At 41.0% G+C, this 144,179-nt stretch overlaps 1 pseudogene; it reads left to right on the forward strand.

Moving 5' to 3' along the window:
- Positions 1–66,830: 66,830 nt before the first annotated feature.
- LOC122115099 lies at positions 66,831–67,671 on the forward strand (annotated as a pseudogene).
- The last annotated feature ends 76,508 nt before the right edge of the window (positions 67,672–144,179 follow it).

Consider the following 144,179-nt stretch of genomic DNA (forward strand, 5'->3'; position numbering starts at 1 on the left):
CAGTGGTAAAGCACTTGCCTTGCATGCCTGAGGCTCTGTGTTCGATTCCTCAGCACCACATAAACAAAAAGAATAAAACTGGTAGAGGCGTTGTGGCTCAAGTGTAAGAGTGCTAGTCTTGAGCTGAAGAGCTGAGGGACAGTTCCCAGGCCCAGAGTTCAGGCCCATGACAGGACGGACCCCCACGCCCCCCAAAAAAAAGAAAGGAAAGAAAACTTCTAACAAAATGCTATCAGTGGCTCAACCCCTTTAAATCCTAGCTACTCAGGAGACTGGTATCAGAGACCATGGAGCAAAGTCAGCTCAGGTAAGGAAAGTTAGTGAAAATCTTCTTGCCAGTGAACTACCAAAAGCCAGAAATGGTGCTGTGGCTCAAGTGGTAGAGTGCCAACCTTGAGGGAAAAAGTTAAGTGGCTGGAGACCAAACCCTGAGTTCAATGCCAATAATTGCATTAAAAAAAGCTTTCAGGAGCTCCTTGTCCACTGTGGTGAATGGCCAGATGAGCTGGGTGTCGGTGGCTCATGCCTGTCCCCCTAGCTCTTCAGGAGGCTGAGATCTGAGGAGCATGGATCAAAACCAGCCCAGGCAGGAAAGTCCAGGAAACTCTGATCTCCAAGGAAGCACCAGAAAACTGGAAGTGATGCTCTAGCTCAAGCAATAAGCTGAAGAGCTGAGGGGACAGCACCCAGGCCCAGAGTTCCAGTCCCATGACCAACTCCCCTGGCCTACTTGGAACTCACTTTTTGGCTTAGCCAGAGTACTTTCCAGTGGGCCCCCGAGTTTCTCCCAATGTCTAGGTGTCCTACAGTCTTGAGAGCAGCCCATTTGGAGGCCTTTGCCTACAGAGTGGGCCACATTATCAGAGAAGTGTCTAGCTTGGGGGAACGGAGGTCATCGGCTGGGTCATCAGTGGCATCTGTCATGGGTGCAGTGTGGATCTGAGCAGTTAATCGACTTCTCAGACCACTATTTGGGGCAAGGAGGGCCAGAAGCTGCAAGATGGCATGGCAGGTAACGCTTGCTCATCTGGAATCACAAGAGTGCAAATCTGTCAGGCACACCCCTAGAGGGTGTTGAGTTGGGCTCATGAAAAACTTGTGGGCTCACAAATCCACAGCCAGCTGGCTGCTGCTTGTAGCAGTTGCTATCCCAGGAGTCCCAGGGCTCAAAGCCCTGCTTTCCTCACCAGTGCTCAGGGGCAGATGAATGTCTGACATCGTTGGCCTACTACAAAGGAGCATCCATAGTGTCCTTTCCCTTGTCCCTGTGGCCCCATGCACAGATGGAGAGGCAGGTTCCATCAAACTTACTGCCATGGCTAAGACCCCTCAACCCAAGAAGGAGAAACCATTTGAATTGGCTTAAGAGTTTACTACTACTATGCCTTAGGACTGCCCCCAGTACTGGCTCAGCTCATCATTACCACCTTTCTGTGTGTGTGCACATCGTGGTATTAGGGCTTGAACTCAGGGACCGGGCTCTGTCCCTCAGTTTTTTTTATTCAAGGTTTGCACTCTACCACTTGAGCCACAGCTTTTCTTTCAGCTTTTGGGTGGTCATTGGGAGAGGAGAGTCTCACACACTTTTCTAGCTGGGCTGCCTCTACATGGCAATCCTCAGATCTCAGCCTTCTGAGTAGCTAAGAATATGAGCGCATGACCTATTAGCACCTGGCCACACTGTCCTTCTTGGCTAAAGACAGAGTGCCTCTCTCCCAGCCTAGCACCCATGTACAGTTACCCCTCCTACCCCACCCCTACTCCTCCAGGCTTCACAGGAATCATACCCTCCCCTGAAATAGGATCAGGTTTGAGCTGTTTGTTCTCCACACAGTCAGGGGCTGCAGGGAGCTGATGTGTACTATAGTTCAAGTGGTAGAGCACCAACCTTGTACAAACCAGCTAAAGGATATCACCTAGGCTCCGAGTTCAAGCCGGTAACCTCACACAAACACACGCACACACGCAAACATACACACACACACACAAAACAAACACACACACACACACACACACACACACACACACACACACACACACATCCTTAGCAGGGCCCAATGGCTCATAGCTCATACCAGCAATTCTAGCTAATTCAGAAGCTGAGCTCTTAGGATGGCAGCTTGCAGCCATCTGAGGCAGTAAAATCCATGAGAATCTTCTCTCTACTTAACTACTAAAAAAGATGAAAGTTGGGCTGTGGTTCAAGTGGTAGAGTGTCAGCTTTGAGCAAAGGAAGCTCAGAGACTGTGCCTAGGCCCTGAATTCCAGCTCTAAGAATTTTTAAGACACCCTTTGCCCCCACTCCACCCCAAATCAGGCCATAAATCCAGATTTTGGTCACCCTGGATCTCATTTCCATTCCTGCTGCTTTCACAGCACTGCCACAAGTGGCCAGCACTGGATTAAGAAGTGAACGTACAACAAGGGGGGCATAGCCAGGTCAAGGCTAATGTCCCAGAACATTGAGGTATTGGCCATACTAGTCTCTAATCCCCCCAGTTTCCTGGACCTAGAATTTAAAGTGTGAGCATCTGTGTTCTGGGCATCCAGAATTGTCTAGAAGGAATGAGAGGCCAAGCTGGGGTGGGAAGATAGACTTTGCTGCAACAAGGTACATTGACATTTCCTAGACACCGATGGATACTTCCAAGCCACCTTGACCTCAAATCCCATGTAACCCCGGATCCTCCTTGCTTGGGCATCCTTTAGTCAGCTATGAAGCTCGAGTTGGCGAGACCCACCACAAACCCTCCTTCCCCCACTCCACTGCCAGCATGCAGGGAGGGACGTGAGCCAGAGGCCCAGCTGAGGAAAAGGACAGGACATCACATGACTAAGTGCCTCCCAGAGGCAGGGAAGAACTTATACCAGCCGGCCCTGCTGACCCTGAATCCCCAGGAGGCGCCCAAAGATTTGGACAGGCCGGACTTGGGCCCCAAAGAAAAGCTGGAATCCAGGCCTCTGGCAATTTAGGAATCATTGTTGACCCTGATAGGAGGCTAAATGGCAAGGTCAGTGTGGAGGAGGGGCACCATCCGAGGTCAGAAAGAGGCAGCTCAGGAAGGGGACAGAGGAAGATGAGGGAAATACACACACACACACACACACACACACACACACACACACACACACACACACAACACACACACACATGCACACGGGTAGCCCAAGGCCTCAGCAGTCCCTGAGCACCCTGACCATCCCACCCTCAAGAAGATGGCACTACTATCCTCAGACCAACTGTAGACAAAACTCAGGCCCTCTCACAAGTCTGGAATGGCTTATAACATAGCTTGGCATTTCCTAAATGTACATACCACTATGCAGAAATCTCAGCTACCTTATTTTTGGTTGTCAGTCATGGGGTTTTACTCTGGGGTTGTGCACAGTCCCTCAGCTCCTCAGCTAAAGGTGAGTGCTTTACCACTGGAGCCACAATGCCACTTCTGGCTTTCTGGTAGTTCACTGGAGATAAAGTCTCACAGATTTTCCTGCCCAAGCTGGCTTTGAACCGCGATCCTCAGATCTCAGCCTCTACCATCCCACACATGCTACCATTCTTCCAGTTCCTGCCTGCCACAGGCCATGACCTCTGGAGTTCTTGGTAAGGCACTGCCCACTGTGCTGTGGCTTCTCACTGGGGCAAACCTGGGGAGTTCTTAGAAATGTCTGTACAATAAGGGCAGCACCTGTTTTCCCAACCACAGCACCCCTACTACTTCACCATCTCTCACAAGCAAAGAAGGGGTGGCTTTCTTTCTTTCTTTTGTTCTTTCTTCTTTCTTTCTTTCTCTTGGGTTGAGGAGCTTGAACTCAGGGCTTGGGTACTGTCTCTGATGTCTATTATTCCTCAAGGCCAAGGCTCTACCACTTGAGCCACAGCTCCACTTCCAGTTGGATTGGAGATGAGGCTCTCGTGGTACTTTCCTGCCTGGGCTGGGAAATGAGATCCTCTGGATCTCAGCCTCCTGAGTGGCCAGGATGATAGGCATGGGATGACAGGCATGACCAGTCACTGGCACACAGCTTATGGTGTCTCGTCCTTCAGAATTTCCATTAGTCCTCCTCTAGACGCTACCACCTAGACACTCCTCTACCTCCCTCAGGGACAGCAAAGGGAGGCTGAGAATTTGGGTAGGGCCATAGGCTTTAAAGGGCCCACTTCACATCACTAGCCCTCTCTAAGTTCTCATCTGCCTCCTCTGGATGGACTGGTCGTCCAAGGAAGATCAGACCCAGTAGGAGTTCTGGGGCCTGCCTTGTATCCCTCCGCACCACCCAACAGGTACCTGCGGATTTCTGGGGACAGCTGCTCCATGTCCTGGTGGAAGACGTTGGGAAGGTTGCCGATAACTGGGTCCAGGAGTGCCCAGGGCAGAAGAGTGTCCAGCTCCCCTCTGTCAAAGAAGGAGACACAAAGCATGAATGGATCTACTAAGAGCTTCAGGGCATAGCCATCCACATGTCACGAAGGTCCCTTGGAGAACTGTATCGGGACAGTCTCACACATCTATACCAAGACTCACACAACTGTACCGATTTTCTCACCTGCAGCCCTGGCTGGAAATGAACATGATCTGATATGTTGTCCATCATCTGCAGCACCTTTGCTCTCTGTGTTTCCTGTCAGATCCTCCTTCTTAAGCAGGATCCCCTTTTCAAGTGCTGCCTCCAAGAAGCCCGTTCCAATCACCTTGGAAGAGCTGGCACCTCTTCACTCTGCAGGCTGCCAGTTTTGTCACACTCTGCCTTCTGGCCAGTGTGGGTTGAGTGTGCACAAAGGGGCAGGCCTGGGTTCCACTACAGGATTTCTGAATGCCCTGATACACCACCCAGGGACAGGTGTTTTATCACACTCCGTGAGAGGGCACTCGAAGCCCAGGCAGTCTGTGGTCATAAGACAGGGCCATTTCTTTGTGTGGGCTTGAATTGAATATCTGGGAGCCGACTCTCTGAGTTTTATTGCTCAAGGCTGGTGCTCTACCTCTTGAGCCACAGCTCCACTTCTGGCTTTTTGGTGGTTCCATGGAGAGTAGAGTCTCACGGGCTTTTCAGCTTATGGCTGGGTTCAAATAGTCTTCCTCAGATCTCAGCCTCCAGTATGACAGGGATGAGCCTGAGCCCCAGGTGACAGGCACCAAATGTTTTTTTTTTTTTTTTTTTTTTTTTTTTTTTTTTTTTTTTTGCTCCTGTTTATCTCCAGTCAACTAGCAAGCCCAAGTTAAAATAATCAGTTACTGGGGATCAAAACCCTCTCTTAGGTCAGTTAATCCAAAGAGATAAAATGTCTTTGGTAAAGGCTAGTCTGACTTGGCTAGGGGTATTTGTGTGTGTGTGTGTGTGTGTGTGTGTGTGTGTGTGTGTGTGTGTGTGTGTGTGTGTGTAAGTGTCAGGGATACCTACCCTTATCTCTGTGGTGCCTCATCTTCCCAGCAGGGAGTGCATAAAGAATCCTGACCCCAAGGAAGATGGATGGGCAAGGGTACATAAGGTCATATCCAGGGGGATGATCCAAATTCTGTCCTGCAACTGAAGCCTGGACAGATAATGGAGAGAAGGAAAGGTTTAGGAGAAGATCAAGGGAAGCCCCTTACCTTTGGCTAGAAGTAGCAGGCAGCTAGAAGCCTGAATCCATCTTTCTTGGTAGTCAGATAAAAGGTGGCCACTGTTCATTTATTTTATTATGATTGTGTGAGCACTAGGGCTTGGATTCAGAGCCTGTGTGTTATCCCTGAGCTTCTTTTGTTAAAGGCTGAGGATCTACCACTTGAGCTACACCACCACATCTGGCTTTTTTGTGTGTAGGCTTGGGGGAGAGAGGTGGTTTATGAGAGATAAGAATCTCACGAACTTTTCTGCTTGGGCTGGCTTTGTGTCATGCCCATCAGCCCTCAGACTCCTGAATAGCCAGGATGATGGGTGGGAGCTACAAGCTCCTGACCACCACCATCCATTTATAATCCCTTAGGCTCAGGGCTGTGCCACCCACACTGCACCTCCTTGTTGGGAGTGGGAAGCAGACATGAGTGGGTTTGATACTTCAACAGCCTACCTATCTTTGAGCATTGTTCCAGGTCAGTCTGATGGTGGCTTCCTCCTTATCCACAGCAATGACTTGGCTCTGTCACAAGAACAAATGTCCCCCAGGAAGTGTCAGGTCTGGGGTCTTTCCTCTGCACCCCGCACCCCTAACCAAAATGAGGGTCTTTCCTGCCCAAGCTGGCTTTGAGTTGAACTGTGATTCTCAGATTTATGCTCTTGAGTACTTAGGGTGATAGCCATGAGACACTGGCACCTGGCCAAAGATACTTTTCCAAGCCTGTCATCCTATCCCCTCAGGAGACTGAGATCTGAGGACTGCAGTTGGATGCACCCTTCTCAGCAATGTCCATGAGAACGCTTATCTCTAATTAAACACCCAAAAAAGTTGGAAGTGGAGCTGTGGCTCAAATGGCAGAATTCTAGCTTTGAGCGTAACACAAGGGATGGGACCCAGGCCCTAGTTATAAACTTTTTCTAGCATAGACTTACCCAAAAAGGGAAGCAGGTGGGCACACAGGAGCTCAAAGATCACACATAATACTCAAGACTCACAGAATAGACCCCATCCTGCTCTGATTCTCTAGATTCTATGTCCTAGATTATATCAGTCTTAGATGGGACTGACCATGCACCAAGTCAGAACATTCAAGTACAATCTCATACTGAGGATCCCATGACCTCATCAAGGACTCAAGATCCCTCGACACTGGTCAGTCAGTTGAGGTCTAGTTATCCAGCCACAAGATATGGGATTGAAAAGATTTCTTGGCCAAGGGATGCAGACCGGAGGGCTGTAGGTCCCTCTCTCTCGGGAAGGAGAAAAGGCCTATCCATCCCAGGCATGTTCCTGGGTTGTGAGTATCCTCAATGAAACAACCTTGTTCATAGCTAAGTGCCTCTGGTTTTCCCACCAGCCTCTACCCAGCCCTGCCCCACCTTCAGTCGGCCCTCTCTGAATCCTAGATCTGCCATCTAGGCAAAAGTTGAGCCAGCAAAGGGACGCACCTCTATCTCTGAGAATGGCAGTCACAGGGCCCTACAGTCCCCTAGAGGAAGTCTTGGGGCAACACGGGTCTGATTTCCCCCGTCATTCTCTGGGTGTCCTGTGCCAGTGGCAGGCTTACCTCTGTCTCTGGTTGAGGAATGAACACTGGGGCGTCATCTTCAGATTGAGCCAGCAAAAGTCCCAGTCCCCAAGGATGTACCACACAGGCATCCAGCAGTGGATGACAGCCAGCTGGTCAATGGTGAACCCAAAGTGCCAGGACTTTTAACAGCCATGTGGCTGGGTCGAAATCTCTATCACTAATGGTCTAAGTTGTTAGGTGAGGTCATGGCTCCAATGGCCTGACACACCTGACCTGGGATCGTCCTCCCTCTTCATCTTCTTGCTTATCCCGTCCCACCCCCCTCTTGACACTCCCTCAGCCTATACCTTCCTATCCTTTGGACAATTTCTTATCTGACTAGAAAATAAACTCGGTGGGCCAGGGGAGAATGAAATTTGGTGACCACCCTGAGCCCTAGGGTCTACCCAAGGCTGTTTCCCTCTGCAGTCGGCGACCACACAACTCCTGGATGTCATGAAGTTGCTGAGGGGTCAGTGGCTTGGTCCTACATACTGGCTTTAGGCTCTGAAACTGTCCCCACAGAGATTGTGAGTGGTTGACTCCCTTGATCCGGGGACTCCAAACCAAGGCTTGCATGTTCCGTTCTTCCTTCCTTTCCTCCTTTTCTCCCTCCATCCTTCCCTCCTCTTTCTCTTTCCTTTCTTTGTGTCACTCCTGGGCCTTGAACTCAGAGCATGGTTGCTGTCCCTGAGCCTTTTAACTCAAGGCCAACAGTCTATAGCCTGAGCCACTCATCCACTTCTGGAGTTTTCTTTTTGGTAGTTTGTGGAGATAAGAGTTTTACAGGCTTTTCTTCCTGGGACTTAAGCCTCAGTCCTCCCATCTCAGCCTCCTAAGTAGCTAGGATGATAGGTGTGAGGCACCGGCATCCAGTTCAAATCAAGATTTCTTCATGTGCTGTGGAACCAGCACTGGAACCTTTCAGCGTCTATGACCGCCTGGACCTGGCACTCACTGTAACGGTTTGTTGGATAAATAAATGAGCATCTCTCTACGACAATATTACAGAAAACTCCCATACAACTCAGGTAAGCATCCTAGGGGTAGAGGGATTAGTGGGGGAGGTGTCGAAGCCTGAAGTAGCTCTTCCACAGTTCTCTCTCATCCCTCGTCCTGCCCTCCTGGTGCCACCACACTTAACTCTTTTGGCTCTGAGGATGTGAGCCACGATGTACTCGCTGGATTCTGAGGCTCTGCGATGCCTCTCTTCTCAAAAATCTTTGTCCAGCGGCTAACCCACAGTTTGGCACTCAATTCCGCCCTCAGGTGTGAATGAGGCACGTGAGGTGAAAGCCTGGCTCAAGGGGTCTCCTCTCCTCCCCCTGGGGCCAGACAGGATGGTCCACCACATCCAGCCCCCTGGTTTCATGTTGCAGAGAAAGGATCTTTGAGGCATCCCAGTTCTCTGAATCTCCCAGATTCCAGTGCAGTGCTGGGAATAGTCTCTGCTCACAGCTGGCAGGCTGGGAATGGAGAGGTCACCATCTCTGCTCCCCATGATATCCTTGATTGTGGTGGTCACCATAGAGAGAACCAGAGAGAATCAGCAGCTGCTGGAGGAAGGCACTCAAAGCAGGATGTTCATGACAGGAGATGATCTGACTTGGGAAATCTGCCTGTGCCGCTTTGAACATCATTGTTTGGCAGCTGAAATGGTCCATCTAATTTGACCTATAATCCCAGTCATTAGTAGTAATTGCCAGCTTAAAGAAAAAATCCTGGAAAACTGGCATTTCAGGTGTCCCAATCAAACTTAAAGGTTTCCAAAGTCAGTGTTCCCCTTTTCCTTCCAGACAGCCTACAGCAGGTTACAGAAACTGGCATTGAGCTGCCCTAGCTAACTGCTATGGCCTGACACCGTGCAAGGTTCAGCAGGGGGAACACACTTGCCTACCACTGCCCAGCTGGAAACGGCCCAGGCGGGACACAGATGGGAGTCTACAGGACTCCAGGGAGGACTGCCCACTGGTGCACTGCCCTAGGAGGGAATCCACACCACCAGTGGGGGCCTGGAGCCCCCTGCCCAGATGCCCATGGACACCGCCAAAGCCCTGACTAAGGTTCCCCTCTCATCCTTGTTTGTGGTGAACCATCTGCTATGTCACACCATTCGCCACCTACCAGACCCTCCTAGCTTCACATCTTCTGCCCTACTCCCCCCATCTCATTCCCTAATTATGTTTGGCAGACACATTCACAACCCTTGAATTAGCTCCAACTCTACACACCAGATCAGGGTGTCTGGCTGTATGAGTGTGGCTGTGGTCACACTTGCCTCACCAGCCTGAAGACAGAAGGACAGGTGTCCACTCTGGTCTGTGATTCACACAGAGCTCCAAGGGGAGACCCACACAGGCCCAGCTGCTACTGTGAGCTACAGGAAAGAGGAAGAGAGAGGTGGAAAGAGGGGGAAAGGAACATCTACTGAAACCTTCCCCAAACGATTCATGTAACGGTGAAGGAAAAAGAAAAAATTGTGGCTGGGATCATACTTGGCATTGATGACAAAAGAACAATACACATACACACAAATATGCTCTTTTTAGACATGGTGACTTAAATATGTTTCCATTGTTCTCATCTCCCTGCTCTCTCAACACACACACACACACACACACACACACACACACACACACACACACACACACACACACACACACACACACACAAATCCAGACCTGTGACAGAAGACTGGTCCATGAAGCACCTGCAATTTGCCAACTGATCGTACACCTGAGCTCAGTCATGCTGTACAAGGTGAAAGATGATCTCTCTCCCTCCTTCCTTCCCTCCCTACCTCCATCTCTCTCTCTCTCTCTTTCTCTCTCTCTCTCTCTCTCTCATACACACACACACACACACACACACACACACACACACACACACACACACACACACACACAGACTCAGAGCAGTGCCTCTACCTCAGTTGGTCAGTTCCTCATCTGGGACAATGTACAAGCTGGGGCATGGGGTACCCTTGTCAGAACCAGGGGATCCCATCAAAGGGGACCACCACTCTAATAACAAGGAACCACCCTGCCTCTCCCTTTCTTCAGGGCCAGAATCTTCCTCTTGGGAACAACAAACCTTAACTCTACATAAACCAAAACCCTAGGCCAGGATGCTGGATAAAGGAGTCCTGAGACCGGTGGCTCCTCAGAGCCAGGACAGATAACAAGCAGGGGTACATGGTGCCCCCAGAGGGTGTCTGACCCGGGGTGGGGACGGTGTTGGGGAAATGGATGGGGTCCTAAATGTTACATACATGGATGGACTTCCTACTTCCAGCCTAGATGCTTCTGGGCGACTTGGCGCATTCTTGGGGAGGATGAGGAGACCAGATGGATCGGGAGCACCAGCAGATTCTGGCAGAGCTGGGAAATGTGATCACCCTGTGAGAACTGATGGCAGCTGGGGTGGGAAGAATAGGCTGGGTGTGTGGGGGAGGGGGTGTTCCTCCAAGATATTCATCTTCTATCTGATCCTCAGTGCCCTCACCTCCCTAGTGGGCTCTTCTGGGACCCTCCTCAGGTGATAGGGTGACCAAGCATAGAGACAAGGGCTCACACAGCAAGGGGGTCTATCTTCTGCATTCAACACCCCCACCACCAGAAAAAAGGAAAAGATCTGAGAAGGCAGGTTTGGAGATGCTGCTCCCCACCTCTGACTGAAGCTACCAGGTTCCCACCAAGGTGAGGAAGGGTGCAGATGGGTGGCTGTGTGGCTCCATTACTCCAGGCCAGGAGTTCTTTGGCACCCCTTCCTCACCCAACCCTGCATCTCCCCATTTCCTGGGACACTGGCCACTGGGGACATGAGAGGGATCCTTGCGTTGCCACCCACCCCCACACGCCCACCCCTGGGGTGCATTTGCGGCAGAGCCAGGGTGTACTGTGGGGTGCAGGGGAGGCACAGGTGGGACAGGAGAGGGGAAGTGGGAGGCACGGGTCTGGGTCCGCAGAATGGGGGAGGCTGCAAGGGGGGATCGAATGATTCGCTGGGCAATGTGGTGCCAGGGTGTGGGCCCGCAGGGTGGCCACTCACTTATGCTGCTGGGAGAAGCTGTAGGCAGCAGCTCCAGGTGTGGCAGGCCCAGAGTCTGAGGACCAGGGACCTGGACCGAGTCACTGAGACAAGCAGGCCAGGGGCGGGTTATCTCAGCCAAGCAACTCAGAGAGGCTCCCTGGGTCTAGGCCAGCAGCTCCATTTTTGAAACTCGGCACCTTGGGAGGGTCGGGGAGGGAGGGGCAAGGTCTGAGGGCGCATGGTAGGGTGAGCGCGACCTTCCTCCCCCTCAGCTGCAGACAACTCAGCTCCCTATTCATCCACAGCCAGACCTGTTTCTGCCAATGCTGCCATTGCCCCTGCCACTGCTGCTGCCAAGGCTGCCTCTTCAGCTGCCTCCTCATCAGTGGCCTCCTCCTCTGTGGCCACTGCCACCACCATGATAATTGGAATCTTGGACTTGAGACAGTCCATGGCCACCACCCCACCATGGGGCTGCTTGAGGTGATGTGTCTGCTGTGCTAGCTCCTCATGCTCTGCGCTCACATTCAGGACCTTCACTTCAATTGAGGCCTCAGCCAGGCATTGAAGCCATTTCCTCTCATGCATGTACTTACTCCTCTATGCTCTTTCTCTCTGCCTCCACTCCTCTTGCAGGCCACTTCGACCCCTTGGTGCATGTATGCCTGCCACTGAGAGCCCCTGGCCACTGCTACCACCATAGTGAGCCCCCTGGGCCCTGCCTCCTCCTCCCCTCGGTCTCACCCCCTCCTCTCCTCAACCCCGCCCCGTATTCCCCCTCAGCCCCGTCCCCACCCTTGCCTACAAGAACATCCTTGACTGGTCCCTAAGGCTTCCAGGCCATGGGAATTGCAGCCTCACCTCAGCTCAGCTCTCCCCACGAACCCTAACACTTGCCCATGGAATCAAATCTCCCCTCAGCCCCACCACTTGAGGAGACTCTCCTCCATTCATCTCCACTCCACACATCAAGCAGGTACACAGTGACCCCTGTGTGAGTGTATGTAAGGGTGTGTGTGTTTGTGTGTGTGTGTGTGAGAGAGAGAGAGAGATTGTTGGGGGTAACTACCTCAGAACAAAGCACCGTTTGGGATGACTCAGCACACAGAATATTTCAAAAAACAGCACAAAGCACCCTATGTAATGGACTCAGCACAGTGCGCCCTTTGAAGGACTTAGCAAATAGTAACCTTTGGGATAAATCAACATACAGCTCCCTTTGAAGGAGGAAGTCCATAGCACACAGTGTATAAGACTCAGTTCATGGCACACTTTGAAAAACTCAGCACGTAGCACTCTTTCCCAGGACTCAACACATAGCACCCTGTGTTAAGGCTCCACACACACCACTCTTTGAAGAGCTGAGTATGTAGCACACTGTGTAAAACATTCTGTGCACAGCACCCTTTACAAAACTCAGCACATAGCAGAGTTTTGAAGGACTCAGCACATACCACCCTCTAGAAGGACTCAGCACACTGCACCATTTGAAAGACATTACAGAGCACCCTGTATAAAGGACTCGGCACACAGCACTTGAAAAACTCACCTCATCTCACTCTTCTCAAGGATGCAGCACATTGCACCCATTGGGATGACTCAGCATACAGCCCCCATTGAAGGACTCAGCAAAAGTACCCTGTGTAAAGGACTCGGCCCACAGCACCCATTGAAAAATTCACCTGTCCCTACCTTCTCAAAGACTCAGCACATAGCACCCTTTGGGATGAATTAGCATACTGTACCTTTTGAAGGACTCAGCATAAAGTACATTGTGTAAAGGACTCAGCACACCGCACCCTTTGACAAACCCAGCATGGCCCACTCTTCTCAAGGACTCATAATATAGCACCCTTTGTGATGACTCAGCACACAAAATGCATTTTGAGGACTCAGCACAAAACCCCCATGTGGGACGGACCCAGAAAACAGCACCCTGTGAAGGACTCAGCACATAGCTGTATCTCACAAGTTCAGCTGTCATTAGAATTAGGGTGCTTTCTTCTGTATCACCATTCTTCAGAAACACTTCACAAATCCTACTAGTTCACCTTTGGCTAACCTATGTTTTATGGGGGTGGGTCAGCTGGAGGTCTTGAACTCACAGTGTGGGGGCCCTGTCTCTAAGCTCTTTGGTTCAATGTTAGAGCTCAACCACTTTGAGACACGGCTCCAATTTTGTTTATTTTGGGGAAGTTGTTCTTTGACAGGCCTTACAGTGATCAGGAAGGACAAGTTGGGGTGTCCATGGCCAAAGGCTCTTAGCTAGACCTGCAGCTGACCTCTCCCTTCCTTCTTCTCCTGGAAGCCGGGCCTCCTGGAGCTCTCTTGGCCTAGAATGGAACAGTTCTGCTTTGGAATCAGCATTCAGGGTGGGCAAAAGTCAGTTTGGCCCTGGTTACTTCCCCAATTGAACTCTAGATGACGATCTTCCCCCACTGTGGCAGCGGGCCGCATGCCCTGCATCTGGCTACAAGGGGGCAGGAGTCACCCACCATAGGGATTGTACCTGCGAGTTGTGTTTACTCTTGCTTCCATGGGGCCCCCATCATGCTTCAAAGCCACCCTGGAATGTACTTGAGAGTCTTACCTACAATTAACCATCAAAAAGCAAGTGGGGCTGTGGCTCAAGTAGAATAGCACTAGCCTTGAACAAGAACACATACACACACCACATGCATGCAAAATCAGAGTTTTCTATACTGCAATCTTTGGGTATTCTCTAACTTTTCCCCACTAAGCCTGGTGGCTGTTGACCTAGGTGTTTGATGCATCCAACACCAGCTGGCATCTTTAATTTTGGGGAACAGAATGGCTAGAAGGTCAGCCTTCCCCCATTCCAGCTCCTTGACTGGGTCAAGGTCTATCCAGGCCCTTTGGGGCTCTTTTTACAGAATCGCCAAGATGCCTTCAAAAGGCATCACATGCTGGGCAATGGTGGCACATGCCTGTCATCCTAGCTACTCTGGAAGTTGAGATCTAGAGGACCACAGTTCAATGTCATCTTGGGCAGGAAAGTATGTGAGACTATTATCCTTGATGAACCATCAGAAAACAAGAAGTGGCACTGTGGTTCAAGTGGTGGAGTGCTAGCCATGAGAAAAAGAGATCAGGGACAGTGGACAGGCCCTGAGTTCAAGCCCCAGGACAGGAAGAACAAATCTTTGTTGGAGGCTTGTTTTCCCTTTGAAAACAATTCATTCTTTGTGATAAGCATAACATGGGCCTCTTCCCTGGCCACCAATGGTCCATTAGATGTCCCTTCAATATGGGCCACCTCTCGGCAGCCTCTGCCCTACCCGACCCGCAGTTTACCCTTTCCATCACCTGGCAGATAGAGGCCTGAGAGAAGGCCACCTGGCCACCTACTTGTGGTGGCTGCTGAGGCTTTGAGAGTCAGTATGTCACATAGAGAGTCATCATCTGCATCAGTCTACAGAAGAAAGGGAGGGAACACTCCTCACCTGAGCCTGTGAGCTCTGGGTTATCTGCATGTGTGGCTTTTGCAGCAGGATGTGCTCCATGGGGGAGTCCTCTACAGGATAGGGTACCCCGACCTGTCCTTTGGCAGTTTCCACACTTCTTTGAAGTGGCAATTCTTCAAAACCTTTCTGCTCCTCCCTCATTTTGACTATCGCGTAGCCTGAGGTGTCTGAATCGGTGGTGGTGGCAGGGGACTCAGCTTGTGCCGGCATCTCGTGACTGCTTTCCATGCCTTCCCCTGAGAGGAACCACAGGCCACATCTCTCTCCTCTTCATCTTCTCCTAGGACAGCCAGCACATGTGCTCAGCTTTCTCCTGACATAGCTCATCCAGGACACACATCTGCTCTTTACACACCAAGAGGGAGTCCTCGATGGTGTGGATGTGTGCCAACAGCTGACAGCATCGATGGTGGAGCTCATCCGCTGGACTCCGTAAGTCTATCTAAACAGGCAGGTCATGGACAAAGCAGATTTTCTTCTCGGATGCCCACGTGTCCTGCTTCCCATCCCCATGTATGCTGTGGTGCTAGCTCGTGGGGTGGGGGCCAGTGGCTCCACCTTTCTCTGGCACTGAGCTGCCAGGTGGACTGGGCACCCACAGTGAGCCTGCCACTCTTGGTGCAGGAGTTTCCCCCTGTGGATTTCAGTCACGGAGAGCACCCCCAGATCCACGTCCCTCTCGGTTTGGGGGATGTCTCCATCCTCTTCGATGGTCACGTCTGGGGGAGTTGCCTCCTCACCTTTTGCTTCTCCAGGGCTCTCAACTTCCCCTTCCCTAAGGAAAGCCAGGAAGCTCAGCTGGGCCTACATGCACTCCTCCTGTGGTCTGGTCACTTCCAGGCACTTGAGGGTGTCCTGCCACTTTGGGGGCACCACCTGGTCCTGACAGTTGGTGGGGCCTGCACTTGCTTCAGCTGCTCCAGCAGCTGGGTCTGCCTCTCTAGGTGCTGCTGCAGGTCCTCCTTCTTGGAGCTCAGCTGCTCATTGGAGGTGATGTGCAGCTCACAGGTGGCTCTGAGCTACTGCAGCTGGGCCAGGAACTGCTCCTACTGCTCCTGCAGCTCCCAAGCTGCTTGGCTCTCTCTCTCTCAGCCACCTCTTTCCATTCCTCTATCTTCTCCTCTGTGTGGTCCAGCTGTTCCCACAGATGTTTCTTCACCTGCTGCTCTGAGTCCAAGATGCTGGCTAGGTTCTCCTTCTCACTGCTCACCATGTGGAGAGTGTCCCACCGCAGGGCCAGCTGTTCTTCCATCTGTCCGTTTCACACATGCGCATCTTGGGATCTTGCAAATCTCCTGCTGATCCTTGGCCTTCTCCTCCAGTCTCCACCGTTGCTTCTGCTGCCCCATGTTCTGGAAACGGAGCCTTTGGTTTGCGTGGACCGGGATGTGAAGTTGTTCTTCCAGGTTTTCAACTCCATCTGCATGCAGTAGGCGTGGGCTTGCACCTGCCGCTTGGCCAGTGATGGTCCCGAAGGGGGCTATGTCTCTTCCAGCTTCCTTCTCAGTTTCCCCAGCTCCTTTTCTAGGTCACACACCTACCTTGCCCCTCGATTCTTCTCCTCTGCCTGTTGGTTCAACCACTGGGTCAGCCGCCGGGCCTCCTCCTTTTGCACAGACCTCTCAATGCTCAGGTCTTCTGTGAAGGTGTCTCTCTCTAGATTCGCTGCAGTCACCATTCAGCTCAGGTTGTCAAGTAGTTTCTTTAGTACCTCACGCCCCGCCAGCGCTTGTTGGAACTTGCAGATTCTGCTCTTCATGTTGCTCCACTGTGTCCAGAGTGCTTTCAGCTTCTCCTGCAACTCAGTGTTCACTTGCTCCAAGTCATTGAAGCTTCTGATCTTTTCCTCGAGCTGAAGGGTCACATCATTCAGCTGTTCGAAGAACATTTTGGTCTCATTCTGTGAGCAGTGACCACAGAAGCCACCATCCCCAACTCTGCCCTGTGCTGCTCTGTAGTCTGCAGGCAGCTGGTGAGAGCTTCATTTTCCCTTTCTCTGTCATCGGTCACCTGCTTCACGTGGGCTGGTGAACATTGTAAATCACTTTCTGCCCAAACCAACCTCTGTATGGGTGCCTTGTGGATCTCTAGCTCCCTTTCCATTGCTGCGTGCAGTTGGGCTATCTTCTCCTCTCTTACTCCCGTTCATCCTGGAGGTCTGTCTTTTCCTGCTTCAGTGGTTGGATCTTGGCACAGAGCACCTCTTTTCTTCTTTTGCTGGGATCCTGGGTGGGCACCACATGTCAGTACACCTCTGCAGATCCTTGGTGTTATTGGGACCATTGACAGTCTGTACCCTGGTGGCTGTGGCTGTGTCCAAAGGCCAGGGAGGTCCATGGTCAGCATCACATTTGGCTGGACTCTCCTTTGAATCACACTCCCCAGTGGTGTTTGTCTCAGGGATATTTCACTTTTTCATGTTCTTAGTTTTCTTGAATGTTGCAGATCTGTTGGGAGGATTCTTCTGCCAGTGTTCTTGTGGCAATTTCTTGCCCGCAGCTCTCTCATGGAGTCCTGTTGTTTCATACATCTGAGCGCTGGGACAGAAAAGATGGGCTTGCCACTTTCCCACGGTCTGGGAAATCCTCTATTCACCCACTCACTGTCTAGGACCTCAATTTCCTACTCTACTCCATTGCGGCCTCGAGTATCTTGCTCACCACTTAGGCATCTCTACCTTCCTCAACTGCTAGTAGTGGTTTCAACCAACTTAGGGAATCCAGGTGCTACTGGGCAGCATGGAATGTGGGCATGGCCACCATTCTTGTTTACCATTGGTCAGAAAGAACCATGAAAAAATGAGGGTGTGGATAGAATCCTGTGATGCAGGCAGAATGGGAAGAGTCAAGCTGACAGCACCTCTTTCACATGAAACTCTGTCCAGTCCAGTTGGGGACAACAGGGTGACCTGCTTTAGCTAGATGGCTGCACAGATTGTTCTGTATGTCTGTTTGTTGACAGTCCCTGACCTTGAACTCAGGATTTGGGCACAGTCCTTGAGCTGCTTCTGCTCAAGGCTAACCCTCAACTAGTGAAGCCACATGGCTCTACTTCTAGCTTTGTTGGCACTGAACTTGGACAAGGGTCTCAAGGACTTTCTGGCCTAGGGTGACTTTGATCATGATCCTCCTATCACAGCCTTGTAAGTATCAAGGAGGACTGCTGAGAGCCATTGGTGCCTGCCTAATCATTGGTCTTGCTGATGTTCTTGGACAGACTGGTGATTTCCTTATCCTTGGGTTTAAGTGGTGAGAGCTAGAGCCCACATCTTGGTCCTGTCACCTCCAAATGGCAGGTGATCCTAATGAACTCATTTCTATCCATATGAATACCAATGGCATGTGATATATGTGATTGAATTGGCAGTTCTTGAATGATTCTAGTATAAAATTATATACAATCATATTATAGGACACTGATCAATTTTAATTAATACTTTATGAAACATTTAAACAATCACATTCTTAAATGGAGGCAGATTGAAATACCTAAGAATTGGACATCACATAGTATACAGCTGCCATTTTTTCTGTCAGGACTGGGATCAGAACTCATAGTCTGAGTATCTCTTTTGCACTGTGTGGAAAGGGGAAGCTCACCTCCTTGAAGTCATGAAATTCAAGTCTGTTCCTTAGACCTGAAATCGATCCCCAGCACTAGAAAACATCCTATTCATGGACATTAAATATTTGATTTATATTTATATACATAGGTTGACTCCATTTAGCATTCAGTGTATTCATTTTTATTTTTTGTTTTATTCATGTATTGGCATTTATTTTATTGACTATTATGGCACATAGAACATTGATTTCATAGAATATAGGTCTGCATATATGTTCCACTTCATACCTGACTCCCAGGACTTTCACAAAAAAGGAAAACGTTTGTCACCATCAGTTTCTTACTCCATTCTTCATTTTTTGGGAGTGCTGCCATCTGAACTCACGGCCTACAAGGCCCAATTCATGAATGGGTGAGTGTCAACACGCCATCCTAGGGCAAATTGAGCTGACAGGCAGTTCCAAGGACCTTAGATCGAGCCCCAGGGTTTGACAAAATATGAACAGAGTGACACCCAGATGGTAGTATGCTAATAAATATATATCTTTAAAGAGTGCCAGACATGTCTACACATTATTCAGTTATGTAGACTACATTCCTACCAATTCTTGTGTATTTATTATGCCTCCATTAATTAATGTTATTGTTTTCATCCTTAATAAACTATTAAGTTAATCAGTGTCCTGAAATTATTGCATCTCTGTAAGAAATAGTATTCTTTTAATGCTTCATATTAAATAAAATCAGTCTACTGAAATCATGATGTCTAATTTTATACGAGTAGTATTCACGATCATCTCATTCAACCATGCCATTAATAACATTCCATCATTATTACTATGTATGGGAATGAGTCTCTTAGGATCTCTCCCATCTGGAAGTGGCATTACTGGGATTCAACTCTAGGCCTACATTGCCATGCGAGACTTGGCTTCCCCAATAGACCGCCATCCTTCAGCAATGCAAGGTGAAGTACCCTTTGGAATCATGTCATTCAGACCCAAATGGTCACAGTGCAAAGGAATAAAATGTAAAAACCCAATCCTGCCATTTTTTTTTTGAGCTGGGGGGTCGGTCATAGGGCTTGAACTCTGGGCCTGGGCTCTGTGCCTGTGGTCTTCAGCTAAAGGCAAGCACTCTACTGCTGGCGTCACAGCGCCATTTCCAGTTTTCTAGTGGTTTCTTGGAGATAAGTGTATCACAGACTTTCCTGGCTTTGAACCGAGATACTCAGATCTCAGCCTCCTGAGTAGCTAGGATTACAGGGGTGAGCCACCAGAACCCGGCTCTGCCACTTTTTTTTTGCATATTTTTTTCCCAGCACAAGGCCTGGAGGTCTAGGATCCCAGGATCGGCTGTGGCTCCAGTGGCTACACTGCAGCCTAGGGTGTTAGAAGCTGAGGCAGAGTGCCATGATCTGAGTTCAAGACCTTGCTTCGCAAAACAAAACAAAAAAAAATCCCTCCCCACACAAAAAATTTAGCTCACTGGCTTACAATTCTCGTCATTATTTCTACTTTGGATTTGAACTGAGGGTCTGGGAAACTCTGCAGCACTGTGGATGAAGGGGAAGCTCACCATGCTTGAAGACAATGAAGTTGGGCCTGGTCCCTAGGCCTGAATTCAATCCCCAGCCCTGGAAAACATACTGTTTATATACATTAGAAAGATAGGATTTGTACTTACCTATAGATGTTCAGTCCATATTGTAGTTATTGATTGTATTTTTGTTTTATTCATTTATTTACCGTTTATTGACTGTGATGACATGCATTCCATTTATTATATTGATGACATCCCATCACATAGTATCTAAATTTGTAGACGTGTTCTCCATCATGTCTGACACCCAGGACTCTCAGAGAAAAGGAAAACAGGTGTCACACTCGGCTTCTTACTCCATGATCCAATTTTTTGCAGTGCTGGGACCTGAACTCAGGGCCTTGCAGACCCAATTCATGAATGGGTGTGTCAAAACGGCAACCTGTAGCCAAGGAAGCTGCCAGTCAGTTCCTAGACCCTGAGATTGAGCTGCAAGGGTGGACAAAATAGCCATACATGTATAGGCATGTGGTATATATCAATAAATATATATTTGTATAGAATTCCAGAGACATCTACCTAGGATTCAATGACGTCAACTACGTTCCTCCCAACTCTTTGGTATTTATTATGCCTCCATTGAAGGAATAGTATTGTTTTCATGCTTAATAAACCATTCATTAAGATCAATCAACATCCTAGGATCATTGCATCTAATTTTAGACTAGAACTATGCCCGCAGAAACTTTTCATTCAATCATGAGTTTGCTCACATTCCATCGTTATTCCCATGCATAGGAACGAGTCTCGTGGGAAGTCCCCCCATTGGTAGATATCAGGACCAGGATTCAAAATCAGCGTCTATGATGACATATGGGCCTGTGGCTTCCCCGATAGTCTGCTAGCTGCAGCCAATGAAAAGTGAAGTACCCTTTGTAGCCATGTAATTTGGAGCCATGTTGGTCACCATGCAAAGGAAGAAAATGTAAAAAGCCATCCTGTGGCTATTTTTCTGTGTGGGGTTTTTTTTTTTTTATTCCTGCAAGGCTTCAGAGCCTAGGATCACAGGGTCAACTATGGGCCTATGGCAGCCCCCTAGCCTAAAGTGATCGAAGCTGAGACAGCGTTGCCATGAAGTCAGTTCAAATCCTTTGCTTAGCATAAAAACAAAAAAAACACCTAAAAACTAATAAAGCACCGTAGTTCAGAATTCGCACCATTTTTCTGCCACAGCTCAGATTCCAACTCAGGTCTAGGTAACACTACAGCACTGTGGGGTAAGGGGAAGCTTACCATCCTTGAAGATTACAAGGTGAGGCCTGCTCCCAGGGCCTAAATTGAAGCCCCAGCACTGGCAAAAATCATATGCCCATCTATTTTAAACATAGGATCTCTATTCACATACATTCGTTCAGTACAATTATTCTTTTTATTGTGTGTCTTAGTCATGGATGCATTTTGTTTATTGAGCATGATGACAGATATAACAATGCTAGCATGGATGACAATCTATTCCCATGTCTATAGAGTTGCTTAAGCCTTCTCCATCCTAGCTGAGACCCAGAACTTCCACAGGACAGGAAACAGGTGGACGGATTGGATTCTCACACCTGCATTCCTCTTTTGGCAGTGTTGGGATTTGAACTCAGAGCCTAACAGGCCCAATTGGAGAAAGGATCAAGGTGAGGACACCATGATGTGAGCATCTAAGGAACTAGGCTGTTCCCAGAACCTGAGATTGAGCCCTGGGGATAGGGCAGGTGGAGAGCACAATAGTCATATAGTCATAAGCTGAAGATAGTATGCATATTTGTTTAGATTAGGAGAGATGGTGACCAGTGATGGAATCAAATCTACCTTGTGACTACTGATTCTTGGATCTTTCCCGATGCCTCCATTTCATGACTGTGATGATTATGGTCACGCTTCATCAATTGATCATTAAAAGTCATCGATACCCCAGGAATCTTGCCTATCATTTCCTACTCACATCCTGCAGGAACTATTCATTCAAGGATGAGATTGATCACATTCCACGACTCTTCCTAGGTCCAGAAACAAGTATCTCAGGATCTCACGCCAATCCCTCAATGTAGGGGAGCTGACTGGGATTCGACCTCTGGGCCTCTTTGCCTGGATGGCCTGGAGCTTCCCCAAGAGCTGCAGGCCTTCAGCCACTCCAGGTAACCTTCACTCTGTAGGTCGCGGATTTCAGACCCACCATGGTCACCGTACAAAGGAAAATGAACGTAAAAGCACCAGGTGGAACTTCCCACCGCTTTTTTTCCCCTCGCAGCTTTCTTTTCTCCTGCAAGCCCTGGGTTACTAGGATTCAAGGATGGGCTGTAGGTCCAGAGGCCATAGCAAAGGATGATCGGAGCTGAGGCAAAGTCGCCACTACTTGAGTTCGAGCACAGGGTCATATATATGAATGAAGGAAGCACCCTAGAGCACACGCCATTTTACTGCCAGAACTGAGATTTGAACTCAGGTTTGGGTAAGTCTGTTGCACTGTTGGGTAAGGGAAGCTAACCATCTTTGAAGACTACAATGTCAGGACAGGTTCCAGGGCCTGAATTGAAGCCCCAGCACTGCCAAAAATCATATGCCCAACTATTTTACACATAGGGTCTTTATTTACTTACGTATGTAGAATGCATCATGCTTACAGTGTATTTATTCTTTTTATTGTGTGTCTTAGCCAGGGATGCATTTTGTATTTTATTGAGTATGATGACAGATATAACTGTGCTGACGTGGATGACAACCTATTCCCATGTCCATGGAGTTTCCTATGTCTTCTCCATTCTAGCTGAGACCAAGGACATTCACAGGACAGGAAAACAGGTCAACCTATGGGTTCTCACATCAGGATTCTGCTTTTGGCAGTGTTGGGATTTGAACTGAGAGCCTAGCAGGCCCAATTGGTGAAAGAGTCAAGGTGAGGACACCAGCATATGAGCAACTGAGGAGCTAGGCCATTCCCAGGACCTGACAATGAGCCCCAGAGAGGGCCAGGATAGGCATAAATTCATACTTGAAACATAGGATCTGTATTGACATATATGTGTGGGCAGCATCTTGCATTTGGTGCAATTCTTCTCTTAATTTGTGTCTAATGCATGATGGTATTGTGAATTTTATTGAGTATGGTGACAGATATAACTGTACTTACATGGATGACAACCTGTTCCCATGGTTATAGGGTTGCCTATACATTCATTCTCCATCCTAGCTGAGACCCAGGACTTCCATATTAGAGGAAATCAGGCAAAATATCTGACTTCTGACATCAGGATGAATCTTTTGTCAGGCCTGGGATTTGAACTCAGGTCTGGGTAACCCCGTTGCACTGTGGGGAAAGGGGAAGGTCATCATCCCTGAAGATTAGAATGTCAGGCCTGGTCCAGGGCCTGATTTGAAGCCCCAGCAGTGGAAAAAATGACAAGCTTACCTTTCTTAAACACAGGATCTCTATTTACATACAGGTGTGGTATGCATCTTGCTTTCAGTATAGTTATTTTTTAATTTTGAGTCTTATTCATGGATGTATTGTGTATTTTATTGAGTATGGTGACAGGTATATCAGTGCTGCCATGGATGACAACCTATTCCCATGGCTATAGAGTTGCCTATATAGCATTCTCCATCCTCGATGAGGCCCAGCACCTTCACAGGAGAGGAAATCATGTGGATCCATTGGTTTCTCACATCAGGATGAATCTTTTGGCTGTGCTGGGGTTTGAACTCAGAGCTTAGCAGGCAGAATTGGGGAATGGGTCAAGGTGAGTACACGAGCCTCTGAGCCACTAAGGTGCTAGTCCGTTCACAGGACCTGAGCTCGTGCCCGGCAGCAGGGGTCAATATATACATGAAATCATAATTTAAAGACAGGAGCTATATTTCCATACATGGGTGGGTGGCATCTTGCATTCCGTGTACTCATTCTCTTGATTTCGTGTCTTATTTATGGATGCAATATGTATTTTACTGAGTGTGATAGCAGTTATAAGTATGCTGACATGGCTGCCAACCAAATCCCATGAGTACAGAGTTGCCTATACAGTATACTCCATTCTAGCTGAGACCCAGGACATTCACAGCATAGGAAAACTGGCGCAACCATTGGCTTCTCATATCAGGATGAATCTTTTGGTACTGCTGGGATTTGAACTCAAGGCCTAGCAGGCTCAAGTGGTGGATGAGTCATGGTGAGCACACCATCACGTGAGCCACTAAGCATCTAGGTCTTTCCTGGGACCTGAGATCAAGCCCCGGTTGGTGCTATAGTAGTCATAAATTTAGAATTTAAACAGAGGATCTCTATTTCCATACATGGGTGGGCGGCATCTTGGGTTCAGCGTAGTTATTGTCTTTATCTGGTGTCTTATCTGGTGTCTTACTCATTGATGTATTGTGTATTTTCTTGAGTATAGGATGACAGATATAACTGTGTTGACCTGGATGACAAGCTATTCCCATGAATATAGAGTTGCCTATGCATTTTCCATCCTAGCTGCGACCCAGAACTTGCACAGCACAGAAGAACAGGTGCAACAAATGGTTTCTCACGTCAGGGTGAATTTTCGGAAGTGCTGTGATTCGATCTCAGGGCCTAGGAGGCCCAACTGCCCAATGGGTCTACATGAGCAAACCAGCCTGTGAGCCACTATGGAACTGGACTGTTCCCAGGAGCTGAGATCAAGCCCCAGGGAGGCCACAAGAGTCCTCAATCCATCATTGAAACATGGGATGTATATTCACATCCGTGTGTGGACTGCCTCATGCATTGAGCGTAGTTATCCTCTCTATTTTTTATGCTATTCATGGATGTATTATGTATGTTCTTGAGTATATATGACAGGTGTAACTGGGCTGACATGGATGACAACCTTTTCCCATGGGCACAGGGTGGCCTACGCATTCTCCATCCTAGCTGAAACCCAGGACTCACACAGGAAAGGAAATCAGGTGCAACGACTGGCTTCTGACAGGATTAATATTTTGGCATTGCTGGGATCTGAACTCAGTACCTAGCAGGCCCAATAGGCGAATGGGTCCACATAAGCACACCAGCCTGTGAGCCACTAAGGACCTAGGCCATTCCCAAGACCTGGGATCAAGTCCCAGGGGTAAGGCAGGGGAAGCACAATAGTCATCCATTCATAAGCTGAAGGTAGTAAGCAGATAAGTACATATCTGTATAGAGTAGGAGAGATGGTGACCTGTGATGGAATCCAATCTACCCTGTGACTACCAATTCTTGGATCTTCCCCAATGCCTCCATTTAATGACTGTGATGATTATGGTCACGCTTTATCAACTCTTCACTAAAAATAATCGATACCCCATGAGTCTTGACTATCATTTCCTACTCGAATTCTCAGGAACTACTCATTCAAGAAAGAGATTGATTGCTTTTCACGGCTCTTCCTAGGTCTGGAATTGAGTATCTCAGGAACTCCTGACAGTCCCTCAATGTAGGATAGCTGACCAGGATTCGACCTCGGGGCCTCCGTTGCCCGGTCGTCCTGTGGCTCACCCGACAGCCAGCAGGCCTTCAGCCACACCAGGTCACCTTCAATCTGCAGTCCACCGGGTGCGGTCTCAACATTCAAATGAAAATAAAGCTAAAAGCGCCAGATGGAACTTCCTGCCGCTTTTTCCTCCTGCGGCTTTTTATTTTTTCCTACAAATCCTGGGGTCCTAGGATCCGAGGATGGGCTGTGTTCCAGAGACTGCAGCCTAGGATGACTGGACCTGAGGCAGAGTTGCCACAACTTGAGTTCAAGCCCCAGGTCTGGCAAAAAATATTAAAAAATTGAAAAATTATTAATGAAGCACCCTAGCTCAGAATTCACGCCATTTTACTTCCAGAGCTGGGATGTGAAATCAGGTCTAGGTAACTCTGTTGCACTGTGAGGGAAGGAGAAGCTTACTATCGTTGAAGACTACAAGGTCAGGCCTGGTCCCAGGGCCTGAAATGAAACCACAGCTCAGGCAAAAATCATATGCCCACCTATGTTACACATAGGATCTCTATTATCATACATGTGTGGAACGCATCATATTTTCAGTATAGTTGTTCTTTTTATTGTGTGTCTTAGTCAGGGATGTATTTTGTATTTTATTGCATATGATGACAGATTTAACTGTGCTGACTTGGATAGCAACATATTCCCATTTCTACAGAGTTTCCTACACCTTCTCCATCCTAGCTGAGACTCAGGACATTCTCAGGACAGGAAAACAGGTGGATCAATGGGCTTCTCACATCAAGATTCATGTTTTGGCAGTGTTGGGATTTGAACTGAGAGCCTAGCAGGACCAACTGGCAAAAGAGTCAAGGTGAGTACACCAGCTTGTGGGCAACTAAGGAGCTAAGTCATTCTCAGGACCTGAGGTTGTGACAAAGTGAGGGCCAAGATAGGCATAAATTCATAATTGAAACATAGGATATGTATTGACATACATGTGTGGATAGCATCTTGCATTCGGTGCAATCCTTCTCCTTATTTTGTGTCTAATACATGGAGGTATTGTGTATTTTCTAAGTATGGTGACAGGTATTACTCTGCTGACATGGATGATGACATTTTCCCATTGTTATAGGGTTGCCTATGCATTCATTCTCCATCCTAGCTGAGACCCAGGACTTCCATAGGAGAGGAAAACAGGTGTAAAGACTGGCTTCTGACATCAGGATGAATCGTTTGTCAGGCCTGGGATTTGAACTCAGATCTGGGTAACCCCGTTGCACTGTGGGGGAAGGGGAAGCTCATCATCCCTGAAGACTAGTATGTCAGGTCTGGTCAAGGGCCTGATTTGAAATCCCAGCAGTGGACAAAATAACAAGCTTACCTTTCTTAAACATAAGATCTCTATTTACATACAGGTGTTGTATGCATCTTGCTTTCAATGTAGTTATTTTTTAATTTTGAGTCTTATTCATGGATGTATTGTGTATTTTATTGAGTATGGTGGCAGGTATATCTGTGTTGCCATGGATAACAACCTATTCCCATGGCTATAGAGTTGCCTATATAGCATTCTCCATCCTCAATGAGGCCCAGGACTTTCACAGGACTGGAAAACAGCTGTAAGGATTGGTTTCTCACATCAGGATGAACCTTTTGGCTTTGCTGGGAGTTGAACTCTGGGCCTATCAGGCCCTACTTTCTAATGGATCCATATGAGCACACCAGCTTTTGAGCTACTAAGGATCTAGCTACCCAGGACCTGAGATTGAGCTCTGGGGTGGGGTTTGTGCACCATATTCATCCGTTCATAAGCTGAAGCAAGTATGCTAATAAATAACTATTTGTATAGAGAAGATGTGGCAAGCTGTGTTGGAATCCTATCTACCATGTGACTACCAAATCTTGGATCTTTCGCAATGCCTCGATTTCCTGAATGTAATTATTATTGTCACATTTCGTGATGTCTTAATTAAAAATAATTGTTGTGCCAAAGGTCTTGCGTATCATTTCCTATGTGAATCATGCATGAACTTCTCAACTCTTCCCTAAGCCTGAATTCAAGCACCAGCCTGAAAACTATAACATTTATAGACATTTTAAATATATTCAGTCTGTATCATGTTTGTTGGAGTGATTCATTATATATTATTATTGATTGAATGAATTAACATTTATTTTATGGATTGTGAGTGCACCTATATCATTTATTAAATTTATTCCAACCTATTCCGTAGCATGTAGCTTTGCACACATATTATGCACATGATACCTCACACCCAGCACTTGCACAGAAATGGAAAACAGGTGTCTCACTTGGAATCTTACTCCAAGATGAAATTTTTGGCAATGTTGGTACCTGAACTGAGGGCCTAGAACTCCCAATTCATGAATGGGTGAGTGTCAGCATGGCATCCTCTAGCCCATTCAGGTGCCAAGTGGATCCCAGGACCTAGGATGGAGCCACAGGTTTGGCCAAAATAGCAGTACCTTTCTATTCAGAAGATGGTATAAAGATAAATATATATTTAGATATTTTGATACTGCCAGTGATGTCTATGTGGAATGAAATGTCATATACTATGTTCATACAGATTCTAAGGTCTTTAGTGAGGACTCCATTTAATGAATAGTATTCTTTTAATGCATAATAAACTATAAATGAAAATCAATCTGTGTTCTGTGATTATTGGGTCTAAATTTATACTAGACTGATTGATGAACTACTCACCCAACCATGATATTGATCACATTTCTCTGGCGTTCCTATGGACAAGCAATAGTTTCTTAGGCTCTCCAGCCATTGGTAAGTAGCATGACTGGGATTCAAACTCAGGGCCTAGGTGTCCAGGTTGGCCTATGGCTTCGCTGACAGCCCGTCAACCTTCAGCAATTCCAGGTGACATGCAGGTTGCAGCAGTATTATTTGGACCATGGATGGTCACCATGCAAGGAAGTAAAACCAAGAAACTGCCATCCGTAGGTGGTTCCTGGATTTTTTTTCATGCCATTTTCATTTTGTTTTCCTGTCAGCCCCCGAAGCTCCCAGGATAGGCTGTGGGTCCAAAGGCTGCACCCTGCCAGCCTAGATTGATGTTAGCTGAGGCAGCGTTGCCACGATATGGGTTCAAGCCCAGTGCTGGGCAAAAAATAAATAAATAAATAAATAATTTAAAAAATATTAAAAATAGCCTGGCACCGGCTATGGTTCACCCTTGTAATCTTAGCTACTCAGGACGCTGAAATATGAACATCACGGTTCAAAGCCAGCCAGGGCAGGAAAGTCTATGAGACACTTATCTTCAATAAACCACTAGAAAACCAGAAGTGGTGCTGTGGCTCAAGCATTATAGCACACACCTTGAGCTAAAAAGCACAAAGACAGCTCCAAAGGCCACAGTTCAAGTCCCATGATATATGAAAACATACATACATATATACATACATACAATACTATGAAGCTCCCTGGCTTGGAATTCATGCCCTTTTTTTCTGCAATGCCTGGGAATTAAACTCAGAGTCTGGGTAACTTTAATTCACTGGGGGGATGGGGAAACTCACCCTCTTGGAAGACAAGCAATTCAGGCCTGTTCCTTAGGCCTGAATTCAATCCACAGCCCTGTTAATGTAATATTCATCCACATTTGAAATAATGATTAATATCTACATAATTATGTTTATTGCAATTTGCTTTGAGTATATTTATTTTTTGTATTATTCATTCATTATTTTATTGACTATTATTACACTTATAACATGTATTAAATTGATTACATCTTATGAGAACTATACAGATTTGCATATGTATTATATATCTTACTTCAGACCCAGGACATTCATTAAAATTCTATAGTAGATCATCCCATGTTTAGAAAAACAGAAAGAATATATCAACCAAATTAATTTATCCCTAGGCACCCCAGTGGCTCACATCTCTAATCCCAGCTACTCAGGAGGTGAGAACTGGAAGATGAAGTTTCAAAGCCAATCCAGGCAGCAAAGCCTGAGAGATATCATCTCCAATTAACTGGCAAAAAGCCAGTCTACAGGTATGGCTGAAGTGGTAGAAAATCAGCTACGAACAACCAAGCCAAGAAAGAGCAAGCTGAGTTCAAGTGCAGAGAGGGAAGGGGGTAGGGGGATAAAGGGAAGAGAAATCCTCCAAAAACAGAGAGCAAAACAACAGTACACAAAATCCACCTAATTTATGGTACCAAAAAACTGAAAAAGAATCAAGCTTGTGCATTTGTATAATTTTACATGAGCACATATGTTCTTAGGTACACTTCAAAGCTATGTTTTTAATAATATGTGTATATATAAATTAATCATGTATGTATATATAAATAAACTAAGAAACCAGCCAATGAAAAAATACTTCTGAATTAGTGCCTTAACCATGGCATTATAAATTATTTGTACAAAAAGTATGTTCGAGGTTTCTTTCTTTAGAATCAATCTTAAAATATTTGTTCATGTACCAGGCATCAGTAGCTCATACCTATAATCCTAGTTACTCAGGAGGCTGAGAGCTGAGGATAGCAGTTCAAGGTAAGCCCCGGGAGACTCTTACCTCCAATAAACTACTAGAAAACCTGAAGTGGTGATGTGGCTCAAGCTGTAGAGTGCTCGCAAGCTGAAGAGCGCAGGGATAATGCCCAATCCCCGAGTTCAAGCCCCACCACCGACAAAAAAAAAAAAAAAGGAAAGAAGTTTGTTCATACAAAATTCTAACATTTTGAGCTTTAGGAAACTTTTCTTCCAGGGTCTTATGCTCTTTAGGCAACTATTCCACCACTGAGCTACATCTTAGTACCAATGTTTTTGTTTTTCATTTTAGAATCTAGTTTATTCCCAAAATGCTTACAAGTACCTACTGTCCTCACAGAAGCGAGTGTTTATTCAGAAACTCAACCTTTTGTGGTATGAGGAATCCCCTATTCTAGTTCGTGGTAGGCACTGAGGAAAACTCACAGAACACAATTGCAGACATTTTATAATCATAGAAATAACTCTAAATAGAAATAACATCAACTGCCGGGCACGGATGGCTCATGCCTACAATCCTAGCTACTCAGGAAGCTGAGATTTGAGCAAGGCGACTCAAGGCCAGCCAGGGAGGAAAGTCTGTGAGACTCTTATCTCCAATAAACCTCTAGAAAACTGGAAGTGGTGCTGTGGCTCAAGTGCTTGAGCGTTTGCCTTGAGCACAGGGAAAACACCCAAGCCCAGAGTTCAAGCCCCACGATCAACAAATAAAAGAAAAAAAATAGAAAAAATAAGAAATAACATCAACTGTCCCAAACTTCTAGGGAGAAATGATAACCTCATTTTCATTCTCACACTTCATGGCAGATGGTAAAAAACAACAATTTGCTATGCTGAAATGTAAAAGTTTAAACCCCTTTTTTGAAAAACTCTCATGTTATAAAGTCAAAATGTTTCAAATAAAGTCAAAGTGAACTTTAAAAAAAATATTAAAAATGCTAATAAAACTCCTAGGCTTGGAATGTGCGATTTTTTATCTGCAAGGCCTGGTATTTGAAATTAGGGACTGGGTAACTATGTTGCCCTGTGGGGGAAGGGGAAGCTCACTATGCTTGAAGACCAGAAGTTCAGGCCTGTTCCCTAGGCCTGAATTCATGCCCCAGTCATACTCTTTATATATATTTTAAAGATAGGATTGAACTTCCATATACATCTTCAGTCTATATCGTGTTTGGTGTGGTTAATCATTGTATTTGTTGTTTTATTCATTTATTTACTGTTTATTTTATAGACTGTGAGGACACCTAAACAAGTATGATATTGTTTACATACTATCACATTGCATCTAGATTTGTAGACTTGTTCTCCTTCATGCCTGACACCCAGCACTCTCCCAGAAAAGGAAAACAGGTATCACACATGGCTTCTTACTCGAGGATGAAATTCTTGGCAGGCACTGAGGTCAAGCTCTAGAGGTGGCCAAAATAGCCATACATGGATAGGCAGGTGGTAGTATGCCAATAAATGTGTATTAGTAGAGAGTGCCAGAGCCATGTATCTAGTATTCAATGATATCTACTATGTTCCTATGAAGTCTTAGGCATTTAGACAGCCTAGATATTATGGAGAAAGAGCATACAACCATCCAAGAAAAGTCCAAGAAATCTGATAGATCTATTCAACATTTGGAAGACACCATCAGAAGGCCTAATCTGAGGATAATGGGTGTAGAGGAGCACCAAGAAACAGAAGTTAATGGCCTAGGAAATTTGTTTATCAGGATCCTAGCAGAGAACTTCCCAAACATGCAAAAAGATAGGCCTATTCAGGTACAAGAAGCTTTTAGAACTCCAAATAGACCAGACCAGAACAGGACAAGCCAGCATCACATTATAATCCTCACAGGATCAATTCAGACCAAGGAAAAGAACCTTAAAGCTGTCAAGGAGAAAAGATCAATAACCTATAAAAGGAAACCAGTTAGAATTACCTCAGATTTCTCAGCAGTGACAATCAAAGCAAGAAGAGCCTGGAATGATGTATGCCATGCCAAAAAGACAAACAACAATCAACCAAGAAAACTGTACTCAGCTAAACTCTCCTTCATAAAAGAAGGTCAAATAAAAACCTTCCATAGCAAAGAAAAAATGAAACAATATATCTCCACCAAACCAGCCCTACAAAAGATTCTTAAAGACGTCCTACACATAGAAAACCAACAAGACCACAATAAAGGCCAAGAAACTACACCCAAACTGAGAATCCAAGAACCACAGGAAGAACCCAGTTTTCGCAGTCCCCAAGAAGGTAGATAAAATGGCAGAAACTCCCAAATACTTCTCAGTTCTATCTCTCAACATTAACAGACTTAACTCTCCAATTAAGAGACATAGACTGTCTAGTTGGATTAAAAAGCAAGAACCTTCTATCTGCTGCCTTCAGGATTCACATCTTGCCCATAAAAACAACACATTTTGAATGTGAAAGGCTGGAACAAAATCTACCAAGCAAACGGCCCCCATAAACAGGCACGAGTTGCAATCCTAATATCAGATGAAATAGAATTCAATTTAAAATAAGTGAGAAGAGTTAAAGAAGGTTACTACATAGTAATTAATATATCTCTCCTTCGGGAGGATATTACAATTCTAAATATCTATTCACCAAACGGAGCACCCAACTTTCCCTCAAATCCCACATAGATCCAAAGACATTAATTGTTGGGGACTTTAACACACCACTATCCCCAATAGATAGATCAACTTGACAAAAACTCAACAAAGAACCTGCATATATAAACAACTGCATAGATCAAATACATTTAAGACATCTACGAAGATTTCACCCAGCAGCATCAGAATACAAGTTTTTCTCAGCAGCATATGGAACATTTTCCAAAATAGACCACATTTTAGGCCACAAATCAAACTTGTCCAAATTCAGATACATTGAAGTTATACCTTGTGTTCTCTCAGACCACAAAGGATTAAAAGAAGGACTCCACACCAAAAGCCACTAAAGAAAGTCCTGTAACACATGGAGGCTGTACAACAAACTGCTGAATCAGGAGTGCATCATAAAAGATATTAGAAATGAAATTCAAATATCATGATATTCAACAAAAATGAGCACACAAATTACCAATTCCTCCGGGACACAGCAAAGGTAGTACTCAGAGGCAAGTTTATAGCTCTGAGTTCCTACATCAACATATTGGAGAGATCTGAAACCAACAATTTAATGAGACATCGGGGCCTCCTTGAAAAAGAGCAGCAGGATAAACCCCAACCCAATGGACAGAAAGAAACAACAAAAATTAAATCAGAATTAAATGAATTAGAATCCAAAAAAGCCATGTAAAGAATTAACAAACAAAGAGTTGGTTCTACGAAAAAATTAACAAAATTGACAGACCCGTAGCAGATCTTATCAGAAAAAGAAAAGAACATACCCAAATAAACTGAGATGAGAATGGAAACATCACCAGAGAAACAACCAAGATTCAGAACATTATAAGGAAATACTTCTCAAAACTTTATGCTAATAAGATTGAGAACTTGGCAGAAATGGAACTTTTCCTAGCAAATACTGACATAGCAAAACTAAACCAAGATGAGTTAAATCACCTTAAGAAGCCCATATCAAGCACTGAAATATAAACAGTAATAAGAGATCTCTCATCTAAGAAAAGCCCAGGTCCAGATGGTTTCACAGCTGAATTCTAAAAGGTCTTCAAAGCAGAGCTTACACTAATACCCCTCCAACTCATCAATGAAATTGAAAGAGAAAGTTCACTATGGAACACATTCTATGCAGCTATCATAACCCTCTTCCCAAAACCAGGCAGGGTCTTATCAAAGAAAGAGAACCATGGACCCATTTCTTTGATGAACGTTCATGAAAAACTTCTGAACAAATTTTGGCCAATCGACTTTAACAATTCATCCAAAAAATCATACACCAAGACAAACAGGATTCATTTCAGAGATGCAAAGCTAGTTCAATATATGCAAATCAATTACTATAATTCATCATATCAACAGGAGCAGGGATAAGAATCACATGTTTATACCAATAGATGAAGAAAAAGCATTTGACAAGATCCAACACTACTTTATGATGAAGGTTCTGGAAAAATTAAGAATCCATGGAACATTCCTCAATACAATAAAGGCTGTATATGACAAACCTACAGCCAGCCTTACAGTTAATGGTGTAAAACTAACGCCATTTCCTTTTAACTCAGGAACGAGACAAGGACGTCCACTCTCTCCACTTTTATTCAATCTAGTATTAGAATGCCTAGCTACAAATAAGACTAGATGCAAATATAAAGGGGATCCAAATAGGGAAAGAAGTAAAACTCTCCCTCTTTGCAGATGACATGATCTTGTGTTTAAAGAATCCCACAGACCCCACTCCCAAATTACTTAAGCCAATTCAAAACTTTGGCAAAGTACCAGGGTATAAAATTAACCCCCCAAAATCAATGACTTTTCTGTATGCCAACAATGAAAAAAGTGAGGCTGAAATTAGGAAAGCAACTCCATTTGTAATAGCCCCACAAAAAATAAAATACTGAGGAATTAACTTAACCAAAGAAGTGAAGGACATCTATGAAGAAAACTTTGAAAACCTGAAAAAGGAAATCAAAACAGAACTGAGAAAGTGGCAAAAACTCCCATTCTCCTGGATTAGAAAGATCAAGATCGGGAAAATGACCATACTTCTGAAGGCTATCTCCAAATTCAATGCAATACCTATCAATATTCCAACCTCATTCTTCAAGGAATTAGGAGACGCAATCCAAAAATACATATGGTACAGTAAAAGTCCCCGAATAGCAAAAACAATCCTCAAAAGAAAGAACAAGGCTGGAGGAATATCAATACCAAATTTCAAACTCTACTACAAAGCCATAGTAATCAAAACAGCATCACAAGATCAGACTTCAGAACCAATGGAACAGAATTGAAAACCCAGAAATGAACACACAGACCTATAGCCAACTAATCTTCGATAACGGAGCTCAAAAAATAGAATGGAAGAAAGACAGCCACTTCAGTATATGCTGCTGGCAAAATTGGTTAACTATTGTAGAAAATGAAAGCTAGATTCTTAAATATCATTCTGCACCAGAATCAACTCCAAATGGATCAAAGACCTCAGAGTCAAAGGAGACAATCTGAAAACATTACAGGATGGAATAGGAGAAACCCTAGGTCTCCTTGGCACAGGCCGAAATTTTCTTAATAGAGACCCAGAAACACAACAAATCAAAGAAAGGTTGAAGAAATGGGATTGCACAAAATTGCAGAGCTCCTGCATGGCCAAGCACATAGCTAGCAAGATCAATAGAAAGCCCACAGATTGGGAGAAGATCTTCACTAGCCATACATCCGACAAGGGTCTCATATCTAAAATATACCTGGAGCTCAAAAAATTAAATCCCTCAATAACGAATCTCCAAAGAAACAACTGCCCAATAAATATGTGGGCTAAAGATTTAAAGAGAAACTTCTCTTAAGAGGAAAGTAAGGATTGCCAATAGACACATGAAGAAATGCTCAACCTCTCTAGCCATAAAAGAAATGCAAATCAAAGCAACATAAAGATACCACCTCACCCCAGTTAGAATGGCAATAATCAAGAACTCTAATAACAACAGATGCTTGAGGGGATGCTGAGAAAAGTGAACATTACTATATTGTTGGTGGGAGTGTAAACTTGTTCAACCACTTTGGAAAGCAATATGGAGGTTCCTCAAAATAGTCCACATAGAGCTAACCTATTTCCCAGCAATCCCACTTTTGGGCATTTACCCAAATGATCACAAACAAGATCACACTAAAGCTACCAGCACGACTATGTTTATTATTGAAGCATTATTTACCATAAGTAAGATATGGAACCAACCCTGATGCCTCTCAGTAGATGAATGGATCAAGAAAATGTGGCATATATACACAATGGAATTCTATGCCTCCATCAAAAATAATGACATTGCTCCATTTGTTATGAAATGAAAAGGCTTGGAAAAAAATTATATTAAGTGTATTTGTTAGATTGGTAGTTAAACAAATGGTATTATTGTTAATATTAATTTTATTGCAATTTCAGGGAACTCTCCTGTCTCTGACCTCCTAACACTTGTATTTTGGGATTTGTCTCCGGACATCTAGGATTTAGCAGGACTCAAAATAAACCAAGATCTTGCCCATGTAGTTGTAACTCCTTTGTATGTTATTCTCACAATTAAAAAAAAAAAATAAGCCAAGAGTATTTGAATTCTACTATTAAGGTTTAATTATAGATCTCTACTGATCTTTCTCTTAAGTGTGTTGGAGAAACCAAAGCTGAAATTAACTTGGACTTTTGTGGTGGATGTAAATGTCTTAACTACCATCTCTGGTAGTAGGTACCACTAAATTTCAATTAGCCATCACAGGCTCAAGCCTGTAATCCTAGCTACTCAGGAAGCTGAGATCTGAGGATCGTTATTCAAAGCCAGCTCGGATAGGAAAATCCATGGGACTCTTGCTCCAATTGACTGCCAAAAAGACTAGAGGTGGATATGTGTCTCAAGTCGTACAGTGCTAGCCTTGAGGGATGAAGCCGAGGTTCTGAGTTCAAGTCTAGATACTGACCATCAATTAACAAATTCAGAGGTTCCACTGTGAGTGCTATATTCTTTTAGAGACTGAAGTATTTTTTTTCACATAGTCTTTCAAACATCAGCATCGCTAATGGAGAATCATTCTAGATCCTTCTTTTCCATTTGAATAATTGTTATTCCCCAGGAGTAGAGTGGCGAAGAGGCTTGTAGATCAAGAGCTCAGACATTACATTGGCTAAAAAGAGATCAAATTAAAATTTATTCTTTGGTTGCAAATACCACATTTTTGTTATGTGTTTGCTAGCCCTGGCACTTGAACTGAAGGCCTTGGTGCTGTTCCTGAGCTTTTGTATCCAAGACTATTGCTCTACCACTTGAACCACAACTCTACTTCGGGCTTATTGGTGGTTAATTGGACATAAAAAGTCTCACAGACATTCTGGACCTGGATGGCTTCAAACTAGAATGCTGAGTAGCCAGGATTACAGGTATATGCCACTAGCATCTGGCTTAAATACCACCTATAATGTTAAAAGTCAAGGATATCTGTTAACATCGATCTCTGACAGATGTACAATGTTTTACTCCTCACTGAATGAATGTTCCTTTGAACAGTATTGCATCAAATGTAGTGGACTCAAGTTAGGTCTTGAACACCAACAACCTGCTTTGGTGGAAGTGGCCTTGTTTTTCTACACCCTATTTGGCCATTGGTGTGGACTGTAGAAAAAAAGACAATTCAGTAAAAACAAATTCAAAGGGTCTGAAACACACAAGTTCTGGACATCACTTCCTCATGGGCTGCTATTGTGCAGGACCAATATTTTATCTGAAGAGAAACTTGGAATTACAAAAGTTAAAACCCAAGGTCTAGTAACCTCTAAAAGGCCTGTGCAACTCCTTGGTCCTCATACCTGATTCTGTGACTTAGTGGGAAAGGCAAAGGGCAGATTTCTAGCTATTGCAGACTTCTCCCTTAGTGAACCACCTTCAGTCCTGGTTCCAGCTCAGACTTGGCTCAGGTCTGTGAACCTGAGTGTAGACGTTTGAATCTCCATAGTGTGAATGGAAATTTAGCCTCCTACTAAGATAGCAGTTTGAGGGACCTGGATAGCTGTGGGCAAGTCTCTTTCTAATAGCCTGTTCTTTGTGCACATTTGGTTTAGATGCAGGGATACATAACTAACTAGTCGCAGTGGTCACCCCAGGGTAGAGCAAGAGAGACAGAGTAGAGAGATAGTGATCAAGCTCACGCCATCTGCCATTTTATGCTGCTTTAATTGACATGTTCTTCATGTATTTAAGTAATTCAAGACTAAAAATTAACATTACATATAAATTTTTAATTGCCTCTTTGTTTCTGACAAAAATTAAAAGTAAAAATGAATTTAAATAGAAAGGCAGTATGGTAAGAACAGGGAAAAGGAATGGAACAATGATCATGGGCAGCTCCTGAAGTCCAACCTGGAGGTTTTATTTACCATTATCGGGGAATAAAATGAAACTATGTAACAAGACAGGCCTGCCTGCTTTTTCTCAGCAACAAGGCAGCCCTGTCTGCTTTCCTTAGCAACACAACAGCCCTGCCTGTCTTCCCTCATTTATGCCAGAGTCAAAGGGGTCAATAGAGCATGACTAAGGGAGGAAATTAGAGCTGTCATTGAAAGATTAAAAAGAACAAGCCCTGGATATGTCTGGAAACCTATAAAGCATCTGAAGCCTTAAACACTTAGGCCTTTCAGAGACCAGTCTTTCACAAAAACTAAATATTCAGAGAGAAAGCCAAGATATGCTCTGAGGTCTGTAGATTCCCTTACTCAGAGAACACACAGACCTCCCAATGACAGAATCATCCCTGCCAACAATAGAACTTCCTAGTGAGGCTCAGGGAATAAAAGACACATTAAACTTTTCTCACTGCCAGAAACCAGTACACACTCAGAGGGCACAGGACAATACGGGATGGAGGGCTCAGCCCTATTGCAAACAATGGACGAAGCTCAGAGGCCCATACCTAATATCCTAAAGGTCCAACAGCTTCCAGATGGTGTTCGCAGCCCTTCAAAAAGATCAATCTGTGATGCCCAGCTCTAAAGCCCACCCTGTGTTTAGGGGCCCCCTGAGCTCAGCTTCTGCTCCTGAACCTGCCCATGTATTCTGTAAAGAGCCCAGAGAAACCCTTGGCAGTTGTTGTGTGGCAGAAGTCAGGCCACAGTGAGGCTCCTGCAGCCCCCAGCCTTGCTCCAAGCATAGCCACCAACAAGGGAACACTCCCAGTTTCCACCACAGACCTCTGATGTGTAATAAAAAGAGGCTGTGCTTGTGCTGGCACAGTCACCAGTCAGCAGTCCAGGCAAAGGGGCATCTGATAAGGCCATCCCAAGTAGCTGTGTGGCTCTGACATCAAGACAGAGGCAGGCAGGTCCACCCATGCAGGCTGCCTTTGAGAAGCTCCTCTTCCAAATGCAGGCCTACCTGGTGGACTTTGAAGCAGATTATGACACTGAAAATTTTCACAGCACACTAGAAGAACCCGACAAGCAATGGCCCTGTGCTCAGAGACCTAACCAAGGCAGGGAATGAGAGAGAGAGAGAGAGAGAGAGAGAGAGAGAGAGAGAGAGAGAGAGAGAGAGAGAGAGGCTATCTGTGCTTAATACCTATTTCAATATCCTTGGTGAGTAATACCTATTTCAATATCCTTGGTGAGTAATGCATATTTTTATCAAGAAATAAAGAGGAAAACTTCAAACTCTAACTCTGATGGGGTAGCTAAGATCAATCTAAACTTCCTACCATAAACAATCACAAAAGTGGAAGCTATGTGAAACTATATATGTATATAAATGTATATATAATATAAACATGCAGGCATATATATGTATGTTCACATATACAATATGAATATATAATGTATAATATATATGTGTATACATAGGGAAAAATAGAAATACATAGTATTTGAAGGAATAAAAACCAATACCTTCCCAATTTTGATTGAAAGCATGAACCCTTCCATGCAGGAATCTATCAGCTCAAAAAAGTCAATTAACATAATTACACAGGTCCACATTAAGACACATTCTAATTAAACAAAAACAGAAAACTTCCCAAAGCACAAAGACACAACTCATCACACACAAGTAATCTTCAATGATATTAAGACAAATTTCTCATCAGAAACTAGATTCACTATTAGACAGCAAGGACAACAAATTTAAAGTGTTAAAAGGACATATCTAAAACCCACCTTTCTAACAAATATACTTCCTCCAAATGTAAGAGATGAGCTAAGTACCTACAGATGGCTCAGGCCTATAATCTAACTACTCAAGAAGGTGAATTGTGAGGGTGGTGGCTCAAAGCCAGCCTGGAACTTGTCCTCTCAGGAGGAAGTTGTAGGACACAGCTGCCCTTGAGAAGGACGGAGGCCTTTGTGCAGTGCTATTGCTGGAAAAAGACATTAGATAAGGTGGCCATCAAGAATGGAGGCTATTAGCTAGTGTGTCCAGAGAAGCAATTTATAAGATTCAGTAGTCCTCTAGAAAATCAGAGGATTTTGACCACTGTCCTAGTGGTTTCAGAAATGCCCCGAGAATGACCAGAGCAACCTCAAGCCACATGGATTCCTTAGCAACAGTCTTTGAGGTCGAAGAGCTAGAGTGTCAATGCTGGCAGGCTGTGATTGGTCCACTATTTCTCTGACCTCACTGGCCCAGACTCTGATTGGTCCATTTCTTCTATGACATCACTATGCCTGGTTGTGATTGCGCCATTGTGTGAGGTCATGAAGGATATATAGGAAGCCACTGTGCTCCAACCTGTGTCAGTTAACAGAGCTTGGAGCTCTTGCTTGATGACTCGCTGGACTGAATCAAAGTTAAATGATTTTTTTGGTAGTGGGGACAGGCTGTTATTTGGATTTTGGTATATCTTTTTACTTTCTGGGTTTTCTTTATTTTCTTTAATTTATTTAGGTAGAATTGCTACCTGCCATTGTAGCAGAAGTATGGAAGTACAGAAGGAATCAATCTCAAGCTCCTTGAAGGAGGAGATCATCAAACAATACCAGAAGAAAGTGCTCTTCGACACAGGTACCTATAGAAAAGTGAAGCTGGCCCATTCCCTCCTCACAGACAAGGACATAGCATTTAAAATACTCTGGAAGTGAAAGTCCTCATCATTAGATAAAGAATGAGGTGGACCTTTTTAAAAAGGTATGGCACAAACACATCATCAGGTTGTACCAGGTAATGGAGAAGGAAGAGTATGTGTATCTCATTATGGAACTGGCCACTAGGGGTACCTCCTGGGGTGGATCTGAAAATTCTGCCACCTATATGAGGATGAAGCCAGGAGTCTTGTCACACATGTTGTAAGTGCTGTTCACTACTTACACCAAACAAAATCATACATGAAGACCTTAATTCCAACAATATCCTTTTGGACACCAAAGACAATATCAAGGTCAGTGGATTTGGTCTGAGTATCTGGCTCACTCTGGGGCAGTTGCTAATGAATGTATGTGGTGCAGTGCTATTCCATCCCCCTGAAATGTTCTTAGAAGAAATGATGGCCTGGTACAGGTGTCTCACACCTGTAATCCTAGCTATTCAGGAGACCGAGATCTGAGGATCATGGTTCAAAGCCAGCCCGTATGGCTCTACCCTCTGAGCAGACTCAAACTGATATCAAAGACTAATTTGAGTAGGAAAGAGCAGAGGATAGAGGTGGCTAGCAAAATAGCTACCATTCTTCTCAGAACAAGCTGCTGAATGTGGGCCCAGATGAATAGGTTTTTCAAATGTGAGGTGTGCATAAATTATGACTCATCCACAAAAGGCTGCAATTAATATATGTCTGTCATCGATGGACACAAAATAATCTATGTGAAATATATTGACTAAACAATTTCATAAGGGAAAAAGGGAAGATTAAAAGTTTCTGGGGTGGGTGACGGTGGCTCACACCTGTAATCCTAACTACTCAGGAGGCTGAGATCTGAGGATCACAGTTGAAAGCCAGCCTGGGCAGGAAAGTATGTGAGACTATTATCTCCAATAAAACACTAGAAAACCGGAAGTGGTGTTGTAGCTCAAGCGGTAGAGAACTCGCCTTGAGCTGAAGAGCACAGAGACAGTGCCTAACCCAGAGATCAAGCCCCATGACCGACCAAAAACAAAACAAAACAAAACAAAAGTTTCTGGTGCAGGTCATTGTGTGGATTCCATCAGTATTGAAAAGAAAGTTCACAAGCAGAGGTAATGGTTAAAAAGTAGTGTGGATATAATTAATGTCACTGAATTTTATACCTAGCAAGCATGAGGCCCTGTGTTCAAACCCCTGAACTTCCAAAAAAATGCTAAATCTTCCTTCTGTTACCTACCTTAATTGGTAGGTGCTCTTCTACTGTTATGATAGTATTGCTAGGAGCTTCTCTGGTGGATGTTTATTCATGCTTTTACACATGATCCATTATTTGAATATTGATGTTGAGTTTTAAAGTGTAATTTGTGTATTAAAATAAGGGTAAAGCCTGTATTTCTAACTCAAGTGGCTAAAACAGGAAGATCCTTATTCAGTCAAGGCTGCAAAGAGAAGTCCTTCCTAAATCCCCATGCTAGTGCTGAAACTGGAGGGACAATTGTTTGTAAGCAATTACAAGTGAGAGATAAGTCTCTGATCATATTCTGTTTTGGTCATGTCAGTTTGGATTTAATATTTACATGAATTTTAAAATTTTTCCTTTTCCCCTTACTCTTTTTGAAACTTTGTAGTACGTTTTTGTTTGCTGCACTTAAAAAAAAGTTTTCCTTTGTCTATATTAACATGATTTTTTTCTGTATTACAATTTATTATTTATTTTTGAAATTTTTTATGTTTTTTTTTCGCCAACTAGGGACTGGCCACTGTCTCCGAGATTTTGTTCAGTTCTGCCAATTGAGCCACAGCTCAACTTCCAGCTTCTTTCTTTTTGAAGAGTCTCATGCAAATCCCAGCACTACTAAGGAGGCTGAAATCTGAGGATCTTGGTTTGAAGCCAGTCTGAGCAGCAAAGTCTGAGGGTTTTTTTAATTATTATTTTGCCATTGGTTATGTGCCTGAAAACTAGGCTTTGGCGCTGTCCATCAGCATTCCAGTTTAAGGTTAGTGCTCTATCAATTGAGCTGCAGCAACATTTTCGGCTTTTCCTGCTTATGTGGTTCTGAGGAATCAAACCCAGGTCCTCATGCATGCAAGGATAGCACTCTACCACTGAGCCAACTTCCCAGATGAAGTCTGAGATTCTTCAATTTATCACCAAAAAGCTGGGGGTTGTAGTTCTCTAGACTTGAGTAAAATAGGGCAAATTCAACCCCTAGTACTGGTAATTACATACACAAATCTCATGGACTTTCTTGCTAGTGCTGGCTTTGAAATGAGGCCTGGGTAGCTAGAATCTACAGGCATGGGCAACCAGCCTCTGACATTTTCATATTTTTGCTCAGCTCTTTCTTGACTTCAATTTCAATGCTTTTTAATTGCGGTCAGTAGACCTGATCTCCCGCCCTCATTGCTGTTTCTTACCTATTTTTAAGGAGGGTGGAGTTGAAGCCTCAGCCTGAGTGCTGTCTTTGAGCTCTTCAGCTTAAGGCGAATGCTCTAACATTTCAGCCACTGCGCCACTTCAGGTTTTCTGGTGGTTAATTGGAGATAAGTTCTCATTAACTTTCCTTCCCAGGTTGGTTTTGAACCATAATTTTCATATATCAAACCCCTGAATATCTAGGATTACAGGCTAGAGTCTCAGCGCCCTTATGTTTATTAGTTTTTTGACTCAAGGATTATGTTTTACAACTCAACCATAGCTCCACTCATAGCTTGTTGCTGGCTTATTGAACATAAGATCTTAATGTACTTTTCTGGGTAGTCTGGCTTCTAACCATGATCCTCAGATTTCAGCTTCCTGAAATGCTCTGGTTATACACATGAACCACAAACCGGTTGTTCACATAAAACGTTAATATGTTATTTTTTCCAATTTTTCTTTTTAAAATTTTCCTTGTTTGTTATTTTTGTTTATGTGTTAGTCCTGGGGCTACAAATCAGGGCCTGGATAAAATACTAGAGCTTTTTCTTCAAGACTAGTGGCTTACCACATGAGCCAAAATACAACTTGTGGCTATACTTGTTTTGTCTTGGTGCTTGAAATAAGGCCCTGAGTGCTGTCCTAGAAAGTGATTGCCCAGTTTGCCACTTGGGTCACAGCTAAACGCCAGTTTTCTTTATTTTTTAATTCTTGGTAGCTAATAGGCGATGAGTCTTATGCAAAGTCCAGCATGGATCAGTTTTCTGAAATCTGAGGATCATGATTCAAAACCAACCAAGGCAGGAAAGTCCATGAGAATCTTAGCTCCCATTAATCAATGAAAAACTAGGAGTGGTGGAGCTCTATCCTTAAACAAAACAGCACAAGTTCAAGCCATAGGACAGCACACAGATGCACACAGAGAAAGGCTCATGGACTTTCTTGCATGGGCTAGCTTTGAACCATGATCCTCAGATTTCAGCCTCTCTTCATCTATCTTCTCTTCTTTGAAAATTTTATTGGTCCTGTGGCTTGACCTCTAACTCTGGGGCCTATATCTTAACTTTACACTCAAGGCTGATGCTTTTACAACCTCAGCCACAGCTCAAGGTTTTGTGCTGTTTAGTTGAAGATGAATCTCAAGCACATTCCTCCCCAGGCTGATTTGACACTGCAATCCTCAGAAGTCAGCCTCTTGTATAATAAGGATTATACACATGACCAGCAACATTTAGGTCATGTTAAAACTTTAATATGTACTTGCTTCCACCTTTTCTTATTTTCTTCATTTTTGCTTGTCCTAGGAGTAGAAATTGAAGCTCAGATGCTGTCTCAGTGTATATATGGGACTAACCATAACATTTGGCTTTTGGGAGGAAGTTAACTGGAGAAAAGAGACTCATATAGAGGTAGGTCAGATTCGGGAAGTTGAAAATTGAGGAAAGTCCTTAACACTCTTTTCTCCAATTAATCACTAAAAATCTGAAAGTAAGTAGGTCATTGAAGAAAACAGTGCAAGTTCAAACACAAGGATTGGCACAGAGAGAGAGACAGAGAGAGATAGACAAAGAGATACAGAGAGAGAGAGAGAGAGAGAGAGAGAGAGAGAGATCTTATGAACTCATATAACTGAGCTGAGCTTTAAACAGTATCCTCAAATTTCAGCCTGAGTAGCTAGAATCACAAATATGAGCCACCAGTGATTGGTTCATTGAAACCTCTGGTATTGCCACTTTCTTCTCTTCTTCTACACTTCTATTCATTTATTTCAATATTTTTGTGTTTGTTGGTCCTGGAGCTTGAACTCATGCAAGGCCTGGCCTGATACATGAGACTGAAATCTGCCCATCATAGTTTAAAATCAGCCTGAGCAAGAAAGTCCATGAAACTCTTATTTCTATTCAATCAACAAAATCCTATCTCCAGTGTGGCTACCACACACAAAACAGTTTCCTGGAAATTCTTTTTTTATTTTTCCTATTTTTTTATTGCGGAAATATTGTACAGAGGGGTTATAATTACATGGGCAAGATAATGATATATTTCTTATCAAGAATTGTAGCCTCCTCCTTTGTTTCCTCTTCCCATCCCTTCCTATCTTCCCCGTGCCCCCCCCACCCAATCCTCCCCGCTCCCCCTTCCTTCCCCCACACCAAAGTTGTAAAGTTCATTTTCGACATAACGACTTGTACATCTCTGGGTTGCAATTGGTCCACGTGTATCCCTGTTTAAGCTATTTGTTTTTCCCCTTCCCCTCCACCAATTATACCGATATCAAACACAGTGAAAGCAGGGCTTATACTGTGGGGGAGGGACATATAAAGCAACAAAGAAATAATTTTATAAATGTGTTAGAAACAATCGCATGAAAGAAAAAAAAAATTGAATACATATCTTAGGGTTCATTTCCCTAACATCACCTTATCTGACCTTTTCTGCTTGACTCAGTACACAATGGTATTCTATGCCTCCATCAGAAAGAATGACATTGCCCCATTTGTTAGGAAATGGAAAGACTTGGGAAAAATTATATTCAGTGAAGTAAGCCAGGCCCAAAGAAAAATAGGTCCCATGGTTTTCTGGAATTTCTTGACTGGTTTGCCTTTAAACTGGATCTTATATTTCAGCCTCCTGCTTTTCTAGAATTACAGACATGAGCCAACAGTCCAAGGTTCTCTACTTCCAATCATTTAATTCAGTTATCGTGATCCTGAGGCTGGATCTCTGAGCCAGGGCACTGTTTCATAGGATTTTCCTCAGGGCTGGTGCTTTCCAACTACAAACACATCCTCATTTCTGGCTTCTTTTGCTGATTAGTTGGAGACTTAGACACTTCCCTGCCCAGGTTGGCTATGAACAACAACCATTAGATTTCAGCCTTCTGAATCACTAGGATTAAACACATCGACCAAAAATTCATGGATAATTTTGAAACTTCAATTGGATTTTCACACACCTTTTTTTCTCTAGCCTTCAGGCTTGAAATCAGGGCTTGGGCACTGTTCTTGAGCTTCTTTTACTGGAGGTGAGGCCTCTATTATTTGAGCCACAGTGCCACTTCCAGCCTTTTCTATTCATGAGGTACTGAGGAAACAGACACAGGAATTCAAACATGCTAGGCAAGCACTCTATCACTAAGCCATATTTCCTGCCATTCTTACACCTTTTTATTTGTATTTTTATTTCCTTGTGTATGTTTGTCCTGGGGCTACAAATCAGCCCAGGTGCTATCCCCGAGGGGTTTACTCAAGACTAGCAAATTGAGACATGAGCCACCGCACAACTTGTGGCTATTTTTTGATGTTGTTTGGTTTTAAGTAGCTACTTAGAGTTGAGTATATGAATTCTCCTACCTGGGCTGGCCTTCAATGGTGATCCTCAGATTTCATCCTCCTGAGTAGCTGATAGAACATCGGTGAGCTACCAATGCTTGATTTATTTAAACCTCTGTCATTGGATCTTCCTTCTGCACTTCTAGCCTCTCTTTCTTTAATCCTTCTTTGATTGTCCTGCTGCTTGAACTCAGGGCCTGTTGCTGTCCCAGAAACTGATTGCCCAATTCTGCCACTTGAGCCATAACTCAATTCCCAGGCTTTTTTTTTCTTTTTGACAATTAATTGGAGATAAGAGTCTGAGGAAAGCCTACCATGAATCAAGCCAGGCTGAGAAGGAAAGTCCATGAGACCATGACCTCCAATTAACCACTGAAAATCTTGGAGTGGTAGAGCTCTGTCCTTGAACAAACCAGCACAAGTTCAAGGAGGCACACACAATCTGCAAGATGACACACAGATGCACACATACAAGAACGTCTCATGGATTTTCTTGCATGCATTAACTTTGAATTGTGGATCCTCAGATTTCAGTCTTTCTTCTTCCGCTCTCTTTTGTATTGATTGTTTGTTATTTGTAATTTTTAGTGGCCCTGCAGCTTAACCTCTGGCTCTGGGGACTGTTTCTTAGCTTTTTAACTGAAGTCTGTTGCTTTACTACCTCAGCTCCAGCTCAGGGCTTTGTGCTAGGTAGCTGGGATAAGCATCTCAAGCACGATCCTACCCAGGCTGACTTGATACCACAATCCTCAGATGTCAGGCTCTTGTGTAGTTAGGATTATCCACAGGACCAACAATCCTTGTGTCATTTTAAAACTTTAATATGTGCATGCCACTTCCTTCTTTTGTTTACTATTTATTTTTTGCATGTGTGTGCTGTTCCTAGGTCTACAAATTGGGGCTCATATTCTGTCCTAGAAGTTTTTTTCAAGGACATCCTCTATTACATGAGAAACATCATAACTTTTGGCACTTTTTTGGGGGGTTGATTAATTAGAGACAAGAATCATGGAATCTCCTGCCTAGGCTGGCCATGAACCATCATCCTCAGATTTCAGGCTCTTGAAGAGCTAGTAAAACATGTATGAGCCACTGATGCTTGATTGATTTAAGCCTTTGTCACTCGCTCTTCCTTGGTTACTTCTACTCTTCTTTCATTCTTCTGTGCATGTCCTGGGGCTTGAACTCAGGGTCTGCGTGCAGTTCCAGAAAATATTTGCCCAGTTTGCCACTTAAGCCACAACTAAACTTACAGCTAAATAAGGTAGCTGAAATCTGAGGACCATGTTTCAAAGGCAGCCTGGGAAGGAAAGTCTATGACCCTCTCATCTCCAATTCACCACCCAAAAGCTGGGAATGCTAGGGCACTAGGCAAAGGATACTACAGAATCACACACATCACACATAGAAGCACACACACACACACACACACACATTTTCACACATACACACACATACACGCACAAAGTCTCCTGGACTTTGCTTTTTGGGTTGGCCTTGAAACTTGATCCTAAGATTTTTGTAGCCAGGTATCAACTACAGCCATGATCAACAAACACCAGGCTAATATTTAAATTTACAATTGGCCTTTCTTCACTTCTCCTGCAATTATTTAGCACTAAGAATTGAACTCTGGGTCAGCAGTTTTTTTAATTAGCTTTTGCACCAAATACAGTGCATTACATGTAGAGTCATATTTGCACTTCCAGCTTTTGGCTAGGTAGTTGGGGTTAACAGTTTCATGTACTTTCCTGCCCAGTCTAGCTTTGAACCTAGAATGGATAGGAATACACACATGAACCAAAAACCATGCCTCATTTTTAAACCTTAGTTTTCTTTTTCCCAACAATTTTTAATTCGTGGGGATATTTTTTGTTTGTTTGTTTTGAAATGTATGTCTAGGACTTCAACTCAGGGCCTAGGTTTTGTCCCAAAGTTTATATTTGAGACTAGCACTCAATCGAATGAGCCAAAGTACAAATTGTAGCTTATTTTTGGTGGCAAATTAGATATATGAGTCTCATGGACCCTCCTGCCTGGGCTGACCATGAACCATGAATCTTAGATTTAATTCTCCTGAGTACCTTGTACAACATGTGTGAGAAACCAATGTTTGATTCATTTCAACCTCTGTCACTGACTCTTCCTTTTGTACTTCTATCCTCTTTTTATTTCTCCTGTGTTTGTCCTCCAGCTTGAACTCAGGGTCTGGGTGCTGTCCCAGAAATTTTTCCAGTTCTGCCAGTTGAACCACAGCTACACTCCAGGACATTCTTTCTGTTTTGGTGTTTAATTAGAAATGAATATAATGTAGAGCCTGACCAGATTTATGAGCCTGAAATCTGAGAATCAAAGTTGGTGCCAGCCTGGGCAGGAAAGTACATGATATCTCCAATTATAACCACTAAAAAGCTGAGATTGGTAGAGCTTTGTGCAAAACAGTACAAGTTCAAGCAACAGGACTCACACAAAGACACACTCACACACACACAAGTCTTATGGACTTTCCTACTCGGTCTGGCCTTCAAATATTATCCAAACATTTTAGCCTTTTGAGTAAACAGAATTAGTTATGAGCCACCAGTGACGGGCTGATTGGCTCATTGCAGCCTCAGTTATTGGTTCTTCTTTCTCTTCTAGTCTTCTTTGCATGTATTCATTTCATTTTTTGTGAGTATGCTAGTGCTGGAGCCAGAACTCATGCAAGGCCTGGCCTGTTTCAGGACGATGAAATCTGACCATCATGGTTCAAAGCCAGGCTGAGCAGGAAAGTCTAAGATCCTTACCTCCAATTAACTGCCAAAAATCTGGGAGTACTACAGTTCTAGCCCCAGGATGGCCCACAAGCAACTGTCTTCTGGACTTTCCTGCTAGAATTGGCCTTTACACTGGATACCCATATTTCTGCCTCCTGGAGAATTACAGGCATGAGTCACCAGCCCCCGGTTCTCTTCTTATTTACATTTTTGTGATCCTGGGGCTGGATCTCTGAGCCAGGGCACTGTTGCATAGCTATCTCACTCAGCCTGGTGCTTTACAACTCCATCACAGATTCACTACTGTTTTCTTGTTTATTTCTTTTGCTGGTGATTTGAAGATGAGAGACCATAGCCCTCAGATTTAATCTATCTTAGTATTTAGGATTACACACAAAAGGAAGTGGCACTGTAGCTCAAGTGGTAGAGCACTAGCCTTGAACTGAAGAGCTGAGGGACAGCACTCAGACCCAGAGTTTAAGCCCTACAACTGACCAAAAAAAGAGTATTACACACTAAAACCAAAAACTCATGACTAATTTTGAAAATTTAATTGGATTTTCTTATACATTTTTTAATTTCTACTTTTTATTTCCATATGTATGATGGGCTTGGAGCTATAAATCAGAGCCTATGTATTGTTCCAGTTCCTTTTTTTTTTTTTTTGCCTCTCATGGAGTCTGAACTCTGGGCCTGGACGCTGTCCCTCAGGTCTTCAGCTTGAGGCTAGAGCTGTATAACTTGTGCTACTGCGCCACTTCTGGCTTTTCCTGCTCATGTGTTGGTGAGGAATTAAACCCAGGGCCTCATGCATGCAAGGCAAGCACTCTCCCACTGAGTCACCTTCACAGCCCCGTCCCAGTACATTTTTTAATACTAGCCCTCTAATATGTGAGCCACAGCACAATTTGAGCTTTTTAAAAAAAACTGTAGTTGGCTAATTAGAGTAGAGTTCATGGACTCCTCTGCCTTGGCTGGCCTTGAACACTGATCCTCAGATGTGAGACCTTGAGTAAGTAAAGTAACAAGTGTAAGCTAACTCAATTTTGCTCATTTTAACCACTGAAATCGGCTCTCCCTTTTCTTCTTCCACCTTTCTTTTCATTTATTTATTTTATTCTTGTGTGTGCTGGTCCTGGAGCTTGATCTCAAGGTGGGTGCTGTTCCAGAAATCATTGTCTCATTGGAGACACATTTGGAGGAGCCACAGCTCAACCCCAGGTGTTTTTTGTTTCTTTTTGGTGGTTCATTGGAGATAAGTGTCTCATGCAAAGCACAGAATGTCTCAGGAACCTGAAATCTGATTATCAGTTTGAAGTCAGCCTGCACAGAGAATTCCATGAGACTACCTCCAATTAGCTGGTAGTGATCCCACCAATTAGCTGAGATTAATAGAACACCAGGATTGAGTAAAGTAGAACAAATTAAACCCCCATGACTGGCACACACAGAAAAAATGTCCCATGTACTTTCCTGCATGGGCTTGCCTTTAAATGTTATTTTCTGATGAGTTCTGGGAAGATGGCGGAGAAGAAGCTGTAGGCTAAACAAGCTCTCGCATAGAAAGCAATTTTAGTGTTCCAATGAACAGTCCTAAGCCAGAGAATCACACCAAGTGTGTCATCACAGGACAGAGAGTTAGGCCAGAGAGGGAAAATCCAGGCACGGAGACAGATATGAGTACTTGCCAGTAGCCACGGATGTGGCAGCAGTGGTGGCAACCATAGCCGTCATACGTGCAACACAGAGAGTCTGGGACTTAGGCGCCAGATGCGGCAAGCGAGCGGTTTCTACTTAACACCAGCAAGAACTGACAAGGAGCACACCTCCTGAATTTCGCAGACCAGAGATGACCCAGGAACCAAGACTCTGGCATGAGTAGAAGCCTGACATCCTCACTCTTTCTCAGGGATCGAGGAGGAAAGGCCAACCCTCCCCCCCATTACTGGAGATCTCCATCTTTGACACTGACAAAGCCTGGCTGTACAGCTACCTCCAACTCAGGCATTGGAAGAAAACAAGAGCCATTTAGCAGGTCACAGGAACCTAACTTGCCCTACCAGGCTCAGCTCCTCCCTCGGAAAAGTCACCCAGCTTGGGCCGGCAGCCCCAGGAGTTGCTTTCTTCACTGTGTAAACAGAGCCAGAGGCTGCCCCTCTCTACAGCAGCCTTGACAATCAATTGAAATTCAATAAACATAAACCCTGAGAATGGCTCCAGGCTGGGCTTTGTGAGTTTCTCAGAAGCTAACTCCTCAGGGAAAAGCTGCTATTTGCTGAAAAGCCTCAACTCTACCCAAAACCTAGCCTCGTCACAGCATCTCCAAACTAGAGGAAACACCATCTCCCTCTTTTGTGAAACTCAAAGTAGATCTCTGTCCCATTGAACTAGCTTGGGAGGAGGACCACAAAATCCTTAGTAAAGCAGAGCATTTTTCTGTGTGCTCAAACAAATTGACTTAAGAAACCATCCAAGCCACAGGAAAATCAAACACCACAAGCAGACCAGATACTCCAAGAAAAGACTGGTTATGGACACAAGGGAGATAAATGATTTTCCCATCCCCCCAAAAAAAATCAAAGATCTTTTTTCTGTTCTTTTTATAAATTTTTTTCTAAACTTTTTTTTTTTAATTTTTAACTTAAAAATTTTTTGTTTTCTATTAACTTTTTTTTTCCTCTAATAATTTTTATTTTGCGGTTATATGTGTGTGTATTTTTTTTCTTTTAAAATAATTTTTTTTGTTTAGCTCTAGTGATCAATTGATCCTTTTTTTCTTTCCTTCTCCTTCTTTTCACATTTTCTTCTCTTTCATTCTTTGCGTGACTTAATTGCTGTTCTCATCCTCATATATACCTGTAGTTGATTATTTGACTTTAGACACATTGTGTACACACTTAATCCAGAAATTTATTACTCAATTAAAAAATGCTTAGACTTCACTTCCTTAATAGCATTACTACCTCTTAATACCTATATAATATTTTAAGCATTTTTATTTTTAAATTTTCCACATCTCCTTTCTATCCCTCCCATTCTCTTATTCTATCCACATTCTTCTCTCAATATTATGTTTTCAATTTGCATAATTTTAAGTGTTGCACTTCTTAATTTTTAAAGTTTGTTTTTCTATTTTGTCTTCTCTTTTTTTCTTTCTCTTTCTTCTTTTTTGCTCTCTCTACTTTCATCCTATCCAACATATTTCCCCCTTTGAGATTAGGATTTATTTAAGTTAACTCTCCCACTGCCTTTCCACATCCCTCTATGCCTATTTTTACCCATATCTCTCCCTAAACCTAATAATTTCTGTTTGCCAAATTCTTCTTTGCTGTTCATAGCCCATTAATACTTAGTTGTTTGATGTTGAATAGATATATCTATTGAACTATATTGTATCTGCAGACTTTTGACTGTGCAACTACAGACTTTGGTTGATGCTTGCCTTAAAATAGTGTGCTAGCACAATATTTTCTTTTCATCCCAAATGGTCAGAGCAATCCAGAAAAACACAAGAAAAATGGCAAGTCCAGGTATCTCAACTCCCACTCATAATAATCTGGGGACAAAAAAGATAACAAATAATCCATGGAAGAGTTCCCAAAAAGCTCTAAAAGCACTACAGGTAAAGATGGTAAATGAAAAGATTGAAAACCCGCAAAGGACTCTGTATGAGCGTGATAAGAAGAGAGAGGAGGCAAAACAAAGAATATCATGAGTGTGAGGAAGCTACTCAAAGATTGATACAGGAATTGCGAGAGTAGCTTAAGAACACTTAAAGAGAAATAAAGGAATTGCGTGAGCAGGCTGGGATCAGTCAAAGAGAAACTCATGAATAGTGTGAGCAGGCTGAAAACACTCAAAGAGAACTACAGGAACTGCATGAGTGTGAAGAAGCTAATCAAAAAGTAATAGAGAAATTGAGAGAGTGGGATGAGAATACAGGAAGAGCACTAAAGGCATTCAAGGAATCCATAAACAGAGAGCTCAAACAAGTCAGGGAGGCCACAAAAGGGAATGCTGAACGGAACCCAACAGAAGGAATGGGAGTCCAAGGAAACCATAACCAATCAACTAAGTGATTTGAGAATAAATGCTGAACACCAAATTAAGGAGGTAAAGAAGTCCATACAGGATCTAAAACAAAGCTCCAACAAAGAATGTGAACCCATCAAAGCCGACCAACTAGAAGGAAAAGAAATAAAAAAGTAGAAAGACCTGATAGTAGGTTGGACCATGCTGAAGATCAAAATTCAGGGATTGAAGACAGCCTAGATATTATAGAGAAAGAACATACGACCATCCAAGACAAATCCAAGAAATATGATAGAGCTATTCAACACTTGGAAGACAACATCAGAAGGCCTAGTCTGAGCCTAATGGGTGTAGAGACAGAAGTTAATGGTCTAGGAAATCTGTTTAACAGGATCCTAGCAGAGAACTTACCAAATACGCAAAAAGATAGCACTATTCAGATACAAGAAGCTTTTAGAACACCAAATAGAGCAGACCAGAATAGGACATGCCACTGTCACATTATAATCCACACAGGATCAATTCAGAGGAAGGAAAAGTTCCTTAAAACTGTCAAGGAGCAAAGCTCAATCACCTATAAAAGGAAACCAATTAGAATCACCTCAGATTTCTCAGCAGAGACAATTAATGCCAGAAGAGCCTGGAATGATGTATGCCATGCCCTAACGACAAACAACTATCAACCAAAAATACTGTACCCAGATAAACTCTCCTTCATAACCAACTAGATCACAATAAAGGCCAAGCAACCGCACCCGAACTGAGAATCCAAGAACCATAGGAAGAATCAAGTTGCCGCAGCCCCCAAGAAGGTGGATGAAATGGCAGCAACTCCCAAATACCTCAGTCCTATCTCAACATTAACGGACTAAACTCTCCAATTAAATGACATAGACTGTCTAGTTGGATTAAAAAGCAACATCCTTCTATCTGCTCCTTTCAGGAGTCACATCTTCCCGTAAAAACAAACACATTGTCAATGTGAAAGGTTGAAACAAAATCTACCAAGCAAATGGCCCCCATAACCAGGCGGGAGTTGCAATCCTAATATCAGATAAAATAGACTTCAAATTAAAATTAGTGAAAAAAAGTTAAAGAAGGTCACTACATACTAATTAAGGAATCTCTCCTTCAGGAGGATATTACAATTCTAAATATCTATTCGCAAAACAATGGAGCACCCAAATTTATCCAAGAAACACTATTTTCCCTCAAATCCCACATAGATCCAAAGACACAGACCAAAATTTTCTTAATAGCGACCCAGAAACACAACAAATCTAAGAAGGGTTGGACAAATGCTATTACATGAAAATGCATAGCTTATGCATGGCAAAGGACATAGCTAGCAAGATCATAGAAACCCCACAGATTGGGAGAAGGTCTTTACTAGCCATATACAGACAAGGGTCTCATATCTAAAATATACCTACAACTCAAAAAATTAAACCCCCCAACAACAAACCTTCAAAGAAAAAACTGCTCAGTGAATAATTGAGCTAAAGATTTAAAGAGAAACTTCTCTGAAGAGGAAAGAAGGATGGCCAATAAACACATGAAGAAATTCTCAACCGCTCTACCCTTAAAAGAAATGCAAATCAAAACAGCATTGAGATATCACCTCACCCGAGTTAGAATGGCTAGAATCAAGAACTCTAATAACAGAGGCTGGAGGGCATGTGGACAGATGAGAACCTTACTGCATTGTTGGTGGGAGTATAAACTTGTACAACCACTTTGGAAAGTAGTATGGAGTTTCCTCAAAAGACTCCACATAGAGCTCCCCTATGACCCAGCAATCCCATGTTGGGGCATTTAACCAAATGTTCACAAACAAAACTACAAGAAAGTTACCAGCACAACTATGTTTATTGCAGCCTTATTTACCATAGCTAAGATATGGAACCAACCCACATGCCCCTCAGCAGATGAATGGATCAAGAAAGTGTGGTATATATACACAATGGAATTCTATGCCTCCATCAGAAAGAATGACATTGCCCCATTTGTTAGGAAATGGAAAGACTTGGGAAAAAATGTATTAATTGAAGTAAGCCAGGCCCAAAGAAACATAGGTCCCATGGTTTCGTCTATTTGTAATAACTAGTATATGTCTGAGTCAAACAGAAAAGTTCAGATAAGTTGATGTCAGGGAAATGAACCCTAAGATATGTATTCAAATGTTCTTTTTTCTTTCATGCAATTGTTTCTAACACATTTATAAGATTATTTTTGTTGCTTTGTATGTGTCTCCCCCACTGTATAACCCCTGCTTTCACAGTATTTGATGTTGTTATCATTTGTGGAGGGGAAGCGAAAAAACAAATCGTTTAATTAGGCATACAGGTGGACCCATTGTAAGGAGATGTACAAGTCATTATGTCAAAAACGAACTTTACAATTTTGGTGGGGGGAGAAGGTTTGGGTGGTGGAAAAGAGGAAGGATGGGATGGCAAGGGGAAACAAAGGAGGAGGCTACAATGCTTTATGAGAAATGTACTCTTTGTCTTGCTCACGTAATTGTAACACTTCTGTACAGTATTTTCACAATAAAAAATTGGTCTGTTTTGGAAAATGTTCCATGCAGTGTTGAGAATAAAGTGTATTCTGATGCTGCTGGGTGAAATATTCAGTAGTTGTCTGTTAAATCTAGTTGATCTAGGCAGTTCTTTAGGTCTGCAGTTTCTCTGTTGAGTTTTTGTCGAGTTGATCTATATAGTCCCCAACAATTCTTGTCTTTGGATCAATTTGAGATTTTGGGGATGTAGTGTTTGTTGGATAAATTTCGGTAATCCATTGTTTGGCGAATAGTATTTATTATTGTAATATCCTCCTGAAAGAAAGACCCCTCAATTCGAATGTAGTGACCTTCTTTATATCTTCTCACTAATTTTAATTTGAGGTCTATTTTATCTGATCTTATGATTGCAACTCCCGTCTGTTTATGGGGTCATTTTCTTGGTAGATTTTGTTCCAGACTTTCACTTTCAAAGTGTGTTTGTTTTTATGGGCAAGGTGTGATTCCTGAAGGCCGCTGATTGAAGGATGTTGCTTTTTAATCCAACTAGACATTCTATGTCGCTTAATTGGAGAGTTAAGTCTGTTAATGTTGAGAGAAAGGACTGAGAAGTGTTTGGTAGTTTCTGCCATTTTATCCACCTTCTTGGGGGCTGCGGCAACTTGGTTCTTCCTATGGTTTTTGGATTCTCAGTTTGGGTGCAGTTTCTTTGCCTTTATTGTGGTCTTGTCGGTTCTGTCTGTGTAGGACATCTTTAAGTATCTTTTGTAGGACCGGTTTGGTGGAGATATATTTTTTTTTCAGTTTTTCTTTGCTATGGAAGGTTTTTATTTCACATTTGGTTATGAAGGAGAATTTAGCTGTTCACAGTATTCTTGGTTCATACTTTGTCTTTAGGTCATGGCATGCATCATTCCAGGCTCTTCTTGCTTTAATTTTCTGTGCTGAAAAAATGAAGTTATTCTAATTGATTTCCCTTCATAGATGATTGATCTTTTCTCCTGGACAGATTTAAGGATCTTTTCCTTGGTCTGAATTGATCTTGTGCATATTATAATGTGACAGTGAGATGTCCTGCTCTCGTCTGGTCTATTTGGGGTTCTAAAAGTTTCTTCTACCTGAATAGGTCTAACTTTTTGCATGTTTGGGAATTTCTCTGCTAGGATCCTGTTAAACAAATTTCCTACACCATTATCTTCTGACTCTAGGTGCTCCTCTACACCCATTATTCTCAGATTAGGCCTTCTGTTGGTGTCTTCCAATTGCTGAATATATCTATCATATTTCTGGATTTGTCTTGGATAATTGTACATTCTTTCTCTATAATATCTAGGCTGTCTTCATTCACCGAGATTCGATCTTCTGCATGGTCTAACCTATGGTCAAGACTTTCTTCTTTGTTTTTTATTCATTTTCCTTCTAATTGTTTGGCTTTGATGACTTCGTATTCTTTGTTGGAGCTTTGTTTTAGATCTTGTATGAACTTCTTTACTTCCTTAATTTGGTGTTCAGTGCTTATTCTCAAATCACTTAGATGTTTGGTTATGGTTTCCTTATACTCCCATTCCTTCTGTCCGGTTAGATTCAGCATTCCCTTGAGGTCTCCTTGAATTCTTTCAGCTGTCTCTTTATGGATTCCATGAATGCCTCTATTGATATTTGTTTATTCTCGTCCCTCCCTTGCAATTCCTTTATTACTCTTTGATTAGCTTCCTCATGTTCATGCAGTTCCTGTACTTCTCTTTGACTGTTCTCAGCCTGCTCACACAATTCCTTTATTTCTCTTCGAGTGTTCTCAACATGTTCATGCAATTCCGTATCAATCTTTGAGTAGCTTCCTTATGCTCATGAAATTACTGTATTGATCTTTGGTTTGCCTCCTCTCTCTCCCTACCATGTTCACACTGAGTCCTTTGCAGGTTTTCTATCTGTTCATTCACCATGTTTCCCAGTAATATTCATAGAGCTTTTGGGGAACTCTCCTCTGGAATACACATTATCTGTTCTGTCACCTGGTTATCATGAGTGGGAGTTGAGATACCAGGACTTGCATTTTTCTTGTGTTTTCTTGCTTGTTCTGCCCATTTGATATGAAAGTAACACAAATTTTCTGCTACAATAATTTTTCAAAGCATGCATCAACCAAAGTCCTGTAGCTGCACAGGCAAAAGGACGCAAAAATAATCTAGTGCTACAGATACAATCTATTCAACATCAAGCAACTATGGATTAATGGGCTAACAACAGCAAGGACAAATTTGGCAAACCAGGAATTATTATATTTAGGGACAAATGTGAGGAAAAATAGGGTTAGAAGAATGTGGAGAGGTAAAAGGAGAGTGAATTTAACCAAGTTCTAATCTCAAAGAGCGAAATGGATTGGACAGAATAGTAGGAGAGAGAAAAAACAGACAAGAAAAAAATGGGAAAAACAAATATTTAAGTTTAATAAATGAATCTTAAAAATTATCTAAGTTTAAGGTGATATTGAGAGAAGAAAAGGATACAATGAGAGGAGGGGAGTGATAGAAAGGAGATATGAAAAACTAAAAAATAAATATTCTCAAAAATTATATAGCTATAAAGAGATAATACTGTTATTACAGAATTTAAGGCTAAGAAGTTTTGAATTGAATAATAAAATTCTTAAGTGTATATACAATGGGGGTAAGGTCTAATATTCGACGAGGGGCATATATCTGAGGATGAGCAGAACAGCAAATAAGTCACACAAAAAGAAGGACACAGAAGAAAAAATGAAAAGAATGAAAAAGAATAAAAAAGAAAAAAAGGACCAAAAGGTCAGTAGAGATTTAAACAAAGCACACACACACAAACACACACACACACACACACACACACACACACACACACACACACACACACACACACACACCTAAAATAAAAATTAGGAAGGGAGAAAAAAGATTAATAGAAAACAGTTTTTTTAAAAAACTAAAAATTAAAAAAGGTAACAAAAAGAGTTTTTTTTTTTTTTTTTGCCGGGGGTCGGGGAGTAGATGGGAAGATCCTGTATCTCTCTGTGCCTGTAACCAGTCTCTTGGTGGCGTCTCTAGTCTGCTTGTGGTGTTTGGTTTGCCTGTGGCTTGATTGTTTCTTAAACCAATTTTTTTGAACAGGCAGAAAAATGCTCTGCTTTACCAAGGATTTTGTGATCCTCCTCCCAGGCTAGTTCAATGAGAGGGAGTTCTGCTTTGAGTTTCACAAAAGAGGGAGATGGCTGTTTCCTCTAGTTTGAAGATGCTGTGACGAGGCTAGGTTCTGGGTAGATTTGAGGCCTTTCAACAAATTGTAGCTTTTACCTGAGGGGTAGCTCTGAGACACTCACAGAGCCCATCCTGAAGCCATTCTCAGGGTTTATGTTTACTGAACTTCACTTGATTGTCAAGGCTGCTGTAGAGAGGGGCAGCCTCTGGCTCTTTTTACCCAGTGTATAAAGTCACTCCCCTCGGGGCAGAGCTTTGTCTGCCTGGGCTGGGTGACTTTTCCCAGGGATGAGCTGAGCCTGGTAGGTCAGGTCAGGTGCCTGTGACCTCCTAAATGACTTTTTTTTCCAAGGCCTGAGTTGGAGCTAGCTGCTCAGCTGGGCCTTTTCAATATCAAATATAGAGATGTCAGGGGGGTGAGGGCGGGAGGGGTGGCCTTCCCTCCTCTGCCCCCTGAGAAGGAGTGAGTATGTCAGGATTCTACTCAGGCTGGATTCTTGGTTCCTCGGTTGTCTCTGGTCTGTGATCTGCAGGATGAAGATATCTGTTACTTGTCAGTTCTTTCTGGTTTTAAGTAGAATCCGGTCACCTACTGTGTCTGGCACCATTGTCCCAGACTCTGTGTTGTTCGTTAGGCGGCTAGGCTGCTGCCGTTGCCGCTGCCACCGCAGCTGCAGCTAATGGCAAGTGCTCAGATTTGTCTCCTTGCCTGGATTTTCCCTCTCTGGACAAACTCACTGTACTGTGATGGCACACTTGGTAATTCTCTGGCCTAGGACTCTTCACTGGAACACTACAAGTATTTTCTATGTGAGAGCTTGTTTAGCCTCTATCTTCTCCTTCTCCATCCTCCCCTAAAGTAATTTGTTGTTGCTTTTTAAAAAACTGGTGCCTGTGGCTCATGCCTGTAATCATAACAACTCAGGTGGCTGAGATCTGATAATCGAAGATTAATAACAGCCTTGGTAAGAAGGTCTATGAGACTATTATCTCATTAGCTGGTTACCAAGAAACTAAAAGGGGCACTGTGAGCCAAACTAGTAGAGTGATAGCCTTGAGCACAAGAGAACAGGAATTTCAACCAGGCCCTCAGTTCAAGCTTCACATATTAAAAACAGTTTAAAACAATTTGCCATCATTTGTAATCTCAGCATCCTCAACTAGTGGTTTATTTATAGCCAATTAGCATCTCAGTTTGCACGTATTTGGGTGGGGGATCTAAACTTATATAACAGTTAAAAGAAAAAAAATGAGCACAAGGGTACAGATTACACATGTAATCCTACCTTCTCAGGAGGCTAAGAAATGAGGATGGTGGTTCAAAGCCATCCCTGGGCAGAAAAGTTTCCATGAGACTGCTATTTCCAATTAACCACTAAAAAACAAGAAATGGCACTATGGTTTAAACTTGTATGGTAGAGTGCTAACCTTGAGCAAAGAAGCTCTGAGACAGCACCCATGCCCTGTATTCAAGCCCCATGTCTGAAGGAAAAAATAAAGAGTTCAGGGCTGTGAAGGTGGCTAAGTGGTAGAGTGCTTGCCTTGCATGTATGAGACTTTGGGTTCGATTTCTCAGTACCACATAAGCAGAAAAGCCAGAAGAGGCACTGTGGTTCAAGTGGTAGAGTGATATCCTAGAGGTGAAGAGCTAAGGGACAGTGCCCAAGCCCAGAGTTCAGGACCCGTGATGGACAAAAAACAAACAAAAAAGAGTTCAAACAATTAAATGATGTGCACAATAGACTATACACTAAAGATGAAAGATTAAATTAATAAATTAATAATTAAAATGATCAACATTGTTTCAATTTTGTAGGTGGTGAATGTAGCAGAAAAAGTGATAAGAAATAATGATTCATTTCTAACAACTCTTCCATTTTTTAAACTCATTTACTACTTTAAACTAAAGAGGCACGTAAGTGTCACTTTACAGACAAACAAAATTGAACATGTATTTTAACCTGAATTCCACATTTTATAATTTGCCTTTTAGTAAACAATCAGTATCTTTTCAAATAAAATTCTTGTGATACCTTTATTTAATACTTCACATCTTTCCAGTATTTGGTTATACCAAAACCCCTCCCTTCTTTTCTTCCTTCCATTCCTTCATATCCTTTCCTCCTTTCAATCCTAGCAATTAAACTCAGGGCTTCATACATTTTAGGTAGGTGCTCTACAAAGTGAGCCATACATCTGCTCTTTTTGGTTTAGTCACTTTGGTTTTTGTTGGTCATGTGGCTTGAACTCTGCTCCTGGACACTGTCCCTGCACTCTTCAGCTCAAGGCGAGTGCTCTACTGTTTGAGCCACACTGCCACTTCTGGTTTTCTAGTGGTTTATTGAGATAGGAGTCTCACACACTTTCCTGCCTAGATAGGCTTTGAACTGGAATCTTCAGATCTCAGCCTCCTGAGTAGCTAAGATTACAGGCATGAGCCACCTGTGTTCAGCGCTGTTTTAGCCATTTTTATGACAGGGTTTTCTGTTTATGACCAGGCCTGCATGGATCACAATCCCTCGATGACAGGGAGGGTTGTGTGTAGTAAGTCAGATACAGTGGGGAAACAACTTTCTCTGCCCATCACAGGGAGAATTTTGGAGGACTGTATTAGAAATATTTAGAAGTGGGTTGTGAGGAGCATTCTGCTTCCAGGAGTCTCTTCCCACTTCCCAACATTCTAGTCCTTCCAGAAAGGTTCTATGGTAGAAGGCTGAGGATGGAGAGGGCAGACTCTCATTTTCCTTGTCACCAATCTGCCTACAGCATCGATTGTTGCATCTTAACTATTTGGATGGACATCTACCTTGATGATTTTTATGATCACAAGAAACTTGACATCCTGATATACTTACACAGTATGACAAGCTCAACACGCCCTCTTCAGACTTGCTGTTCGGCTTACATATTCTTCTGGATCACCTGAAGCAACGAATGACCCGTGAGACCAAGAAAAAGAGTAAGTAGTCCTTGTTTAGATGCCTTAGAGCTTGTGAGTAGAGATGGAACCTAGGTCTCAATGGATGGGCCTGCTTGGCCAAGAGCCCTTTGTAATACCCAGCTTGACAAAATGTCCTTTTATGGATGTTCTACGCCTGGTAATGTCTGTTCCCTTTTTAAAAGAACTTGGACATAACCACTCATTAGAAACACCCTACCTTCTTATCAGTGTTCAGTCCAAACTCAAGTTCTACAGCTTCTCCTATTAAATCCTATAGAAGTTTAGTCAAACTTTAACTTCTAGAGTCTACTCTAAGACTCTTGTACCTATTTCCATTCTTATGTTTGTGTCACTGTAGAGAACTTCCTGCTGAACTCCAGATAAAGAACATATCAGTGATGTCTCTTATGGTGACTGATGGAGATTGGAAGCCAACACTGGACTCCAGAAAGCATGTGAACATAGAGGCTTTTTTCAATATGTAGAAAGGCCCAAGTAGGTTTTGAGTCCTGTGGACATCCCACTGGTTCTGACCTCCACATGTGATGTAGGTGTACCTGCACATACCGCCAAGAAAGAAGATGATCCAGAATGTTTTCCATTGATGTTCACAATTCACCTAGATCACAACCAAACCAGTAAAAAGTATTGGTCTTGGAGTGCAAGGTAAATATGTGCTAATGGAAAATGACTCCAGTCTATGTTCAGGAAAACCAATAAGTTAGGTCCAAAGTCTAGATTCAGTTGAGGAAAGGGAATCTGTCCTCACAGAATATCCAGACCAATCTGTCCTGCTGCTAGGGATCCAATTTCCAATTGCGAAATAAGATCTGTCCCTCCCTAGACTCAGGAAGAAAATACTGCCTTTAATAAGGAAGTAGATCCTTTTGAGGACTCTGAGGCAGAATTTGTGTCTGAAGGCAACTTAGAATACAATCCAGATATAGAGATTGCTTTCCCCCTTCTTTAGAAAATCTTTATATTTATTTTTGGTCCTGATTGTTGTAAAATGATCATTCTGGTTATTTTTCTAACGTTATTAAAATGTCAATGTTTATGTTATGTTATACAATTCATGAGTCTTACATGTGGTTTTTTCAACCTACAATGTAAAGCATCATGCACATGTGTTCTGTGTGTGGGAAAACATAGAGTGACAGGGGGCTGAACAAGATACCCTACTGGATATAATGGGAACGGTTAAATGCACAGGGAGTAGCAAGGAAGCCAGGCCATGCCTGCATGGGGTGATAAGGTGGCTACAAAAGCTCTAGGACATACCAGATCAGATGACCTAGAAAGCTGTTCTGTCAATTGGGACAAATGCTACAATACTAATAGTGGTATGTGGGACTTTCTTCCAACAGTGAGTTCAAATCTGTATATATATTTATTGTGCTTTGGGAAATATTGAAGAAAAATTTGGCTCCATTGACATAAAAATTCTACTTAGTGCTGAATATATTTGACAAAATACATAGGAAATATCGACACTGGAAAGTATAAGCCATTATCAATAGAAGAAAGAAGGCTTATATAGATGGACAAACACAAAATCATGATGCAATTAAATCAGTTATATGGTAATACATGTTATATTCATTACATTTTATATAGTATATTATATGATATATAAGATCGAATATGATTTTTCATAATACAAGGGCTTTTAACCTTTTCAATCTTAAGTATTTTTTTCACATATTATTAGTGTAAAACATTATTGGGGAAAGTGGTAATATAACTTTGATTATAATTATATGAATATATATTTTTGTGTTTCTAGATATAACATTGATTATAAATAATGAATAAATATAAACATATATTTGTATATCTGTCTATGAGGTGAATATAATGACACAGGCTACACGATGTATAAAAAGGCAGTTATGAGTTAGTATATGAGACTCAGGCCTGTAATCTTAGTGATGTGGGAAGCTGGGTTCTGAGTTTTATTTCTCTTACCCCTATGCCATTAGAGTTTCAGAGGAGACCTGGTCCCTCGAGTGTAGCCAAGAAACACGTATGCAGTAAGATCACACTCTGTGACCCCAGAGGAAAGTCAGTAGAAATCAGGACAAGCCTTTTATGCTATGACAGTCTACTCAGTTCCTGTGCCAAGATGGCCATCTCTAGAACATCAGATGGAAAGTTGGCATTCCTTCCCAAAATGTTCTTGACTATCCTGAATTAAACCTTATTTCCCTTCCCAAGCTGCAAACACATAGAAATATGCCCAGGGCTCAAGAGAGATGGACAAAGACTTACAAATACATAAAATTATATACTTTTTTTGGGGGGGGGTCCAGTTGTCAGCTTGAACTCTGGGCCTGGGCGCTATCCCTCAGCTCTTCAGCTCAAGGCTAGCGCTCTACCACTTGAGCCACAGCGCCACTTCCAGCTTATATTCTTTTTGCTTATGTGGTGCTGAGGAATCGAACCCAGGGCCTCATTCATGCAAGGCAAGTACTCTACCACTGAGCCACCTTTCCAGCCCCCAAATTATATACTTTGTTTCAGTAATTCAAGGACAAATCATCAAAGGCATATCTTGAATTTTTCTTTTTTTAATGGAAATGGGAATATACACTGAATGCATCAGGGAGTATGTGATAGTTTGGATGCTGAGTTGTGGAATGCACTCCTGGGCATGGGAGACACTTGCCTTGGAGAACGTGTGTGGTGATGTGTCTCCTCACACAGCTTCACAAAACAATGCCCATAACTTGTATGATGACATAGCCATCTTTCCATAGCAGCAAATAGGTGTCAGGCACTGATCTTGCTCTGAGGTGGACTAAGCAACACAGAAAGGCACAAAGAACTAGAGGGAATGACTGCTAGCCACCAGACATCAGCTTCAAGAGCTGTCCTGACCAGAAGCTAGGAAAAATTGAGCTGGAGAAGGCTGATCCCCATGCAAGGCTCCTGAGCACTAAGGACCAGGCACTATTATAGGTGTTGGAGAAACAAGTGAATGTGGCTCTCTCCTCATCAATTTCATGCTGAAAAGAAAACCAGAAATCATAATGATAATTTCTATAAATCAGAGGCATGACATTGGTAGTTTTGTGGCGACAACTTCACAGCGGGTATGTGAGGACATATCCCTGAGGAGGAGATAGTTAATCTGAGAGCCATCATCCATGCAATTACCTAGAAGCAGATACTCCAGGCAATAGGAACAGCAAGTACATCCCTCAGTGAAGGGAAAGGACGTAACTTGCTTCAGAAAAGGAAAACCTCACTGACATGCTTGCTTGTGAAGTAAGAAAAAAAGGTACAACAAAGAAAAAAAGATCAGACATGAAGATCGGAATAAATTATATAGGTATTGGATGCTGCGGGTTACAAGAAGAAAAATTCTGTTATTCTAAATCTGACATGACCCACTGGAACCAATGTTCTCAAATAGTAGACACATCTGATTCACCTAGAGAATACTTTTAAAATGTGATTCTAGCCAGGCTCTGGTGGCTCACAACTGGAATGCTAGCTACTCGGGAGGCTGATACCTGAGGATCAGGTTTGAAGCAAGCCCAAAGAGGAAATTTGGAAAGACTGATCTCCAATTAACCACCAAAATTACAGACATGAAGCTGTGGTTCAACTGGTAGAGCACTAGCCTTGAGAAAAAAATTAAGGGACAACACCCAGGGTCTAGGTTCAAATCCCTGGACTTCACAAAACGAAGATGTCAACAAATAAAATTTCGTGCTCAGTCGATCATCACTTAACATTCTACTTCAATGTATTTGGTATGAGCCTAGGAAGTTACATCCTTAGCAAATGCTCTTCCCTCATATTCTGCTTCATTACCAGTATTCAAACCCCTGGCATCACCAAAGTCTCCTCCCAGTTAGCATAGCAGTCTACCACTGGGAATTAATAGATATATTTTTATTAATCATAATCTATACACACACATCAAATGAATAGTAGCCACATTCCATTATTCTGAATGTTTTTGCTCCCCCTTTGAGTTAATAAGCCTTACCATTAAAAAACTATATAATATTTATCAAATTAAGTCAACAGTCATCATTCTTTCACCCAATCTTGTAACCTAAGTTATGTAGGCTTTTTTGTTTCTTTGATGTTGGTGCCCTGTATCTTGTATATACATTTCTCTAGCTTTGGGAGGTGAAGGGGAAAAAACCAAATGATTAACTAGGGATACAGTTTGACCCATTTTAACAATGAGATCAAGACACTATGTTCAAAAACGAACTTTACAATTTAGGCAGGGAGTGGGGAGGGGGGATGGAATGGAATAGTTGTGGAGGTGGAAGGGTAGGGATGGTAGGGGAAAAACAAATGAGGAGGTAACAATGCTTGAGAGAAAATGAACTCATTACCTAACTTATGTAACTGTAACCCCTTTGTACATTATTTTTACAATAAAAACATATTAAAAAAGATGAAAAGACTCAGAAATAAAACTACATACTTACAATCATCTGATATTCGACAAAAGAGAGAATGATGTAATGTGAAAAAAACATAGCCTTGCTTGGTCCCTGTGGCTCATGCCTTTAATTCTAGCTACTCAGAGGCTGAGATCTGAGGATGGTTTTTGAAAGCCAGCAGGGACAGGGAAGTCCATGAGACTCTTAGCTCCAATAAACCACAAAAAATGGGAAGTGGAATATTGGTTCAAGTACTAGCCTGGAGATGAAATGCTGAGGGGTAGCTCCATGGCCTAGAGTTCAAGCCCCACGACCTACAAACACACACACACACACACACACACACACACACACACACACACACACACACCACATACACACACATCATAGCCTTTTCAACTATAGGTGTTGGGAAAACTGGACATCCATAGACAGAAAACTAGAAGTGGATCTCTGCTTGCACTAACATCAACTCAAAATGGATTAACTACATTAAAATCAGTCAATCTACTATAAGACAGAATAAGGGTGACATTAGAACTTATAGGTACTGAGGTGTGAGCTGGGCAGCTGCATGCTGAGCACCAGTAGTTGTGCTCCAGATCCCGCAATCTCGCACCACGTGCCTCGACCCGATAACTGCTTACTCCATTTGGCCACTGCGATGGGAGCCATGCATCAGGTGCGCCCCACGCTCTGGGCAGCTCTGCTCACTGCCCTGGCCCTGCTCCGCGGGCCACCGGTAACTCGGCCCCGTCGTGCGCTGAGAGCCCTGTGATGCGAACTCCTTGACCCAGTGCACACCTCCGCCTGCCACGCCCGCGTGCTCCAAGCTGGTGTGCGAGCCAGGCTGTGGCTGCTGCCTGACATGAGCACTGCGCGAGGGCCAGCCATGCCGTGTCTACACCGAACCCTGCAACTGAGGGCTCAGCTGCAGCTGCCACCGGCTGAACCGCGCCGATTCGTGTGCTGCTCTAGCGCTCCGGGTTCTGCGCCAACTCCAACGTCCCCGGCCACCTGAGCGCCTACCTGTTGCTGGTGCCCTCCACCTCAGGAAATGCTAGTGAGTCGGAGGAGGACCAAGGCAGGGGGAACCTGCCCCGCTGAGCACACATAGGGTGCCTGACTCCAAGTTCCATTCCATTCACGCAAAGCTGGACACCATCAAGAAAGGTCACGGGAAGGACTGCCAGCGCTACAAAGTCGACTATGAGTCCCAGAGCACAGACACCCAGAGCTTCTGCTCAGAGTCCAAACGGGAGACAGAATATGGTCCCTGCCTTAGAGAGATGGAAGATACCCTGAATCACCTGAAGTTCCTCAATGTGCTGAGTCCCAGGGGTGTGCACATCCCGAACTGCGACAAGAAAGGACTTTATAAGAATCAGTGTCACCCCTCCAAAGGCAGAAAGCGGGGCTTCTGCTGGTGCGTGGACAAGTATGGTCAGCCCCTCCCAGGCTTTGACAGCAAGGGCATGCATGACTAGCACTACCTCAGCATGCAGAGCCAGTAAACCCCACAGCATCAGTTAAATTGGAGCTCCAATACTCTTTACTTTGCACAAAAGACTGCAACGGACAGAAAACCACCTGGCTACAACCTCAACTTATATTTCTTTTTGTGATGAACTGTTTTTTTGTGTGTGTTTTTTAAGAAAACCAAAGTTTAGACAGAGATATTTGAAATGTCTATTGTTCCTTTAAATGGTAAACTTGAGCATATTTCCACTTTTCAGTAGTCAGAAAAGAAAATTAATTTCTCTGTTGCTTTCTGTAAAAATAACATACTCCTGCCGAAAAGAGCAGACTTGATCCCCTTCTAGAATCCTCTACACATCTACCCACTGGAACAGCTGACCTTCTGCCTCCCTCACTTCAGTGGCTATTGTAGAAGACACCTCCTCATTGCCCTCCACCCTGCTCAGGCCTCATGGAGAACAGGAAAGTCAGAAACTCAGGCCACCTGGCCATCTCTACCATACACAAGACCCCTGGCCATCCTGGTCCTATCTTTGATTCCAAGGCCTGGACCCCTAGGCCACAAAGCTTCTTTATTATCTGCAAGTGACTTGATCTGCTTGGAAAATACTGGAGAGATTGAGGTGGAATCTTAACTGACCAAGAAAGTTCTACAAAACTGACCAAAAATGTTCTAGCACATTCTGGGAAACTTGTAAATGCAGATCTTTCTGACCTCCCTCCATCAGGCAGCTTTTCAAGGATGGAGCCCAGTGGAAGGCCCAGGGTTGTCTTGACTGTGGTCCAGCAGGGCATGGGGGAAGCTGGGAGTGTACCCCACGCCTCACATGCCTCACCAGTAATGGAGTAATCGCTTTGGAGACAACAACAACAAAATGTTTTCTAATTTAACTCCTAGTTTGGGGTTGAGGATAATAAGCTATTTAAAGGCAAAAGTTTATTTTCACCCCTCATCTTCATTCTTGACCTAACAAAACAATGGTGTTTAATATTATCTAAACAGGAAAGATGAACAGCTTGTTGAGAGAGCCTCATAGGGACACTGGGAACTCATAGAGAATAACTTGTGTTTGTTGAACTTGGAGTCCAAATTATACTTTATAATTCACACATATATGCAGAGAGAGAGAGATGTTCTCAATGGTTAGCATTGTATACAGCATAGCCCAATGATAATAGGATCCATACTAGATAATCCTAGATAGTGTTATAGATACTAGAAGGTGTAACTATGGCTGTGACCAGGAGAGGACACTCAGTCCAGGTGGAGCTTTTCTCTCCCCAAGGCCAAACCCATGGCAGTGTTTGGTGTGTGGCAATTGTCCTGCCCTACACTGCTCTCCTTAAGAACAAAAAGAGGTCTCAAGATAGTCTGCCTACCTATTAAAAGCTTTCCTTTATTTTTTTAATTTTTGGGGGGGAAAGTATTTTTGAAAAGTTTTGTCTTGCGATATATTTATAAAAGTAAATAAAGTTTTTACCATTAAAATAATAATTTAAAAAAAGAACTTATAGGTACTGGCAGGAACTTCCTGAATAAAATCCCAGGGGCACAACAGATAGGAGAGAGACACAACAATTGGGACTACATCAAAGGAAAAAACATAAACAGGCTAGGGACATAGCCACTAAACTAAAAAGACAGCTAACAAATTGGGAAAAGATATTTACCTGCAATATATCTGACAAAGGGCTAATTTTCAATGTATACATGGATCTCAGGAAACTACCCCTCCCAAAACTAATAAACCAATCACCAAATGGGCAGAGGAGCTAAGGAGAGACTTCTCAGAAGAAGAAGGAAGAATGGCAAAGAAACATATCAGGAAAGGTTCATCATCCCTGGCCATAAAGAAAATATAAATCAAAGTAATCCTGAGATACCATCTTATCCAAATATCTTGAATTCAGACAACAAATGTTGGTGGGGAAGTGGAGAAATTAGAAAATGGCAAGGACATTTGTACAACCATGTTCCTTGCTGCTCAATTCACAGTGACAAGAAATGTACACAACGCAGATGCCCCACAACAAATGAATGGAACCAATAATTATGCTATCTATATACAATGAAATTTTACAGAGCCATTAGAAAGGATAAAATAATGTCATTTGCAGGGAAATGGATGACACTAGAATGAATCATGTTAACAAAGTTAAGCCAACATCAAATTGACAAATGGTACATGTTCCCCTGATATGTGGTAGAAAAGTTTAAAACACAATGGGATATGACATACTGTGCAGGACTCTAGGCATCATATACAGTAAGAACCAAAGAGGAAGCCTTTGGCGAAAATCACCAAGTTTTAATACTCAAGCACTTTTTCTATATAATACTATTGAAGTGCAATGATAAGGAAACAAAGGAACTTTTCTTAATTTGTCTTTTCATTTTCTGATGAGTCTGTATTCTTCACCTAATATACAGGGAAGATGGGGGAAGGGCACAGAATTAGTGGGAACTGGGTGAAAAATTGCAGCAGCAGAGCCCTCTGGCTGTACTGGACATTGATGAAAGTGAACCATGCAAGTTGAGGGTCAAGATGGGAGGGAGGGTATGGAAGAGAATGGGGGAACAGATAAGATTATGTAAAAGGAAGGAAATGTACTAGTTACCTGACATACAGAAAGGTAACGCTGCTCTATATCACCGCTATAATAATTTTTTTTTAAAAGAAGAGTGTTCCCAAATGAGAACACAGGAGAATAGGAAAATACAGAGCAGATAATTCTTTTTTTATGTCCTTGATACCTGATAGTTTCAATCAATAGCTATTGTCCTACCAACTGAGTCATACCTCTAAACCCAAAAGTCCTTACAATATTCAAATTTTTCATTGATTTCTTCATATTTTCTATTTACTTTTTGGTTTGTGTGTGTGTGTGTGTGTGTGTGTGTGTGTGTGTGTGTGTGTGTGTGTGTGTGTAAGAAATGGAGTTTGATCGTAGGGTCTAGGTGCTATCCCTGAGCTTCTATTTTGCTCAAGAGTTCACTATACCACTTGAGCCAAAGCTTCAGTTCTGGTTTTCTTGAATAGTTTATGGGAGATAATAGATTCACAGAGACGTTTTTGCACCTCTAGATGCAAATCATCATCTTCAGATCTTAGCCTCTGGAGTACGCAGTATTATAGGCATGAGTCAAGGTTTATGGCTTATGAATTGTTGTCCCTTTTTTAAAAAGCTGGTGCCAGTGGCTCATGCCTGTAATCGTAGCACCACAGGAGGCTGAGATCTGATAATTGTGGTTTAAAGACAACCTGGGTAAGAAAGTCTGTGAGACTATTATCTCATAAACTGGTTAGTAAGAAACCAGAAGGGGCACTGGCTCAACCTGGTAGGGTGATAGTCTTGAGCACAAAAGAACAGGGACTGCCTCCCCAGGCCCTGAGTTCAAGCCCCACATATAAAAAATGTAAAAAAAAAATTTACAATCACTTGTAATCTCAACTTCCTCAATTGGTAGTTCATTTAAAGTTAATTTGCATCTCACTTTGTACGTATTTGAGGGGGAACTAAACATTTAAAAAAATGAGCACCTGGGTTCAGGTGGCTCATGCCTGTAGTCCTACCTTTTCAGGAGGCTGAGAAATGAATATGGTGGTTTAAAGACAGCCTGGGCAGAAAAGTTCCCATGAGACTGCTATTTCCAATTAACCACTAAAAAACAAGAAATGGCACTGTGGTTTAAACTGGTATGGTAGAGTACTAGCATTGAGCAAAACTGTTCTGGGACAATATCCATGCCCTGTGTTCAAGTCCCATGTCTGAAGGAAAAATAGAAATCAAGGCTGGGAATTTGGCTCACTGTTAGAATGCTTGCCTTGCATGTTGAAACTTTGGGTTCAATTCCTAAGTACCACATAAGCAGAAAAAGCCAGAAGTGGCACTGTTGCTCAAGTGGTAGAGTGCTAGCCTTGAGGTGAAGATCTAAGGGATAGTGCCCAGGCCAGAGTTCAAGATCCATGGTGGATAAAAAACAAACAAACAAAGATAGTTCAAACATTTAAATGATGTGCACAATAGACTATACACTAATGATGAAAGATTAAATTAATGAATTAATAATTAAAATGATCAACATTATTTCGATTTTGTAAGTGGTGAATATAGCAGAAAAAGTGATAAAAAATAATGATTCATTTCTAACCACTCATATTGTTTTAAACTCATTTACTACTTTTAAACTAAAGGGGCACATAAGTATCATTTTACAGAAAAACAAAAGCTGTACTTGTATTTCCGCCTGAATTCCACATTTTATAATTCTCTTTTTAGTAAACAATCAGTATATTTTCATATAAAATACCTATAATCCCTTTATTTAATACTTATAATTCCAGTATTTGATTATATCATAATTCCTCCCTTACTTCTTTTCTTCATATCCTTTCCTCCTTTCTATACTAGCAGTTAAATTAAGGGCTTCATGCACTTAAGGTAGGTCCTCTAAAAGGTGAGCTACACGCCTGCCTTTTTTGCCTTAGTCACTTTTGCTTTTGTTGGTCATGTGGCTTGAACTCTGGGCCTAGAGACTGTCCTTGCACTCTTCAGCCCAAGGCAAGTGCTCTACTGTTTGAGCCACAGTGTAACTTCTGATTTTCTGGTGGTTTAATGGGAATAAGAGTCTCACAGAGTTTCCTGCCTAGACTGCCTTTGAACTGTGATCTTCAGATTTCAGCCTCCTGAGTAGCTAAGATTACAGGCATGAGGCACCTGCACCCAGCTCTGCTTTACCCTTATTTGGGGGGGGGGGGGCTGAACTCTGGGCCTGGCCACTGTCCCTCAGCTCAAGGCTCAAGGCTAGCGCTCTACCACTTGAGCCACAGTTTCACTTCCGGCTTTTTTCTTATTCTGCTTATGTGGTACTGAGGAATCGAACACAGGGCCTCATGCATGCAAAGCAAGTGCTCTACCACTGAGCCACCTTCGCAGCCTTGCTTTTTCCATTCTTATGGCAGGGTTTTCTGTTTATGACCAGGCCAGCATGGTCCACAATCCTTCTTTTTACCTTTTCTGAGTAGATGAAATATAAAGCACAAAGCATTGGGTTCAGATATTGATTGAGATCCAATATTGTGAAGTTTTCCCAGGGCTAGCCTCAAATCATAATCCTCTCTGTATCAGTCAAGACCCAGCAGCTAGCATTTTAAGTATGAGCTCCCATGCGTGGCTCAAATTTCTGACAACTAAAACATATGAACAAAGTTTTAATAATTTTAAATGTTGAATTTGAGGACAATGAGTGCTTTTAATTGCCTAGTTTCAAATTTCACCAAAAAACCCAAATATTAACTTTTGATTTCCTAGATTAAATAAGCAGATAAACTTTAAAAAGCAATTAGCTATTTAAAGAAAAAAGCTAGGGCTGAAAAGGTAGCTCAGTGGTAGAGCGCATGCCTTGCATGCCTGAGGCCCTGGGTTCGATTCCTAAGCACCACATAAGCAAAAAGAAAAAAAAGCTGGAAATGGCGCTGTGACTCAAGTGTTAGAGTGCTAGCTTTGAGCTGAAGAACTGAGGGACAGCACCCAGGCCCCGAGGTCAGGCTCCACGACTGGACCCCCCCCCAATAAAAAAGCTAAACAGTAATCATCCTTACCACTGTTACTTTGGACTTAACACCTTGTCAAACATTGTTTACATCATAGTTGGTTTTTATTGGCAGTATATACCATAAACGGATCAGGCCACCCCCAATGTCAATGGCAAAACAGCCTATATGCACAGGAGTGAAAGCCAGGCTGTAGGCCGTCACACCAACCATGCTCTTATATCTGATTTGCTTTGGAAACAGGATTATTATTCCATTCTTTCTACAAAGTTGCATGATTAGCAAACACGATTTAGAATGAAATTGGCCTCATACTTCATGTTCCAAGTAGAAGTCTTGCTTTCTGTATATCACTCCCATAAATCTAAATACTGGACTTGGCTTTATTGTGTCCATGTTGTCTTATTTGTAGTCTTCTATATTGTACTGAACCCTTATACTTAAACACAGAACTTCTCTTTCTCATATTATTGCTATTGTTTCCCTTACTGTTAGCACATGTACACTTGGGAAATAATGAACAGCACGTACACTCACAAAAAGAATGTTCTGAGAACCTTCTTCCCATTTAAAATTCGCCTTAGTTTATAGAGAACTTACAAAGTTTGAACTCAATGTACTCATGTATAATGTATTTATAAGCAATATAAATTTCATATTTTCTATTTACTAAGTTGTCCCTGAAACACGTGTTACCTCAGGTCCAAAGGTGTCCTAGTGTTATTTCAGTGAAGCCAGAAAACATTCATTATACCTCAAGCAGCACCATCGATTATTACTGGAAGTAACCATTACTGGATGTGGAAACTGAACCCAGGAGAGGAATGGAACATAGAGGAATAACAAAGTTCAAGTTACCTTGTGCTTTCCTTTTTACTGTACAAGAAAAGTATCCCAAGGCTTGAAGGAAACTCTGTCCCTGGCTTTTCTGAGTGTGCTCTTTACTCATATTAAATTTTTCTGTAAACTTCTAGTTAAGGGTATTACAAAAGGAAACAATGTACCATTTGAAGGACAGCATAGAACAAAAAGAAATAACTTTGTTTTAAAAGTGTTCTCCTGCAAAGGAACAAAGATATGGAGGTTTTAATGTGTCTTATGGATGGATATTTCACCCCTGAGATGATTCTCTTGATGCAGGAGTCAGTTATCAATTCCTTTGGTCTTGTCCTGAGTTCTCCAGAGCAATAAGGATTCCAAAAAAGCAGGATCCAGTGAGTATGATCAGCAAAAGAAGCGTCTTCTCTGACCAGTACTCCTTTAAGGAGGGTCCCAAAGAAATATCTGGGATTTTTGATTGCTTGTTTGTTTAGATTGTGCTGGTTCTGGGGCTTGAACCCAGAGGCTGGATCCTGTCCCTGAACAGTTGTCTCTCCTGCCCATCTGCCCCCAAAGTTAGTACTCTACTGCTTGAGCCAAAATTCCACTTCTGGTTTTCTGGTGTTATATTTTCGATAAGAGTTTGACAGACACTCCTGCCTGGTTGCTTTGAATTAAGATAGTAAGAAAGCTAAGTGTCATCAATTGAATAGTCTTCTCTTTTGAAACAAAAATATTAGATGAAGTTTATTATAAAGCTAATATTTGACAATGTTTAAAGGAAGAGAATATGTCTAACAAAGAAGCCATAACTTAAATAACTCAGCAAAACTGGGTGGGCTGAATCATTTTGAAATTATTTTTTCTGCTTGCCAAGATTATTGATCTTGTCCTTCCTTTTGGGGAAACTTAAGGTAATATTTGCACTTTTTGTTGTTTGTGGGGCTTGAACTCTGATCCTGGGCACACTCCCTAAGGTCTTCAGCTCAAGTTGAGTGCTCTACCGTTTAAGCTACACCACCACTTCCGGGTTTCAGGTGGTTAATTGACGATAAGGGTCTCATGAACATTCCTGACCAGGCTGGCTTTGAACCACAATCCTCTGGTCTCAACCTCCAGATTAGCTAGGATTACAGGCGTGAACCACCAGCACCCAGCTCATATTTTCGCTTATGTGCACTGAATGACACTATATAGACAAATAATGGAAATTTGAATCAAATGATGGCATTGCAACTTTCCAGAAAATTTGAGGTAGCAATAAATATGTCCTCCTTTCTATGTTGTTTCATTAATGACTCATGAGCTATGGGACCCTTACATTAGCATCTTCTGCCATCTTTTTAGGTGTATTTAGTATCAGGTAATGTTCATAGAGAAATATAGAAAGACTGAGATTTTTAGAAAGCAAAGAAGATAAGGTAGGAAAAAACAGTACAGAAGGAGATACAGTTATTGCACAGAAATTAAGAAGTAGTCTAAGAGATTTAGAATGCTAAAGGCAATGAGGAATAAGACTAGTTGATAACTATTTCTTCAATAACCAAAAATGGTTCTCTAAAAAAAATTCTGGTATACCTTAGTTGCTGTCATTTATTCATTATCTCTGGAATTATTCCTTCTCTTTTGTCACAACTGTGAATTTGCCTTTGCCGTTTTGGTGCCATAAATGACCGAAAATATTTCCAAATCTCACTTAGACTACCCTTCTCATTGTGATTAGCAGTGACCATTCAAAAACCTGGAATCTTTGAATTTCCAGAATTAATCTTCACCTGACATCTAAGCACATTCAAGCCATTAATTGCTGTGACCTAATGAACAAAACTCTTTCTTAAACACAATATCCTAATATAAGTAAATTACATGAATTAGGGACTATTGTCAGGTGTCAGTATGGCAGAAGCAATTATATATTCCAAGTATGGGTTCCTTATTTTGTATTTACTAACTAAATGTTTTTTGGTTTTGGATTTTTTGTTGTTGTTTGTTTTTGTTTTTTGTTAGTCAAGGGACTTAAACTCAGGCCTAGGGGATAATTCCTGATTTTTTTCTTCTCAAGTCTATCATTCTACCACTTGAGGCACAGCAGCACTTTCAGTGTTTTTCTGTTTATGTGGTACTGAGGAATTGAACTCAGGGTTTCATGCATGCTAGGCAATCACTGTATCATGAAGCCACATTCCCAGAGCCCTAAATGACGTTCTTAAGTTGACATTATATTTTCATTCCATAAATATGTACCATAATATTGGCCAGGTGCTAGATAATGATGTAGAAAAGAATACAATAAAATAAATCCAGTAAGTCTAGATGGACAATGAATAACCCTCACAGTTCTAGCAAGGGCACAGAGGGCTTATCTCATGGAGATGTATCAACATGCTGAGTGAGACCGCTCCTGACCCACAGCCCACATCCAGAACCAGAATGAGTAGGCCATCTTGGGTTCCAGGGACCTGGGGACGTTGGGCAACCTCCTACAGCACAGATTCAACCAGTTCCTGAGATAGAGAGAGAGAGCCAGAGAGAGAAAGAGAGAGAGAGAGAACCAGAATTACAGTTAAATCCGGTGCCAGTGGCTTAGAACTCTAATCCTAACTAAACAGGAGGCTGAGATATGAAGATAATGGTTCATAGACAACCCAGGCAGGAACATCTGTGAGAATTTTATCTCCAAAGAATCACCAGAAAAGTGGAAGGGGCACTGTGGGCTCAAGTGATAAAGTGCTAGCCTTGAGCTGAGGAGCTCAGGAACAGTGCCCAATCCTAGAGTTCAAGACCCACGACTGAAAAGAAGTGGACTTCCCACCACAAGAAGTGGACTGAACAGCACCCATTGTCGTAGGGAGCATGGTAGAGAAGTCAGGCCGAGTTTCCTGTGAACTTGAGGTCATAAGTAGGTTACCTGGCTTCTCTGTGCCTGTTTTCCCAGGTGCAAAACTTAACAAAATGAAGGATCCCCTTCCTCATGGGGATAGGGTAATAATGAAAGACAGCCATGTTTCAGTTCATAATCCCACTCCTGATGCACAATTAATAGCAGGTCCCACCTGAGCCCTTTCTGGTATCTTCCTGTCATATGCTCACAGAATTGCCAAAACCTCATCTGAAGGCCGCTCCCTCTCTGCCTAAACATTCTCCAGAGATCTCTCTGTATAAATCCCTTGTTTCCTCACAACTGTCCTGTAAGGAGAATGAGGTCCAATGGTTGAGGCCCAGCCAAGAGCTTCATGAGTGATCAGGAATCGGTTGCTGTGGACTGAGTTTGGGATAATCCATCTAAACCAACGACTGAGCATGGTGCCACATGTCTACCATCCCAACTAGAGAGGACAAGGCCTGGTGGAACATATCTTTCACAGGAAGACTGCAATCCAGGCCAGCCTGAGCATATATTTAGTTTCTATCTCAGAAATGCTGAAGGCAGAAAGGTGGCTCATCAGAGCCAGGAGAGGAAACCATCAAGGGGGTCATGGTGCCCCCAGAGGGGTGTTTGACCTGGGTTGAGTTGGTGTTGGGGCAGCCACTCAACTGTGTTGCTAAGAGAAACTGATGGCAGCTGCTCCAAGAGGGGCAGCAGCTATGGCAGCATCATTGCGGACACATGGGGCCAGAGCAGATGACTAGGGGCAGGGACCAGTTTGGGGATTTGGGTATGCTGGCAGCAAGCCATTGCCTGAGGTTTGAAACCTGGCACTGAATGAAGGGAGGGAAGGGGCCGGGAGGGGGTGAGAGCATCAATTTCCTACTATACTCCAAAGTCACCTCAAGTCTCTTCCTCACCACTCAGCCAGCTCTACCTTCCTCAACTACTGGTAGTGGTGTAAACTAACAGAGGGAATCCCAGTGCTACCTGGCAGCATGGAATGTGGGCGTGGCCAGCATTCTTGTATCCCATTGGTCAGAAAGAAACAAGAAAGAATGGGGGTGTGGCCAGAATCCCATGAAGCAAGCAGAATGGGTGAGTGTCAAAAGGCCATCCTGGGGCAATTTGAGCTGACAGGATGTTCCCAGGACTTGAGAACGAGCCCCAAAGCTTAACAAAATAAAAACAGATTGACATGCAGATGGCAGTATGCTAATAAATATATGTCTTTATAGAGTGCCAGAGATGTCTATACCTTATTCAGTTGTATAGACTATATTCCTACCAATTCCTGAGTATTCATTTTGCATCCATTTAATTAATGTTATTGTTTAAATCCTTAAACTATTAATGAAAGCACTCAGTGTCCTGAAATTATTGTGTTCCTGTAAGTAATAACATTCTTTTAATGATTCTTTAATATTAAATAAAATCAACCAGCCTTCTGAAATGATGCTGTTTAATTTTATAGGATCATCATGCATGATGAACTCATTCAACTGTGACATTGACAAAATTCCAATGTTGTTCCTTTGGATGGGATCCAGTTTCCTAGTATCTCCTGTTATTGGCTGGTGTCAGGACGGGGTTTCGAAATGAGGGACTATGTTGCCACGTGGGCAAAGGTTCGCTGATAGTGTGTCAGTCTTCAGCCATGCAAGGTGAAGTACACTTTGCAACAGTGTCATTAAGTCCCAGAAGTGTCACTGCAATGGAAGAAAACATAAAAGGCAACATTTTTTCTGTGCATTGTATTCCTTGCAAGACCTAGGGTTCTAGGATCACAGGAGCACCTGCGTGTCCAGTGGCTTCACCCCATCCTAGGGTAATCGAAGCTGAGGCGGACTTGCCACGACCTGAGTTCAAGCCTCATGCTGAGAAAAAAATAGGTCCCTGGCTTAAAATTCACACAGTTTTTTCTTACAGGCTTTGGATTTGAACTCAGGTTCTGGGCAAATCTTCAGCAATGTGGATAAAGGGGAAGGTCACCTTACATGAAGCTAAAAGTCAGGCCTGTTCACTAGTCCTGAATTCAAGACCAAACCCTGGAAAACATAATATATATACATATATATATGTGTATATATATATATATATATATATATATATATATGTATATGTATACACACACATACATGTTTGGTGTGTTCTTTATATCTTTTGTTTTATTCATTTATTTACCATTGATTTTACTATGATGAAACCCATTCTGTTTATTACATTGATGACAACCTATCACAGAACATCTAGATTTGTAGAAATGTTCTCCATCATGCCTGACCCCTAGGATTCTCAGAGAAAAGGAAAAAAAGTTTCACACTCTCCTTCTTACTCCACAATCCACTTGTTGGTAGTGCTGGGATCTGAACTCTGGGGAGAGCAAAACCAATTGGCCAATCAGTCAAGGTGATCATATGAACCTGTGAGCAACTAAGGAGTTTGGCCAATCCCAGAATCTGACATTGATCCCCAGGGTGGTCCACTTTAGTCAGAAATTCATAATTTAAACATAGGATCTATATTGACATACATGTGTGGACAGCGTCTTGGTTCAGTGCAATTATTCTCCTTATTTTGTCTCTAATTCATGGAGGTATTGTATATTTTAATAAGTATGGTGATAGGTATAACTGTGCTGACATGGATGACAACCTGTTCCCATGATTACAGGGTTGTCTATGCATGCTCCCTCGTATTTGAGACCCAGGACTTTCACAGGAGAGGATAAAAGGCACAACGACTGGCTTCTGACATCAGGATGAATCTTTTGTCAGTGCTGGGATTTGAGCTCAGGTCTGGGGAACTCTGTTGCACTGTGGGGGAAGGGGAAGCTCACCATCTTTGAAGACTAGAATGTCAGGCCTGGTACAGGACCTGATTTGAAGCCCCAGCACTGGACGAAATAACAAGCCCACCTTTTCTAAACGTAGGATTTCTCTTTACCTACAGGTGTGGTATGTATCTTGCATTCAGTGTAGTTATTCATTCTATTTTGTGTCTTATTCATGAATGTATTGTGTATTTTAATGCATATGGTGACAGATATAACTGTGCTGACATGGATGACAACCTATTCCCATGGTTAAGAGTTGCCTATATAGCATTCTCCATCCTCAATGAGACCCAGGACATTCACAGGACAGGAAAACATTTGCCACCATAGGCTTCTCACATCAGAATGAATCTTTTGGTAATGCTGGAATTTCAACTCAAAGACTAACAAGCCCAATTCATGAATGGGTCATGGTGAGCACACTAGGCTGTGAGCCTCTAAGAACTAGGCCATTTCTGGGACCTGAGATGGAGCCCTGGTGGGGGCCAATATAGTCATAAATTCATAATTAAACAGTGGATCTATATTTCCAAACATGGGTGGGAGGCATCTTGCGTTTGGTGTAGTCATTCTCTTTGTTTTGTGTCTTATTCATTGATGTATTGTGTATTTCCTTGAGTATAGGATGACAGATATGACTGTGGTGAACTGGATTACAACCTATTCCCATGAGTATAGAGTAGCGTATACATTCTTCTTCCTAGCTGAGACCCAGAAATTGCACAGTACAGTAAAACAGGTGCAACAACTGGCTTCTCACATCAGGGTGAATTTTTGGCAGTGCTGGGATTCGAACTTTGAGCCTAGGAGGCCCAACCGCCCAATGGGTCCACATGATCACACCAGACTGTGAGCCACTAAGGAGCTGGGCCGTTTCCAGGAACTGAGATCGAGCCCCAGGGAGGCCAAAATAGTCCTCCATGATCATTGAAACATGGGATGTATATTCACATCCGTTTGTGGACTGCATCGTACATTGAGTGTAATTATTCTCTTTGTTTTGTTTGCTATTAATGGGTGTATTGTGTATTTTCTTGAGTATATGATGACAGGTATAACTGGGCTGACATGACTAACAACTTATTCCTATGGCCACAGTGAGTCCCGTGCATTCTCCATCCCAGCTGAGATCCAGGACTTGCACTGGAAAGAATACAGGTGCAACGATTGACTTCTGAAATCACGATGAATCTTTTGGCAGGGCGGGGAATCTGAACTCGGGACCTAGCAGGACCAAGTGGCAAGTGGGTCCACATGAGCACACCAGCCTTTGGGACCTGCGATTGAACCCCCGCCCCCGAGGGGACAGCGGGGAGGACAACAGTCATCCATTCATAAGCTGAAGTTAGTATGCAAATAAGTACACAGTTGTATAGACTAGGAGAGGTGGTAACCTGTGGTAGAATCCAATCTGTGTGACTACCGATTCTTGGATATTTCCTGATGCCACCATTTCATGACTGTGATGATTATTGTCATGCTTCATCAACTTCTTTACAAATAATCGATACCCCATGAGTCTTGCCTATCATTTCCTACTTGCATCATGCACGAACTACTCATTCAAGGATGAGATCAATCACATTCCATGACTCATCCTAGGTCCAGAAACGAGTATCTCAGGATCTACCTCCATTCCCTCTGTTTAGGGTGGCTGAATTCAAGCCTCAGGTCTGGAAAAGATATTCCTTATATACTTTTGTTTTTTTTTTTGGTCCACTCATACGCCTGAACTCTGGGCCCTGTGGCTGTCCCTCAGCTCTTCACCTAAAGGCTAGTGCTCTACCTCTTGAGCCACAGCGCCACTGCCAGCTTTTTTTCTGCTTATGTGCTGCTGAGGAATCCAGCCCACGGCCTCATGCATGCAAGGCAAAAGCTCTACAACTGAGCCACCTTCCCAGCCATCCTTATATATATTTTAAAGGTAGGATTTATACTTCCTTAAAGATGTTCAGGCCATAATGTTTTTGTATGGTTATTTATATTATTTCTTGTGTCATTCATTTATTTAGAATTTATTTTATTGACTCTGATGACAACTATACCATTTATTATGTTGTTTACATCCTATCACACAACATCTAGATGTTAGATGTGTTCTCCATCATGCCTTGCCATTCCAGGACCTGACTTTGTGCCTAGCAGGCCCAATTCATGATTGGGTGAGTTTGAGCATGCCAGCCTCTATCCAATGAAGATGTCAGGCGGTTCCCAGGCTCTGAGATCGACCCCCAGGTTTGGCCAAAACAATGATACATGGATAGGCAGATGGAGGTATACAAATAAATATATATATTGGTAAAGAGTTCCACAGCCATCTATCTATGATAGAATGACACCTACTATTATCCTACCAACTCTTAGGTATTTATTATACCACCATTGAAGGAATATTATTCTTTTCATGCTTAATAAACCATTAATTAAGCTCAATCATCATTCCAGGATTATTGCATCCAATTTTTTGTAGACCGATGTTTAAACTACTCTTTCAATCAGTATTCCAATGCATAGGAATGAGTCTCTTGTGATCTCCGGAGATTGATGTCAGGACTGCGATTTGAACCCAGGGCCAATGTTGACAGATAGGACTATGGCTTCACTGATAGCTCACCTGCCGCCAGCAATGTCAGGTCAGGTCCACATTGCAGCTTTGTCATTAGGACCCAAGATGGTCACTGTCCAAAGGAAAAAAATTGTAAAACCCAAGCTCTCTGCAGCTCACCACTTTTTGTGCTTTCCAAATTGTTTTTCTTCCTGAAAGCCCTCTGGGCCCAGGATCCCAGGATCGGCTATGAGTCCAGAGACTGCACCCCAGCCAAGGGAGATCCAAGATGAAGTAGAATTTCCACGACCTGTGTTCAAACCCCATGCTTGGCCAAAAAAACATATATATATAATTTAACTAAATTAAAAAAATAAAGCTCCCTGGTTTGGAATTTCTGCCAGTTTTCTTTTCTAGCCTGGGATTTGAACTCAGGGTCTTGCTAAATCTGTAGCAATGTGAGCGAAGAGTTGCCATTACTTGAGTTCAAACCCCATGCCAACCAAAAATGAAAAACTAAGTCATTGACCTCGGCAGAGGGAGGTAGTTCTGGAGATGGCAGGGAAGGGATGGTAGGGGAAAAACATAGGAGGAGTAAACAATGCTCATTAGGAAATGTACTCATTACCTTGCTCCTGGAACTGTAACCCCTCTGTAGAACATTTTTGAAATAAAAAACATACAAAAAAAGAGTAACATTGTAGTTCTCAGAGAAGCACTTTGCAGGTAAGTGAAGGATGTTTGAATACATGTACAAAACTCTACACTGCTTTTTTTAATATTCAGTATGGAACTGAATAAACATAACTGCTTCTATCAAAGAAATTAAGTCACTGTCTTGGAACTGGGGCCAGTATTTCTGCCATTGCTAGTTTTTGAGCTCATCGTCCAGGTAACTCTTTTGCATCATTGATGAAGGCGAAGCTCATTGTCCTTGAGGAAAAGAAAATCAGGATAGTTTTCCCAGGGCCTGAATGTCGGCCTTGCAACTGGAAAATATTTCTAAACATGTGTAATACATGATATATACTTATATATGTATGTTAATTTCATATAATGATTTTTATTATTGATTTTGTATTTTTTTGATTCATTTATTGATTATTGTATTAGTATTATTATACACATAATATTATATTTTGCACATCTATTATAAAATTATACACAATAATTTAGGGCATTGACTCATTTTAATTAACATTTTATTAGGTGTTGAAACATGATACATAATTAAATGGAAGCATTTGTCCCAGTCATCACATATTTAGAGTCTCTCCTAAGTATGAGCTTGGAGTTCAAGCCCAAGACTGGCAAAAAAAAGGGAGCTTGGTTAGACATATTATTCTGGAACTCAGAGGAGGGCCAAGGTTATAGATAAAAGGTAGGGTAGAGGTCAGGTGCTGGTGGCTCACCCTGTAAGCTACTCAGGAGGAAGAGATCTGAAGATCCCAATTGCAAGCAGGAAAGTCAATATGAGACACTTTTCAACAATTAAACATTCCAAAAGCCAGAAGTGGAGCTATAGTTCAAGTAGTAGAGTGCTAGCCTGGAGCACAAAACCTTTGGGACAGGATAGCATCCAGGTCCTGAATTCAAACCCCAGGACTCACACACACATACACACACACACACACACACACACACACACACACACACACACAAATACACACACCAATATAGAGCATTTGCCAGTCAGACCACACAATTTCCATCTCTAGCAACTCAATATTAAAAAAAATAAAGATGGAGAAGGGAAGGAAAGATTTGCTCCGGAAGTGATATAGCCAGTGCCAAAATTCCACAGTAGTTCTAATATGTGGGTACAAGACAGAGAGGCTCAGGCAGAAGGTATAGCATGGGCAAAGGTCCTGAGGTGTGCTGTAGATCAGGTGGTGTGAGTGGTATGAAGGTTCTATGGCTTCAGAAAAGTATGGCAGGAAATTCAAGGCTGGGTCAATGTTGACTAGAATCACAGCGCAGAGGGTGTGGTCCCAGAATGGCGCCCAGGGGGAAGATTAGCTTGGCTTTTTGCCAGGGACCCAAAGCCATGTCCTGTGGTTGTAAACCTGTTTTCACAGCTCCTGACCCTCAGGCCTCCTTTGCGTGGAGGAGTCAGGGCAAATGCAGGGAAGAACTCTTGTTTTAGAAAAGCTTCTAGCCCAATGCCACCAGTGACTCAACCCTTGTAAATCCTAGCTATTCAGGAAACTAAGATAGAGATCGAGGGTGAAACCAGCTCAGGAAGGGAAAGTTAATGAGACTCTTCTTGCCCATTAACTACCAATATCCAGAAAAGGAGCTGTGGCTCAAGTGGTAAAGTGGTAACCTTGAAGCAAAAAGTTTAGAGACCAGAGCCCAGAGTTCAGGCCCCAATACTAGCACAGGAAAACTAAAGAAAAGATTTCAGGAGATCCTAGTCCACTGTGGTGAAAGGCCAGAACTTCCAGGCACAGGTGGCTCCTAGGTCCTCAGGAGGCTGAGATGTGAGGATCACGTTTCAAAGCCAGCCCAGGCAGGAAAGTCTGGGAGACTCTGATCTCCAAGGAATCTACAGAAAATTGGAAGTTGCTCTGTGGCTCAAGTGGTATGGTGAAGAGCTGGGGGACAATGCCCAGGCCCAGAGTTCAAGCCCCATGACCAACACCTGGCCTGCTTAGACCTTACTCTGTAGCTCTAGGCAGAGTTCTTTCCAGTGGGCTCCTGAGGGTCCCCTAATGTCTAGATGTCCTACAATTCTTGGTAGCAGCCTGTTTGGAGGCCATTGCCTACAGAGCAGGCCACAGTACCAGAGAAGTATCAAGCCTTGAGGCATGAAGATCATCAGAATGGCATCTGTCATTGGTGCAATGTGGATCAAAGCAGTAAATCACTGTCTCAGACGACGGTTCTGGGTCAGGAGGGGCAGGAGCTTCAAGATGTCACACCAGATAATGTCCAGTCACACGAGTATCACAAGAGTGCAAATTTAACAGTCAGACCTTGGGTAGGTGTTGAGTTGGGCTCATGAAAGTATTGTAGGCTCAGTAATCCACAGCCAACTGGCTGCTGCTTGTAGCAGTCACTATCCCAGGAGTCCAAGGGCTTGCTGCCCTGCTTTCCTCACCAGTGCTTGGGGAAGGGGGGCAGATGAAGTTCTGCAATCATAGGCCGACTACCAAGGAGAAACCCTAGTGTCCTTCCCTTGATCCTGTAGCCCCAAGTTGAGATCGATGGGCAAGTTCCATGGAACTTACTGCCACGGCTGAAACCCCTCAGCCCAAGAAGGACTTAGGGAGAAACCACTTGATCTGGCTTGAGAGTTTATTGTGACTATGACTCAGGACTGCCCCCCATTTGTAGCACCGCTCATCCAGGTCAAAACTAATGCCCCCAAACCTTGAAGTACTGGCCATACCAATCTCTCATCCCCCAGTTCCCTGGCCCTGGAATCTAAAGTATAAGCCTCTGTATTCTGGGAATCCAGAATTGTCTAGAAGGACCTGAGAGGCCCAGCTGGGGACAGAAGATAGATTTGCCTACAATAAGGTACGTTGACATTTCCTAGACATCGAACAATACATCCAAGCCACCTTGGCCTCACCTCTCATGTAGCCCCAGATTATCCTTGTTTGGGGAGCCTTCAGTCAGCTATCAAGGTCGAGTTTGCCAGAGCCACTGGCAACCACCCTTCCCCCACACCACTACCAACCTGCTGGGAGTGGGACATGCAGCCAGGGGTCCAGCTGAGAAAAAGACAGGACACAGCATGACTGACCCTGGCCCCCAGAGTCTGGAGTGAACATATGCAGGCTGGCCCTCAGGACCCAGAACCCCCTGGATGAGGACAAAGATAGGGACAGCCAGACTTGGGTCCCAAGGAAAAGCTGGAATATGCAGGTCTCTGGCAATTTAGGACTCAGTGTAGACCATGATAGGGGACTAAATACAAGTTGCTATTGAAGAAGGGCACCATCCAAGGTCAGGAAGAGGCAGACAAGCACCCGGGAAGTGGGCAGAGAATGATGAGGGAAAAATACACACACACACACACTCAAACACACACACACACACACACAAACACACACACACACACACACACACACACACACACACACACACACACACGGGTAGCCCAAGGCATCAGCAGTCCCTGAGCAACTGAACATCCCAATCTCTGAGAAGATGGCACTACCATCCTCAGACCAAATGTTGACAAAATTCAGAGCCTCTCACACATCTGGAATGGCTCATAAAACAGCATGGCATTTCCTACTGTACACACCACTATGAAGAAAACTCACATTATTTTGGTTGTCGGTCATGGGGTTTGAAATTTGGTCCTGCGTGCTATCCCTCAGCTCTTCAGCTGAAGGTGTGAGCTCTACCACTGGAGCCACAGCACCGCTTCCAGTTTTCTGGTGCTTCCCCTGAGTTAAAGTCTCAGACTTCCCCACCAAAGCTGGCTTTGAACCGTGATCCTCAGATCTCAGCCTCATGAGTAGCTAGGATGGGAGTTGTGAGACACTGGCAGTGCTTGGTTTTAGCCACCTTCTTACAACCAGGGGAAACCCAACTTGTCAGGCCATAAAGCTCATGCAACCCTTCACTTTCAGACTTTGACACCAGTATCCAAAGCCATTCTTCCTTGGTTGGAGAGAATATAATCGACACTACCCTCCAACCCTGCTCCCATTCGCTCACTCCCTGCCTACGATAGGCCACAACCTATGGAGTTCTTGGTAAGACAATGCCCAGCTTGCTGTAACTTCACACGCGGCCAAACTTGGGGAGTTCTTAGAAAGGGCTGTACACTGAGGCCAGAACCTGGTGTCCCAACCAGAGCAACCCCACTCGTTCACCATCTCTGGCAAGCAAGGTGTGTCTTTCGTTTTTGTTTTTTGGATGAGGGGCTTGAACTCAGGGCTTGGGTACTGTCCCTGATGATGAATTTTGCTCAAGGCCAGTGCTCTACCACATGAGCCATGGCACCACTTCCGGTTGGAGATTGGAAATGAGACTCTCATCGGACTTTCCTCCTTGTGCTGGGAAACAAGACCCTCTGGATCTCAGACTCCCGAGTAGCCAGGATGAAAGGTGTAAGCCATCAGCTCATGGCCTATCGTGTCTCATTCTTTACAATTTCCAATGAGTCTTCCACTAGACACTACCACCTAGACCCTCTTCTTCCTCCCTCAGGGACAGCAAAGGGAGGCTCAGAATCTGGGGAGGGCCATGGGCATTAAAGGGCCCCCTTCACTTCACAACCCCTTTCTAAGCTCCCATCCACTTCCTCTGGATGGCCTGGTTGTCTGTGGCATATCAGACCCACTAGGACTTCTTAGGCTTGCCCTGTATCCCCCCGCCACTCCCAACCGGTACCTGAGAATTTCTGGGGACAGCTGCTCCATGTCCCAGTGGAAGACGTTGGGAGGGTTGCTGATAACCTGGTCCAGGGGTGTCCAGGGCAGAAAGAGTGTCCAGATCCCCTCTGTCAAAGAAGGAGACACAAAGCATGGATGGATCTACTAAGTGCTACAGGGCACATCACCCACCTGTCACCCAGGTCCCTTGGAGTGAAGTTTTACCTTGACAGTGCTGGGGTTGAACTCAGGGTTCAACCGCTGTCCCTGACCTTCTTTTGCTTGATGTGAGCACTCTTCCACCTGAGCCACAGTACCACTTCTGGCTTTTTCTGTGCATGTGGGACCTAGGAATTGAACCCAGGATTTCCTGTGTGCTAGGTGAGCCCACTACTGCTAAGACACATTGGATAGCTGTTCTTCTGTGAGCCATTGGGCCTGTCTCGGGAGAGTCTTGCACAACTTTACCGAGTATCTAACCAGCAGCCTTGGCTGAAAAAGAACATGCTCTGCTATTTTGTCCTTTATCTATGGCATCTTACCTATCTGTGCTTCCTGTCACATCCTCCTTCTTAAGCAAGACCCCCTTTCAAGTGCTGCCTCTAAGAAGCCCGCTCTAATCACCCTGGCAGAGGAGGATCTTCTCCACTCTTCAAGCTGCTGGCTTTGTCATGCTCTGCCTGAGCTTTTGTGGTTGAGAGCGCACAAAGGCGAAGGCCTGGCTTTCATCAACCAGTTTCTGAAGGCTCTGATACACTACCCAGGGACCAGTGCAGTATCACACTCTGTGAGAGTGCACTTGAGGCCCAGGCAGTCTGAGGGCAACAAATGGGGCCATTTCTTGTGTGGGTTTGAACGGAGGATCTGGGAGCTGTCTTTCTGAGTTTTCATGCTAAAGGCTGCTACTCTACCACTTGAGCCACAGCTCCATGTCTGTACTTTTGGTGGTTCCATGCAGAGAAGAGTCTTATCGGCTTTCCAGCTTATGGTTGGCTTCGAACTTTGATCCTGAGATCTCTGCCTACCGAGGAGACAGGATGTCAATTGTGAGCCTGAGCCAGACAGGCTCCAGAACCTTTCCTTTGGGCTTCTCTTTATCTCCTGTCAACTAGCAATCCCTAGTTAAAATAGTCATTTATAGGGGATCAAGTTCCTCTCCTAGGTCAGTTAATCCAAGGAGATAAAGTATCTTTGGAAAAGGCTAGTGAGAGTTGGCCTAGGTGAGTGTGTGTGTGTGTGTGTGTGTGTGTGTGTGTGTGTATGAGTTTCAGGGATACCTACCACCATCTCTCTGGTGCTTCTTTCACCCAGCGGTGATTACATCCAGGATCCCCACCCCAAGAAAGGCGGGTAGGGGAGGGTACTTAAGGTCACATCAAGTGGGATAATCTGAATTCTATCCTGCAACTGAAGCCAGGAGAGATAATAGAGAGAAGGAGAGGTTTAGAGGAACATCAAGGGAAGTCCCTTAACTTTGGCTACAAGTACCGGAGAGAAGAATATATCCATCCTTTTTGGTAGTAAGATAACAAGTGCCCACTATTCATTTATTTTATTTTGTGTGAATCCCAGGTCTTGGACTCAGGGATTCAGTGTCATCCCTGAGCTTCTTTTACTTAAGGCCACAGCACCAAAACTGGCTTTATTCGGGGGGGGGGGGGGGAAGGAGGTAGTTAAAGGGAGATAAAAATCTCACAGACTCTTTTGCCTAGGCTGGCTCTGAGTCACGACCATCAGAACTCAAACTCAGTCTCCCGAATAGCCAGGATGACGGGCGAGAACCACTGGCACCTGACCGCCACCATCCATTTATAGTCCCCTAGGGTCAGTGCTTGGCTACCTGTACTGCATCCTCCTTTTTGTGAGTGGGAAGCAGACATGCGTGGGTTTGATACTTCAGCAGCCTACCGACCTTTGAGCATTGTTCTGGCTAAATCTGATGCCGGCTTCCTCCTTATCCACAGCAATGACTTTGCACTGTCACAGAACAAGTGTCCCCTAGGAGGTGTCGGATCTGGGGTCTTTCCTCTGTACACTGCCTCTACTTCCCGAAACAACACACTGCAGCAACATGAAGAAGACATTGAGTGAATTCAGTTTCTTATAATCAGAGTCTGGCCAGATAGGTGGCAGTGAGGATCAGAGGCTCGGAATAGTGTTGTGCAATTGGACAATGTGATGCCTCCTCATCCACTTTCCTTTCACTGTCTTAGCTGAGGGTAGTGGGGGAGGACTCACCAGACAGACTGACAATGAGTAACCATCACGGTCTACCCGGGGCACAGAGGGGCTTACTTAAGGGAGCTAGTTCCACAGTCCAAGCGAGAATGATCCTGACACACAGCCTACCTCCAGAATGAGACGAGAGGGTCACTTTGGGTCTCAGCCACATGGGGAAACTGAGCCAACTCCTCCAGGACACATTCAACAAGTTACTGAGACAGAGACAGAGACAGAGGGAGAGAGAGAGAGAGTGAGAGAGAGAGAGAGAATTACACTTAAGTCAGCTGCCTGTGGCACAGGCCTACAATGGTAACTACAAATTGAGATATGAGGATCATGGTTCATAGCCAGCCCAGGCAGGAACGTCTGTAAGACGCTTATCTCCAAAGAACCACCAGAGAACCAGAAGTGGTGTTATGGCTCAAGTTGTAGAGCCCTAAATTTGATCTGAGCAGCTCATGGACAGTGCCCAGGCCCAGACTTCAAGCCCCACGACTGAAAATAAGTGGACTTCCCACCACAAGAAATGGACTGAATAGCACCCATTGTCCTAGCGATTATGGCAGAGAAGTCAGGCCAAGCTTCCTGTCACCTGGGGGTCATGAGTAGGTCACCCAGCTTTACCGTGCCTCGTTTTCCCCAGCTGCAAAGCTGAACAGTGAAGGAACCCCTTCCTCTGGGGACAGGGTAAGGATGAAAGAGATCCATGTTTTGATTCATAATACCATACCTGTGGCATGGTAAATAACAGGCCCCTTCTGAGTCCTTTCCAGGTATGTTCTTGTTATATGCTCACAGAATTGCCAAGAAACTTATCTGATGAGCATTCCCTCTATGCCTGGCCCTGCCCCAGAGTTCTCCGTGTATTGATCCCTTGTTTCTTCACAACTGTCCTGTGAAGAGACTGAGGACCAATGGTTCCAGGATGAACCCAGAGCTTCAACTGTGGTCAAGAATCGGTTGCTGTGGACTAAGAGTTTGGGACAGTCATCTAAACCGATGACTGAGCATTTCGCTACATATCTACCATCCCAATTACAGAGGACCAGGCATGGTGGCACATGCCTGTCACAGGAGGACCATGTTCCAGCCAAGCCTAAGCATATATGGAGTCTCTATCTCAGAAATACCCAAGACAGAATGACTTGGCTCCCATGGAAGAAGACCTGACTGGAAAGCCTAAGCTCTTGAGTTCAAACCCTAATATACCAAAAAGAATCTGAGGCCCAGTGCCAGAGGATCATGCCTATAACCCTACCTACTCAGGAGGCTGAGATCTGAAGATCACAGGTCAAGATTTAAAGTAGGGTTGGCCTTGCCCATCAGACGTCATGATGAGATGACCCAGAGTCTGACCCATGCCAATAAGGTCCATACTAACAGTGCTCACAGCCTTAATAAGTGCTGAAAACGCATTCTGTCCCCCTGGAGAGCCAACCCGTATGGGCCCCAACCCCAGGTCCTCCCGTGCTCCTTCTACCAGCAACCAGGCCCAAGGGAGTAGACAGTTCCAGGTCACAAAGATCCCTTGCTCTTATAATTTAAAGGTGCTGAGTCCCCTTCAAATGTCCCCAGACTTCAGCCACAAAGTCCATGTACCCCCCAAAGACAACGGTTAGAAGTTACCAAAGAGTCCAGCACTACTTGGAACAACCAACTTCTACACACATACAGACACACACACACACACACACACACACACACACACACACACACACACACACACACACACACACAGAGCCATCACGGGTGGCTCCTGTCTGTCATCCTAGTTATTCAGGAGGTTGAGATCTGAGGATCACTGTTCAAAGCGAGCCACACAGGAAAGTTTGTGAGTCTCCTATCTACACTGAACCACCAAATAGCCACAGGTGGAGCTGTGGCTCAAGTGTCAGAGCTGTAGCTTTGAGCAGGATATCTCAGGGACAGCACCTAGGACTTGAGTTCAAGGCCCAGTTCTTCTACCTCCATTCACACACAGACACAGACACAGACAGTCAGACAGACAGACAGACAGACAGACAGACAGACAGACACACACACACACACACACACACACACACACACACACACACAGGATAGCCCAATGAGGAAAGAAACATGAACTCCCTCAATTAGGATCAGATCCCACCCCTTAAAGGTGGCAGTACCGACATCAGACCCACTATAGACAATACATTGAGCCTCACACATATCTGGAATGTCTCATAGACCAGCATGGCATTTCCTATCATACACACTGCTATGTGGAAAACTTAGTCACCTCTTTTTTTGTTGTTGGTCAAGGGGTTTGAACTCTGGGCCAAGGTGCTGTCCCTCAGCAATTCAGCTGAAGGTGAGCCCTCTCCCACTTGGGCCAAAGCAACACTTCCTGTTCTCTAGTGGTCTATCATCAAGTCTCACAGACTACTCTGCACAAGCTGACATGAAACAACAGTCCTCACATCTCAGCCTTCTGAGTAGCTAGGATGAGAGTTGTGAGCCACTGGTGGCTTCCGGCTTCAGCCATCTTCATATACACAGAGGAAACCCATCTCATCAGGCCCCAAAATTTTTGCAACCTGTCGCTTCAGATTTTGATACCCAGCATCCAAATCTATCCTTCAATGGAGAAAATAAAGACACAACAATCTCACACCTGCACCCCTTTGCTCACTCCCTGCCTGTCACAGGACACGACCTCTTGAAGCTGTGGCTTCAAACTGGGGCAAACTTGAGGAGTTCTTACAAATATCTGTACAGTGAGGCGAGCACATAGTCTCCCAAACACAGCACCCTCCCCACACCCCCACACCTCCACCACCATTTGCAGGCAAAGATGTCTTTCTTTCTTTTTTATGTTTTGGGGCTTGATCTCTGGGCCTGGATGCTGTCCCTGAGCTCTTCAGCTTAAGGCAAGCACTCAATTGCTTGAGCCACAGCACAGCTTCTGATTTTCTGGCAATTCCTTTGGGTAAGAGTCTCAGGGTCTTTCCTGACCAAGCTGGTATTGACCCGTGACCCTCAGATCTCACCTCCTGAGTAGCTGGGATAACAGCCATGAGCTACTGGCACCCAGCCAAACAAACTTGTCCATTCCTGTCATCCTCCCCCCTCAGGAGACTGAAATCTGAGGACTGCAGTTGTATGCCACTTAGCAGCAAAGCCAGTGAGAATTTATTTCCAATTAAACACCCCAAAGGGCTGGAATGGAGCTCTGATACAAATGGAAGAGTGCTGTCTTGGAGCATAAAAGACAAGATCCATGCCCTAGACTCAAGCTTTTTCTAGCATAGACCCACCTAAGAAAGGGAAGCAAGTGAGCACACGGGGGCTCAAAGATAACACATAATACTCAAGTCTCCCAGCACAGACCTCATCCAGCTCTGATTCTCTAAATTCTATGTCCTACATCATGGCAGTCTTAGATGGGACTGACCATGTACCAAGTTGGGACATTCAAATACAATCTCATACTGAAGATCCCCTGACCTTATCAAAGAATCAGGATCTCTCGCTGTCCTGCCTGAACACTGGGCAGTGAGGTAAGGTCTAGTTATCCAACCACATGATATGAGAACCAAAGGGATTCCTGGTCAAGGAGACTGGGGGGATCTAGGTCCCTCTTGGGGAGGTGAAAAGGGCTGCTCTATCCCAGAAATGTTCCTATGTTGTGAGTATTATCAAAGAAATAACCCTGCTCAGAGCCCAGTGCCTCTGGTTTTCCCACCAGCATCTACCCAGTTCTGCCCCACCTTCAGCCTGCCCTCTCTGAATCCCAGAACTGTCATCTAGTCTAAAGACTGAGCCAGCCAAGAGACCCACTCCCTTCACTCATTCCCAGGCTGTCCTGTGGCAGTGGCATGCTTAGCTCAGTCTTTGGTGAAGGAATGAACACGGGGGTGGGATCGTCAGATTGAGCCCTGGAAAGTCTTAGTCCCTAAGGATGTATTGCACAGGCATCCTGCAGTGAACGGCAGCCAGGTTGTAAATGATGAACCCAAGGTGTCAGGACTTTTTTAATAGCAGTGTGGCTGGATCAAAGGCTGGTAGTCTATGTTGTCAGGTGAGGTCATGGCTCCAATGTCCTGACACACATGACCTAGGATCATTGTCTCTCTTCAAATTCCTACTTATCCCTTGCCCCTCCCCCTTGAAACTCTCTCACTCCAATACCTCCCTAGCCCTTGGAAACTTTCTACTTATCTGACCAGAAAATAAACCCTATGAGGCTGGGGATAATTGAAACCTGGTGACACACCCTGAGCCCTAGGTTCTACCCGAGGCTGGTTCCTTCTATAGTCGTTGATCACACAGCTCTTGGCTGTCATGTGTGCCATTGTGATATCACATTGCTGTTGTGACATTACAATCACCTTGAGACCTCCCAAATCCATTATGACATCTTTAGCACCTTTGAAAAAACACATGGCCTTTGTGACATGACAGTCCCTTTGTGTATCCATATCCTCATTGTGAAATGTCAATTGAGATCAGATATGTCAAAGAAATATCACAAAGGATTTACAATATAATCATCGGTGTGACATCACATTGTCATTATGACAATATCAGCTCATTGTGACATCACAAATCTGTAATGACATCATACCACTATGACATCACATTGTCATTATGACATCACATATACATTATGAATGCCTATTATGATTTCATTACATTTCAAATGTGGCAGGTGGGTTAATATCAAAAACACATTTTTACTTCATAACATTGAGACATCACAATTCCTTTGTGATGTAGCATTGAAATTGTGACAACAAACATGTCCTGTCCTCAAAAGTTTTGTGACATGTTGCCACTGTGTTATGTTAGGTCCATTGATAGCTCAATCTATTTTCGACCTCATATTATTTCAGGAATGACATGAAATATTAGAAATATACTTTGACACCATGAGCATAGTGACATCACACTGCTAGATGTAATGACCATTGTGTCACATTGTCACCTCACAAATCTGTTCTGACTTCATCGCATGTGTGCCAACAAATGCATTGGAATCCTCAAAAGCCTGTTCTAAATTTTTATACTCATTTTGAGTTAATGACAATTGAGGTCTGGAATGCCATGGTCACATCATGAATCTACTGTGACATCACAAAACAATTTTGAAAGCATCACTATTATGGCATCACCAATTAATTAGATTTTGATATCATATTGCAATTGTGATATTACTGTACCATCATGCTTTCACAAACCTATTATGACCTAATCACATCTTAGAAAATGCATGTTCTTTGGGACATGAAGCTCCTTCTGTGAACTTGTATCATTGTGTAGCAATTGAAATTTGAAATAATATGTGATATTACAAACTAGTTTTGACATCATTAACCCATTTTTATATCATTAACTCTTTGACAACCAAAACCTGTTAGGAACTTTAACACTTCTGACAAAAAACATGGTATTTGTGTCATCACAGTTCATTTGTGTATGTCATGGTGAATTCATTCTCATGTCCTCACTGTAAACTAATAGCAATTAAGATCTGACATACCATTGTGACATCACAAACCATTTGTGACATCATCACCAGTGTGATATCAATCATTATGACACCATCAGCACATTGTGACATCAACAAGCTACAGTGACCTCATAGCATTATGACATCGCATTGCCATTTTGCTGACTTAGACACATTGTGAATGTATAACCTGTGATTTCATTCTATTTAAAATGTGGCATGTCAGTTGATATCAGAAATACATTGTGACCTCATAACCATTGTAACATTATAAACCCTGTGTGACATCATAACCGGTGTAACATCACATTGTTGTTATGACATCTTTAGCTTATGGTGACATCACAAAATGGCAATGACATTATAACATTTTCCATTATGTCATTGTGATATCATAGTCACATTATGAATGCCTAATCTGTAATTTCATTGTATTTGAAATGTGGCATGTGGGTTGATATCAGAAACTCATTGTGATGTCATAACCATTGTCGTAGCAAAATCCTTTTGTGACATCAATTTGGCAATGTGACATCACAATGGCAATGTGATGGAACTAAGGTGTCATGATATCAAAATGGTCATGAACACAATGGGTTTCTGATATCAACTGACATGCCACATTAGAAATAGAATCAATAACATAATAGGCAAACACAATGTGTCTATGACATCAGAATAACAATGTGATGTTGCAATACTATGATGTCATTGTAGTTTTACATGTCAAAATGAACTGATGGTGTCATAATGACAACATGATGTCACAATTATGGTGTCAGAAAGGATTGTTATGTTTCCTTGGTATGTCTGATGTCAGTTGTCATCAGTTCCCCATGAAGGTATGGATACAAAAAAGGTTCTGTGATGTCACAGAGGCCATGTGTGTTTTCAAAGGTGGTAATAAGTCGAAATAGTTTTGGAATGTCACAATGTGATCCATAATGTCACAATGGAAATGAGATGTCCCATTGGGTTTTTGATGTCAAAGTGGTGATGAGGTCACAATGGCTTTGTGATGTCACAGTTTGTTTGTAATATCAGAATGATATATCCAATTTCAATTACTCATAATTCAATATGAGGATACCAGTTGATAGAAGAAGCTTCATAGTGTGAGGTCATACTATGTGAAAACCCAACGGAACCGTGATTTCACAATGACAATTTGATGTCTCAACATCATGTTATAATAATGTTCTGATATCACAATTGGTGATGCCATACTGACGAGGAGGTCATAACTTAGTCATAACTTGTGTGATATACTGCCATTAGGATATTTTAGGCTTTTAGTAAATTTATAATCTGTTTTGAAACTCATAGAAATTCAGGTATGACATATGATATCAGAAATTGACTCTGACATCATGAACATTGTGACATCACATTGATAGACATCAAGACCATGGTGGCACATTATGAACTCACAAATCTGTTAGGACTTCATCATATTTGTGAAACACATGACTTTAGAGACAACACAGTCCCTTTGTGAACTCATATCTTCATTGTGAATTAATGACATTTGAGATCTGGCATGCCATTGTGACATTCCCAACCAATTGTGACAGCACAAACCTATTATAGTAGAAACACATTGTGATCTAATAGCCATTGTAATAGCACAATCCCTTTGTGACCCCACATTTCCATAGTGATAACACTAACCCACTGTGAAATTACAATCTCAAACCCAATCCAGGTATAAAATGTGACACTCAAATCCAGTGTGACATCTAGATCATGGTGACATCACACTGATAGATGTTATGAGCATTTTGTCACATTCTGACAACACACACCTGTTAGGACTTCATCACTTTTGTGAAAATGCATGCCTTTGGAGACATCAGAGTCCCTTTGTGAGCTCATGTACTCATTGTGAGTTAATGAAAATTGAAATCACATGTGTCATTTTGATATCACCAACCCATTGTGACATCGCACATTTCTTGTGAACTCATGAGTGTGGCATCACAAATTATGATATCAAAACAGTATTAAGTCATCATACTGCAACATGACATTGCCATCGTGATATCACTGTCCCATTGTGTTTTCAAAAACCTAGTATGTCTTCATAGCATTTTAGAAAATTCATGGCCATTTATACTTGTCTTATTCTGTGAACTCATATCCTCATTGGACATGTGAAATTGGACATGAGATTATGAGATGTGACTTCACAAAACTATTTGATTTCATCACCAATGTGTCATCATAAAACCATTGTGAGCTTTCATTGCCATTTGACATCACTATCACATTGTGACATTGCAAACCTATTAGGACCTCTTAGCACCTTTGAAAAAACACATGCCCTTTGTGACAACACAGTCCCTTTGTGGAACTATACCCTCATTATGAACTGACAATTGATATCAGACATGCCAATTTAACATCATGAACCCTTTATGACATCACCAGAATGACATAACATTGTCATTATGACAGCATCAACTACTTTTGACATGACAAAACTACAATGACAATATAGCATTATGAGATCACATTGTCATTGTGATGTTATAAAAAGATTGTGAATGACTGTTTTTAATTTTATTTTTTGTAGGTCGTGGGGCTTGAACTCTGGGCTTGGATGCTGTCCCTGCTCTTCAGCTCTAGGCGAGTGCTCTATCGCTTGAGCCACAGAGCCACTTCCGGTTTTATAATGGTTTTTATTGGGAATAAGATTCTCATAGACTTTCCAGCCTGAGTTGGCTTTGAACCGCGATCCTCAGATCTCAGACTCTGGAGTAGCTAGGATTACAGGCGTGAGCCACAGGCACCCAGGTTTTTCACTCTATTTCAAATTTGACATGTGTGTTTATATCAGAAACATAATGTGACCTCATAACCATTGTAACATCATAAATCAGCAATGATATCAAATTGTCATTATGACACCATCAGCTCATTGTGACATAACCAAACGACAATGGCATCATAGCATTATAAATTACAGTAACATTGTTACATCAGAGACTTAACAGTGTGAAGGCCTATTCAGTGAATTCATTCTATTTCAGAAACCCATTTTGACCATATAACCTTTGTGATATCACAATCCTTTGTGACATCACATTGCCATTGTGATATCATTAACCTTCTGTGCCATCACAAACCAGTCCTGTCCTTATAAGTTTTGTGACATACTGCCATTGCCATATATTAGGCCCTTTGTGAGCTCATAATATGTTTTCAATCTGATATTCTGGTATGACAGGTGATATCAGAAATCCCTGGTGACATCAAACTGCCAGATGTCATGACCATTGTGTCACATTGTAACCTCACAAGCCTGTTAGAATGGCATCACATTTGTAACAAAACATGCCTTTGGAGACATTACAGTCCCTTTTTTTAACTCATATATTCATTACCAATTAATGACAGTTGAGATCTCCCATGCCACTCTGACATCGTGAACCCATTGTGACATCACAAACTTATTGTGACCTCATAATGAGAATGACATCAACAAATAATTGTTGTATCAAATCATTATTTTGACATGATATTGTGGTGTTGCTGTTGTGATATCACTCTCCCATTGTGTTTTTGCAAACCTGTTATGGCATCAGATCTTAGAAAATTCATGGACTTTGAGACTTCAAGCTCTTTCTGTGAACTCATGTACATATGACCTCTAAGGCAAGGAGAAAAACCATCGAGTTACATTTAATACAATAAACCATTTTTCACTAGGAAGGGGACTGTGATTACCTCATCCTGGACAGGATACCCAGGTTCAAGAGCAGCCTTGACCAAACCTCAGACCTCCAATGGGCAGCCCCACCCTTTCTTAATTTTTCTGCAAACCACCAACCACAAAATTATGATCTCCAAAGCTCCAAACCTCAATGGGCAAGGCTTTTTTCTTTTCCATTCTTCCCTACTTCTCTACAGACCTGTCATTCCTTACTGGTCTTTCCTTTTTTCCCTTCTACCACTTCCTTCTTCTTTTCAGGTCTCTCCACTCTCCACAGGCCTGCCCTACTCTGCCCCAGTGACCATTTGCCAACTTTCTGCTCTCCCCCAGCTTCCTCTCTTCTCAGGTTTTTCCTTTCCTGCTCTCTCACCACTTTCTTCCATCCGGGTAACTCCCATTTTTATCTCCCCTTACAATGCTCTGAAAATGCAATTTATATATAGGCTGTACACCTCCTCCCTCCAACGGATCTCCTGCCAAACAGTTGTCAAGTATCACTTCCAAAACTGCCCAATGCTCAATCACTTCTTGACAGCTCACTGCATGAGGCTTGACACCTCCACCTTTGGCGGCATTCCCCACACTCTCTGGTAGGCCAAGCCAAGAATTTACAATGAATATCAGCTCCCACAGATAACTCTGGCCCCACTAGTTATTATAGGATCCTCATAGTGAATTAGAAGAAATTGAAATTGTATAAGTCACTGTTATATTACAAACTTGATGAGATATCATTAACTCTTTGTGACCTCATCACCTCGGAGACATCACAAACTCATTGTGTTATCACATTGCTATTGTACCAACATTATCACATTGTGAAATCCCAAAACTATTATGACCTCAGAAGATTTGAAAGAAAGCATGGCCTTTGTGACATGACAAGCCTTTTGTGTACTCATATCCTCATGTTGAGCTAATGACAATTGAGATCAAGCATGCCATTTTAACATCGCAATACCTTTGTGACATCATTGCCAGTGTAACATCACATTGTCATTATGATAACAACAGCCCATCATGACATCATAAAACAACAATGACATCAAATCACATGTAATTGTGATGTCACAAATCCATATTGGAATGCCGATTCTGTGATCTCATTCTATTTCAAGTATTGCAGGTGGGTTGATATCAGAAATACATTGTGACCACATAAGCATTATAATATCACAATACCTTGATGACACCACATTGCCATTCTGATATCACTAACCCACTGTGACATCACAAAACAGTCTTATCGTCATAAATTTTTTGACATGCTGACAGTGTGATCTCTTTGGCCTCTCTGAGTTCATAAATTATTTAACTCATAATACTTCAGGTATGACATGTGATATCAAAAATCCACTGTGATATCATGATCACTGGGATATCATACTGCCAGATGTCTTGACCACTGAGTCACATGAGGACATCACAAATATGTTAAGTCTCATTACACTTGTGCCAATATATGCCTTTGGATACATCATTATCCCTCGTGAACTTATATAGTCATTGTCAATTAGAGATCTTGCATGAGATTGTGACATCACCATCCTATTGTGAAATCACAAACCTATGTGACCTCATCACCTGTATGGCATCACCATTTGTGACTTCAAAACAATACTATCTCATATAATGGTAGCATCACATTGCCAATGGGATATCCCTGTTGCATTGCATTTTCACCAGCCTATTTTGTACTCATAATATTTTACAAAATTCATGGCCTTTCTGACTTCTAGCTCCTTACGTGAACTCGTATCTTCATTGTGATCTAGTAGAATGAAATTGGACATGTAATGGTGATATTACACATTAATTGTGACATCACTATCCAAGTGTGACCTTATCACCACTTGACATCACAAACCCGTTGTGTCATCATATTGCCACAGTGATATCATGATTACCGTGTGACATCCCAAAACTGTTGTGACCGCTTAGCACCTTTGAAAAAGCACATGTTTTTTTGTGATATCATGGTCCCTTTGGGTAACCATGTCGTCATTATGAACAAAGACAACTGACCTCAGACATGTCAGTGTACCATTACAAACGCATGACATCATCTCCAGAGTGAGATCACATTGTTGTTATAATACCATCAGCCCATTGTTACATCTCAAAATGACAGTGACATCATGGCATTATGACATCACATTTTCATTGTGAGGTCCTAGAGACAATACTATTGTCTATTCTGTGATTTCATTCTATTGCAAATGTGGCATATAGGTTGATTTCAGAATCCCACTGTGACCACACCATCATTGTGACATTACAATCCCTTTGTGACCTCATATTGACATTGTGATATCATTACTGCAATGTAACATCACAAACCTGTCTTGTCCTCATAAATTTTGTAACAAGCGACTACCTTAGCCTGGGGTGGATGCCGAGAACTAAATTCAGTCTCAACCATGAACCCTCAGACCTCCAAAGAGCAGTTCAGCCATTTGTTAACTGGTCTGCAAACAACCAACCCACAAAATAATGATCTCCAAAGCTCCCCACTTCAAAGGACAAGGCTTTTTCCTTTCTCTTCATTTTCCTTCTCTACAGATCTATCCTACCTTTCAGGTCTTTCCATTTTTTCCTTCCACTATTCCATTCTTCTCTTCAGGCTGCTCTGCTCTTGACAGGCCTGCCCTGCCTTGTCCAGGTGGCCAGTTGCTGTCCTTCACCTCCTGCTCTCTCTCAATTTCCTCTCCTCTCAGTTCTTTGCCCTACAGCAGTCTCATCACTTTCTATCCAGGCCTTTAACCTTTCTCTCACCCCTTCTCTTGATCTGAAAATGCAACTTATATATAGGCTGTACCCTTCCCCAACTGCAATAAGGTTCTTGCCTTCCAGTTTTCAATTACCACTTACCAAGTATTCATGCCAAATGACTTCTTGGCAGGTCATCATGTGGGGCTTGATATCCTATCTCCTTCAGCAGCATGTCCTGCCCCCTCCAGTGTCATGCACCCCCCCCCATTGGTCCAGACTAGGAGGCAATGATGACTATCTGTTCTCATGGATTATAGGGACACTTCTGGTTATTACAGTGTCCTCATGGTCAACTAGTAGCAATTGAAATTGGACAAATAATTGTGATATTACAAACTGGTGACATTACTAACCCATTGTGACCTAATCACCACTGTGACATCACAAACCCATTTTGACTTCACATTGTTGTTTTTGATACCAGGATCACATAGTGACATTCCATTATAACCTCATAACATTTGAAAAATACATAGCTTTGTGATATCAGAGGCCCTTTGTGTACTCAAAGCCCCACTGTGAAATATTGAAAATTGAGAATCAGACATGACATTTTGACATCAAAAACAGTTTGTGAGATCATCATAATTGTGACATCACATTATCATTTTTATACCATCTACTCATTGTGAAATCACAAAATTACAATGATATGATAGAATTATAACTTCACATTGTCATGGTGACATCATAGACACATAATGAATGCCTTTTCTGTGATTTCATTCTATTTCAAATGAGGCATGTAGGTTGATATCATAAACAAATCAGGAACTCATAACCATTGTGACATCACAATCCCTTTGTATATCATGTTGCCATTGTGATATTACTAACCAGCCATGATATCACAAACCTATCCTCTCATCATAACTTTTGTGACATGCTGCAATTCTGATACCTTAGGCCTTTTGTCCTCATAATCTGTTGGCGACCTCATTAGATTTCACATATGACATTTGATATCACAAATTCCCAGTGACATCATAACCATGGTGTCATCACACTGCCAGATGTCATATCCATTGTGTCAAATTCTGACATCACAAACTTTTTAGGATTTCAATATATGTGTGACAACACATAATTTTGGAGAAACCACAGTCCCTTTGTGAACTCATATACTCATTGTAAGTTAAGACAAACGAGAATCATCATGTCATTGTGACATGCCCAACACATCACCAATATTTTGTGATCTCACCACCAATGTGGAATCATCAACTAATTATGACACCAAAATAATATTTTGACATGATGTAATGAGTTGACATTGTCATGGTGATATCACTGTCCCATTGTATATTCACAAACAAAACGACCTCCTAAAATTTTAAAAAATTCATGTCCATTAGTGCTTCCAGCTCATTCTGTGATCTTGTATGCACATTGTGAAATAGTAAGAATTGAAAATAGACTTGTGTTTGAGATACTACAAAATCATTATGACATCAAAATCCCATTGTGACCTCATCACAACTGTGTATCATAAAGTTATCATAACCCCTAAGTACCTTTGAAAACACACATGGCATATGTGACATCATAGTCCCTTTGGGTACCCATATCCTCATTGTGAATACATGACAATTGAATTCATATATGCCATTGTAACATCACAAACCCTTTGTGACCCCTTCACCAGTGTGACAACACATATTCTTTATTACACAATTACCTCCTTGCAACATCACCAATTTACAATGACCTCATAACATTATGACATTTATTGTCAGTGTGATGTCATAAACACATTGTAAATGCCTATTCTCTTATTTCATTCTATTTCAAATGTGGCATGTGGGTTGATGTCAGAAATATATTGTGATCTCATAAATATACGGCATCAAAATCACTTTGTGACATCACAGTGCCATGGTGATATCAATAATACACTATGATATCACAAACCTGCCCTGTCCTAAGTCTTGTGATGTGCAGCAATTGTGGTGTCTTAGGCCCTTTATGAGCTCATAATCTGTTTTCAACCTTATAATATTGCAGTTATGATATATGATATCAGAAATCCACTGTGACATCATGACCATTGTGATATCACACTGACAGACATCATAAACATTGTGTCACACTGTGACATCGCAATCCTCCCAGGACTTCATGACATTTGTGAAAATACATGACTTTGGAGATACCACAGTCTGTTGTGAGCTCATATTCTCTGTGATTTCATGACAAATGAGTTCCGTTATGCCATTTGGATATCACTAATCAATTGTGACATCATAGACTACTTACCGTATGGCATCACCAATTAATTGTGACATAAAAACCTTTTGTGATGTCACAATGTGACACCATGATCATGACATCTGTCAGTGTGATGTCACAATGGTCATGATGTCACAGTTTACTTCTGTTATCTCAAGTCATACATGAAATATGAGGTTGAAACCAATTATGAGGGCAAAGAGGTCAAAGATAACACAATGTCAGCATGTCATAAAAGTTATGAGGACAAGAGAGGTTTGTGATGTCATATTGTGTTAGTGATTTCACAATGGTACTGTGATGTCACAAAGTGATTATGATGTCAAAATGGTTATGTAGGCACAAAAATGCGTTTCTGATATCAACTCTAATGCCACATTTGAAATACAATGAAATCACAGAATAGGCATTCACAATATGTCTATGATGTCACAACGAGAATTGTTGTCATAATGCGATTCTGTCATTGAATTTGGTGATGTCACAATGAGCTGATGCTCTCATAATGAAAATGTGATGTCATACTGTTGAGGATGTCACAAACACTTTTTCATGTTATAATGGCATGTCTGATCTCAACTGTCAGTTCACAACAAGGATATGAGTACACAAGGGGACTGTGATTTTGAAAAGGGCCTGTTATTTTTCAAAGGAGATAAGAGGTAATAATAGATTTGAGATGTCACAATGGAATCATGATGTCACAATGACAATGTTGTCACAAGGGGTTTGTTATATTGTGGTAGTGATGATGTCAAAATGGGCTTGTGATGTCACAATGAGTTTGTAATTCCACAATCAGATTTCTAATTTCAATTGCTACTAGTTCCCAAGTAGGATACTATAATAATCAGCAGGGCCCGTAATCTATTGGGTCTGATAATCAGCATAGGCCCATCTCCTGGCCAGCTGGAGAGGACAAAGAATGCCACCAAAGAAGGTGAAGCATCCTGTGTGAGGGACTGGTGCATTAATCACCACGTGTTGAGCTGTTAAGAAGTGATTGGGCTGTGGGCAGTTTGGGATGTGATAGTTGAAAACAGGCAGTTGGAGTGGAGAAGTGGTACAGACTTTATATTGGCTGCTTGTTCTGAGCAATAGAAAGTGAGAGAAAAAGGAAAAAAGTCCTGGAAGGAAGGAAGTGGTGTGATAGCAAAAGGGGAAAGATCTGGGTGGAGAGGAAGTTGAGGGATGGCAGAAGGTGAAGGATGGCAACCTACGAGCCTTGCAAAGCAGTTCAGGTTTCTGGAGAGTGGAGAGTCCTAAAGAGAAGAAGGAACTGGTAGAAGGGAAAAAGGGAAAGACCTCGAAAGAAGTATAGGTCTGTAGCGAAAGAGAAACAAAGAAAAGAGGAAAAGAGGCTTTCCCTTTGATATTTGGAACTTTGGATATCATAATTTTGGGAGTTGGTGGTTGGGAGAACATTTATTATATAAAACATGTCTTGATAGATTTTCGTGATCTATACAGTTCCTTATTTTTGAAGACTCCCTCGAGATAATCCATTTGGATTGCATCAGGCCTTGCCCCCAGGGAAAAATCCCCATAGGTGAGAGTGTCAGCCCTAAGGGTTGAGAGTCTACCTCGAGTGTTTGTCTCCACAGGTCCAACATGGACAAAAGTCATTATGTACCTCTAGAGGTGCATCTTGGCAAGCTTGTCAGCTTGTTTTGGGCGCCTGTGGAAACTATTTGTGGCTTCCTTGGGACGTCATCTGGAACATACTTGAGTGATAATGTAGGGCTTCCATGGGAAGCCATCTGGAACCTCATCAAGAGTACATCTGCGACTTCCTTGAGAAGCCATCTGAGACCTACGGTGGAGGTCATCCTGGTCCTTCTCCAGGGGCCATCTTGGACTTTCCCCAGAGGTCATCTGGGGCTTCCTCAGGAGGCCATCTGAGACCTCTTCAAAAGTAGTCATTGGGGCTTTCGTAAGAGGCAATCTAGGACTACCTCCTGAGGTCATCTGGAGCTTCTTTGGGAGGTCATCTCAGGCTACCATGATGAGAAAACTATGACTGTCTTTGGACATCATCTGGGACTTCCTTGAGAAGCTCTATAGGACCTTCTCTGGAGGTCAACTGTTGTTTTCTCAAGAGGGTTACCTGGAACTTCCTCTGGAGTTCATATGTGGCCTCTTTGAGTGGCCATCTGGGAACTACTTGAGAGGTAATCTCAGCCTCATTGAAAAGACATCTGGAAACTCCTTTGGAGGTCATCTGACACTTCCTTGGGAATCCATTTGGATCCTCCATGAGAGGTCATCTAGGGCCTCCTAGCGAGGACATATGTGACATCCTCCAGAGGTCATCTGTGGCCTCCTCAAGAGGCAATCTGGGACATTCTTTCTGTCATCTAGGACTTCCTGTAGAGGTCAACATTGAGAGGTATGGCACATGTGGGTTAAGTGTCTGTGGCTCTTGGTCTTTGTATGTATGCTGATAGTTCTATCTGTGTCCTGTATGCACCTGTTTACTCCTTTTCTCAGGATGGGAGAACAAGCCTTAGGTAGTCATATCCAAAAATAGTCTCCCCCATGTTTAGAGAATCCCTCAGAGGAAGATGCACTGATGTACTTTCTCTCCTATTCTTTGTCATCAGCAACTCAAATAAGACCTCCCATACCAAAAGTGGTTACTTGTACCAGACTGAAGTGGTACAATGTGGTATGTTACCCTTATTACCCTTGAGAGAGGAACATGGAGGAGATGATGGGCAGGGGCCCTTTCTAATATATGTTCCCTTTACAAGTAGTGACCTGTATAACTGGAAACAGCAAAATCCATCCTTTTCAGAAAAAAAACAGGGGCTCATTACTTCATTAGAGACAGTAATTTTCACACACAAGCACATCTGGGATGACTGTCAGCAAATTTTACAGGTGCTTTTCACCTGGAAGAAAAGCGAGTGAATACTATCAGTGACTTGACGGTGGTCCTTAAACCAGACAGCAGCCCCACTATTTAAGAAGACCATTTGCAGCAAGTCTTTCCTCAGACTTATCCAAGCTGAGATTAAGAGCAGTCGTGGTATGGAGGTGCTTACAAATTATTTCCAGGTTCAGCTAGCAGGGATACCGCAGTGGCTAGAAAGCCAAGTCTTCAATCTAAGGTGAGTGAGATGGTACTGTTCCCCAGTAAGTACCCTAATGCTTTTTCTGGAACTTCTCCCAGAAGCCTATAGGACCTATAGGCTATAGATCTTTAAATCCTGGAGAATCAAAGAGCCCTAAATATTGCCTTTTTTACGCAGTCAGCCACAGATATTAGAAGAAAGCTTGAAAAGTTAGAAGGTTTTGAGGTAAAGTGGTTGCTCAGTTGGTGTTTTATAACAGACACACCCTGAAAAAAAACAAGTCTAAGAAGGGAGTTTGAGTTTTGGTAGGAGCACCAGAATAGGGATCAAGAAACATTTGGTAAAGACAGTACAATTCATTTGAAAATGGCAGTAGGGAACCTCTAGGACTAGATCAGTAAGCTTAATGCAAGCAAAATGGACATTAGGAAAAGGAATATCCAAGGAGAAGAATGATAGAAAATGACAGGTTAAGTAAGCACATTAACCACATGGAAAACGTAAATGACAGGTTAAGTAATCACATTAACCACATGGAAAATGTGTTCATAGCTCTGGAGAAACATGCAAAGGACCTCTGAATTCCATAAAGAAATTATGACTATGAAAAAGGAGCTGGGAGGCTGGGAAGGTGGCTCAGTGGTAGAGTGCTTGCCTTGCACGCATGACACCCTGGGTTCGATTCTTCAGCACCACATAAGCAAAAAGAAAAAAGCCAGAAGTGGCAATGTGGATCAAGTGGTAGAGCGCTAGCCTTGAGCTGAAGAGCTGAGGGACAGTGTCAAGGCCAGAGTTCAGGCCCCACAACCCGACCCAAAATAAAAAGGAAAAAAAAGGAAAAGGAGCTGGACCTGATATAAGAATATATTAGGTTGAAGTACATGTCAATTGTAAGCTTTGAAAAGTGTCACTAGAAATTCAAAGCAACAGAGTAAGAAAGAATGAGTAGTTAGCAGAGAAGACGGGGATGTGCTGAGTCATAGAAGATGAGGCCAAGAAAAGAGAACAGAGATAGTTTCTCTTCAGAAAGAGTTAAAGGACCACTTGCTTTGATAGAGAATGCCATGGAAAGGGAAAGAGCATTAGGAATAAAAACAGAAGAGCTAAACAAACAGATCCAAGGTCAAGAACCACATGATTATCTCCATTGATTTGGAAAATGATTTTGATAAAATTCAACACTCATTCATGTTAAAAGCTCTGGAAAAAATAGGAATAGAAGGAACATTTCATAAGACAATAAAAGCCTTACATGGCAGATCAAAAGCCAATATTATGCTTAGTAGGGAAAAACTACAACCAATTCCCTTAAAACCAGGAACAAGGCAAGGATGCACACTCTCTCCACTCTTCAATATAGTTCTGGAATTTTTAGCCGGAGCAATAAGGAAAGAAAAATACATTGAAAGGATCCACATAGGAGAGGAAGAATATATACTCTCTCTTTTTGCAGATGGCATTATTTTATAAAATAACGATCCCTAAAGCTCCATCCCCAAACACTTAGAGCTTATAAACCAAGTTGGCAAAGTACCAGGATACAAAATTAACCCACAAAAATCAGTTGGCTTTCTTTAAACCAACAAATTACAAACAGAAATGGACATCAAGGAAACAACCTCATTCAAAATAACCTCAAAAATAAAGTATTTAGGAAGTAACCTAACCAAAGATGTAAAGGGTCTATTTCATGAAAACTATAAAAGCCTAAAAAAAGGAATCTTAGACGATACCAGGAAATGGAAAGACTTCCCATGTTCCCGGATAGGCAGAATTAATATGGTGAAAATAGCCATACTGCCAAAATTAATAAACACATTCAATGCAATTCTCATTAAAATTCCAATAACTTACTTTACTAAAATAGAGAAAATAGTACAAAAGTTCATATGAAACAACAAAAGACCTAGCATAGTCAAAACAATTTTAGGCAAAAAAAAGGATGCGGGAGGGATGATGATACAGGACTTCAAGCTCTATTATAGAGCCATAATAACAAAGACAGGTTGGTACTGGCAAAAAAAAGAGACCCAAAAATCAATGAGAAAGTTTAGAGGACCCAGAAATATAGCAGCATATGTACAGTCAGTTGATATTTGACAAAGGAGCCAAAGACATACGGTGGAAGAATCATAACCTCTTCAACTACTGGTGCTGGGAAAACTGGCCACATGCAGAAAACTAAAAGTGAACCCTAGCTTATCACCATACACTAACATCAACTCAAAATGGATTAAAGACCTTAACATCAAGCCTGAAACTCTGAAACTATTAAAAGACCGAGTATGAGAGAGACTTGGACTTATAGGCAAAAGCAGGAACTTCCAGAACAGATTCCCAGGGTCACAACAAATTGGAGAATGACTCGATAAATGGGACTACCTTAAAATAAAGTTTCTGCACAGATAAAAAATAGCAACCAAACTAGAAAGAAAGCCAAATAATTGGGAAAAATATTTACCAGCAATATATCAGACAAGGGTCTATCCATTATATATGGTAAACTCAAGAAACTAACCGTTTACAAACCTAACAAACCAATTTTGAAATGGTCAAGGGAGCTAAAGAGAGACTTTTCAGAAGAAGAGGTAAAAACGGCAAAGAAACACGTGAGGAAATGTTCATCATCCCTGGCTGTAAAGGAAATGCAAATAAAAACAACTCTGAGATACCACCTTACTCCATTCAGAATGGCCCACATCCTAAATTCAGCCAATGACAAATGCTGGAAAGGATGCAAAGAAAGAGAAGCATTACTTCGTTGCTGGTGGGAATGTATACAAATACAACCACTTGGAAAGAAGTCTGGAGGTACCTCAAAAAGCTAAATATCGACCTGTCCAATGAACTGGCCATACCACACCTAGGCATCTACTCAGAATAACAGGAACCAGTATACAAAGACACACACACCTTTATGATTATTGCAGCACTGTTCACAAGAGCCAAGATGTGGAAACAACCCAGATGAGCCACTATTGATAAGTGGATCCAAAAATTGTGGTAACTATATACAATGGAATACTATGCAGCCATTAGACAGGACAAAATGATGGCATTTGTAGGGAAATGAATGGAACTAGACCAAATTATTTGAGTAAGAACAAAGAGACAAATATCACAGGGTCTACCTGATATGTGGATTCTAAAGCCAAAATGCAAGAAGGTACGACAAAGTAAACAGGACTCGAGAAACAAAGGACAGCCACTCTTTTTGTTGTATCACCGTTAATGACTCTATGTTCTTGACTATGTAGATGGTAGAAATATGCACACAATGGAGGGAAGCCAAGAGGAGGAACAGAAAAAGTGGGAAATGGAACAACATACAACAAAGGGGTCCATCAGCTGCACTGGACATAGAAGAAAAATAACTAAGTAACCCAAACACAGTGATGGGAAGGGAGGAGTGAGAAGGAAAGAGGGAAAGAAGAATAGCTTACAGTAAGCAAAAGGGAAAAAATGTAAACATCACCTGAGGTGGGAAAAATAATTTGGATTGTCAAAGCTCATAGAATTAACAAACTTTAGACCATGATAACGATAATTTGCCTTGTCAAGGTTAAAATGTGTTTGTGACTTTAACTAAGTATCACAATTTCACAATATTGTGAAAAATGTGGAATATATGTAATCACATATCTCAATTTTTACAAAAAAGTGTGAGAAGGGAAGGGTTACGAGGGATGGGTGACAATGCTGTCAGACACCTTATATTCATGTACTGTTTTGTAGAATGGGAATTTCTTTCTACAACTACTTAAAAATAATAACAATACAAAGTGTTTAAAAAATAAATAAACAGTATTGCAACAGATAAGTTCAAATATAAAATAAGAAATTAAATCCAATTGGAAGGCAAAATTCTTTGGGGAGAGTGATGTAGTTTATTCTATAGCAAGTCTCCTTCAGCAATAAATTCAAAAGGTAGACCTCAAGTAAGTGAAATAAACTAAGAAATGGAGATGAAAAAAAAAAACTTCACCCACTCTTTCTTGCCTGGACATCTGGTGTGGCTAAAAATTCATCATGCTCCTGAATTAGAACCAAAGTGGCAAGGACCATATTTGGTGGTGCTAGGACCAATATACAGAGAAGGCTGCAAGATGCACTGTTCAGAGACATTCAGATGATCCCTTAAGGATAAGACTTACTAAGTGTTAATTACTGCTACCTAGTGTGTTTCGATAATTTACTTGTTTTCTATTAAATTTACATTTTAAGCCTTTTCATTTGGTGGAGTGAAGGGAATTTTTAGGATTTGGAAAGAGGGAATCAAGGATTTGATTGGACATGAAAACCAGTGGAGGTGTATTAAGCAGCAGGGCCCTAATAATCAGCAGGGCCACTAATCAATGTGGCCCCATGTCCTGGCCCACTGGAGTGCATGGGATATACAACCAAAGGGCCAGGGTATGTTGTTGGAAGGGGTAGGATGTCATCCTCACATGATTAGCTGTGAAGAAGTGATTGGGGAACGGGCAGTTTGTGAAGTGATGGTTGAAAACTGTTAGGCAGGGACCCACTGGAGTGATGGAGGTGTTCAACCTATGTATACACTGCATGGTCAGAGAAATGGAATTGGAGAAAATCAAGGGAAGGAAGTGGTGAGACAGCAGGAGGGGAAAGACTTGGGAGAAGCGGAAATTGAGGGAGAGTAGGAGGGAAAGTATGCCAATTGGCCACCAGGTCAGAGAGGTGTAGGCCTGTGGATAGTGGAGAGGCCTAAAGAGAAAAAGGAAGTGATGGAAGGGAAAAAGGGAAATGAAGGAAAGTCTATAAAGAAGGAGGGAGTAAGGGAAAAGGACAAAGCCTTACCTATTGAAGTTTGGAGCTTTGGAGATGATAATTTGGGGAGTTGGTGCTTTGCATACCAATTAACTATGTGTGGCTGGCCATTGGAGGTCTGAGATTAGGTGTTTGGGGCTGGCTTGTTACTGAGTGTACAGCCCAGGACAAGTTAAATGCAGGCCCATTTCGAGTGTAAATAAAGTTATTTTCAATGTGCCTCATCAGATTGTCTTGTGTTTTATGCATCATAAGTATACTAGTTCATGTTAGTAGTCTCAAAGGCCACGAAATTTTAAAATGTTATGAGGTCATAATCGGTTTGCAAATCTGAATGGGACAGTGATGGCAATATGATGTCACAATATCAAGTCATAATAATATTTTGATGTAATAATTAGGTGGTGATTCTATAATGTTGATGAGGTTACAATAGGTTTATGATGTCACAATTGGGTTGATGATGTCACAATGGCATGCTGGACTTCAATTTTCGTTAACTCCCAATGAAAATATGAATTCAGAATGGGATTGTGAGATCTACAAAGTCATGCATTGGCCCAAATGTGAACTCCCAACAGGTATATGATATCACAATGTAACACAATGCCCATGATATCTGACAGTGATGACACAATTTTCATGATAGAGTGCATTTCCAATATAACATGTCATGTCAAAAACATTATGAGATCACAAAGGCCTATGTATCACAAGGGCATCATGTCAAAGTTATGAGGAAAGGACCGGTTAATGATGTCACACTGGTGATCTCGCCTCCAAGGGGTTGTAATATTACAATGGTATAACTGATCTTAATTGTTAGATCACAATGATTATTTGGGTAAACAACTGAACTTTGATGTCACAAAGGCCCTATGCTTTTTTAAAGGTGCTAAAAGGTCATAACCGATTGAAATATCACAATGTGATTGTGATGTCACAATGGCAATGTGTTACTGCAATAGGTTTGTGATATCACTTTGGTAATGAGGTCACCCATGGAATAGTGATGTCACTACTAGTTTGTAATATTATAATCACATGTCTGATTTCAATTGCTACTAGTTTACAATGAGGACAAGAGTTCACGGAAGAAGCTAGAAGTCCTAAAACCCATGACTTTTCTAACATGTGATGTCTTAATAAGTTTGTGAAAACAGAAGGGCACAGTGATATCACAATATCAATGTGATGTCACAATATCATGTCATAATAATGTGTTAAGGGAGTTCAGAAGAAGCTAACTGAGGAGAGGTTGGCTTCGAAACAAGTGCTCACATAGAAAGCAGTTTTAGTGTTCCTGTGAACAGTCCTAGGCTAGAGAATCACACCTAAGTGTGCCATCACAGTACAAAGAGTATGGCCAGAGAGGGAAAATCCAGGCAAAGAAAGAGATCTGAGCACTTGCCAGTAGCCGCGGCTGCAAGGGCTGTGGTGGCAGCGGCGGCCATAAATACCATACCTACAACAGAGAGTCCAGGACAAAGGAGCCATACACAGTAGAGTAGCAGATTCTACTCAACACCAGCAAGAACTGAGAAGGAGCAGATATCTTCGTCCTGCAGATTTCAGACCAGAGAGGGTCCAGGAACCAAGAATCTGGTGTGAGTAGAACCCTGACTTCCTCCCTCCTTCTCAGGGAGCAGAGGTGGGAAGGCTACCAATCCCCTCTCCACCACTGGAGGTCTCCATCTTTGAAACTGACAAAGGCCCGGTTGAGCGGATAGCTCCTACTCAGGCCTTGGGAAAACACAAAAAGAGTCCTTTTGCAGGTCACAGGAACTAGAAGTGACCTGCCAGGCTCAGTTCCACCCAGGGGAAAGTCACTCTGCCCAGGCAGAGTAAACTTTGTCCTTGGAGAAGAGACTTTCTTCACCGGGTAAACAGAGCCAGAAGCTGGCCCACCCTACAGAAGCCTAGACAACAATTGAAATTCAGTAAACATAAACCCTGAGAATGGCTCCAAGCTGGGCTCTGTGAGTGTCTCAGGAGCTAGCCCCTCAGGGAAAAGCTACTGTTTGCTGAAAGGCTTCAACCCTACCCAGAACCTAGACTCATCACAACATCTCCAAACTAGAGGAAACAGCCATCTCCCTCTTTGGTGATACTCAAAGATCTCCCTCTCACTGAACTAGCCTGGGAGGAGAATCACAAAATCGTGCCTAACAGAGGGCATTTTCTGCCTGACCAAACTGACTTAAGAAACCAATCAATCCATAGGAAAACCAAACACCACAAGAAGACCAGAGACTCCACCAAGACACTGGTTATAGACACAGGGGAGATACAGGCTCTTCCCATCCGCCCTCCAAAAAAAAAACCCCAAAACAAAGAACTCTTTTTTGAACATTTTTTTTTTAATTTTAATTTTTAAGTGTTTTCTGCTGACCTTTATTTTTTCATAATTTTTATTTTTGTTGTGTGTGTGTGTGTGTGTGTGTGTGTGTGTTTAATCTCTTTGGCCTTTTGGTCCTTTTTATTGTTTTCATTTTTTCTCTCTTTCTTTATTTTTTGCATGACTTAATTACTGTTCTGCTCAACTCCAGATACATACCTGTCTCAATTGTTAGACTTTGTCCCCCATTATGTACATACTTAAGCCAGAAATTTATTACTCAGTCACAACCACTTAGGCTTAACTTCTTTGATAGCAGTATTATCTCTTTTTACCTACATAATTTTCAAGTAACTAATTTAAAAAAATTTATTTTTTAGTTTTCACGTTTCCTTTCTATCCCTCCCCTCCTCTCATCCTATACTTTTCTTCTCTCAATTTCGTTTCTTTAAACTTACATAATTTTTAAGTGTTTCATTTCTTAAATTTAAATTTTTGTTTTCCCATTTTTTTCTTTTTTAAAAAAATTTCTCTCCTATGATTCTGTCCAATCCATTTCCCTCTCAGAGATTAGGAATTGTTTACATTTACTCTCATTTTACTTCTCCACATCCCTCTGTGTGTCCTGTTTTTCCCCACATTTCTCCCTGAAGCTAACAATTTCTGGTTGGCCCAATCCTTCTTCATTGTTCTTAACCCACATGATATTCAACAAAAATGAACACACAAATTACCAGCTCCTCTGGGACACAGCAAAAACAGTACTCTGAGGCAAGTTTATAGCTCTGAATTCCTACATCAACAAATTAGAGAAATCTGAAACCAACAATTTAATAAGACATCTGAACCTCCTTCAAAAAGATCAGCAAAATAAACCCCAATCCAGTAGACAGAAAGAAATAATTAAAATTAAATTAGAATTAACTAAATTAGAATCCAAAAACACCATAAAAAGAATCAACAAAACAAAGAGTTGGTTCTTCAAAAAAATTAACAAAATTGACAGACCCTTAGCAAATCCTATCAGAAAAAGAAGTGAACACACCCAAATAAACAAACTCAGAGATGAGAATGGGAACATCACCATCAGAACATTATATTCTCAAAACTTTATGCTAATAAGTTTGAGAACTGGCAGAAATGGACCTTTTCCTATCAAATATCGACATGCCGAAACTCAACCAAGATGAGTTAAATTAACTTAACATGCCCATATCAAGCATAGAAATAGAAACAGCAAAAAGAGACCTCACATCTAAGAAAAGCCCAGGACTAGATGGATTTACAGCGTAATTCTACAAGGCATTCAAAGCAGGGCTCACACCAAACCTCCTCCAAATATTCAAAAAATTTGAAAGAGTAAGTTCATTACCAATTCATTCTATGATGCCAACATAACCGTTATCCCAAACCAGGCAGGGACTCATCAAAGAAAGAGAACTACAGAGCCATTTCTTTGATGAACATGGATGTTAAACACCTCAACAAAATTTTGGCTAATCAACTTCAACAATTCATCCAAAAAATCATACACACGATCAAACAGGATTTGTTTCAGGGAGGCAAAGCTGGTTCAATATATGCAAATCAAATAATATAATTCATCACATCAACAAGAGCAATGATGAGAACACATGGATATATCAATAGATGCAGAAAAAGAATTTCACAAGATCCAACACACCATTATAATGAAGACTCTGGAAAAACTATGAACCCAGAGAACATTCCTCAATACAATAAAGATTGTATATGACAAATCTACATCCAGCATTATAATTAATGGTGAAAAACGAAAGTCATTTCCTCTTAACTCAGGAACGAGACAAGGATGTCGACTCTCCCCACTTCTCTTCAATTTAGTATTAGAATGCCTACCTACAGTAATAAGACAAGATGCAAACATAAAAGGGATCCAAATAGGGAAAGATGATGTAAAATTCTCACTCTTTGCAGATGACATAGTCTTGTATTTAAAGAATTTCAGAGACACCACTCCCAAATTACTCATGCTGATTCAAAACTTTGGTAAAGAAGCATAGTATAAAATTAACTCTCAAAAACCAATGGCTTTTCTGCATGCCAACAATGAGAAGTGTGGCTGAAATCAGGAAAGCAACTCCATTCATAATAGCCCCGAAAAAAATAAAATACCTAGGAATTAACTTAATCAAAGAAGTGAAGGATCTTTATGATGAAAACTTTAAAAACCTGAAAAAGAAAGTAAAAACAGAAATTAGAAAGTGGAAAAACCTCCCATGCTCCTGGATTGGAAGGATCAACATCGTGCTAATTGCAATACTTCCCAAGGTTATCTACCAAATCAATGTGATACCTATCAATATTCCAAACTCATTCTTCAAGAAAACAGAAGAGGCAATCCAAAAATTCATATGGTACAGTGGAAGACCCCAAATAGCAAAAATGATCCTTAACAGAAAAAACAGTGCTGGAGGAATATCACTACCAAATTCCAAACTCTACTACAAAGCCACAGTAATCAAAACAGCTTGTATTGGCACAAGAACAGACCTCAGGACCAATGAAATAGAACTGAAAACCCAGAAATGAACCTACAGACCTATAACAACCTAATCTTCGATAAGGGAGCTAAAAAAAAATAGAATGTAAGAAAAACAGCCTGTTCAGTAAATGGTGCTGGCAAAATTGGTTAATCACTTGTAGAAAACTAAAGCTAGATCCTTATATATTACCGTGTACCAGAATCAACTCCAAATGAATCAAAGACTACGGAGTCAAAGCAGACACCCTGAAAACATTACAGGATGGAATAGGAGAAACTCTAGGTCTCCTTGGCACTGGCCGAAATTTTCTTAATAGAGGCCCAGAAACATGAAAAATCAAAGAATGGTTGGACAAATGGGATTTCATGAAATTGCAGAGCTTCTGCCTGGCAAAGGACAAAGCTAGCAAGATCAATAGAAAATCCACAGATTCAGAGAAGATCTTCACTAGCCATACAACAGACAAGGGTCTCATATCTAAAATATACCTGGACCTCAAAAAATTATATTCCCCAACAACAAATCCTCAAAGAAAGAACTCCCCAATAAATAAGTGGGCTAGAGACATACAGAGAAACTTCTCTGAAGAGGAAATAAGGATAGCGAATAGACACACGAAGAAATGCTCAAACTCCCTAGCCATAAAAGAAATGCAGATCAAAACAGCATTGAGATACCACCTCACGCTAGTTAGAATGGCTATAATCAAGAACTCTAATAACAACAGAAGCTGGTGGGGATATTGATGGGACTGTATACTTGTTCAACCACTTTGGAAATCAGTATGGAGCTTCCTCAAAAGACTCTACATAGAGCTCCCTGATGACCCAGCACTCCCACTTTTGTGTATTTAACCAAATGATTACAAACAATACCATACTAAAGCTACCAACACAACTATGTTTATTGCAGCATTATTTACCATAGCTAAGATCTGGAACCAACCCAGATGCCCCTCAGTAGATGAATGGATCAAGAAAATGTGGTATATATACACAATGGAATTCTATGCGTCCATCGGAAATAATGACATTGCCCCATTTGTTAGGAAATGGAAAGCCTTGGAAAAAATTATATTAAGTGAAGTAATCCAGGCCCAAAGAAACATAACTGCCATGGTTTCCCCTATTTGCAATAACTAGTATATGTCTGAGACAAACAGAAACTGTCAGACAAGTTGATGTAAGGAAAAATGAACCCTAAGATAAGGACTCAAATTGTTTTTTGTTCTTGCTATTTTTTCTGCCATATTTATGACATGATTTATTTTTTGCTTTTTATGGCCCTCTCCCACGGTATAACCCCTGTTTTCACTGTATTTGATGTTGGTATAATTTGGGGATGGCAAGGGAAAAACAAATTGTTGTACAGGAGGCCTAATTACTACAATGACATGTACAAGACATTATGTCGAAAAATGAACTTTTCAACTTTGGTACAGAGGGGGTGGTGGGTTGGTAGAAGGGGAGATATGAAGAGATGGGAAGGGGAAACAAAGGAGGAGGCAAAAATGCTTGATAAGAAATGTACTCATTACCTTGTTCATGTAATTGTAAACACTCTGTTTGTATTTTCACAATAAAAAAATCATTAAATAAAGTAAAATTCATGTCAATTTTGTTTTGTCTGTCGTAGGGGCTCTAACTCTGGGCCTGGGCACTGTCTCTCCTCTCTTCAGCTGAAGGATACCACTGTATCTCTTCAGCTACAGTGCTGTTTCTAGTTTTCAAGAGATATATTGGAGATCAGAGTTTCACAGACTTTTCTGCCCAGGCTGACTTTGAACCACTATCCTCAGATCTCAGACTTTTGGGTAGCTAAGATTACAGGCATCACCCAACAAAGCCCAGATCTAAGATAATTTTTAAAAAGGAAGCTTATTGAAACTTCTGGCTTTTTCCAATAAACAATTCTTACTTTTTCAGCATTAATTTATAACTATGATTTATTTTTAGATGTAACTGTGAATTTTTTAATCGAATCATATATAAGTTTTACTATTACTCAGTATCTCACAAAAATCCACAGTTATTGACTTTCCCCAAAGTCAATTATTACATACTATTATTATTACACTCTATATTACATATAATGTGAAGTGAAAATAGTTTGGATCATTTCATATAAATTAGTAGCTGCTATTTTAGGATTATAAATTCAAATCTGTGATTTTAAACGAAGGAAAGAAGATTTTCAAGTTATAATGAAGTATGAATGTGTAGGGTGTCCCAATTGAAACAAAAATTCTGAATTCATACAGACAAAATTATTTTCTTTCCACTTATGTCTTTGCAGTAGTACTATTGGAAATAGTGAGGCAAGAGGAGGAAGAATTCAATCTTTTTTTTTTCCGTCAGTCGTGAGGCTTGAATTCTGGGCTAGAGCCCTGTGCCTGTGCTCTTCAGCTCAAGGTGAGCACTCTACTGCTTGAGACACAGCTCCACTTCTGGTTTTCTAATGGTTTATTGGAGATAAGGGTCTCATAGATTTTCCTGCCCAGGCTGGCTTTGAACCGTGATCCTCAGATCTCCGTGATCCTCCTGAGTAGCTAGGATTACAGGAGTGAGCCACCGGTGCCCGGCAAGGAGGAAGAATTCAAATCATGTCAAACCATGTCTCTTTATGAAGACCTGCCTATCCCCAGTTGTCACAACATTTCGAGTGTCTCTGTTAGAATTCTATTTGGAAAAGTTATAAATCATTGATTCTTTTTGTACTTTCTGTTATAGGAAACAACATATAGAGACAAAACAACTGAAATAAAATGCTCACATATGTTGAAGTCACAACTGGAAAAACAGCCAACAAAGTAGAACTCCCCCAGGAACAAAAGCATGTTGTGCCCAGTTTTGTTTTGTTTTTTTAATGTGCAGAATCTACTATGTTCTTTTTGTTTTGTCTTTTTTTAAATTTTTATTTTTATTTTTTGTGAACATAGTACAGAGGGGTTACAATACCATGGACAAGATAATGAGTACATTTCTTATCAAGCATTGCAGCCTCCTCCTTTGTTTACCCTTCACATCATTTCCCAGCCTCCCTCCACCCCCCCCAATCTCTCTCCCGGCCCCCCCCCCCCCCCGCACCAAAGTTGTAGGGTTCGTTTTTGACATGACAACTTGTACTTCTCATTGTTGCATCGGGTCCACCTGTATCCTTAAACGACTTTACATGTTAACATGGCGTAGAGCCATAAGGATAATTGTGTCTCAGAAATATGGTTGTGTTAATTTGTAATTAAATTCATCTAGATGAACCTAATATAGTAAATCACTTGAATGGATAAAATTGTTTAAAACAAATGTGACTGTATGCAGAGTGAGATCTGCACATATTTAAAAGAATAAAATAACAAAATCATGACATACTTAAAAAATTCAGAAATGTAATGAATAACTCCAATTGTATCCATATTGAGAACTAATTCCTACTGATTTAACAAAAAAAATATGCAAATAGTTGAATCTGAGCATTGTACATGAGTGTACATAATTTTAAACTACTCCAAATTACACTTTGTAGAAGACTGAATGTGGCTTATCTAAAGGAAAACATCAACACATGATATGAAGGAAATTAAAAATCTCATGAAAAGAGAGAAGTAGTTTCTAGAAAATAATAGTTTAATAAATGGTGGTCAAAATCTTTCTAGTTCTGACAAAATTGCATATCTATTTATTTAGATCCAAAAAAGACCCCAAGTTACTCGTGCAGATTTGAAACTTTGGCATAGTATCAGTATACATCTGTAACATTATTATGGGTGTAGAGTCTGGCAAGGAATTCATTTCCTCTTCGATCTGACAAATGAATATATGAAAGAACTTCTCCAACTAAATATCAAGACCTAACTAAACATATAATCATCATGTAAGCCCTATTGCAACTGGGGTAAAAGAAAAATCAGTCATACTGATTCTGTATTTATTGTAAATGTTGATTTTTTATAAATTATTTCCTTTAGCTTGCATTTTCAAAACATTGTGTTACATGATGTGTATCTTAGTAACTAATTTTGGATGCCTCGTTAAATTTTGTTCTGAGTATAATGTCTCACTTCAGTTCCTATCCCATGAAATGATGTTGATTACAAAAAAATCTAATAACCACTGTTTATAATACACAAAATCTCATAAGCATGACACCAGTAAGCATTGGTTAACATTTTGATATCATGGTCTCATGACTGATGAGGCCTATCTGCATGAGTATCATTGTACCTAGATTCCTCAGCCTGAATTTTGCTACTGTTAAAAAAATATTTATATCTTTGCCACCGATCAGAGATTAAATCTGAGTATAAATCCTAAGGAAAATGATAAAGTAAGAATTTAGCTTTTCTAGATATAAAGTAAACAAAATTCAGTATAGAGTAACTCACTGGTTTGAAGTCAACCAATTTCTCCAACACATTCTAAGCATTTCCTTACAATGTGTATTGTTCTCAAGAAGGGAATGGGTAATGTGAGAAGAGGACTAACCAAGCATTGTCTTCAAATATACATAACTTGGATTACACTCTACATTTGGATATAAGCATTTCTGATAAAACTGTTTGAATAATTGATTATCAGGTCAGGTATAATATATCCTAGTTTCATATACCAAACTACATTCAGAAAATGGTATATACCAATTAACTAAAGAAAGTCCTGGCAGAAAAATGGCATCTCTATACTATGTAATGCCCAATTCTTAGGTTTTTCATTATGCCTCCATTTAATGAATGTGATTATTTATTTATTTTTTTTAATTTTAAATTTTATTTTATTTTATTTGAGAACATATTGTACAGAGGGGTTACAATTACATGGGCAGGATAATGCATACATTTCTTACCAAGCATTGCAGCCTCCTCCTTTGTTTACCCTTCACCTCCCTTCCCAGCCTCCCCCCTCCCTCCCGCCCAATCATACCCCCCTCCTCCCCCCCACCACACCGACATTGTAAAGCTGGTTTTGACATGACATTTTGTACTTCTCATTGTTGCAACAGGTCCACCTGAATCCTTAAACGACTTGTTTGTCCCCGTCTCCTCCACATGTTATACTGACATCAAATATAGTGAAAGCGGGGGTTACACTGTGGGGGAGGGACATACAAAGCAACAAAGAAATAATCTTATAAATGCGTTAGAAACACATGCATGAAAGAAACAAAAACATTAAAATACATATTTGAGGGTTTGTTTTCCTAACATCACATTATCTGACTTTTTCTGCTTGACTCATACATATACTAGGTATTGCAAATAAGGGAAACCATGGGACCTATGTTTCTTTGGGCCTGGCTTACTTCACTTAATATAATTTTTTCCAAGCCTTTCCATTTCCTAACAAATGGGGAAATGTCATTCTTTCTGATAGAGGCATAGAATTCCATTGTGTATATATACCACATTTTCTTGATCCATTCATCTACTGAGGGGCATCTGGGTTGGTTCCATATCTTAGCTATGGTAAATAATGCTGCAATAAACATAGTTGTGCTGGTAGCTTTAGTGTGGTCTTGTTTGTGATCATTTGGGTAAATGCCCAAAAGTGGGATTGCTGGGTCATAGGGGAGTTCTGTGTAAAGTCTTTTGAGGAACCTCCATACTGCTTTCCAAAGTGGTTGAACAAGTTTACATTCCCACCAACAATGAAGTAAGGTTCCGTTCTGTCCACATCCCCTCCAGCATCTGTTGTTGTTAGAGTTCTTGATTTTTGCTGTTCTTACTGGAGTGAGGTGATATCTCAATGTTGTTTTGATTTGCATTTCTTTTATGGCTAGGGATGTTGAACATTTCTTCATGTGTCTATTGGCCATCCTTCTTTCTTCTTCAGAGAAGCTTCTCTTTAAGTCTTTCGCCCACTTACTTATTGGGCAGTTGTTTCTTTGAGGGTTTGTTGATGGGTGGTTTAATTTTTTGAGTTCCAAGTATATTTTAGATATGAAACCCTTGTCCGTTGTATGGCTAGTAAAGATCTTCTCCCAATCCGTGGGCTTTCTATTGATCTTGCTAGCTATGTCATTTGCCCTGCAGAAGCTCTGCAACCTTATGCAATCCCATTTGTCCAACCTTTCTTTGATTTGTTGTGTTTCTGGGTCTCTATTCAGAAAATTTCGGCCTGTGCCAAGGAGACCCAGGGTTTCTCCTATTCCATCCTGTAATGTTTTCAGAGTGTCTGCTTTGACTTCAAGGTCTTTGATCCATTTGGAGTTGATTCTGGTGCAGGGTGATATATAAGGATCTAGCTTTAGTTTTCTACATGTAGTTAACCAGTTTTGCCAGCACCATTTACTGAAGAGGCTGTCTGTCTTCCATTCTATTGTTTTAGCTCCCTTATCGAAGATTAGAAGGCTATAGGTCTGTAGGTTCATTTCTGGGTTTTCAATTCTATTCCATTGGTCCTGAGGTCTGTTCTTATGCCAATACCAAGCTGTTTTGATTACTATGGCTTTATAGTAGAGTTTGAAATTTGGTATTGATATTCCTCCAGCAGTGTTCTTTCCGTTGAGGAGCATTTTTGCTGTTCGGGGTCTTTTATTGTTCCATATGAATTTTGGATTGCCTCTTCTATTTCCTTGAAGAATGATGGTGGAATTTTGATAGGTATTGCGTTGAATTTGTAGATAGCCTTGGGAAGTATTGCCATTTTCACGATGTTAAACTTTCCAATCCAGGAGCATGGGAGGTTTTCCCATTTTTTAAGTTCTGTGTTGATTTCCTTTTTCAAGATTTTAAAGTTTTCATCATAGAGGTCCTTCACTACTTTAGTTAATTTAATTCCTAGGTATTTTATTTTTTGTGGGGCTATTACAAATGGAGTTGCTTTCCTAATTTCAGCCACACTATTCTCATTGTTGGCATACAGAAAAGCCATTGATTTTGGGGGGTTAATTTTATAACCTGCTACTTTGCCAAAGTTTTGAATCAGCTTGAGTAATTTGGGAGTGGAGTCTATGGGATTCTTTAAATACAAGATCATGTCATCTGCAAAGAGGGAGAGTTTTATTTCTTCTTTCCCTATTTGGATCCCCTTTATGTCTGCATCTTGTCTTATTGCTGTAGCTAGGCATTCTAAAACTATATTGAAGAGAAGTGGAGAGAGTGGGCATCCTTGTCTTGTTCCTGAGTTAAGGGGAAATGGCTTTAGTTTTTCACCATTGAGTATAATGCTGGCTGTAGGTTTGTCATATACAGCCTTTATTGTATTGAGGAATGTTCCATGGATTCCTAATTTTTCGAAAACCTTCATCATAAAGGGGTGTTGGATCTTGTTGAATGCTTTTTCTGCATCTATTGAGATAACCATGTGGTTCTTATTATTGCTCCTGTTGATGTGATGAATAATAATAATTGATTTGCGTATATTGAACCAGCTTTGCATCCCTGAAATGAATCCTGTTTGATCTTTGGTGTATGATTTTTTGGATGAATTGTTGAAGTCGGTTAGCCAAAATTTTGTTGAGAAGTTTTGCATCAATGTTCATCAAAGAAATGGGTCTATAGTTCTCTTTCTTTGATGAGTCCCTGCCTGGTTTGGGGATGAGGGTTATGATGGCTTCATAGAATGTGTTCGGTAGTGAGCTTTCAATTTCAATTTCATTGAAGAGTTGGAGGAGAATTGGTGTGAGCTCTGCTTTGAAGACCTTGTAAAATTCCGCTGTAAAACCATCTGGTCCTGGACTTTTCTTAGCTGGGAGGTCTCTTATTGCTGTTTCTATTTCCATGCTTGATATGGGCCTGTTAAGATAGTTTAACTCATCTTGGTTTAGTTTTGGCATGTCAATATTTGCTAGGAAGAGGTCCATTTCTGTCAAGTTCTCAAACTTATTAGCATAAAGTTTTGAGAAGTATTCCCTTATAATGTTCTGAATCTTGGTTGTGTCCGTGGTGATGTTTCCATTCTCATCTCTGAGTTTATTTATTTGGGTGTGTTCTCTTCTTTTTCTGATAAGATTTGCTAAGGGTCTCTCAATTTTGTTAAGTTTTTGAACAACCAACTCTTTGTTTTGTTGATTCTTTCTATAGTTTTTTTGGATTCTAATTCATTTAATTCTGATTTAATTTTGATTATTTCTTTCCATCTACTGGATTGGGGTTTATCTTGCTGCTATTTTTCAAGGAGGTTTAGATGTGTCATTAGATTGTTAGTTTCAGATCTCTCCAATTTGTTGATGTAGGAGCTCAGAGCTATAAACTTGCCTCTGTGTACTGCCTTTGCTGTGTCCCAGAGGAGCTGGTATTTTGTGTGTTCATTTTTGTTGAATAGCATGAACATTTGAATTTCCTTTCTAATCTCTTCCATGACCCACTCATGATTCAGCAGTGTGTTGTTCAGCCTCCATGTGATACCGGACTTTCTTTGGTGGCTTTTGGTGTTGAGTTCTAATTTTATTCCCTTGTGGTCAGAGAGAATGCAAGGTATAACTTCAATGTTTCTGAATTTAGACAAGTTTGCTTTGTGGCCTAAAATTTGGTCTATTTTAGAAAACGTTCCATGTGCTGCTGAGAAAAACGTGTATTCTGATGCTGCTGGGTGAAATGTTTGGTAGATGTCTGTTAAGTCTAGTTGATCTATGCAACTGTTTAGATCTGCGATTTCTCTGTTGAGTTTTTGCCAAGTTGATCTATCTAGTGGGGAGAGTGGTGTGTTAAAATCCCCAACAATTAATGTCTTTGGATCTATATGGGATTTGAGGGAAAGTAGTGTTTCTTTGATAAATTTGGGTGCTCTATTGTTTGGCGAATCGATATTTAGAATTGTAATATCCTCCTGAAGGAGAGATCCTTTAATTAGTGTGTAGCGACCTTCTTTATCTCTTCTCACGAATTTTAATTTGAAGTCTATTTTATCTGATATTAGGATTGCAACTCCCGCCTGTTTATGGGGTCCGTTTGCTTGGTAGATTTTGTTCCAGCCTTTAACATTGAAAATGTGTTTGTTTTTATGGGCAAGATGTGACTCCTGCAGGCAGCAGATAGAAGGGTCTTGTTTTTTAATCCAACTAGACAGTCTATGTCGCTTAATTGGAGAGTTCAGTCCATTAACATTAAGAGATAGGACTGAGAGGTATTTGGGAGTTCCTGCCATGTTATCTACCTTCTTGGGGGCTGCGAAAACTGGGTTCTTCCTATGGTTCTTGGATTCTCAGTTTGGGTGCAGTTTCTTGGCCTTTATTGCGGTCTTGTTGGTTTTCTATGTGTAGGACATCTTTAAGAATCTTTTGTAGGGCTGGTTTGGTGGAGATGTATTGTTTCAATTTTTCTTTGCTATGGAAGGTTTTTATTTGGCCTTCAGTTATGAAGGAGAGTTTAGCTGGGTACAGTATTCTTGGTTGATAGTTGTTTGTTTTTAGGTCTGTAGGTTTGCTCCCTAATAAATCTGTGCTACAATATCTCTCTTTTCTTCGTGTCTTTTGAGTCTGACAAATGTTTGATTCGGTTTGATGTAATCTCATTTATCCAACCTTACTTTGGAAGTTTTGACTTGTCCCAAGGAGCCCTTGTGTTTCCTCTAACTCTTCCTGTAAAATTATAAGGTATCTGGACTTACATTAGGGTCTTCAATTCATTTGGAATCGATTATGGTGCAGGAGGATATATAAGGATCTAACTTCAGGTTTCTGTGTACACACAATTCTATCAGCGCAAGTTTTTGAAGAATTTGTCTTTCTTCCATCCTGTGTTTCTGGCTCCCTTATCAAAGATTATGTGCCTATAGGAGTGGATTCATTTCTGGGTCTTCAATTCTGTTCTATTGATGGAAATCTGTGCTTCTATTGGAAAGAATGGCATTACCACATTCCTGAGGAAATTGACTACTCTGTAAACTGAAAAGCAAAATTCTATGTTTACAAGATAAAATTGAGGAAAATTTTGAACACATAAACTATAATATATAGAGGAAAATGTGGGAGAGAAAAGATAAGATGGAAAGTAGAGTAGCTATCAATTGAAGAACTCATAAACAATTATCAAAATTATACAAGAGAGCTGGGTTAAGCTCAGTTGTAAGACTAGACTAATAAATACAAAGCCATAGGTTCAATCTCCAAGAAGACCTAATAATAAGTTAATAAATAGTAATAATAAAATAATTACTTGAAATAAATGCTTTCATATGAGAGAGGCCTGAATCCTAAAACAGTAAACAAAATACCCTAAATTCTTGTATCCAATGACATGAAACTACAAGAATGAAGAGGACATAGTTTTCCTTTTCTCTCCTTTCTTTTCCTTTCCTGTTTTCTTCTTTTCTTCTTTCCTTTGGCACTACTGATCCTTGAAGTTGCTAAGGCTCTGACCACTTTAGATTATTTTTCAGATGAGGTATTCCTTTTTGGCCAAGCCTCCCTTGAGCAATAATCTCTTACCTATGGCTTCCACAAACAAGAGATAACAGGGAAATTACCCTATATCTTGCTTTCTTTTTTGTACTTTCTCACGACTTTTTTGGGTCAGAACTGGCCCAGGATATCAGCCTTCTAAATCTCTGCCTTCTAATTAGCATGGCATAGTTCAATTAAAACTTGGACCCATACTATTTCTCATTGCAAACATTCAATATTGACTTCTGTTTTCTAGATATCATTAAATTCAATTGAGATTAGTATGTATATTTATGATGTTATAAGAAGAACATAGAGAAATCCCTTGAATAGGTTTTTTCAGTTTCTTTAAATATTTATAGTATGAGATTAAAAGTAGGACATTAATATTTCACAAGTATTATGCAGACTTCATTCGTTTTAATGATTTTGTGCACCCATTAAGTTCAATATAATTTTATCAATTCTATATGAATAATTACAGACACGTTTCTTTACCAAAAATAAGTCTGTCTCATGCTTCCCTTTTATAATTAAACCCACTACTTCTCTTGGTCCCATCCCAAACCTGTTTCATCCTGGAAACCAAAACATTTTTTTTCTCCGACTTCTAGATTATGCAATAAATAAGCTTTTAGGATTGCCCTCAAATCTATGGTAGATTATTCCCTGTTTTTGTATGCCTTAATATTGTATTGTATTCACTCGATTAGCCTTTTGGTTCTGTTATTAGAGAAAGTAGCACAATTCGTTTCCCATTCACCTGAAGAAACCTTGAATTGATTTCCATTTCTTTAACTAGAGGAAATATTGCTGCTATAATCCTCTGTGTTTTGGCCTTTGGGTGAATGTTAAAGTTTATTTTTATGAGACAAAGCCTGACGAGCTCAATTCCTGTGCTATACTCTAGGTGGTTGCATATTTCATATTCTAGGAACCTGCCAAAATATTTTCAGAAGTAGCTTTCCCATTTGAGATTCCTGCCAGCATATTGTATTATGTGCAGTAATTCTCATACATGTTTTATGATGCCATTTTTGTTTTAATGTGCATTTATTTGATGACTAATGATACCTTTCTTGGGCTTATTTTTCACAAGATGTATTTTGCTAGTTTCTAATTGATGTTCTTTTTAACTTTAGTTTTTGAGAGTTCTATGTAGAGTATAATTTGAGGCATTGTTCAGGTATAGAATTTGCAAATATTTTATTCTTATGGGTACACTTCATCAACATTATTTTCATCATCATTATCATAATCATTATCATCATCTGTTGGGTCTTCATCCATCCCACGAAAGATGGCCGGGGTCTGAGGATATGTATGTGCGGCAGCTCACCTGTTACCCAGCCTCCCTCAGCCCGGGAAACAATCAGACCCAGCAGGGAGTCAAGTCAAGCAGGAAGAAACTCATTTATTAACACAGAGCAGCCTTTTTAAAGCAAAAAAGAGCAGGTGGCATGACAAGGGAGGAAGAGGAACCAATCACTGTCAAAGTCACACCCTATCATGAACCTAAGCTTCCACAGGCTGGTTATGCTCTGAACGAAAGCAAATTGTGCTCTGCCCACTCAACTCCCTCTCAGCACCATCTTTGCCGCCCATTTGCCCTACAATCATCATCATCATCATCATCATCATCATCACCATCATCATCATCATCATTATAGTAGTATTATTATTAGTTTTGTACGTGTATGTATGGTCCTGGGACATGAACACAGGGTCCCTGAGATTAGTTGGAAGTTGTTAACAATTTACCATTTCAGTCATGCCTCACTTGTGGCATTTTTGCTGATTAAACAGAGATAAGATTTTCAGGGACTTTATTTTGTGGGTTGCCATCAAACAGCAATACTCACATCACAGCCTACCAAGTAGTTAGGTTCAAATACATGAGTCCCCTGCTCCCAACTTCTATTCACTACTTGCATATGAGCTTTCACAGATTAAATTATTTTATACATTTTTGAGTTTAACTATATCGAGTTTTCCTTTCCTACAATTTTAATGCCAAATTTATGTATGTTTCATCTCCAAAATTGTCAAGGCATCTTCCTTTGTTATACATTTACATCACTCTTTTTGTTTTATATGCCACCTTCAAATCCTGCTTGAAGTTAATATTTGAATAAATTGTTATTTTAAGTCAATGTTCACTTTTTAATTCTCCTCAATATTGTCTAACATATCACCACTTATTAAAGAGAATGTCACTCCACAATTGTTTGGTTTTACACTCTTATTAAATATTCCTTGATAATAATTAAGTGGCTCTATTCTGGTGTCCTACAGACACATTGAGCTGTATAATCTTTTCTCTTCAAATATAAAAATTTTACACTAACATAGCTTTAATATTAAACAGAGAAATATATTCCAGTTTATTTTCCTTTGTCAATGAGTCAAAGAGTGATGGTCAGGTGTTTTTAGAAATTTTCATAAACTTATAAATAAAACTGTGAAGCTGGGCACTCTTAACTCACGCTTATTATACTAGCTGGATAGGAGGCTGAGATCTGAGGATTGCGGTTCAAGGCAGCTGGAACATGAATGTCTGTGAGACTCTTATCCCCAATTAACCACCAGAAAACCAGAAGTGGCACAGTTGCTCAAAGGGTAGAGCACTCACTTTGAGCTGAAGAGCTGAGGAACAGTGCCCAGGCCCAGATTTCAAGCCCCATGTATGACCCCAAAAAAGGGGTTGAGGACAATTAATATCTTTGCTCAATTGTATCCTCCAATCCATAAATGTATAAGTCTCCATTTACTTAGATTTTTGCTTTTATATTCAGAATTGCATAATTTTCAATGAGGGCGAGTCAACAACACTTTAATACATTTTGACATATGTGGAGATGGAACAAAAAAATTCACAGAAAACAGATGAAAAATAAGGGGCAATGGGAATGGAGAAAGACAGAAATGGGTTAATCAAGCCCTTCATCAATATGTGAGTGTGTAAAATATTTCAATAAGATTTCTTTGTACAATTAATATACACCAATTAATAAATATCTTCCAATGGCATTGGTATTCAAGTATGTTATAAAGGATAAATACAGATTTTGTGGTGAAATGAAAGATAGAAAATACATACTTATATTAATACTTATAGTAATAATAAACTAAGAAATTTGGTCAACATTCTGAGGGCTCATGGCTCATTAGAATAGAAGGCCCTTGGTATCTAACATAAGACTAAAATGTTAGACTTAAGCCTATCTTTAAGTCTGCTTAACGCTCTTGCCTTTTGAGTAAGTATTCTCTTTATTGTTGTTATTGTTGCTGGTGGTAGTCATGGGCCTTGAACTCTGGGCCTGGGCGCTGTCCCTCATCTATTCAGCTCAAGGCTAGATCTCTACCACTTGAGCCATAGCTCCACTTCTGGTTTTCTGGAGGTTTATTGGAGATAAGAGTCTCATGGACTTTTTCTGCCCAGGCTGGCTTTGAACCACGATCCTCATTTCAGCTTCCTGAGTACCTACAATTATAAAATGAGCCACCAGCACTGGGCTGGAATCAGTATTCTTAGTACAAAGAAAAAATACAAGTGGTTTGGAACCAAGCTGTAGAAAGCTGCTTTTTCGGCTTCCGAAAAGAGCTGACTGGTATCTTATGAGTAGATAGATTTAGGAAAAATTGAACATATAAGTCCACATGGAAGGCTACAAAACATTTTAGTGAAGTTCCAAAAATAATAAGGACATGAATTGCAATAACTAGCTTGGTAATAAGGGACATGTTTGGAAGTTCGGTCTCTATAGTTACTTTTGTAAATGTACAATGTCATTTTATTCATTTTTGTTGTTGTTGTTTCCTTAGTATGTTCTTTCCCCTATGGAATATCTCCTGTTGTCACTGTACTCGATTTTGATACCCTGCATCTTGTATATACATGTCTAATCTGGGGAGGGTAAAGGGAATTACAAAACGCTGAAACAAGGACACAGGATGACCCATTGCAAAACAGATACCAATAAGACTATATTGGAAATCAACCTTATCATTTCATGCTGCGAAGAATGGGGAGAAAGGAATGTGGGAGCTGGGGGAGGGAAGGGATAGTGGGACAACAACAAGGAAGGAAAGGGGTAATAATGATCAACCAGTAATGTACTCATTGCCTTACTCATGTAACTGTAAACCCTCCATACAACATTTTAACAATAAAAATACAATAAAGTAAAAACAATAAAGGACACATTTGGCAAATAAAGTAAAAATGCTAACTTACAGACAAATGAAAATAATAATAAACACATATATCTATATATATGTATGTACACATCTGTATATTCATATAAATGTATACGTATATAGGTATTTGTGTATGTACACATATAATTATGAATATATGCATATGCACATAGTGTGTATACATATACATTTATTTAAAGAGACTTGAAAAAGAAATATATTAATGCCTATGAAAAACTTTAACCATCCTGCCTATGAAAAGTTTTAACTATCCCGAATATATTCTCAAAAAATGAAAAGTATTTTTACATAGCTTTATAATAATATACCAAAATCCAAAAATATTTTTCCACAGTGCAGGTTCAGATTTAACAACTAAATAAATATCTTAATGTTAATTTATTAAAATGAGCCTCTAGAATTCAAATAATAAATTTGTTTTATTCTTAGATGTATTATATCTATGCTGAATTTTTGTGTCTCAAGCTTGTAATCCTTGCTACTCAGGAAGCTGTGGTCCAAAGCCAGCTTTGGCAAGAAAGTTTGTGAGACACATCTCAATTAATCACACACACACACACACACACACACACACACAGAAAGCCAGAAGTGGAGTTGTGGATCAAACGTAAGGACACTATCCTTGAGTGAAAAAAACGAAGGTATAGGCCTTGTGTTCAAATCACAAGAATAACACACACCCACATGCACACACATGCACATTATGTCTAAATTCTTATTTTAGTTTGAAGAAATAAGCAATATCATGAATAATAATATTTGTTTCATATCCTGCAACTTTTATGAAGTGGTTTTTAGTACAATTTGCTTTAAGATATAACATAGGTCATTAAAATTAATACTAATCTAGTTAATATTTATAATTACTCATAACACATTGGTATTTTATGTATACATTTAAGACATATTATGAATAAAAGAAAGAAAGGAAGAATAGAAGAAAAGAAAGAAAGAAAGAAAGAGGGAGGAAGAAAGAAAGGAAAGAAGGAAAGAAAAAAGAAGAGAGCAAAAGAGAGAGGTAGGGATGGAGGGAAGAAGGGAGGAAGGAAAGACAGAAGGAAGGAAGGAAGAAAGGAAGAAAGGAAGTAAGGAAGGAAGAAAGGAAGGAAGGAAGGAAGGAAGGAAGGAAGGAAGGAAGGAAGGAAGGAAGGGACAAAAAGTATAATTTATAAAATCTGTTATTTTGCTCAACATAAACTTCATGTAAGTTAACCCTTTTGTAAACGCAAGGTTACAATTGTCACCTCTCTGCATGTTCTCCATGCATGAATGAAACCAACAAAGGAAGGATCAGAAATAACCAGATGAATCTGTTTGCATCTCTAGTAAATATGTACACAAATCTTTTTCTCATTTTCTATACATCATCAAAAAACTATTTGCATTGTTATAAATATTCTAAAAATTGATGTAACCAAAGTATGTCAATATATAATATAATGTGAACACTAGTATTATAATGCTATTAATATTACAGTCTTCATATTATATTAATTATAACAATTATATATTATATCAGAGAAATTAGCATACTCTGATTCGGTGTCTGTGAGAGACTTAATAGCAGAAAGCAATTAAAATCTAAGGAGATCTCTATTTCTGAAAGCAGTTAACTCATTGGAGATTCTTCAAATACATCAGAAGGGCCTTAGAAAGCCTGAACATGTTTACATGATTGCCTATGATGTGATTCAAGAGCCACAAAACAATCATACTTCACTTTGTCATCACTACAATTATTCCCATTGTAAGAATCATTCACATAAATTACACGATATGGGTTTGTCCTAAAGTTATTATTTTCTATGAAATAATATAGAAATGATACACTACACTGAGTTAAAGAAAAAGTTGCATAATGTATTGGACACTGTAACTCTTTCCAATTACACGCATTGAAATTCTATTCCCCTGTCTGGTGACATTAGAATCAGACTTTCAGAGATGACCCTGCAATAATGATCCTGATGAAAGAAGCCCAATATAACTAGTCAGCAAACAGATTATAATGAACCAGAAAGTAGACCCCCATAAGATAAAGATTTGCTTTGAATAACCATTTTTATAATTAATGTTCAAGCTTCTAGAGTATGGGTAATATAGTCCTGATGTTTTTAATCCACTTACTTTGAAGTATTTTCTTTTTTTTTTTTTTTTTTTTTGGGTCCGGTCGTGGGGCCTGAATTCTGGGCCTGGGCACTGTCCCTCAGCTCTTCAGCTCAAGGCTAGTGCTCTACCACTTGAGCCACAGCAACACTTCCGGCTTTTTTCTGTTTGTTTATGTGGTGCTGAGGAATCGAACCCAGGGCCTCATGCATGCAAGGCAAGCGCTCTACCACTGAGCCACCTTCCCAGCCCCTGAAGTATTTTCTTATAACATCCCAATAGAGAACAAAAAGCAAAGTAGTATTGATTTAAATTTCAAATTTTTGAAAAAACTATTCATAATGTTTTATTATTTGAACTTTATTCTTCAAACCTCCAGGTTACAAATATTTTTAAATGGGAATTGAATTGGGGTTCAACACTCTATTCAACTATCATAATTAACATTTGGAATATTTTTATTATCTTTAAGTATTTGTACAAAGGAGTTGCCATTCACTGAAACAGTTTATGAATACAATGTCAACCCTTTCAACATTCTCATCCACCCCTCCCAATAAACCCAGTCCTTACTTATCTCAATATTATGTTATGTATGGAATTACTTGCTATTTAACAAAACATTTTATGTATACAATACACTTGGAATTGTGTTACCACTTCAACATCTTCACCCCTATTTCAGACTACCCATTGTTTTGTATATTTCAATTCTGGGAAGTATGCAATGGATTCTTGCCTGTATTCTATCCTTTTCAATTTCCTACCCCTCTCATCTTGCCCCGCACTGTCCTCTCTTGTAGTACACATTTACTGGTATTTATTTTGTTGGGTTTTGACTTAATCTTTTAAGAGAACTATACTATTTTCTCTTTCCATGGACTCTGAAACTTCAGATAATACATTTACCTCCTTGCATGTCAGCCAGTATGTTTACTTTTACATTTATTCGCACCTTCTGACTACCAAACATAAGGAAAGTCATACAATCTAATTTTCTCTGGGTCCAGTTAATTTCACTTAATATGATTATTTCTAAGTCTGTCATTTTTCTTAAGAATGGTGCAATAGGGGCTGGGAAGGTGGCTCAGTTACAGAGCGCTTCCCTTGCATGCATGAGGCCCTGGGTTCGATTCCTCAGCACCACATAATCAAACAGAAAAAAGCCGGAACTGGTGCTGTGGCTCAAGTTGTAGAGCACAAGCCTTGAGCTGAAGAGCTGAGGGACAGCACCGGGGCCCCAGACCTCAGGCCCCACGACTGGACTGCCCCCCAAAAAATAATGGTGCAATATTATTTTTTCTGATTGATGAATAAAATTTGATTATGTATGTATATATACACACATACTTGTAAGTAGGGATCAATTCTTGATCCCTTTTTGCAGTGAGAGGCGTCTGGGCTGATTCCATATGTTGGCTACAGAAAATAATGCAACAATGAACACGATTATGCTGGCACCTTCAGTGTGGTCTTCTGCTCTATTGGATAAATGCTAATAAGTGGAATTGCTGGATCATAGGGAGCTCTCTATTCAGTTTTGTGAGCAACCTCCATAGTGTTTTCCAAAGTCGTTGAACAAGATTACATTTCCACCAACAATGTAATAGAGTTTCCTTTGGACAACTTCCCTATCAGTATCTGTAATTGTTTGTTTTTTCATAATGACATTGTAACAGGGGTAAGAAGAATCTCGGTGTGGTTTGAATTTGCATTTCTTTCATGGAGAAAGATATGTCTATTTGTCATTGTTACTTTTCTTCTAAGAAGTTCTCTTTAAGTCATTACCCCATATATTAATTGGGCTCTTGTTTATTTGAGGGTTTACTTGATCTGTAAATATGGGTTAGTTATGTAAACCCTTGTCTAATTCTTAGTTAGTAAAAATCTTCTTCCATTCTGTTCTCTTTCTATATACCCTGCTAACTTTTTCCTTTGCCATGAAGAAACTCTTCAGTATGATGCAACTCTATTCACCCAAAAAAATATTACACCATTCATAAGGAAATGGGAAGACTTGGAACAAACCTATATTAAGTGAAGAAAGTCAGACTCAAAGAAATATAGGTTGTCCAATTTCCCTCATTTGTTGTATTAGAATGTGCCTCTAATTCTACAACTTAAAACACCTGGATGGTAAAAGAGAAAACATTACATTTGGACATGATAAATTACATGGGATTCTAAACATTTATACAGTGAGATCAAAGGAGGATGCCCTTTGGAGAGGATCCAAAAGGTTCAATAGCTATATAAATATTATCATACAAAATAATGTTCATCAAATTGATCTCCAAGAAATGATAATGATATTTTTTTTATTATTTTGCTTTTTCCATCTGAATTCGGATGATGTTTGTTTTGTTTTAATTTCTGCACCTTTGGTCTTATATGTAAGTTTGGAAAGGGCAAGGGGAAACACAGAAATGGTGGGACAAAGGGTGAACAAATGTAATAATGCCACTCAATAGACACTACCTTGTAAATGAACTATACAACTTATGGGGGAGGAAGGTTGAAAGGGAAAAACTGGGAGAACATGAGGGAAGAGGTGACACTGTTGAAAAAGAAATGTGCTCATTATCTGACTTATGTAATTGGATCCCTTCTGTACATCATCTTTACAAATTAAAAATGGACCTCATAAACAGGCCAGAGTAGTTATATTAATATTAGATAAGATTGGCTTTAATGTATTCCTTCCCTTACACATGTAACTAATCTCTCTTTAAATCATCCTAACAACAAAATAATTTTTTTAAAATAATGAAATATAAAACCTGACAGGAAATAGAAAAGCACTTAAAAATTTTGGGTTCAAAATGCAAGTAAAATTTAGACCTACACTCTGAGCAAGAGTTAGGCTAAATGTGAAAAAGAGGCTTGCTAACATGATGATTCGGTTATATGTAGGCTTAGGCAAAGTGATCTAGTTAGAGCTGGGGTTGGGATGAGGAAAAGATGCAAGATATTGTGTAAAATTGCCACATATTTTAAGAAGAATGAATCAAAGTTAGAATGAATGAAAATGAATGTCTGTGTTACTTTAAAGATTCAGATATAATTTGGTTTAAAGAATGAGATACTTTTTTGTTCTGGTTAGGGTTAGGGAAGGATAAGTTTTAGGGTAAATTTTAGTTTTCCACTAAGAAATAGAAGCAAAAAAATATGCGGTTGAATAAAATCTAAATAATTTTCCTTACATTAACCAGTTGGTGTTAAATCAGTCTGTGCTTAGGATTAGGTTTCTGGTTAACCGGGGTTGAGGATAGAGTAAAGAAATGGGTTAAACTTGTGGTTCATGCCTATTTTCCTAGCTACTCAGGAAGCGGATTTCTGAGGATCACAGTTCAAAGCTAGCCCAGGCAGGAAAGTCTGTGAGACTTTTATCTCCAGTAAACCACCAGAAAACCCAAAAGTGGTGCTCTGGCTCAAGCGGTTCAATTCACACCTTGAGCTAAAGAACTCAGGGATTGTCCCCAGGCCCAGAGATCAAGCCCCACGCCAGACAAAAGAAAAAAAAAATGAAATGTGTTAAATGTTAAGTAAAGCTGAATGTTATTTAGGTTCTAGGAATTCAGGAAAAGAAGGGATAATGGAAGTACAATGTATTTCATAATATCAGGATTTGAGATCAATGGGTATAATGATTCCTGTTATGGAACAAGATACATTCAGAGATAAGAGTGAGAAAATCTATAGGGTTTAGGAATACCTGCAATTTATTTCAAGAATTGCAAGTGGAATTTCAGTTAGGATTGCACAAAATGAGCATTTTTCATAAATTTTTGAATTGGGATACTATTAGTGTCAAGGTTATGGTTAGGATTCCAGCCATGGTTAGGGTTAGAGTGAAGGAGAAAAAATGAGGCTCAAATTCAAAATAAATTTTAATATAATCCTGGTATGAATTACAATGAATGTGAACTAGAGTATTACTACTAATATTAGATTCTACTTAAAATTAGGCTTATGGTTATTCTCAATGTTCCAGTTAAGATTATATTTAGGTTAGAAAATGACTCAGATATTGGAAAAAATTGAAACCTATGTTTGGAAGGTTTATTTGAATCAAGTTAGGATGAGTGAAAACTAATGAACTTGTGTTAGTGTCATATAATTTGGATTAAGACCAGGGTCAGTATTTTGTTCTGATTATGATTACTGTTATGAATAAGAAAGTTTTTATTATAAAATTGAGTTTTCACTAACAAGTAGAATAAAAAAATATGACACTGAACAGTAACTAGAGCATTATCATTATATTTATTTCTCAGTGATCCTTCTTGAAATGATTAATGAGAGTTTTCCAGCCAGGTTTAGGTTGACAGCGTTAAGTAATGGACTAGGTGGTAAGTAAATCTGAAACTGTTTTAGGGTACAAGGGTTCAGAAAAAGGTAGGATCAGTGGAAACTACAGTATTTTTCCTGATAAGATAATTTGAGGACAAGTAATAAAATGGTTTATGTTAGGGAACAAGATCTTCAGAGGTAGTGTCAGGAAATTTGGGGGAATTATGGCAAACTGTACTCATTTCCAGAGTCCAAACTGGAGTATTCATTAGAATTATTGAAAACTAGATTCTTTTTCTTAAACATTAGAATTGGACTGTAATTAGGGTGAAAGTTAGGTCTCAGTTCCAGCTGGGATTAGTGTTAGCATTAAGGAAAACTTCATTTTCAACATAATGTCTTGTGAGTATCATTGTTGAAATGGTTCATCCTATGTTGAACCTAAATTTTCTATTTCTCTAATCCTAATTCTAATTCTTTCTGGGATCCTAACCCTAACCATAAAACCATAATAATAATGATAGCTCAATTCAAAAGTTAAAAAAGTATTCAATTTTTATTCATCCTATTAATCCACTGTACATCTTGAGTTAAGCTGCAATTTAGCTTAACTTTTACAAGTTAGTTTATATGCGCATATGTAAAGATGTAATTTTATGTGAAAAACAGAAGATCTTTGGAGGTAGGAGTAATGAAAAGGAAATAGAGGAGTATAATCAAATACTTTAAATATATTATGAAATTGCCACTTCTGACAATTAATATCCATTAACAAAATAACTAAAAATTAATAAAAAGTACACTGCCTTCTAGTGTTCTTTAAGAGAGCCATGACATATCTTGTGAAATACTTACGTTAGATAAACTTTGTTCATGCATAATTTATATTGTTATTGGCCAATTATTTAACTTAATGAATAAAAATAAATCAAATAAGATTCCATGACAAAAAATATAAAACAGTTACTTAGTAATTGTTTGAGAAGTAGTTATAGTCATGCATTTTAGGAAACTGAATTTCTATTTCCCTACAAAGGAATGAATTAGGTTTACTAATCTAGTATTTGTAGTAAGTTTAGAGAAAATAATTGGCATGAAAAACATCTAACAGTACATCTCTTGAATGAGTGATATTTTAAACATTGTCTTTTATTCAAATGAATACTTAGGTTTACATTTCAGAATAAATGCGATTTTAACTCCTTTCAGAACAAGTACTTGCCCTGCAATTAAATGTACTAGCATATTCAGATATTTAAAAGCTAAATTTTCTGTTATATATGTAGCTTTATGTATTCAGAATGACATGATTTTTTTATTCATAAATGTCTAACCTCAGATTTTTGCTTCACCAATATAAATTGTCTCATGAGGTTGTAGTGAAGGCTCCAGTAACCAGAGTGGTCAAAATCATTTCCTGAATTCTAAATTTTAAATCTAATAATTTTTAGGCTTTGATAATATCATTTATTGTCTCTTCAGAGCAATTAACCTAAAATAAATACTATTTTTAAGCATTTCACGCACATTGTAAATAGTATTAACATAGGTCAAAAAGAGACTAATTATTTAAGATTCAACATATTCGGTGATCTTAGTGTGAAGAATGTAGAGAGTAGAGATTTTTATATTCAATAAATATTTTTGGTTAAATTAAATCATATATCTGGATTTCTAATATGGAGGTTAATCACATGGAAACAGGAAAACAATAAAGGAGTAATTACTGTGGGATCATTTTTCTTCTTAAAATTATGAAGCAAAAATATCTCTAAGAATATATTTTTTAATAAAATGTTTCAACTCTTAGTAAAGTGCATTATACTTTAATATAAAGTTTTTCTCAAAATAGAAATTCTGCAACTAATCTAATGTATGTTTTCATGCACAAAATTCTGTGACTTCTAGTCTTGTTATGTGATTTTATTTATATTTTTTAGTTGTGACATGATCCCTATTTACATTTATTACAAACATCTGTAATTATAAAAATCATCTCTGTACACACTAATTTATGTAAGATAATATTCAAACAAAATTATCTTTTTTCCTGTCTCCAACCGGGAAGGATGATGTGCTGAAGTATATTAAATGAAAGTACTCTAACGAAGAGTCTTTATGGAATGAAAATTTACAACATGTGGATGTTCTACTTGGCTGAACAGGAATTCTTGTTTCTACAGTGCTTTCTTACCTTTTAATCCCACAAGGAAAGCCACAAAATTTGAAGTTCATATGAAGGAATTGCATTCCTAAATGATGTGGCAACCCTGCTCAAAAGTTTTATGTTCCATATTTTTAAGCATATTAGTAATTCAGCTGTGAGTACATTGCATGAGACTCCTGAATTCACAGCTATTGCTGTGTAATAATCAGAAGAGAGGAAAAAGATTATATTAATCTCCAATTCCTCCCTTTGACCTTCAATATACCAATTAATTGTCAAAACAATCATGTAAGATGTTAGTTCATTTTTCCCTTTCTAATTAGAGATTAAGCAAGTGCTTTTAGCAGTTAAAAGTGGATTGTGTTACAGCTACAAAATCTTCTTCTATAGGCTCATAAATTGAAAACTTGTCTTCCCATATTGAAAAGCACAATTAACATTTACATTTTTCCAGTCATTTTGCTTACCTATGAGTTCTGATCATAAATCCTCTTATGAATTTTTATAGTATCTTTGAATAAATCACACGATTTGCATGTACTTATCATCTTAAGGAAAGGCAGTCTACCTTTATATTTTTCATTCTATGTGACAAACCCTTATTTTTTGTTTCCCTATATGCTGAAAAAAATGTATCCATGGAAACAAGATATTGACAGCAAATCTGAGTGTAATTTTCATTTTCCAAATTTCAAATATAATATATACTTTGTTTTGATTAGTCATTTTTTAACAATGAGTGATATTCTTGAACACTAACATTTTGGTGCTTTTAAGTAAATTGCGACTTGATGTGGTATGGTAGTTCTAGTGTCTAGTTGACTTAATCATTAGATTATTCATGTATAAACATGTGCATTGCACTTATTTACTTTTTTAATCTTTTTTTGGAGTGTTCCGGTCATGGGCCCTGAAATCTGGGCCTGGGCGCTGTCCCTCAGCTCCTCAGTTCAAGGCTAGCGCTCTACCACCTGAGCCACAGCGCCACTTCTGGCTTTTTTTTCTGCTTATGTGGTCCTGAGGAATAGATCCCAGGGCCTCATGCATGCAAGGCAAGCGCTCTACTACTGAGCCACCTTCCCAGCCTCGACTTTCGTATTTTTATATATAAAATAGTCCCCAAGGTTTTACTTTAAAGTATAATGGGGGAGGTTTGTCTTCATGTTAAAAACTTTATATATATTTCAATTAAAGTATTAGAATGGATTTATTGATTAAAACATAGAAAAGTGTAAATAGTCAGGTTTCTTGCTTGAGACTGCATAACTTTCATATGAATGCAGCTCAAGATGAGACTGAGAGATAAATTCATATTCATATCACTGAGATTTACATCACAATATAGGAAATATAGGTATTTTAAAGAATTGGTCATTCAAAGCCCTTGATATATAATGGAGGAAGAATTGAATTGAAAATAGCAGAGGATAACAAATCAATATGCAGGGATTATGATTTTATAATACTAATATGAAAGAACTGAAGCTTTAGTCTTCTGAAAAAGAAAGTTTAGCTTGTAAATTCAATATAAGGTATCAGCTGTGATGAGTCTAATATCTTTCCTCCAAGATATCCAAGAGTACTATACTCATCCTCTGAAAAGTAAATAAGTAACTATTTTAATAAGCTTTGCTTAATATTAATTTACTTGAAGCAAAAAGGTTAAAATGTCTTCTCTTTCTTTCAGTGTAATAATATACATTTCATATTATTACTGTCTCTTCATACAAGCCTGAAATCACTATTTCAAAGTAACATAAACAGAAAAACAAAAATAACCGGAAGTGAACAGACAAAATATTACCTCCTCTGGGACACAAGAACAAAGGCAATACTCAGGAAAATTTATAGCTTTGAGTATATACATTAACAAATTAGAACCATCTTAAATCAGCACTAATAATGCACCACTAGGTCCTTGAAAAACAAGAACAAGCCAATTCAAAAACTAGTAGATAGAAATCATGCAAATTAGATTAAAGAAATAAATGAATTAGAGTCTCAGAAAAACATACAATCATAATTGACTTCTAACTACTAGTAGCTCAAAAATTCGCCCAATGAATGTAAATGTAGCTATTTTCAGAGATAGACTCAACTTGCTCAAACCAGTGAACAAAACATACTTGTACGATTCTAAGAAACAATTTTTTGTTCGACTTTTTAAAATAAATTTACTCTGTTGTTAAGTTGATTTATAGATGGATTACAATTACAGGAGTAAGGTAATGAGTACATTTCCTTTTATGAAATGTCTTCAGTTCCCTCATATTTTCCCATTCCCTTCCTTCTTTCCCCACCCATGTGTTAAATAGTTCACTTTCATCAATGTTCAAGGAACTCCATTGCTTCATTTTTTCAACCTTTCCCTAAAGCTCTGTGCCCACCCCCACCTTCCTGAAGATGTAGAATGAATATACCATGCATAAGGTAAAGAAGACAGAATCATCACAAACTATAAATAACAACAACATACGCTAAACAAAAAACAAAGTCTTCTGTTTCCATACCTCATAGTTTGTTTCAGGATGTTTATCATGTTATATAAATGTAATTGTTTTTATAATAAAGTCAATTCAGGGATTAAGGTGTGATAAACTTATAATTTTCTTTCTATTTAGTAATGCTTTTATTTTACATTAATGTTGTAAGTAACACAATTCAAATCCTAGTGAAATTTGAAGGTTCAGATTTAAAGTTAAATATTCAAAAGGTCTAATAGTTCCATATTGGCAACCAAACTGAAAAATAGGCATGTTTTATCCTCAGGAATGTCATTATTTCATATGCAATTTTCATATGTAATTTTACCTACATTTTCTCTTATATGAAAACATGTTATTTGCTAATCAGAGAGATACAAAAAGATTTTTAATTATGATAGGAAAAATGCATCGACATGAATGAATGAAATCAGGGAGTAGATGGCCCAGAGCGGGGTGGTTCTGTTAAATATTCTCACGATTTTGAATGATCTGGTGTTTTTGTATGTGTGGAATTATGTCTAGACAAGAAAGCTTGATTAATAGATAATTGTCTGATACCCAATATCTGGAATCTAACCTGAGTCAGTGGTAAGTATATGTGTGTGTGTGTGTGTGTGTGTGTGTGTGTGTGTGTGTGTGTGTGTGTGTGTGTGTGTGAGTGTGTGTGTATGTGTGTGGGTGTGAGTGTCTCTCTGCCTGCCGGTAAGTCTGGATTTAGAAGGAAGTATCTTATTTCTCTGAGGGTATATACTTAATTCTATTAGGTATACTCCATTAATGACAGCAGATAAAGTTAATTAACATTTTGTGTCATATATTTATGTTCCTATGATTGCATGAACAAGCTAAAAATTATGTTTGGGGTATGAGTTTGTAAAAGGTCAGCTGAAAGTATAAACATTTGTAATCTTGAGAAAGATATCAATGGCAATCATTTCAGTGTAGATAAATTTTGACAACACTTTCAGTGATAGGTAATACTATATCAAAATTCAATATTTATTGATTTTCCATAACTACACTATTCTATAAATTTGTAGGAAAACAAGTTAAATTATAGAATCATAAAAGTAATATGATTATTTATTGCAAAGAGTTTTACAGTTAGGTCCTGATTGTAAGCGCTAGGATCAACAGAAATAAAAACACAATATAAAACATGGAGATAGATATTTTATAATGAAGCATATTTTAATATACTCTACATTGTTAGAAAGACTAGAACGTTGGGTTAGCTTTATAACCTACCATAATAAGTGATATTGTCCATTTATTAAGAAGAAAGGCTTACTCAGATTTACAAGATTGAAGGTTTCAGTGTATGTTCAGCTGGTTTTATTGCTTTGGGGGCCAGTGCCAAGACAATGTCAAGGAAGGGAGTATGTCAAAGAGAAATGTTTTTTGACTAGAATGATTAAAAGATAAAAGAAGAAAGAAGATGAGAGTCTTTCTCATGAGTTTCACTCTGAAGAACTTAATCTCCAGAAGAACTATTCAGGTATGCTCCACAGTCTGGGAGGAATTGGAATGTCATTTTTCTTTAACACATGTGTCTTTCTGGGGCATTCTAAAATCAAATGGCAACATCTTCACCAATGATTACTTGTCTAGGGGTGGAAGCCACTAGATACATCTATAAATTCTAATCAGATCTCAGCAGACTAAATATTTTATGGAATTCCCATTAAAATAGTTTCTTGCAGACTGACTGGGTCTTCATAATGTGTATCTGTGTGTTTATATGTGTGTGTTTGAATAAACTAATAAAACAATGTGGCAGATAAAAGTATTAGTATGGTCTTTTGTTTTTCTTCTCATACTCTGAAAGCCTATCACATTTCCCAATCAAA

Source organism: Dipodomys spectabilis, unplaced genomic scaffold, assembly GCF_019054845.1.
Source record: "Dipodomys spectabilis isolate Male_0828 unplaced genomic scaffold, ASM1905484v1 ptg000116l, whole genome shotgun sequence".
Lineage (NCBI taxonomy): Eukaryota > Metazoa > Chordata > Mammalia > Rodentia > Heteromyidae > Dipodomys > Dipodomys spectabilis.